The 144,179-nt window shown below is 40.0% G+C and overlaps 1 protein-coding gene across 2 annotated transcripts; it reads right to left on the reverse strand.

Moving 5' to 3' along the window:
• Positions 1 to 24,107: 24,107 nt before the first annotated feature.
• On the reverse strand, positions 24,108 to 116,950 carry FAT1 (FAT atypical cadherin 1). 2 transcript variants are annotated; one of them, XM_088524656.1, is made up of 28 exons: positions 113,650 to 116,950; positions 87,930 to 88,244; positions 67,695 to 67,756; positions 64,493 to 64,822; positions 63,807 to 64,017; positions 62,023 to 62,091; positions 59,980 to 60,119; positions 54,617 to 54,892; positions 54,158 to 54,368; positions 47,922 to 51,989; positions 47,068 to 47,264; positions 45,644 to 45,797; positions 45,058 to 45,291; positions 43,392 to 43,781; positions 42,213 to 42,427; positions 41,687 to 41,824; positions 41,230 to 41,373; positions 39,726 to 39,923; positions 34,634 to 35,435; positions 33,568 to 33,699; positions 33,299 to 33,462; positions 32,239 to 32,701; positions 31,535 to 31,688; positions 31,164 to 31,274; positions 30,329 to 30,960; positions 29,959 to 30,096; positions 25,667 to 25,702; positions 24,108 to 24,743 (listed from the first exon to the last, which is right to left on the reverse strand). In XM_088524656.1, the coding sequence occupies exons 1-28, from the start codon at positions 116,915 to 116,917 to the stop codon at positions 24,127 to 24,129; spliced, it is 13,869 nt and encodes a 4,622-aa protein (XP_088380782.1). In that variant the 5' UTR covers positions 116,918 to 116,950; the 3' UTR covers positions 24,108 to 24,126. The 2 variants fall into 2 exon arrangements, with proteins under 2 accessions (XP_088380782.1, XP_088380783.1); XM_088524657.1 differs by lacking the exons at positions 25,667 to 25,702; positions 62,023 to 62,091.
• Between the last annotated feature and the right edge of the window lie 27,229 nt (positions 116,951 to 144,179).

Here is a 144,179-nt window from a genome sequence, read left to right on the forward strand (position 1 = left end):
GACTGATGGAGAGCCGCAGGAAAAGCGGGTACAGTCCAGGGAAGGGTTTGTCTTTCCCTGCTGATGTCCTTCAGCTTCTCCTTTCTGTAGAACTTGTAGAAAGTGCTATTTTAGTTGAAGCTGGCAAATAAGGTCTGAGAGAGATGTAAGGCATGATTGCATGAGTCTCATTTCCTTAGGAACTTCAGCTAAAAATAATATGGATTTGATATTTTTAATTAAAGTTTCATACTAGGGATTTGAAAAAAATCTTACTTGGGTCTTATTGTAGTCAGAGGCACCCTGTGTTGCTCAGGGCAAGTCGTTTAGTCTCTCCACACCTTGCTGCTTCATCTGTAAAATGGAGATAATTATACATCTTTGCTCTGTACCTATCTTAAGAAACTGACAGTCAAAGCAGATAAGATTTAGAAAGGTAAATTTAATATTAAATATTTGCTTTGAGCTTAATGAACTGGAATTTTCTCTGACTGGATCCTTTGGGCTATACATAAATATAACCAACTAATGTGTAACACAAGGTCAGATTAGGACATGTTTAGCCAGTTTTTAGTCATCCTTACTCTTAAAACCAAATGAAAAACCCCTTTCAAAGGGGGTCCAAAATAACCCCTTTATTTTGGCTTCGGTAAGGGCTAGTAAAAACTTCAGGATTTAGTTTGTACTTGGTGAAAGTATAACCATAACTCATTACCGCATCTCTACCTGGTGAGGGACTTCTTCCCAGGCCAAATCCTGATTTGGAGTTATTCCATGACCTTATTTTCTCTGAGGACCTGAAACACAATTTAAAGTCACAGACAAGAAAAAGGCAAATGAAAGTAAACTGCTTATTTTGAGAGATGTGGTTTCAGCTTACAGCAGGAGCAGTCACAAGCGATCACAGCTGGCACTACTGGAAGCTTGATTGCCTTGTGTGTTTTTTCTCTCTGATCTCAAAGGGGCTGTCTGTTTGGTCTCAAGAGTCTTTGCATAATTTCTTAGCATTTTTCATACTTATATTTTGTTCAAATGTTGTGCGCCTGCCTAGCAGTAAAAGGTTATGAACTACTTTTACTCTGGGTTACCAATGAAAACCAAATGAAGCCTATTTAAGAGAAAAGGGGCATCTGGAACATATTAGGGACCTGAGTTCTAAAACAGCATGCCGGGGAGAGCTAATCTGCAAATCACAGTGTAGTAGCATATGTGGATTTAGTGCAATCAAGATCACCAACAGCAGTGTAAAGATGTTCTAACAGACTAAAACACATGCTAGCAGCCAAAACAAGCCCTTGAAGAAGCTGCATTGCTACTGTGTCAGCAGCGGGAGCTCTAGGCCTTGTTAGGATGTGTGCTCATGGTCAGTGGTATTGTGTATGCTGAGCTAAGATGCCACTTCTATACATCATTAACTACATCTGACCAGCATTTTATTTGTAGTTTCATAATCCTTGGATAGGAATCAATCCTAGGCTGTTACCTAGACTTTTTTGGTGTCCATTCTCTTGTCTCAGAGCCATCTAATTCCTCCTTGTCAAAGAAATATTAGGAGCAAGCTTCTCTCAATGGAAAGATAGGCATCAGCAGCAACTTTACCTCTCATCGCATCATCAGTCTGGTCACCAGTGCTATCATGTGGGATGCAAATCCCTCATTTGACAGAGGGCGCTTGGACTTTGCTCACAAAATGGGAGGCAGGCTGTAGCATGCACCCCTCAAAGGGTTCCAGTTGGAAAAGGTCAGGGCAACTTCACAGAAGGGCACCAATGATTTGAGCAAGCAGTGGCCATCCACATTTTATTCCTCCAAAAATCAGTGCTACGTATCCATTTGGCATCTCATATTCTTACAGAGCTGTTTCTTAGTGGGCTGAGTGACTGTCATCTTATTTTGACAAACTACTGAGTCTGCATATCTCAGGTTGGTGGTTGGTTTGGATTTGAATATAGCAACATCAAAGAGGCAGGAGGAGTCTTCCTTTTCCTCTCTGTTCACACTGAACAGAGACTCTGGACTTCACTCAGAACTGATTGAAAAGTGCCTGGTTACCCTGCAGTTGACTTCAGTGGATGGGGTCCCATTCGAAGTGGAAGAGGTGCCATCAGCCTATGGCCGAGAGAAAAGTGGGCAAGTTTAGTCTTTCATCTTCCAGAAGTTACAGAGTAGTAGCAGTATTGGATAGAGATATATAGGGTATTTGGTCAAAGCCTGAGGTGGCTCTACTCAGAAAATCTGCTCAGTCTGCCAGAGTCTGCTTATCTGTATGGAGTGTGCCCTGTCCCTTGGATAAATGACCAATATATTAAGGGCTGCAGGAGGTCATTATGTCCTGAACCTTCCGACAGGCCCATTTTCATGTTTTGAACATAATTTACCTTGCATATATGAATTGTAAAATTCCAAAATAAGCATATGTGTTAAATATACTAGTCAAATGTTTAGCTGAGATGGGTAGCAACCTGCAAAAATTTTAATTTTGCTTGTAATCTTATAATGGATGAACACACAGATGAATTCTCTCATATTAAAAAAGTTGCAAAATATCTGGGAGATGTTTGTTCTGCAGAGTAATTCTTCAGTAATAAGACTGCAAAAATAGCAGCTGCTGTAAGCTAACTTGAAACAAGAATTGGTTGTCTGAGACTACCAGCAGATGAGCTTTGCACAATTGCATTTCTTCCATTGTAATGAGCAGTCTTAAAAGAGCTAGAAATGCTCGTTTATAAACAATTCATTTGTACCCTTATTAAATAATCAGTATAATTATTAAATAATTACCATTAATAATGGTAAGCAGCTTTGAAGGTTCAGGTCCTTAAGGAGAATATCATGGGTCTATTGGTAAAGTCTATTGCCAACAGGAGCATATAACCAAACCCCAGCAGCACCAGGGGAGGCCGCTCCGTGTCGGCCTGTGTGGATTTGTTGGGTGGTGTGCAGGGTTGTGGGCCGGGGGATTTGCATTGCTGCCCTTTTAGCTGGGGTCAGAACCTGAAACGGTGTGGAGGGCCTCGGGGGCGTCTCCAGTGCTGTGGTGTTTTTGGCCCCCTCCAGTGTTTTTAACTACGGGGTGGTCAACCAGGCAGCTCTTGCACCCTGAGGAGTTAGTTCCCCACGTCACAGCCTGGTGCAGAGGGTGCTGTGCACTGCACACATCCCGTGGACCTCGGTAGGTGCTGGGTGGTACAAATGAGACCAGTCTTCAGGGCTGAGCAGGGTGAGCTTGGCTGACTGCAAGGAAAGCCTGATGGCAGCACCTGCATGGCATCAGCCATGGTGCCACCAATATGTCCATGTCTTCTTCCAGAAGTGAAGCAACAGGTTTCACTTCACGTGATTTGACAGAAATGCTCCTTAAGGAACTCAAGACCCTAATCCGAGTGAAGCTCACCAATCTCACCACGAATGGGATCTGTGCAGCAGCCTGGCCAGAGGTCCAGCTAATGGGCTGTCAAATCAGTTGCCAGCATTGTAAGGGACATGTATTTTCATAGTTTGCCTTCACCTTTTCTGTGATCTTAATAGAAGTTACCTTTCTTGAGAGATCACTGTTGGGATCCTAAAAAAGGCCTGACACCTCCAGTTATTTAAGATAATTGAAAGATGGAGGCTGTGGTAGTGCTACAGTGGTTACAGAGCAAGTCCAGTGCAGTGCTTTCACCTTATGCCAATAGACAGTTGGCTGAAAGAGCTGTGACCTTTTTGTATCCAAAAGCTGATTCAGTCTCCTGGAGGCCAAAATGCCTGTCCAGAAGTTTGGCAGATGAGGCCACAACGCACTTTTCTTTGTAGTGACCCAAAAGTGGGATTGGCTACAAATGCAGAGTCTTAGTCAATCCTTGACTACTTCACTTCAAGTAGCAAGAAAAATCTGTAATAAAAGTGTCTCCTTCTTGATCCTGATGACTTCTGCACTTCATCATTTCATTCTCTTTTTAGTAAGAGTAAATTGTTAAATAGCTGTTTTTTTCGCTCTGCTGGCTGGTGTTTAGGAAATGTGTGATTATTCACAAATAGTCTTGGAGATGATGGATGTCCTGAATTCAGTCTCTTGTATAGCATTTCAAAGGCCCCAAATAAGCATGCGTGTATGAGAAATGCTGTTGCACTTAGTGTGGCAGCTCTTCTGCCACTTTCTGCTTCAAGTGCAGTGGCTTCTGTAAGCTCGTCAGCAAGGCTAAGCCAGAGAAATCCACTGGAAAATATGATTTGGCCAGCTTAGTGAAACCTCAGCTGCAACTTAGACCAGAGGGGCAGCATGAAGTGCTCAGCAGTAAAAAGTTAAGAGAATTAAATTTCCTAGACAACCACCTCATGGTTGGTTGAATTATTTGGATCTAATTTGTGTTGTTATCTGCACTTTGGATGTGATGCAAAGATACTGGAAGTGCACCTTGCATTGAGAGGCCAGGTTTCTCACTGCATAGTTCACACTGCCTCATCCTACTGCCATGCAACCTGTAAAAGAAAGTACAGAAAAGTACCTGTTCAGGTTCCTTTCAGAAGGCCCCAGTATCAGCCTAACACAATATTCAACACAGTGCTTTGCTTCTAGAGAGAATATGTATATATTTCCCATGATATTGGTGGCTCTCAAAGACAGTGCAGTAGGCTGAATATTCCGTAGTGATCTTCACCTTTCTCATTGTCCAGTTTTGCTGGGGCTTTTTGTTGCACTGTTGTAGCTGCCGCTACTTGTTGTAGCAGCTGCTGCTGGTTTCTACTGAATGTTCCGCTTCTGGCACCGTGTGCCAAGAGGTTGCTCAGCCAGTGGATCTCATAGAAATTTGCCTTGCTAATTTATCAGCATTGCTAACCTGATACCTATTGTTAATAAACAATAGTGTTTTGTTAATTTATAACCAGCCTGCTAGCTGAAGTTAAGGAGACCCACCTCGTTTGATCATCAGGCTAAATCAGTTGCATATGAGTTATGCATCCAGATCCAGCTGCCTGAAATCTATAAAACCAACAAAAGAAGGTATCAGAAGTATCTCAGTTGTTCGTGGCCCTTATTAAGAGCTCCATTAGATCACTCTCTATTCTAAAATCTCTCTTTTTAGATGACCAATTTAATCAAAGCTTTGTTGTTTTTAGGACCCATCATCTTTTCAAGGAAACTGATGTGACCTGGAGGCTCAGGACTCTGTTATATTAGTTTGTATGAGGGGAAAAAAAAAAGGATGAGTTGGTCAGCTTTGTATTATCAGTTTCATGGCATCTAAAGGTTGAGTCCTTGGGACATTTGCTATGAAAATTACAATTTTAAAATCACAAATTTGCATCATGATTTTTCATGATATTTCCATTTATTTGAATATGATCTCTTTGTATTTCTTTCAGTGCTATTAGCCCGCCCTTTTACTTTCATCTAGGTGGGTTTCAAATGCTCTGAGTTTTCTTTTCCTCCAAAAGAAAATGGACTGACATGTTGTCCTGGCCTATGAAAATTTTGGTTATTGTTCCCGACATGCTGACTTGTTGCCTGTTTTTTTTTTTTTTTAAAAAAAAACTTCTAACATGCAAGATTAATTATTTGTTTTTCCCTTGAATTCATTTCAGATTGGGTCATTCAGGCTCTGGTTTCAGTTCCTTGGGAAGCTGGTGCTTTAGGATGAGCTTTGTTTGGGTGTCACAAAGCTACATAGATAAAGTGAATGAAAAATGTAATCTATTTTAATAATCTGTACCTGTCAGTGCAGAAGCAAGTGCTAGGAAGATCTATAGCTAGCAAAAGGAAACGCAGAGGCAGTGGAAATATAGCTGTGTTTTGAATAAGGGACTCGAGAGATACCTTGGCCCAGCTAGGAGTACCCTTCCTAGGCTAACATAGGCCTTTTCAGGTATATTGGGAGTTGCAGAAAATTAATTGCAGTTTGTTAGTTTTATTTATGTTTCAATAAGCTTTGTCAGCTGTCGGGTGGTTTCTTCATGAGAAAATTTCCTTTCTAAATGATGCCATCGCTCTTCACTATTAGGAGAGCTGTTTTCAGGTCTGGCTTTCCCATTTGTCACGCTTTTGCTTACGGACAGATAGAACTGGCTGTGGGCAGTAATTGGAAAGGTATCACATTTGTCTTATTTAAATATTCTGGAATCCCAAAGCCTGCCCTAAATGAAGTCTCTGTTTCCAGTCTAGTGAATCTTACGTGCACACAGATCCATGTACGTGATGGCATCAATGACTCCATCACCAAACCACGGCTAAAACATGACCGGTCCCTAAAGGACAGAGCAGAGGCTCCCCACCTTCTTTCTCATAGGGTTTCTGCACAAGTGGCAGGCGCTAAATGCTAAGAAGCTGCCCTGAAAGAGCAAATGGAAAACTGTCCAGGGCACAACTGTCTCCTCTTCCTCGCACATGTAGCTGTTAGTGGTGAGTCCAGGGAGAGCAACTGCGCCTCGTGCTCCCCTGTGCGCAGAGGAGACGCTCTGCGTTGGGCTGGGCACCTCAGGCAGGTGTCTCCAGGGTGGTCAGGCAGGTTGCAGTGTGTGCTGATGACTTCATTTCAAGCGTGGAATTTCTGGTTTTCCTCGCTGAATCAGCACCTGCTCTTTATCCTTTCCCTGGGCCGCGGTGCTGAGAGGAAGCCGCGTTGCCGCCTGTGAGGAGCGCGCGGCCGCTCCTGCGTTGGCTGCACAGCTGAGTTACCTCAGAGACCAGCTGGAGGAAGCAGCCCAGAAAATACATTGTCATTGGAGCGCACGGCCAGTTTCCGTGTGGCAGGGTTAAAGCTCATAATGCAGACGATAATAGGTGAGACGATAATAGGTTTCCGGTCTGATGGGGAAAGAAAACAAACACACAACATTCTGCAGCAGGTAACACAGCAGGTGGGAGGGGAGAGCAGGTTGTTTTGTGTGTGTTTCCCCCTATAATGATTTCTGGAATCCACCCTGGAGTCAAAGAATTTGGTAAAAACCAGAACGCAAGGCAGAAGGGAGGGAGGCTAGTAAGCAGAAAACCCTGCAGGTCGGAGATGCGGGTAAGAGGGGTTCAGTTTCTGTGTTTTGTCCACTTTTTCTGTTGTCCTCCTCTGCTTCTTATTCTTGACGGTTCCCACTGTCATTTAATTTGGTTCGGAAAGACTAATATATTTTTCTTTCGTCTTAAATGCATATCAGATTTTACCCACTTTTATACAATAGATACCCAGTTTCTATTTGCCGCTGTACTGTTCTTCACTATCAAAGCTGGACACTACTCATCCTTCCTTCTATCTTTCTTTCACTTCCCTTCCCTTTCCCTGCTGGCTTCTTGATACTGTTATTATGCAGGCACTTTTCAAGGGAGACTCATGGTTTTTGCACCATACACCGAAATGGCAGCCATAGCCTCAGAGTTGTCTTTTATCTTTTATTCTTCTTTTATCGCTATTTCAAGTAAATAACAAACCAGGAAAAGCCTCTAATTGAAGAGATGTGACTTAAATTGTAGGACAAATTGTGTCCTGAATTACAGCCTGTGTAAACTTCATTAACATGGATACCAATCAGTGTAAAAGTCTTTGTATTTCATCTTACAGACATGATCGTGTACTCCTTTCCCTGCAGGAGGCTGCAGGGCACGGGAGAAAAATCTTAAAATGCCCCAGATGCAGCTGAAAGAGGCTCTATATGCGCAATAGGATGCTTAAGGAAAGGTATTAAACCAAGTCTCACCGTAACATGTGTATTAACAGAAACAGTGGTTGTGTCAGTAAGGCTGTTTGTATGCTTCTCTCAAAATAAATTGCTTTTTGTATTGTGGCATACGCTGTTCCAGGTTACCTGTTAACATGAATGCTTTGATGTATGAGGAAATGGACTACACCAGTGCTCTTTTACTTCCAGGCTGCTTGCAGAACAGATGCAATTTTAGCATTAATGAACTGCAGCTTGTAGGTATATAAAAATATAGTCCATAAAAATGAATAACTTGTACCAGCATGTTGTTTTTTTTTTCAATCCTGTTATGAAGGAAATAGCATTATGTCCTTGGGTGAATACACTTTCCACATAATAATTAGCTTTCAAAACAAAAATCATTATAAATATTTCTAAAACAGTGTGCCATTTCATTAAACACTGAGTTCCTTCTGACACTCTCCTGAACTTGTAGCTATCTACAAAGCAGATGTACAAATTCAGTGTAAATTAGCTATGGGAGCTGTTACCTTGTCCTGGTAACAGGGAAGGGAATCCAGGTCAGGGCCCTGTCTGTGGGAAGTGTCAGAGGCAGCAGATGCTCCTCGCACCCCACGGGGTTGTTGCCGCCGCGAATGCGGAGCTGGAGGCGGCGCGCGAGGCCCAGAGGAGCTCAGCGAGGAGGGGGATCGGAGCGGCCGGACCCGGGGCTCTGAAGGGAGGCGCGTGGAGGCGTCCGGCCTGGGTGCCCTCAGAGCCCTCAGTTAGGCAGGGAGGGCTGGAAACGCAGTGGATGCAGGAGTGAGAAGCAAAGGCATCTCAGGCATATTTGAAAGGTAGAAAATAAAATCTTAGTGAGTTACGTGATGCCATGGCAAGGCCTCGCTAGTTTGGAGAATAGAGTCGCAAACAGAGATGATGTTTGTCATAGAAAAAAGGAGAATTTGCTTTTTGCCCTTGGGACACCCCTGCTGTTTGTTCTGCTTTGCCTTTTGGCCATGCAGGTGTGTAGCAAACTGGCTTGGGAAACGGCTCCGTTTTGGGAAGTTCAGCTACTCGCTGGTGTGAGATCCTCGATCCAGTCTGTCGTGTTGCAGCAGCCCATACGAGCACCGAGGCCTGTTTTCTGTTGTCTTTCTTTTGATTAAACTCTCGTATATGTGGACCCTCTCCTGTTGGCGTAACCCTTCCTCCAGCTCCATCTTTGTGTTTGCTTTTTCAGGGTAATTTTCTCCCTCTCCATATCTCTATTGTCAGTGCCCCTCATCTTCAAGGGCGCTGTTGCAGCACAGCAAATGGGTGTACTTCAGCCTGGTACGATGTATTAGCAATTACAGCAAAGAGCCAGCAAAATCCTGAGATGCCTTTCACCTCTCACCGAGCAGTGCAACAGAAAAACAGAAGTCAAAATGAACAAAGAAGCTATTACAGACCAGAGAAATGGCATTGTACACAAGAATATACATTTATGGGGAGAAAAAAAAATGCAAATATTTTATATAAATTTGATAAAATAATTGCCAGCTGTATTGTCTCCCAAGTGAAGCAATCTCTGAGGCAAGCAGTTGAGAGAAAATCCAACACAAGTACTATCTTGTTTACAACTGTTAGACTGATATTTCAGGAAAACTGCATTTGGTGTCATGGGGAACTGTGTAAAGTATTTAGTGTGGGGAAAATGTGCTAAAACCAATGAACTGTGTGTTTTTGAAGCTGAATCAGTCACAGGAGAGTTTGTGTGTTAAGATTACTGAGGTTTATTTGTTTGCTGACAGAGAACTGGAAGTTGTTGAGCTTCCAATCTGCTTGTAAAAGCCCATGTATTGCTGGTGGGTCAGTAGGGATGAAGGCAATGGGAGCAAAGGAAGGTGGAATAAAAAAAAGTGTACAGTGGAAAATGTTGTTAACATTGACCTGAATTAGTATGAAATAAATATGGGAAGAGAGCTTCTTTAAAGAGCTAAATTAGCCTAACAAGGCAGCTTGTCAGGTGGAAATAAGAGAATATTATAGAATGCTTAAGGTTGGAAGGGACCTCTAGAGGTCATCTAGTCCAACCCCCCTGCACACGCAGGGTCACCTAGAGCACGTGGCACAGGACTGCGTCCAAGCGGGTTTTGAAGATCTCCAGAGAAGGAGACTCCACAACCTCTCTGGGCAGCCTGTTCCAGTGCTCTGTCACCCTCACTGTTAAAAAAATTTTTCCTTAAGTTCCCATGGAACTTTTGATGCTTCAGTTTCTGGCCATTCCCTCTAGTTCTGTCGGTGGCCACCACTGAAAAGAGACCAGCACCATCTTCCTCACTGCTTCCCTTGAGGTACTTATATACACTGATTAGATCCCCTCTCAGCCTTCTCTTCTCCAGGCTGAACAGGCCCAGCTCCCTCAGCCTCTCCTCATAGGGCAGATGTTCCAGGCCCCTGATCATCCTTGTAGCCCTGCGCTGGACTCTCTCCAGCAGCTCCACATCCCTCTTGTACTGTGGAGCCCAGAACTGGACACAATACTCCAGATGTGGCCTCACCAGGGCTGAGTGGAGGGGCAGGATCACCTCCCTCGACCTGCTGGAGACGCTCTTCTTAATGCACCCCAGGATCCCACTGGCCTTCTTGGCCACGAGGGCACACTGCTGCCTCATGGTCAACTTGTCGTCCACCATGACACCCAGGTCCTTCTCCGCAGAGCTGCTCTCCACAAGGTCAGTCCCCAGCCTGTACTGGTGTCTGGGGTTATTCCTCCCCAGGTGCAGGACCTTGCACTTGGCCTTGTTGAATTGCATGAGGTTTTTCACCGCCCAGTTGTCCAGTCTGTCCAGGTCCCTCTGGATGGCAGCGCAGCCCTCTGGGGTATCGGCTACTCCTCCCAGTTTCGTGTCATCAGCAAACTTGCTGAGGGAGCACTCTGTGCCTTCATCCAGGTCATTGATGAATAAATTGAACAGGACTGGACCAAGGACTGACCCCTGGGGGACCCCGCTAGCTACAGGCCTCCAACTAGACTCTGCACCGCTGATCACCACTCTCTGGGCCCTGCCATCCAGCCAGTTCCTAATCCACCTCACTGTCCACTCATCTATCCCACACTTCTGGGGCTTGCCCAGGAGGGTGTTGTGAGGGACAGTGTCAAAAGCCTTGGTGAAGTCGTGTGTGAAGACCACATTATCCTCAAGGATAGTGTTGCATGTTGCTTGTTGAAGACTGCAAAAGATGCAGTGAAAAGTGGGGTATGTTCAACACAGAGATTTTCCAGATGGGATCCAAACAGTGGGATCATGGTTGAAGGGAGCAGGCAGAGTGTGGGCAGAGCTTAGCAGCTGTGTCTGCAAGAGAGAAATGCATCTGTCCTATTTTGATAGCAACGTTTTTGTCTGTTTAAATGGCAGCGGTGTGATGGAGTCCTGCAAGACAAGGAGGTGGGAGGATCAGGTGTAGCTCTCTGGGCTCCCCTCCTGCTCAGCCACACCAGCTCCAGCATCAATGGTAGAAACAGCATTTTAACCATCTTCCATGCCGTGGATGTGGAGCACGCAGGTCTCTACGGTGGACTTTGCCTGCCCAGTGCCTCTGCAGTGTCAGGCCCTGCCTTGCTGGCTGCTGTTCTTGCTGCAATCCTTTTGTTCTGAGCCTTGGTGTGTTTCTGTTTTCCCTGGGGAAGAGTTTTCCTTGCTAATTGCTGTAGCAGGCAACCCCGACAGTGTCTCTGTGTAGCACTCCGAGTGGCTAACGCAGGCTGGCGTGTGCCATCTGCCCTCAAAGGGCAGCTCCAGGGTGGCTCGTGATTCTGTGGGTTCTGAAAGTGCCACTTTGTCCCCGTCGTGAATTAACGGACATGGGTTTTCTCTTACTCACATTAACTATATGAGCTGTAGGATGTAAAAATAATAATAACGTTCAGGTTAGTGTGAATAGAGAAGCTGTAACTTATGAATATTAAAAAAATGCTTCTTGGTGAACAGTAACGTGAGGGGCTTCTGGGTATAAGTCACGTCAGCATTTTTGATGTGGTCTAGCATCTGGTTGGGGAGTTCTTGGATCTCCCTGCTTGAGCTGCTGCTTCTGGATCAAGCCAAGTGCAGTTAGCCCGACCTTCCCAGCTGTGAGGAGCTGGCTGAGCCCAGACCCTGCGGACTCGAGGTTCGTTTGCCCATTCCCCAGGCGAGCAGCCGAGAGCTCGTTGGTCAGAGCTCCTGCTCCTTCACGGGCAGGGCGAGTTGGGTGCTCTTGGAGTCCTCTGCTTCCCAGGCAGGCGCTGGGGTCACCTGCAGCGCCCAAGACGAGCTGGTTATTGATCTCAAAAGTGCTGCCGCGTACAGGGTGTAACAGGCGCGTGGTGCCACTGTGTGAGCGGCGGCCTGGCGACGTGTGCTGCGTCCTGCGGCTGCGCGGCGCTACATCCCGAGGTGCCCTTGTTGGGCAAGGCAGACAAAACGCGTTACTGAAGTCAGAGCTAAAATCGCAGAGTAAAATACTGTATTCTGTGAAAGCCTCCGAGTAAATGACTTAACAGTATCAAGGAAAAAGATGAGTCACTGGTGACAGGGCTGTGCTCCTCTGCCTGGCTCGGGTTTCGTTTGTGATTTACGTGGCCGGGGCTGTCGGAGTTTTCCTACTACAAGGGAAAGCAGCGGAGCAAAATGGCGAAGGCTGCGCCTGCGTGACGAGCGTGGGAGCTGTTTGCTTGGAGGCGCTGGCAGAAGCTCCTGAGGGCTGCGTCGTCGCTGCTGCTGCCTGTCTGCTGCAGAAGAGTTGCGTGGAGCTTGGGGTTCATGATAATTTAATTTAGCGTTGCATGTCTAAAGAGAAATCCTGGTTTCTGGGGCTGGCTGGTAATCCAGCGAGGAAAGCAAAAGCTACAGGGGCACATTTCTTACTCCCATTGTAATGAAACTTAACTCCAAAAAGTTGAAATTTATTCCAGATGTAAAATAATTCTGAGGTGGAATTTTACTTTTTTTAGCCTGTGAGTATATTTTTATCCCTTGCGATTCTAGTGGCAGGGAGTTGTGTCTTGTTAGTAGATCATGAGCAGCTAAGGAGGGAATCGCTGCCAATTCTAGAAAATCCAGCCCGACCCGGCAGCGATGGAGCCACCTCCCTGCTGTCCTGCCAGCTGAGGCTCCGTGTGGAGGATGCGAAATAGGGAAAGGCAAATGAGAGCCCTGTTTCTCACTAAGTGGAGGTGAGTACTATGGGATATGCCAGTAACAGGATTCGGTTTGTCCAAAGAAAAAGGAAGGGGCTGGATGGGAATGCGAGCGCTGGGAGGCTCCCCGCTTCTGTTTGGGAGGCAGCTGCTCCACTCGGAGCAGGCAGCAGGAGGGGAGAAGGACGGACAATGATCCCGGCGTCCCTCTCGCCTCCGGAACAGGCGACGGGAAGGGGTCACGATGTAGACCCGAGCACTTGGGAAGCCTCTGAGGTGCCTCTAGGCTGCCTGGCTTTTTTGTCCTTTTTACTGGCATGTTTTTAGAGACACTTTGACAGTGAGGTCTGGCTTCCATAGAGGAGAAGAGGTGCAGCCAGTGTTGGAGAAATGGCCCATCTTGCCAAGGATATTTCACACACCTTGAATGTGCTCAGGGGGTTTAAATGGGGGCAGAAGCTTCTGAAGTGCTCCATGGGAAGCACCAGGCTATGAAGGAGCTGGCGTTTGCAATGGCAGGAAAGTCTTTTGGCTCGAGCGTGGGTGCCAGGGGTGCCTGTGTCTCCAAGCCCGTGGGTGCTGCGTGGCCCTGCGCTGCTGCTGCTGCTCTGCCTTTGGCAGCTCCTCCCTTCGAATGAGCGTGGATAGAACCTCATCAGGGTGTGAGGGGGTCTGCCACTGGGTTATCCAGTATTAGTTGAAGAGAACACAAATCTGCCTTTCAAAATGCTACTGAGAAGAGCTCGACTGAGTCTTGACGTGATGTGTTTCTTTCATGCAGCAGCTTCAGTGCTCAGAAGAAATGATCAGGAGGAAGAAAGCTCGGACTTCAATCTATCAAGTGCTGTTTGCCCTGGGAGTGAAAACAGCAATAAATCAGTTTTATACGTATTTCTAGTCGGTAGACTTTACTCGAGATGCTGCTTTCCTTCAGGCTGTAGGGTTTGACACCATCTTCACTTGTTTTATTAGTCTGTGTTACCGAGTCGTAACTTGGGAGTAAACCGAGCGAGAAACAGGAGAAAGGATTACTGGAGCCAGGTGGTGTGTAGTAAAGAGGTATTAAGTTGTGACATAGTCTGCTATATGTGACTTTTCCTCTTTCTGTTTTTTTAAGATTCAAAACTACCAGTACAAATAGTAACAAATCTAAGCAAGAGTTTTCCTGTGACAGTGATTTCCCTGATGCTTGATTTTTAGGGGACGAAGCCACGTTCCTGTGGTACCACATGCCCTTAGAAAACTGCAGAAATCACTTTGTTGTAAGATGTGCCCAACAGCCTTGCTCCATAGTCGTGGAGGTGAGAAGCAATTTCGGGAATAGCGCAGTAAAAATAACTTCTCCCTGGTTCAAACACAACCTGAGAACTTCCTTTGGTACTGCTGAGTGAAACTTTCCATATCTTGCTGAAGGGGACTTTCTAAAAACAAAATAATAAACTGGGGTCAAATGAACCTTTAGTTTAGCTTCAAAGAAAATTTTCAAATAAAAGAAACTTTATATCTTTTATTTCTTTTATTTAACAGCAAGTGAAGGAAGTAAAATAATTCACAGAAGCAGGGAGAAGACCCAGTGGCACTTTCTTCCACATGTTTCTTCCCTACTCCAAGCGGCTGAAGTGCTTTTCCCTTGCTGGGGGAAACCTGAGGTAAAACCCCCTTTAAGCCCAGGACTGCTTCCCGTTTTTCCCTTTCAAGGTCAGAGCTGGCTGCTGTGGCAGTGAGCCCCATTTTTCAGAAGGGATTCGCCCAGTTATCCTTGGGTCACAATTCCAGCTTGGTGCTTCAACCTTGAACCTGAATTTGTCTCTGTTCCATGTACATCTCAACAATACCTGGAACACCTGGACACAAGTTCAGACTCCTGAGGAATTCCTTATGGCTGAAATTCCTTGCTTTATGCCCATTCCCTTTTTGTCTTTCAAGCCTTGTTTGGGTAAACGATACAAGGTTGCTGCGAGCTGCTGCTCTGATGTCTTTAATGTCTGCGCTCCCTGTGAAGAATTAGCTGTTGAGCTGCCTCTTTTAGCTCACTAAAAAGCTTGCTGGCTTTTGTGTGGTTTGGGTGGTTTTTGAGCGTGGTGGTAAGAACTTGTGGCTTTCAACGCTGGACAAAGATGTTAAATTTAACTTTATTGTTGCTTTGTTAAAGCCTGGCTCTTCAACAGTGCCGTTACTCAGCAGGCCCTGGGTGCCACAAAAGACGAGTTCCTGAGTTGCTTTTACTCTTTCAGCGTCCTGGGCCGTTTTCTGCAGTGAAGGAGTCACTGACAGACCAAGCTGGAAGGAAATTCAGCATCAGAAGAGAGTTCAGTAAGTGCCACCACGAATGGGCGCCGTGGGGGTTTAACTGAAAACCACTGTTTTTGTGAGGGGTCCTAATGTGTTTTGGTAGAGCCGTTAAATCACACGTGGCCGTGGAGGGGATGACGTGTCCCTGCCCTTTCCCAAGAGAGCTGGCTGGTTATCCCCACAGGGAACAACCCCCCGAAGGCCCAGACCGCTGAGGAGCGGGGACTTGGGCTCCTGCGCGGCGCCGCTGCGGGGAGCCGCAAACAGGACCCCCTAACCTGGGAACCGGCGTGTGGCGAGGGGAGGAAGAAAGGCCGGGAATGGCCTTGCCATGGTGGGCTGCCCCGCTGGAAGGTGCTCGGCTTGCCGTGCCGCCCTCTGCTCCGGAGGGTGCCGGAGCGGCGCTTCCAGGGAGAGCCCGGCCCAAGGAGAGCTGCACTCGGCTGGGCTGACCTTGGAAAACAGCGTGGGAGTTTGCGTCACTGTGTCCTTTATCCTCTGTGGAAGTCACTTCTGAAGAGCGTATCAGCAGAAAGATGTTATTGAAACATTGCCAGCTAATGTACTATTTAGCTGCGTTTTCCCCCTAACTTCATGCCAATGCTTTCGTTCTAATAATTAAGCATCTCTACATCCACTGGTGACAGTAAAAGAAGAGCCCAATTTTCAGCCCATATTTTTGTGTTGCTTCTGGAGTCAATCTTTCTTTTCCTTTTCAGACACATACCCCGTGGTGAAGATCTGTATGGTCGTCAAAGCCAGAGTTTTTATTTAATCCTGCCCTGGACAGCTGTACTACAACAGGTTTGACCTCGTGCATTGCAGCTGATGTGTTGCTTTAAAAGCAGACAAATAGGGCATGGCCCCAAGCAAAGAGTGAGAGCGATACTAGTAGCATGGAGCTCGAGGGCCACTTTAGTATAATGCACCCTGCTCATAACTGTTTTACCAGATACTTTTTGTCCTTCCCCACAAAAGGCAAATCCACATTGTTGCCGTATAATTGGATGTGCTTCTGCTTCTCCTCTTTCTTGTTTCTAATAACAAGTTAAAGTAGCACTTTCTGCTGATCTTCCCCTCTGTTTAGGGATGCAAATTGGAAAAGTGAATTGGAGCCCGGATAAGTTGTTTGTTCTTAATGGCAAAGCATGGACAAATACCAAGGATCCCCCGGCTTGTTCCTTGGACGGGCTCATGACTGACACTCTGTTCACATCCTGTACTCTCTTAAAATAGTCTTGGACCAGATTTCTTCCAGCACCTTTGGAGCTGACAAGTGGAAATTCAAAATCAGCAAGTTTTCCTGGTGGTGATTTATTGCCCTTGGTGGCTCGTGTGTGTTTGGCAGAACGTGCTCTTCAAGCAGCTGCTCTGGTAGAGCCCGAGGCTGCTCCGGGCCCTGTGCGGGGCCTTGCGGAGAAGCCAGCCCAGGACGAGGTAGTAACAGCAGCAGAAGAGCATTTCTGTGCCAAATCCACTCATATTTTTTTTTTCCCTTTCCACTCTCAGTATTCTCCATGAGCCTCTCTGTAGATGAAAGAGCACCCCTGCATGCAAGACTCGGTCTTTTGAATTATCTGTGGTGCAGTTGGCAGCTAAAATTAAACTAGAGCTCAGGAAAGCTGGACTTCATCCTGCTTCTCCTTGTCCCTTCTAGGCTTTACTGGGTCTCTATGGAAAAGGTGGATAGCTCAGCCCTGTGTGTCATTTACTTAAGGTATTACTTTCTAGTCACCGGCGCAGAAATGTTAGCTGATTCCTGATGCAATCAGGAATAAAACTGCTTATTCGTCAGCTTTTTCTGCCTTGGTAAAGGATTTGTGGGGAAACTGATAGCCAAAGTAGTACTTAATTCTGGGTATGGCTTCCGAAATTATTTTCGGAATATTTTAGTTCTTCTATCTTATGTTGCCAAACAGCATTTGTCGGTCAAAACCAACTAGAGACACTTCTAATGGTCCTTCTAGTTGTAGTATTAAGGTAAATGTTGCTTTGTTGTGTGAAATTAAACCCAAACTTCAACTTACTCTCTTGAGATTCCAAATATTCGAGTTCATGTTTGAGGTGCTCCTTAGTGCATGTCAGAATATTTGGTCTGAAAAAGCCTGTACTTCATGAAGGGTGTGATGTTCTTGCAGAGAAGCCTCAGGTGTTTTGTACCAGTTCCTGTCAGTTTAACTGGCACACTCAAGGAACTTTGTGCCTGGGAAACCAAGCGGCCCCAGTATTCCCGGAGCTCCTGGAGCTGTTGGGCCTCATCTCAGAGACCGTAGGAGATTGTGTTTTCCTTTCATCTGGTAGCTCAGGTACCTGTGTAGGAAGGATTCACATTTCTGTCTTCTTCCTTTAAAGCTGCATACGCCAACCCCAAATGAATATTCTAATTTACCCACCCCTAGACATTTTGCAGTCAGTTCTTCTCTCCTTCTGCCCAGGCTCAGTAACTCCTGAAACTGCTCCGCTTTGCCTGCAGTGAGACCACTGCTGAGCTGGGGCCTTTCATTTCTCCTATGAGTTCTCTGAATTTCAAGCTCTGTTCCTGCCTGTTCAATACAGAGATTTCTCGCAGGGAGAAGGCAGGCGCTTGGCCCCTTTGCAGGGCGAGCAGGCGTGCCCCAGACCCCCCGAGGCTTTGCAAAGACAGCAGTAAGAGCGGGTCCTGCCTCGCTCGGGATTTTTTCCGGAGCTGGAGCCAGCAGACCCGTAGCTGCTCCGGGATCCGCTAGCTCCCGCTGCGGGCGCGGGCCGTGACGTCGGCGCCCGTGCAGCCTGTTGTTCAGCACGCGGAAGCTTCCCGGCTTCCCTGCCGCTGTCCTGGGGGCTCCTTGGAGCGGCAGCGCTGTCCTTCCCTCTTCAGCGATGCCGGGACCAGGGGTATGGAGTGAAGGATTTGTTGCCTGCACACGTGGGCAGCCTCTCCAGAGAGTCCACGCGCCCTCGGGAGAGCGGGAATGCTCCGGGTGGAGCCCGGGTGGGCTCTGAGGCCGGACAGCTTCCAAGGGGCTGCGGTCAGAGTATTCCTGCTAGGATAATTCCCTCTAAAGATGACGGCATCGCTGTGTTTTTCTGTTAAAGCCGGGTACCCAACTGCAGGGCTAGGACTGCTGAGGGGATTTCAGGTGGGGGGAAGGAGCTCCCGGAGGGCGGCAGCGGGAGCGGGAGGCCGCTCTGGGCCGCGGGGCGGCAGCCTCCCGGGAGCAGCTCCCAAGGCCGCGGCCCGGGAACGCTGCCCCCGGCTGCTTCTCCGCAGGCAGAGCGCGGATTCCGTGTTTGTTCCGCTGCTTCCCAGTGACCTTCCGGACACCGAGTGCCTCCGGGAGGTCTGTGCAAGCGCCGGGGGGCACCGGAGCATTTAGCTGCAAAATAAGCAGCACCCTTAACCCACCCTGAGTAGCATGGGTTAGTTGTCAGACTAGTTATTTATTAACCTGTTTCTCTGTGTCTAGTGGTTTTTTTTTTTTTTTTTTTTTTTTCCCAGCAAAACTCCAAGTCAGATTGCCCCCTACAATCTGGTGCTTGGTGCTGTGTAAAACCTGGGCAGTGTTCTTGCTCGGCTGGTGGATGGCCACTGGAAAATACTTGTATTTAAACGTGAGGCTTTTGAACTTCATGATGTGAGTTCCTCTGTGCTGTGAGTTCTGGGGAAAAAGGAATTAAATCGGAAGACTGGAACTTGGCTGCAGCCCCTGCCCGTGTGTCTGTGCCCGGCGAGCGGCCCGCTCTGGCAGAGGGGGGTGTCGCGCAGCCCACGGGTCTCGCTGGCGGTACCGGGGCCTCGCGCGCTGGGCACGTTACACCCCAAACGTGCATGGAAACACCAGGAAATCGAGGACTGATCGGCTGCAGCAGAAAGCTTGGAAGGGGCCCTGCATGAAATGGGGCTCAGCTCGGATAACTTGCTAAAGGAAAACACAGCCCTTAGCTCTTGTTCCGATGTTTGGAATCCTTACTGTCCGTGCTGATACTTCATCTTGACTGCTGTGACTGCAGCAAAGGCCCCATTTTTGTGTGTGAGGGTTTATTAATGGGACACTACAATTAAAAGGGTTTTGAGGACCAGAGCTAGCAAATGGACACTGCTATTCCATGAGCTTTTGATTACCAGGAAGTTCAGAGATTTACTGGTGTCACACGAGGAGAAAGTAATTCTGACAACCCTTCTTTTAAAATTCTCTCCCTCTTGGTATCCAGGACCAAAGCAGAGACCTAATTTTGCTGCTATGCAGCTATGCTGTGCATAAAACTGCGCCGCTCTGATTTTTTTTATTCCTTTCCAGCTGTAGAAGAGCAAGCAGAGCTGCTGAAAACCAGCCTGTTTCGGCTCGCTTGCTTTAATGGGGACTTCTCCATCCCTTTAGTATTTTTATGAAGGATTGTGTGGGCTTGAAAGCTGTTTGATCCTAAAAACTGGCGAGCGCTATAAAAAGCAACGTAAGCGCCTACCTCGTGGCCGCCCGCTCTCCGCGAGCGGAGCAGCTTTGCTCTGATGTGCAGAGATCCTCGGGCAAAGGCTTTTGCTACCGGGAATAGCAGCAGCTCCTGCTCGGCGTGTGGAGCTGCTGAGCGCGGAATCCTGCGCGGTTCCCGGGATTTGAGCCCGGCGGTGCAGGCCTTGCGCTGCCTCCTGCTGCTTGCACACGCGGCCCTGCTTTGTGCTGCTGGTCATGGTCTCCTCGCCCACCAGGTTCTTCTGTGCTGAGCTGCTTTCCAGCCCGTGCCAGGGCCAGGGTTGTTCCTCTCTGGTGCAGGACTTGGCACTTGTCTTCTTTGAGATACATAAGGTTCCCGCGGGCCCGTTTCTCCACTCTGTCAAGACTGCTCATTAATCCAGATGTTAAACACGAGGGCCCCGGAATGGTTCCCTGCAGGGGCAAACTGCCAGTGACCAGCTGGGCTTTGTGCTGCCGGCCCCAGCCCTCTGAGCCTTTCCAGTCCACCCCACTGGAGGTTCCTCTGGTCTGTAGCTCATGAGCTTGGCCATGAGCAAGCCAGACTCTGACCTTCCTGAAGCTTCATGCAGGGATCTCTAAAGAGCAAAGCAGGGCCTCAGCCTGATGCTAAGCAGGTAGGAATAGGCAATTTCTGCCTCTGCTTAGAGTGTGTGTAACCTCAGTGCTCGTAACGGTGCACTAGGTATGTCCTGCAACGTGCTTGCTTGAATCCATCGTTCCCAAGTCTCATGGGGTTCCTTGGGCTGGATGCTATGTGGGGAATACAGAGGTTCTCTGAGGAAAAATAATTCTGTAGTTTTGGTTATTAAGTGGAAATGTCTGCCTGCGTCCTGGTACTTCCACACCATTAACGTGTTGCACAAGAGTTTATTTTGCAGTACTATGGATTTTGCGCACGTGGTTATAGATGGTAATCTGCATTTTTACCCTTTGCTCCAAATGTGCTTCAGGTCTTGCAAAGTTTCTTTCAGGCTGCACTGCAAAGCGTGGTGTGGATAGTTGCACGTTCTCAATAATCCCAGGGTTTAAACATCAATTCCAGATAGAAGGGGCGTATGGCAGGCCACGGTGCTGAAATGATTAGAAGTTTTGTAGTGTTTTTTCTTTATGGTGGGAAGCATATGGTGGGATTGGTGCAGGTTGTGAACCTCTCAGTGCCCCCCGGGGTTCACATTGCCAAATGTGGGTGTAGGACCTTGTGGATGGCCTCCTCCAGGAGCTGGGGGGGTATTGGAGGGCAGCACGGGCTGCAGAGCTTCCTTGAGGCTACCCAGGGAGCTGAGAGCTTGAGAAAGCAGGTGGGAGGAGATCTTCCCCTGTCCTCTCCTGCTCTCCTTCCCTGCCCCCCTGGAGCAGAAACCACGGGACGGAAAGAGGCTGCATCTGGCAACAGGTTCCATGTCCAGCAAGGGGACGGAGCGAGAATCTGCTTTGATACAGTTAAGCTAATGCCGTGGCTGCTAGGAGAGGGGTCCAACTTCTTCTTCCTCCTTTGCCTTCCTTATATTTAGAGCAGCAACTCATCTGACCTCTTGGCAGCTCAGTAAAGTGATAATAACCACTAGGAATTTAGGTACCTCTTTCCTCCGTCCAGTCTTCTGTCTGATGGTTAATGGACCTGAGCTGGGCAAGTGGGGAAACACAGGAAGCAGGATGGATGGCTCCACATTTACCTGCATCCTCCTACTGCTAATTCCACTGATGCCGACTTGGGAAAAGTGCTTTCCCTGTGACCCCCACCGCCTGTGCACAGGGGGTTAAGATAAATACCTTTTCTCAAGCATTCCTAGTTCTGCAGCAACTAGGAGGATGTGGATGGGTGGCTTCAGTGAGGTCTTTACCTGCTTCCAATTTTCGCCTCCCCAAACCAATCACCTGGCCGGTGCTCTTGAATTCCTCTCGGCCGCTACCGGGTCAGCCACGCTGCTGCCTCGGGCTCCTCGCGGCCTTGGAAGCACCGCAGCAGCGGGAGGCCCCGCGGCGCCCGGGGAGGCGCTCGGTGCAGGAGGCCCCGCGGCACCCGCACAGTGCGGGGAAGGCGCTCGGTGCAGGAGGCCCCGCGGTGCCCGGGGAGGCGCTCGGTGCAGGAGGCCCCGCGGCGCCCGCACGATGCGGGGAAGGCGCTCGATGCAGGAGGCCCCGCGGTGCCCGCACGGTGTGGGGAAGGCGCTCGGTGCAGGAGGCCCCATGGCACCTGCACGGTGCGGGGAAGGCGCTCGGTGCAGGAGGCCCCGCAGCACCCGCACGGTGTGGGGAAGGCGCTCGGTGCAGGAGGCCCCACGGCGCCTGGGGAAGGCGCTCGGTGCAGGAGGCCCCGCGGCGCCCACACAATGCAGGAAGGCGCTCGGTGCAGGAGGCCCCGCGGCGCCCGCATGGTGTGGAGAAGGCGCTCGGTGCAGGAGGCCCCGCGGCGCCCGCTCTGAGCGCGGCCGTGGCCAAGGAGGCTGCTCCGGGCGCTGCTCCCCTGCAGGGGTTTGCGGGCTGGCCCTGCTGGCGTTTTCATAAACACCTTGTAGGCTTTTATGCAGACGCCTTCGTGTCATCTGCTGCAAAGTGTAACCTGGGAGCTGCCTAACAGCGTAGTTCCCGAGACCAGAAAAAGGGTGTTCTGCTACTTGTAGATAAGGTAACTCGTGAGCCAGCTCTGTCTTTGCAGAGCAATGTGCAGATTAATCCTTTTCAGCAAGGAAGCCCTGTCCTACTCACAATTTATCTAAACTGTCTCCTAGATGCAGCGTTTCCAGTGCAATTTGATGTTGTTGCGGCATGTTCCCTGCTAATGCTATGGTCAAAGCTACTGAAGAACTTGGAGAAAGCAGCAAAATATTATCTTGCCCTCCTAAAACAATGGAATGAGATTCAAGTCTCACTTTTTAATTCTGGTCCACATTGGCCTTAGGTTACTGGTTTACAAGTATGATGAAGAAAGATAAATCTTCCCTGCAAGTACCTTTACCATGAGTCACTTCAGTTGAAAAATGCTGCTGGCCTCTGTTAAATTCATTCTCATGCCTGAGAATCTCATTTTCTACTTTTTTTATTTTTACCTTTCCAGGCTATGGAATTTTCTGAGACAGTAAGAAAAGAAATGCAAGTGGGTTTGAAATAGTGCTGGGTGATATGAGAAAAACAGAGATCTGCTGAGGACCTCTCCTGAACTTCAGCCCATCCTTCACATGCCGGAGGTAGGGGGATCTGTCCTGCTCTTCGGTGCAAGAACTTCAGATTATAAAACACTGCGGCTTCACGCCGGTCTCATTGGGAAAACAGCTGAGCAGTATCCAAGCGAACTGGGTCCTGGTCTGACCCTAGAAATGTAGGTCAGTGCAAGAAACTGCCATTGAAATATCATCACCTAAAAAAATAATCACAGGAATTTCAGTAGAAAGTGTACAATGGGGCAGATATTAGTGAAAATCACTATGTAAGTGATAAAAAAAATTGCTCTTCCAACTGAACAGCTTTCAAAGCTGCCTTTTCTATGTACATTCTGGGGGACTTTGGAACAAACACTCAGCAACTTACAGAGCTGGGTTATGTGTTTAAAGAAAAATGCAAACTCTGGAGAAGGCCCCTGAAGTTTGGTACCCATCAATGTTTATTCCTGGTGGCAGCTTTGCTGTTGGAGACGCCGTTCTGCAGACACACACTGCCATCTAGTGAGCCCCTGCAGCAGAGGGAGAGGACACCGGGCTGCTCGGAGCGGCTCGCGCAGCGCAGGACGCATCACGGGCTGCGAAACGCTGCAACTGCATCACGTGCAACAGAGATACGCGGAGCAAAGCTAAAGTATTTTATTAATAATTTATTGTCAGTAAGAAAGACTGGCTAATGGTAGTTTTCAGTAAAAACCTTTACAAGACCATTGGATCACAAATATACAGACACTATAAAAACTGTGTCATGGTGGTTTTGGTTCTAAACTGGTATGCAGAGGGTCCCCAACACACTTTCCAAGAAGGGAAAAAATGTTTACAGTTCTAAAATACAGCAACCCATTTAAGACATTTCCATATAGCTGACCCAGAAAAATATCAGACCTACCCTATGTACAATTGGAATTGTGTAAATATTTTGATTTTTCTTTCATAATGAAATGTCCAACCTTAGTTTTGGAGGAGGAGGAGGAATACATACAGTGATGCCCTGATTATAGTAAGTCAGGGTGCTAGTTTGTAATGGCACACTAACACCACTAATTTCAGTGGAAAACAAATTCACAAAATATCTACAAAATCTAGTTAAAACTATTAAAATCAAACTGTACATAACATTTACAAAAAGTAGGAGAAAATTATATTTGCATTAGAACTATATAAATATATGCATCATGCTAACATGGAGAAGGTGTATGTGTTTCTTTTAACATAGACAATGTAAGTACAAAAAACATGATGAGGAATGGCACAGCCAACGGAAATCTTGGTGCTCTCCAATTACAGTAGGTCAGGACCTGGAAACAGGCTGATTTAGTGAAATGAGCTGCATGACCCAGTGCAGCCAGGCCAGTTTAGCAATCACTGTGGCTGGGGAAAAAAAAATTAAAAGAAGAAAAGAAAATAAAAAAAGCTCTTGAAGGTGGTTCTAGCATTGACAGAGTTTGTTAAAGTCCAGGCACTTTTGTTGAGCGTGTCAGACTTCTGTGTGTTGCTGGGAATCGAGTGGCGGAATTTTCACGTCTTCGAAGTGGCCGTCGTCGCCGCTCTCGTAGTCGCTCATCATGACTTCGGACTCCACCTCGCAGCAGGCGGACACGTCGGAGCAGGACGCCGTGGAGGCGTACACGGACACGGACAGGCTGTCTGCGGCGGGCGCCTCCAAGTCTCTGCCGAAGCCCAGCGCGAAGGGAGCGTACGGGTCTCGGTAAGCGCCGCCGGCCGCGGTCTGGGGCTCTGACATGTCTGCGGGGTAGTGGTGGGGGAGGTACTGGTTCAGGTTGAATCTCTGCCTGCTTCTCGTGGAGGAGCCCAGGCTGCCTGCGGCTGGCATGTCTCTGGGTGGCTGTATGGACTCAAACTGGTCGCTGTATTCGGGCGGCAGCGGTGGGAGCTCGTCGGGCGCGGGGAAGTCGTCGGGTGGCGGTGGGAAATCGCTCTCTATGTCGTAACCGCCAGGGTAATAGTCTGTGTCGATGGCGTTGGGATCGGTGTAGAGGGGAGCTGCCTCCTCAACCACTTCGTAATTTGGATACTCTTGGATACCTGGCAATTGGACACTTGGCATCCAGTCTGATGTATCCCAGTGATAACCTGAAAGTGATTTTTTTTTTTAAAGAGAAGTAGTGTTAGTAGCTTGTCCTCTCATCAGTCTGAACTAAGAAATCAACACATGTTTAAAGACAAAGCAATCACCCGTGATTAGGACATGGCTTGTTAATTAGGGAGCAGTTTGCCCCGGTTCCACAGAAGACATTGGACACAACACAACTGTACGTTATGCCATGCATTAGGTACTGCCTCATTCACACTGCAATTTTTACGTTTTTTTGAGACATCTCACCTAACACGGGAGGACCTGTAGGTCACCTATGGCATGAGCTACCACAATACATAACGGTACAGAATTGTTCACTGGGCAACAAGTATCAGCTTCCCTGGTGCAGCTAAACCCTTACACTCAGTTACTGAGTAATTACCATTAGGATAACACCAGCTGCCTCTTCTTAAGAATACACTAAACCTTACTTCTCCTGCTCAAAAGAAGCAGTATCTAATCTGTCAGCTGTCTACAATATTTAAGCTGACTTCACCGCTTAGCTAACGGGTGACATGAACTTCACAAACTGCTGTTAGCTCTGCCGTAGTGGCATCTCACAACGCTTCCGTACCCAGACCACCTCCTTGGATTTATTAGTAGAGACATTCCACATTCAAATACAACAAAACAGCAAAAAGTGGAGCGTAATCATGCATAAATGATAGAAGCTGCTTGTCTTTTACAAACTTCCCTTGAATAAGTCCTTATTGCTCTATTGGATACTGAATGTAAGCCTAAGCTTCTCAAAAACAAGTTGGTTTTATTTGCTAAAAGGAAAATACAGGCGTGGCATAAATAGTAAAGCATAATCACTGCAGACAAATGCACAGCAAACGATTTGTAGCAAGTCTGTGTTAAAACTAAGTATTAGCAGAAATATTTTGGTGAATATCAATGAACTGCATGCAGAAGTCACCTCTTGAATTGCTGAGGTCAGGAACAGCAAAAGATTCTTTAGGTGGCAGAATGACAAGAAAAAAGGAGAAAACATTTGTAGTTAGGAATCAAACAGGAGAACCACGGTCAAGACAAACATAATGTCCCTGACACGTGCTGCTTCGGGCTGGCTTTGGCAGACTGGGGCCTCGCTCTGCTCCTTGGCAGCACTCAGGGTGCTGGTCTTTTCTCCTGGGCTCCCATTTTGTTAGGCTTGAACTGGAGCAGGGAGAGCGACCCAGCTACCTGTGGGCTGGCAAAACCTCCAGTCCGTAGATGGCTCCAATTCAGTGAGTTCCAGGACCTCTGTTAACAGAGAAGCCTGGGTCTGGTCTCCCTTTGCCTGCAGCCCTTGTTTCCCAGGGAAGGCTGAGTCTAGCAGGGTTTCTGGCCTCGCTTAGGAGCCCCAGCTGCTGCAGTAGAGCAGCCCCAGCAAGCCCAGCTCAGCAGAGAACCATCCTCTTTACCTGATCAGCCTTACACCTTTCCTGTTCCCTTGCAGGGGTTTATGGAGACAGGCTCATCCTAATCCCAGCATCTGCTCCTAAGACTAGATGCCTTTATCTATTTTCAGAAGAGGGCAGGGTCAGAGGGTGACTCTAGCCTTTTTTTTTTTTTTTTTCCTACCCTTTTTCTTCTGCTTACCTAGCCAAGCAATAGAAAATTCTGCCCATATTAAGGGCAATATCAATCCTTTATTCTCCATGACTTGAGATTGTTAAAACATCCTAGTCTCACCTCCAGGGGAGTTTCCTAACCACAGCCCTGCTTAGAAAGCGGAATCATTCATTGTTCTGGGGCAGCTGGGCAGCAAAAAGCAGAAGTAATGGGCAGGCTGTGGCCTGGCTGTTCACAGGGGAGGTGTTGGCGGGTCCCCGCTCCGAGCCCGGAGCGCCCAGCGAAACGCCCAGAGCAGAGGCCGCAGCCCGGCCCTGTGCGCGCGCTCGGCCGGGCCCCGAGGGAAGCGGCCGGCGGTGCCAGGGCCCGAGCGCCAGTGCGGCTGCTCGCGCGGGCACCGCTCTGGGGTGCACGGAAGATGCTTTTGCAAGTTAGAAATGCTGCGTCCGCGCAGAAACTTCTGGGTGTTGAGCAGCAACTCGGCAGTACATCCTTAGTGTCTGTGTCCTTTATGAGTAGTTTGAAACGGATAAAGGAGTTGTATGTATTTATCTTACAGAGATTCTAAAGCACTGAGCCACGCTTTTAATTTTGCCTTAAGAACTACATCAGTTGGTTGTAGCCCTATCAGTTAAACTGCATAAGTTACTGGATATCTCTCCAGATCTTTTAATTTTGTCTTTTTAAGTACTGTGCATTATGGTTTTCTGGCAGCAAGGACTATGGGCTGCAGATATATATATAAATAAAATATTTTCATGTAATCAAAAGTCTTTGCATTTGTCTACCCCTAAGTCTGTGAACATTATACAGGATGTATTTCAAATTGCAAACCAAATAGAATCCACAGCTACTATAAACGCTTCTATGCTCTTAAGGCAACTTTGTTTTTAAGTAGGACTTAATTTTAACAAAGTGAGTTTTCCTCCTCTTAGTTAAGAAATACTCACACAAGCTCCCCAGGCCATGCTTTTTTGTATTTTCGGAATAGTTGTGTTCTCTTTATGCACGTATACTCTTTATGCATTTTTAAAATTTTAAAATTTTAAATCACACTTTGAAACCTGCCTACGGGGTAGGCACAGAGCACACAAAATATGAATATACATACAGATTAAATATATTATTTACTAAAATTTATCAGAAAGTCTACATAAATAACTTTATATCTCCCACCTACTATGACTACATTACTAGAAGACAAATGTTCATTATTCTGCCAAAGCAGTAAATAAAGATGAAAACTTGTAGATACCTTCTTTTTCCACCGAGTCAACAACAGCATTGACAAGGTGTATTACAGTCACTATGGAAGCTTGTAAAAAGTATAAAAGGAGCAAGTTAAAAAAACTTATAGTTAGTATCACTTTAAACAGCATATATAAGCATACAAAAATATTGTAGATTGCAGTTCAGTGCTATTTTACAAAGCAAGATTATCTGTGTATAAATACAGGTACTCCCTATCTAGAAAGCAATCGCATAAAATAAGTAGAATGCATCTAAACCTGACTTCATGGTAAAACTGCAAGACAGTTATGATCACCGCTCCTGAAGCCAATTAAGCACAAGCAGAGCAGTGTTTTGGTTTAGGGGAATTTCTGGAATGTCGCCTGCACGTGCCGCCTGCCGCTGCTGCATCTTGGCAGCAGTGACTCCCTTCTGCTAAAGGCCGGGGTGAGCTGCGGAGCACTGCAAGGCTTCCCCCTGCTGCAAGCTACTGCTTTGTTATCAGTGGAAAACCAGGGGAAGAAGCTTTCACCAAAGCACAACTAAAATACTAGAATATGAAAAATATACACTAAAAATTTCTGAAAATTTTACTGGCCTACTTAACAAGTTATGAATGATAGCACACTAAATTGAGGTTGCAGCATTGTTATTTAAAAACAACCCAAATTAATGTACTTTCTGTACTTCCTAACATACTTGAGGAAGGGAGAAGGATTTACTTTTATAGGATGAGGTAAGCACAAGCAGTTTGCATGGTTTAAGGGGTCAAATTTTAAATCAAAAGCTTCAGAGTCTACCAAAACAAGGGATGGAAAGAAGAAAGGAACAGTTTCTGATGCTACAGTTGTTTTCTAGAATGTTGTATTACGGAACCATCTACAGCAACAGATAAATATCATCTACTCTGTTGCAGGAGCGGTGATGAGAAAGGCAGGCAGGGAAGGCAGTGCCTCAGGGAGGAACTTCCACTGAAGCCACTGGAAAGCACTGGAAAGCCATGTGTGCCATAAGGGTAGAACCCAATTTTGGGGCTGTCAGCCTCCCAGTCCCGTCACTGATATCTCTTATTAATTTGAAGTAGTGCTTTTGTATATTAACTTTTGTATCTGTTTTTCTGCATCACCTCTCCCTGCTTTATGATCAGTACATGACAAGAAATAACAATAAGGATATATGAAATATATGAGGTGAAGAGGAGAACATGTACTGCACAACACTTAGTACCACAGGAAAATAAAAGCTGAGAGTTGACATCAAGTCTATTGATAAAATGACAAGAATTGTAAGCAACCATTTTACTTTCACCAATCATTAACACAGGCATTTCTTTTCATGCTATTAAAGAACGAACCACTGTACTTTGCGAGAAGCAGAACGTTCTTTATTCCTAAACTACAGGAACTTGAAATCCTTTTTACCATACGCAGGCAAAAGTAGGAATTGGAATAGTGTCAAAGCACCTTAACTTAGTGAATTAAATTGCAAGGCAACTGTAGCTCTGTCCAATCAGTCTTAATATCTGAAAAGTTTCTGAATCAAATAGATGCATATCAACCATAAAAGCATCTGTCATCACAATGGAAAAATGAAAATCTTCCAATTTTTAAAAAGAATCAGGTAAATAAGTATGCTGAATGGATTTTGATGGATCAGGGTCATCATTAAAATGTTTATATTCCTATTTTTATATTGGGTTTTTTTGCAGTGTATGAAATGCTAAATGAATTCATCTTAATCATGGTGAAAGCCAAATATACTGTTCTACTAAAATAAAATTCCTTTTTGTGCAACTTCCTTCATTACTCAAGTAATCAAACTTACAAGCAGTCCCTTAAACTCTGCTCTCACTCAGAACTGATCTGATCCATATGGGAGCTGAGGTCGCAGCAAGGGAGAAAGAAAAGGAAACAAATGAAACCGTAACACCAGAAAGCTCTACTGACAGCTGAAGGTCAAAACTAAAATCATCTTTGTGCACAGGCTATTTATTTTAAATTCACTGTATTCTTTCGTAAGTTCATAACTGTTGATAACTTACAAGAACATCCCAACTCTGAAAATACTTTTAAGCAACTACACACACTTTGTGATGCACTTTCATTGTTAATATTCTAAGAGAAAAGTGAAAATACAAAATTGCAAGGTAGAGCAATTAACTTGAGGTAGAAGGTAGATAAAATACTTAAGAATGTCATAGATTTTGGTACTACGTAAGTAAATGCATATATATATATTAAATAAGCTATTGTTAATATATTTATATTGATAGAGGTAATACATCAATATAAATATATTAATAATACATTATTTAATACATGCATGATTTATGTAACACCTGTTGATATTAATGAGGCATATACAGATGCAGATACAGCCCATTCGAATGCAAGCAGCAGCACGGAGGAGCTCTGCTTCACCTACCGTTGTCATCGCACGATTCGGACTGGAAGGAGCTGAGGGACTGCACCTCGGACAGGCTCTCTCGAGCGCTGTAGGGATGAGAGCTCTTCTCGTCCAGAGGCTTTTTGGAAAGGCAGGGATCAAGATCTACCACTTTAGCTGAAAGAAGGAAAACAAAAAAATTGATCAATTCTCGGTTTAAGAGCCAGGAAGCCCTAAAGTCTACACGTTCTGACAAAATTTTCTGAGCATGAGGCCTGATCAGACTCAAAAACCTGTTAACCCCCTAAGGTCTTTTCTAATCTAATAGACAGACTGTGAACTCAGGGTGGAATTATCCCACATGTATACACTGTTAACAGGGAGAAAACAACACAGAAACATTTCTTACTGTCATAGTCGAAATCCCAGCTGGGTTTCTGTATGGAATCGCTGTCAGAAGGAGAGTTGGAGGGGGGTGGAGGTGGCAGGTTTGGTGCCACACTGCAAACAGCTACAGCTTTTCGGTGCCCATGCACAGAATCTGGGTTAAAAGTACTAAACTCTGGGTGCTCGGGGATGGCAGAGCCTTCAAAGGAATTCCTGTCAAGATTGTTCCTGGAGTCACTTGGGATGCTCGGAGTGTAGGAAATGGGACGGACAGGAACTTGTGGCGGGATGTCAGAATAAATGTTCTTGTTCAGTTTTGAATCAAAATAAGGTCTTTGCAAGAAAGCTGTTGTAGCTCCCAGTTGCTTGTCTTCAGGCTCTGGCTGATGTTTCTTCTTTCTGCTAATCACTTTGCGGCAAATAACAAAAAGCCCAACTAACAGGAGTATTCCTGCGATGAAAACGATAATCCCAATTACTTCAGCTAAGCTGATGTTCCAGGACGTTGAAACGTATTTGTTCAGAACAATGTCTGTACAGTGTTTTCCTCCAAATCCGTGGCTGCAGTTGCAGTGATAGGAGCCGTACGTGTTCTCACACAGGGCGCCGTTAAGACACGGGTTTTCTACGCACTCATCGACGTCGGCCAAACACCTACCAGAAACAGCAGGGCACAGGTGGTTAGTGTACAGCAGTAGTCACTAGTGTAGTCTCCTTGTTCTTAGCAATTCTAAATATTTGTTTTAATATGCTGTGGTGTACATTACCAGGCAATTTGCTATTTATCGACACTTCAGATTCCAACCAAATGTTAAATAGTAGTTAAAAATTCCCTGTCTCTGTGCACCGCTACCCACCTTTCTCCACGGAAGCCTGCTTCACACTCACAAACAGGGCCATCCAAACTGTCAATACACTTGCCACTGTTTTTACAAGGATTGTCTTTGCAATAGGGACCCAACTGACATCTGCAAAGGTTAAAAAAAAGAAAGAAAATAAATCAGTGATCCATTACTTTACTGTAAGTACGTAGTATAGGACTCAAGGCTATAATGTTCTGGCTAGCACTTAACCTCAGACAATTCCAGTAGGTACACTGGCGTTCAAAGCCTCAAAGGAGAAAACAATTTCAAAGCAGGAAACAGAGGAAAAGGATTGCAGAGGAAGAGCTGCACTTAGAGAACAGGCTCTGAGGGGCTCGTCTGTACACCGAGCAACACAAACTTACCTTTGGCCTGTGTACTGTCCCCGGCACTGGCAGATGAAATCATCACTGACGGGGATGCAAGTACCACCATAAAGGCAGGGGTTGGAAGCACATGGGTTGACACTTACATCACAGTGAGTTCCCATGAACAGAGGAGGACACTTGCAGTAGTAACCTGAAATCAAGCAAATGCTTTTGAAAGGCCGGCATGGCTTTACTAGTTAAAAACAAAACAAAAACAGAAATTAAAAACAAGGAAAGCGAACAAAATAAATCCCTGCATTTCTCCCTGTCCACCTACCCACTTAAATAGAGGGAGAATGGGTAGAAATAGATATATCTCATTAGAGGACAAAAGAAGAAAAGCTTTATGTGTGATCAAAGCATAACTTCCCCTTCTCTCACAAAGCTCAAGCTTGTCAGAATGTTTTCATAATTTTTGTAGAAAGACACTAAAGAGTCTTCAGTGAGAACATTCAAAGAATAGACTTCAAGTATTAAGACCAAAGAATTCATTTCTGTTTTATTTTATTTTCTCCTGACATGTACTGTCTGCTCCATAGCCCAAGAACTGAGCCTGGAGGGCTGGCATGCACAGTCCTGCTTAATAACCAGCCTCCACACTTTCTGGAAAAGGAAAGCTTATTCACAACATGGTTTTGTCTCTCCAGGGCAAGTAATTTGGAAAGCAGCGTGGAAAACTAACAGAATACAGCAGAGCTTACCTCCGTTTGACAGGGCATTGCAGATGCCTCCGTTCTGACAGGGGCTGCTCGAGCAACCTTCGGTGGTGGTCAGCAAGCACCCAGGAGCCACATCGACAGATTCCTCCACGTGTGCGTAACTTCGTGGCTTGCTGTTCAGCGGCAGCTCTTGTCCATTGAGTACAATAGAGTCCATGCACCCTCTGAAACCATTGCTAACCTGAGGGCTTCTGCCGTGCCTTGTGCCCTGCTGCCGAATGTGGCCACCGAAAAACACGTGGTTGTCCAGGTTGAGCGTGCGCAGGGTGCCCGGCGCGGTGCCGGACGCCGTGTGCACCCTGTCCAGGACAAGCCGTGCGTAATTTCCGTCCACTTCGAGGGAAACCGAATGCCACTGGCCATCGTTAACCTGGATGCTCTGAACGGAGACGATCCCAGGCCCGCTGCCACAGTCAAATTTATACTGCAGCCTTCCATGGTGAATCTGCAGAGGAAAACATCGTCATCATCTACAACAAAAGGACCACATGCTCAGGAAAGTCTCTGTGGAAAAAAAACTATACAATACTACAAAAGTTTGTCTGCCAGTGGCGTTCATAAAGAGTAGTTTACTAATATATTGCAAACACTTACAGTAATTATGATTCATTGTACACAGTCCTCGTAATTAAGATGTTGCCTGGAAGGTTTCCTCTCTAGTAGAGGAAGTCACAGACTATCAACAAAAGATTGTTGGAAGGTACTTCCAAGATGTAGCCTTCCCTTCTGTGATCTCTTTAAGCAACTAATCTCTCAGAAATTTAAAGTGTTTTTGGTATGAACTTACTGTAAAATACGAGCAGTCTGTAATTTATGCAAATATCTCTAAAGTCAGTACTTAAAATTGCTTTTTTAATTAAAGAAAACAGATTTCACACATTCAGTAGAAGTTTGCCACCTGGGTGCATAACAAACTCCTTTGAAGGCAATTTTCAGTTATAAGAGTTGTACTGAAACGGTATGATTAAATCTTTTAAATCGGCATTGAAAATAACAAGGCTGATGGTAGCAATAACACGTGAGGGGGGAGATTTTCCCGTACCTCCAGGATGCTGTAGTCTGTGCCTCGAGCATACATGACGACGGCGTGAGCGGAGTACGTCCTGAGCCGCATCGTGAGCTTCATCTCCTCCTTGTTCTCGCTTTCCAGGAGACGGTATTTCACGTAGCTGCTCCCGCTAAATGTCACGGCAGACCCAGCCGGTGCTGAAGGTAGCAGAGAAGCATGAAGATTAACACAGGGCTAGAGCCAAACTCCTCTTTGAAAAGCAGTATGGTTTTATGCAGAGAGCTTGAGAGCTAGTTTCTCACCGGGACACTGTCCAGTTTTGCTGTCATGGCAAACACAGGAGTATTTTCCTTCCTTTGGATCTCCTAGACATTCAGTGCCTTCGGGGCAGGGGTTTCCTTCACACACGCTATTCACCAGAGGGCATCTCCCTTCTGTAAAATGAAATGCATTATTTCTCTTCTATTGGCAGTAATGGTGTTTTGTTGGGGGTGACACTTAAGCTAAATCCAAAAAAAAAAAAAAAATCTTGAGTTGCATCAAACCAAATGATATTCCTAAGCATCAGACAAAAAGAAAGTGAACTGACGGTTACTGAAAACAACTAGCAAAAATCAGAGTAGAAGAATGGCAGACAGTGACTGATGGTCATAATTATCTTCAGCGCGAATATGCCTGAACAATTAAACTGGTACAAGCTGGAAACTGCTGCTGTGGTTTAAGCTTTGCCATTACCATCATTTGCCATAAAAAAAAAATCCAAGTAAATATTAGACATGGGGAAAGAGGATCAAGGAGAGGAGGAGATGAATCTGTGTTTGACACAGAAAAGGAATTGGCTTTAAAAATTCACTTAAGATTTGATAACTCACCAATAATGTTATTTTATGATAAAAAAAAACCCAAGTATTTTCCTAAGAACCAAAGACCAATTATTGCATATTTCAATGAGTGTTCATTCCCCAGCTCAAGGTGTCATTCCCTGCCAAGGGTGAAAGCCACGTGCAATATTCCTCTAGGCCAGGAAACACTCGGGTGCTCTGCCACAGCTTTGTGCACAGAAGACTGCAAATGGCTGACAACTTTGAACAGACAACCAAAAGGAACTTCTTTCATAAAATGGAAAACGAAAGGGTAGCAACTATAAAACAATCCACTTCCGTAAACTTATATTAGGTAAGCTCTTGAAAGAAGAGCTTTTCTTTCTTAAAAGAAAACCATGAGATAAGAACTATTCCTTACTCCAAACAGAACAAGGCAAGTGCTGTAGGGATGGTTACAGGACGTTCTTCAATTTTGTCCCGTGACACTGATTTTCCATGGCCATGAAGACCAGGACATTCTTTTGAAGGATACTGCTTTCCTTACCTTTACAAAGACAAACTGCTGTTCTGTGATGACGTGGAGTGACAAAACTCAGCCTGGCTGTGCTGTGAGTTGACATGATGTTCTCATCCACTGTTACTTTTTCTTCACAAAATTTCAAAGGACAGTCTAGGCCTGCACAAAGCTTATGGAAAACATCAATTATCCGGACACCTAAGATCTCCTCCAGGTCAGCCACAGAGGAGTTTATCTTGTGGAGCAAAATTCTCATAGGGTGCTGAGAGCTGCCAGATTTTTCAATATTCAGGAGGACGTCAAGGTTGGAAGGAGGATCAGAAGGCTGCAAACTAACAATCTGGATGTCGTTTCTCCTCACACCCAGGACGTTTCTTAGAGCTCGTTGGAAATTGCGCCAATAATCACCAATGAATTCTTCAGGCGCAAGGTTTGCAAAGCGGATTGCAATGCTGTGGTTTAGCAAATCCTGTGTTATTTGTCTGATATGCACAGTAATATCAGCTGAGGTTGTAAATTTTCCATCTGTAACAGTGACATTTAGGAGATATTGTCCTACATCCAATTTTTTGTGCGCTATTAGTTTGCCTCCAGTACTGGAAACAGAGAACAGGGATTCCATTTTCGGGTCCAGACTGTAGGTCAAAGTATCATAAACGTCCTGATCAGTCGCATGAACTTTTCCAATGACACCACCAGAATATTCTTCCCCAAAGGCTGTAATAAAGATTTCTAGTGGTAGAATTGCTGGAGAATAAATGCTTTCCTCAATGACTCTAATGTCAACGTAAGTCAAAGATGACAACTGTGGTTTTCCATTGTCTGCCACCTGATGGAAAATGAGGATAGAGTTAAATATTTGTTTAATCCCATCAGATTCTACTGCAGATACTTGTGTTGTATGCAGTAGTCCTGTGTATTTATTCAAAAAAAAAAAAAACAAAAAAAAAACCAAAAAAAAAAAAACAAAAAAAAACAACTTTATAAAAGGTCATAAATACAGATGCTGATGGAGTTAATATTAGAAATATAGAAAGCTTGTATAGGTGCACACACCCAGACAAACAAGTTTTCACTTCTAAATTTTAATGGGTACAGTGTTCCTAATACCTGGCAATGCAAGGAAGCCTACTAATGCTTCTAGCAAATGCAGCACAAAAGCACAGTAACTGACTTCAGACAGCAGATGGTGCTTGAAGCTTTTTTAAATTTCAAGCATGGAAGCACATTAAAAGTCAAAGTGACTCATGCACTAGAAATCTGCAACATGCTCCACCATAGTCATTAGGAGATGGCCTGTTAAAGACAATTTAAAATGCAGTATGCCAAACTACTTCAAAAAGAAAATAGTCCATGTAGAAAGTTGCAATTAATTATGCTGCCTTTCATGATTTGTGATCATGGAGAGGAAAAAACAACCCCTGCCCCAACCCAACTTGCAATGGTATTTGCTGCAGACAATTAAAGTAATTATCTTGGACAGAATCAGCCCAGTCTACTTCAATTTCAAAGCGTTTGCAAAGACGTTGTCCCCCGTCCTCCACCCTTTCTTGACAAAAGGGCTCCCTGTCAGCCTGCACAGAGAGGACAGCAGCAGCAGACAGACTTCCCTCCTCCTCCTGCCCACTTTCTTGCTTTCTTTCCAGTTCTCAGCTCCCGACTCCCCTCCACCTCTCCAGAAGAGAGCTCTTTCCCAGCTATTCATCCGGAGCCTACAAGAAAGGGGGAAGGAGAACCGGAGCGGGGGACAGAGGGGGTGCAGGGCTGAAAAGGTCTCTACCTGACACCCGACACTGTACAAAAGATTTTATAACTTTACGAAGGCCACAGGTAGTCTGTGCGCTCACAGATCTCACAGAAAAGCTCCTCTGAGTTTTCATAGAAATCCAAACAAAAGAGAAATCTCCCAGCACACGATTATCTCTGGACATGCAGATAATTGCAGCATTTTTAAACAGGTAACACATGTTTCACAGTATTACATGAATCTAACACCAAAAGACAGGCATGGTTGGAAACTTGACCTCTAGTAGCCCAGACTTAAGCAGGAGACAGAGAGTGAGCTCCAGTTTGCAAAGTTTTGTTTTGCCTGGATTTCTGTCTGGAAACAAGGCAGGGAATGTAGCCACAGGAGAAATGCCCAAGAAAAACAAGGGAACGATTGAAACAAACAGGCAAAGAAAGGGTAACAAATGGACAGCAAGCAGGGAAAAAGAACAGCAGGAGAAATTATTTTTCAACAGTGCAGATACTTAGAAGTCTGCTGTGATTTTAAACTAAAGACTTCGGAGAGCGGCACAAAAGGCTGCATGACTCATGGGCGAGGATTCTGCACACTAATGCCACAGACGTTTGTTAAGGGATCATCTATTTCCTTTGCAGAGAAAGAAAGAAAGAAAATGAGAGCGAGTGGCATGCACGTGTAGGTGGCTTTTGAGAAAAAAAATCCTTATTTCCATTAAAAGGACAAAAGTAAAGTTAAGGAAAGGTTCATGTCCAGGCGCTGTCAGTAAAGTGTGTGGTTTGGTTTGGTTTTGTAACCACTTAAAAGTTGCTGCTTTTGTGTGTGTGTGGGGGGGGTGGGGAGCAGCAGAGCAAATTTAAGCGCTCTGGGAGAGCTGCACAAGCTCTGCTGCTGAATGGCAGTGACAAAAACACCTGCAAAACCACAGAAACTCCCCATATCACGAGACCTGCCATGACTGTTGGCCACTATCTTGTGAGGTGCAAGAAAAAAGTGCAGAAATGAAAAACATGGTGAACATGAAAAGATGTTTTCCTACAGCCTTTGAAAATATGTGTGTGTGTTTTTTTTTTTTTTTTTTTTTTTTTTTTAAGTGAAGCGGAAAATAATATTGTTCTAAGGAAATCAGGTGCCTATTTCCTGTTTTTAAAGTATTTCATTGAAACTGAAATCTTGGGATATGGAAATGTTGGCTTTAGTCTCAGATGCCTTCCTAATTCCTATGTGGTGCTTCTCTGAGCCAGGAGAGCAGCGAATTAGAGCAAGATGACTACTTTGAAAAGCTATCATAATAAATGATGATAAGTGACTATTAAGACAGTGACATATTTCCAGAGTCTAGGCAGGGAATTTGTAAATCAAAGGATTAGACAGGTTAAAAAATATATATATATACTGGGAATGGTTGGTAAAGCACACATATGCACACACACGAAGCATGGCAGGGATGCGTTTGCCTTCCTGATACGTGATCTCTGAGAAGCTCTTGTTCTGAGTAAACTTGTTTTGAGATGCATGTTCAGCTACTGGGTGCCATTAGAACAGCCCCCTTCCTGCATTCCCTAGGAAAAAGCACTTCCCAAGATGAGACAGCTGAAGTGATCACAGCTGATTACAGGGCAAGGAAGGGCCAGGGTGCAGCTAACTCACGACATATGACACATCACTAAAGTTCACCCAGAATAGGAATAACTTTACTGCGTGCATTCAAGGGAACATGTTCCAGAAGCAAAGTACTAGTAGCAATTAGTTACTGTTTTCAGGAAATATAAAACAAGGCATATGAATCTCGTATTATAATAACTGCACATCAACATTTTAGGAATCAGTTTGGCAAGTCTCCGATGCCCATGCTGCAAAGCCCAGCTCTGCTGGCTGGGCCTCCTGCAGGCCATGAGGGCCAGCAGGGACATCACTTAGGCACCTTGAAAGCTATTCTGGCCCACGCCTAATTAGCAGATCGTCAGTGGGAAGAAAATAGCTAGCAGAAGGATGATTTATTCCTCTGCCTCCTTTTTAATCTTAATTCTTAAACCTTACACTACACTTAGACAGAGCTTTCATCTCTGCTGTTTCTCATACTGCTGTCCCCTCGTATCAGATTTCCCTGACTCAGAACAGTAAATCACAGCATGTGTGCGTGATGTGTGGGGGGGTTCCTGCCATAAAGAAAAGAGAGAGACTTCATGTAAATGAAAACCATGGACAGAATCAGTATATACTGGCACAGACACTGTTGCTCTAAAACTGTCTATGCGCATTTACTCAGAAGTTGTTTGCAATATTATCTAAGGGAACGATTTGGAGATTGAGAGATAAATAAATAAATTCTTGTAAACCCATGTAAAAATTAAGGTGTTATATATATACATATATATGATCTAGAAGTGAAATTTAAGAATTAAGGCCAGCTATTCTTAGCCTTCCCATCTTAAGCCCACTATTTGGAACCACTTACAAGAATTTGAAAGAATAATAATAATAATAATAATAATAATAATAATAATAATAATAAAACCAAAACAGTAGTTTGAACTTTTCATAGCAGAGGGTAAAAATGATTTTAAAGTTTTATTTATATATATATATTTAAGAGAACTTGGATATGCACTCTCTAGTAAGGCTGATTTTGAGACATGGTCCATTCCACACGAGAATGACACATGTAGACATGTAAGAGCCTTTTGGGGTTATTTTGGAATTCTGTGCTGTGTTTTCCATTGCAAAAGTCTGAGCCACACAGGTACTGCCCTGTCTGACAGAATCAGACGTGAAAGTTCCACTGACAGTGGTTTTCCAAACATAAAAAAATAGATTTTCAGTTGCTGGTAACAAGGAGGTTGTGCTACAGAAACGTATTTCAATACTGCCATGCTGTTCAACTTTTAATATCTGTTTTTCTGCTGTATCAGTGCAGACCAGCTTGTAGCTTCAAGGGTCAGTGCAATGGTAGAAAAGAAAGTTTACAGCCAACAGAAGGGGGCTCGGGGGACCTATAGCCATGCTGGCTTTTCCAGGTAGATGGTAAAGCGCAGCAAAATGCATAGTCTGAAAAATACACTGGGCATGACAAGCAAAGGGCTTATCAAGAACATTCAGCCCATTAACATTTTATTTACAACTCATCCTTAAAAGTAAGTTAAATCAAGCTCAGTTGTGCACATTTCCATTTAAACCAGTGGGCTTTGCCTCTGCAGATGTCAGCACAAGGAACATGCCTCAAATCACTACTTGGAACATCGGGATCATGCACCATGTCAATTAGGGGTTATCCTCCAAGTAACAAGGAAAGGCAGGGACCCTGTTGGGAGTGCTTGGAAGTGTTACCTAATACTTATGCTAAGAGCACAACCAGCTAGAGGAAGGGTGTCCCACCTTCACGTGAAGTAAGTAGTGGTCTCTCACTCTGCGGTTCAGGGCAGCAGCAGTTGTCAGCACTCCCTGATGGTTAATCTGGAAAGTGCTCTCCTCGTTTCCACTCAGGATGGTGAAGAGAAAAGGAGGACCGTTGTGAGAAGAATCCTTGTCTGTCACCACCAGCTGCAGCACGCTGAATCCAATAGGCTTGTTTTCCTATAAATACATAACATGATCACCGTGGTTTTGTTAGAGATATAGCTCGATGATGATTTCTTTTTTACAACAGGAAAAAATATTAAAACTAAATTACCATCAAACCAATTAACCAGTGTAAGTGAAATCTTGATGACAATACTCTTTAAGGAAAATGCTACTCTATATGAATAATGATGAAAGCAGTAAAAGGTAGTATTTCTTTAAACTTTCTCTTGCATTTTTCTAAAGTAGTTCAGCCTTGAAACTTTTTATTTATCACCAATGGTCTGAAATAAGGTTACAGCAGATTCATTACTGAGTCATCACAGATCTCAAATTTAACTAAGATACTTATTAAGAATAATCCAACGCCTTTGTTGGAGGACTAGAAAAACACACTCCTCCATCTGCCTCCCACACCCTTAATTAGTGTTCTGACTACAGCCACAGTCTGGTTAAGACATGAAAGGCAGATTTTAAAATTTATTTCCCAAAACCTCTTCAAGTTTGCATTCTGTGGATGCCAGAGGTTTCACAGCCACTTCATACACATAAGTTATCATGCATTTGATACATACACTTTCCCCTAACACTCAATATTTTTTTCCAAAACATCTGTGTTGCACTGTATTGATGTTGTTTTTCACCATTTTAATATGTAAAAAAGTGTTATTATGGTTTACAATGATAATAAAAGACTATCCTTTCACAGTTGCATGGACTCCTAATAATAAGCATACTCTGTTCTTGGGCAGTGTACACAGGTAAACTTCTATGAAGTTAATTATCAGCTCTTGCAGCTGAAGCCAGTGTGTAGCAATATGAAATACTATTCCTGCTTCTACTGCTTCTGGTACCAGAGGAGGCCAATGTGGATCAAATCTTGAACTATGTGCAGAATACTTGCATCACAGTAGGAGGCAGGTAAAGCATCTTTTCTGAGCAGTTACTGTATGGTTAACAAAACAGCAAGACTATCAGGTATTTTAACCTAGCTACATGATGCTAATCACACTATAAACACAAATGCAATACATAAGCACATACACACAAACCACATCCAGAAAAAGAACAGACACTCCTTGCAACCTCAGTTTCTAAATAGACTGCACAGTATGGAGTCTGCAATTCTTAGTGCTCGATTCAGAGGAGCAGTCCCACTGACAATCTCGAGTAATTTAAAAAAGGATACATAAATATCCTTCCACAATAAAGTGGAAGCAATGAAGGTTTTTCTCAGTTTGCCTACTTTTTCAAGTCAAATTTAACACTCAAATAATATTAATTTGATTACTAAAACTTTAACAGCTACAGTTAAGTTTACCTGGATGATGACACTATAGTTTCCTTTTGAGAAAACTGGGGGATTGTCATTTACATCAGAAACATCAATATTAACTGTAGTCGTGTTAAATCTGGGTGGGTTTCCATTATCTGAAGCTTGAACTGTCAAGGTATAGCCTGAAATCTACAAATAAACAAATGAATAAAACAATCCACAGATTCACTCTGTGACAAAGAAACATCAGCAAACTTAGCTTTTCTTTTAAGAAAGAAACATTTTTGTGCAAATCCCCAATAAGGCTTAAGTTTATACACGTATATAGCTGTAAGTATGACCCACCCCCGTCCCCACCCTCAACACTGCCATAAATAGTTGCTTTCATTTTGTTGTGTAATATTTGAAACAATACATTATAAATATGACCCAAAAATGTGTTAGCTTTTAGTTACTTCTAACTAAATTAATCCCAACCATTCATAAAGCATCAAAAACTTACTTTTTCTCTGTCTAAAAGTTTAGTCACTTTTATTTCACCCCTGGTACGGTCAATTGTAAAAGGATTTCCCTGATTGCCATCTATAATCGAGTAGTGAATGTGGTTGTTTGAAGGTCCATCTGCATCATCTGCCATAACCTATGGGACATTAAAGGTCATTTAAAACAGGTCTAGACAGACACTATCGTGTTGAAAATAAACTCATCCTGAAGACAAGCACAGTTGTTCCAGGTCTAGCAAAATTACAGAGTTCTCAGGAGGAGCATCATAATATTCGTCACCTAACTCATTTCCTGAATTCCTTCTGAAAATGAAGTCACGTTCTCGTGAGCAGAATACAACACACCACACCATACTGTGCACTTCCCCAAATTGCATCAGGTCCCTCGTTCTGAAACTTTTCCAGTTCACTCGGTGGCAAATTTATCTACTTATGTACGCATGTCTTCAAATTAATATTTAGTCCTTCGCGGCTGAAAGAATGATAGTCATAACAGAGCATTTCAAGGGAAAAGCTAATACCCACCGTAATGACTGACTGCTCAAGGATAGCGTCTTCGCTGATTACTGCGGTGTAAGTGTCTTGGCTAAACACGGGAGTATTATCATTAATATCTGTTACATTAATATTCACTGTTACAACATCACTTAATGAAGGTGTGCCTCCATCTGTGGCTTCTACTGTCAAGTAATACTCATGGGAAACTTCATAGTCCAGGTTCTCAATGATAAAAATGGCTCCTAATAGGGCAAAAATGGTAAAAGAATTAGTGTTTATGTGTGTAGTAGCACATAGTGCAGGTTTTCAGTTTGTTTGATAAATAAGCAGCTTCTTCAGGACTTGATTTATCACTGTAAAGGTAGAGCTAAACAGTGATATAATTGGGCTTTAAGCTTAAGAGTAAAAGGTTTAGAAGCTCCCGCCAATACCACCCAAGATTCATACTTTAAAACTACTTGGCTCATTTTTTTTTATTATTAATAAACAATAAAATTTAAAAAATGTTTAACAAAAGTCCCTTTCTTAGTTCTCAACTAATAATTATTTTCAATTAATAAGAATAGAATAGCTTTGTATATATTTGAATTGTATATGTTAACAAAATATTGCCATTAATGAGGTAATATTTTACAAAAATCTAGGTGATTTCTGAAGCGAAATCTGATTAACTTTCAAGCCTAAAATTTCTGCTGCCATGCTGGACATATGTTTGAATAGAATACTCCAGTCTTTCTTTAATGCTGTCTCAACCTCATCTAGAATTACCATCTTTGTGTATTAGTATTACTTGTCAATATAGTTTCTGATCTTTCTTTTACAAAGTCGAGTTACTCACCCTGACTACACATAATGGTGTTTGTGAAAAGACTGCCATGCTCCTGTAATTATAGGATCCTTGCATTCCCAGGGTGGGGAACATTCTGCTAGGAAACCTCTACTCTTACATAACTAAATAAATCTAATACAAAAGCAAACCAAACCAAACTCAGCAGCATTAAGTAAAGTTCTTGTTTCACAGTCTACTGTCCTCCTTTGCATACTGGCAAATGGGCAAATACACAGCATCACCAGCTGTACAGCCAGGGTGGCTGCATGGGTACTCTACATGGATTATTATACATAATCTGTTTATCTGAGCTATTGCAAAGCATATGGAGCAGAGTGCTCAGTCAGGCTAGCACATATTCAGCTACGTTCTGTTACCTGTTGTGGAATCAATACTGAATTTTCCGTGTTCATTCCCACTGACTATTGAGTAGGTGATTTCAGCATTGGCTTCGATGTCCCTGCTCGCAGCATAGATCTGGAGAACTTCAGTCCCAACCAAAGTGTCCTCTGACACGCTGGCACTATACTCCCTATGCTCAAATACAGGTGGATTGTCATTTATATCCAAAACAGAAACTATAAGGCTACTTGTGGAAGACAATCTTCTAGGTAAGCCTTCGTCCATAGCCCTCAGAGTGAGTGTGTACACAGCCTGCAGCTCTCGATCCAAAGGTTTCTCCAACTGAATGATTCCAGAGAATTCATCAATAGAGAACTGGCCTTCTGCAGAGTTCACCAGTGAATAACGGATTAGACGGTTTGTCCCTGTTTTTTAAAATGAATTGTAGAGCATTAAAAAAAAAGAAAGTTAAAATACACCAAAATAAGAGTGGATCTGATAGCTACAGAAATAAAGCACGTACATGAAATACTGTCATTCATCTTAAAGTAAATTTCAGCAACAGTTAACAGCTCCTGTCAAGGAAAGAATGATCCCCCAAAAGGTGCAGTCTGATTTAAACAAACAAATTCTTCATCATACAGATTTTCTGTCACAATGAAGCACAATTCTGTCTCAATCACAGCACTGTCTAATATGAAAATATTAGTAATATAAATTATAACTTTAAAACAATGGCATCTGCTTAGCAGGCTTAAAAATAACACTGGAGAATATGGGGGATTTGGACTGCATCAAGTAACCAGGCTCTATTCCAGTAAGTTTAAGAATCATGTCCCAGAATTAACAGGAACATCATTTCTGGCAAGATTTTTGTATAAAATAAGCAACATCAAAGAAAAAAACCTTCATGTTTTAGGTCAAGCTTTTTTTCCTAAGCCCCAAATACTAGTAAAAGTATGAAAACATCTGACTTATCTTCCAGTTCAATAACCTAGATTTATCATAGTAAAAATCAGTTCAGTTTTTTCATGATGGTGAGGCAATTATTTATATTATTGGTTTAAAAAAGGATAAGAAATATAGAAAAATCATATACCTTTAAACAAAGACCACATGCTCTTGTGTTCTACTTCAAAATATGTTAACAAGTCTTAAGAACAAATTCTTTCTAATGTCATTTTCAGTTCATGTCTTAATACTTAGAACTAAACGGTGATAATAAAGAGGCAAAACATACATATAAAGGTATACGCATAAGGTTGCATAAACATAAAGCTATATTTAACCAAAGGTCTCTTTAGGACATGATCATCCGCAACTAGGCTGAGGAGTACACATTCCAAATACGACTTGAGAGGGTTTCAACTTCCTTTTACTTATTGCAGGCGTAAAAGAAAGGACTTAGCATCAGAACCGTAATAGCTAAGTGCACAGAAACGATCCTTCATTTGGTCTCTCTTCCCCATTCTTTCTTGCACAGTCAGACATACAAAGGTGATGTTCTCCAGGCTACTAACACACGAGACTTGGCTGTTTCATCATTTAGTTGACCTAAACATATCATTCAGAAGTCTAATCCTGAGAGGTATTGGACATCTGCCAGTTCCACTGGAACACCTAACACCTCTCAGGATAAGACCAAATAAACACTACTGTAACTTGGAGACCGTGGCAGAAGAATCATTAAAGAATGAGTACCTGTATCTGCGTCTGTTGCCTGCACTCTTGTCAAAAGTGTTTTAGGTTCTGTGTTTTCAAATACAGTAATGGAGTAAGGATCAGCTGTAAACTCTGGGGCGTTATCATTCACATCTTCCAGAGTCAGAATAATATTAGACTTGCAGAATCTTCCTCCTCCATCTGTGGCTTTCACTAGAAGGTAATAAACTGCTTGCTGTTCACGATCAAGTGGCATTAATGTTTTCAGTTCACCTATAAACAGAGTAAAAAAACATAAATGGAGACAAGCTTCATTAAGTGACCCATAATGTGTAGTCTAGCATGCTTTCCTCCTCTGAAATCCCTTTGTGCTCAGAAAAGATGAACAATAATTTTCTTTTGGAGATAATTTCATCAGTAGCTGAGTCAACAGCTGCAGTGCACCAATGACCTCTACTTTGGACATAACATGTCAGTGACTTACCTTTTCTGCTTTGAGAGTTTACATGTTAAAATCTTGACAAAGTACTGACATTTATGTCTGTCTTACTTTATTGTCAAACATTTTATAAACAGAGGCTATGACTGCAATCTCATATAGCCTATAAAGTGTGAGAAGTTTTACCTGTGTCTGGAGTCAGTCTGAATTTTTCTGCACCTGTGCCATGTAGCGTATAGGTGATTTCAGCATTGGAACGAATATCTGCATCCGTGGCAGACACCTGCATTATCACTTTGCCAGGAAGGGCGTCCTCAGGAACAGTATCGCTGTACAAGGCCTAAAAGATTTTAAAATAACACAGTACGATTAAAACATATGAAGCAAGTAGGAGTTGCACAGGAAGGGAGGAAGAGAATGACAGGTAAGAAACTCTGTTTGAACGCTGGGAATGTGTGAAGTGAACCAGAGAATGAAATACCTGAAAATGAAAAAAAGGACTTGTGAATTTTCTAATTAATTACCTTACAGCTAATGAATTACTCGGAAAGGTAATTATTACTGACATTTGCAACCTTATGGACTCTGGAATGTCAATACATAGCTACTAACTCTAAGCACCTCTAGAAGATTAACTAACAATCCCCAGTCTTGTAGTTGTGAATTTCTTTCTACAAATTTACTTTTTCATCTTTTGGCAAGTCCTTTTCTCTAAGTCCAACTGAATCTAGAAGAAACCAGCCCTTTGTACAAAAGGGTTACAGGCTTCCAGATTAAATAATAAGTAAGGAAAAAAAGAAAAGGATATAAAGACGCTAAGCAGTCTCTCTCATTCACGTTAGGCACGTGAACTACTATAGAGGACTAGCCCTTATAACCTAGACTAATATTAACAAAGGGATAAAGCAAAAAACACAGGATAGAAGCACAGACTAATAAAAAGAATCAAATATTGGCAGTATACTTGATCCTTCCCAGATCAAGAAAAGATTTTGCCTTTCTAACCCAATAATATCCAATCTATTCAACATGACACAATGTGATGTTTATGAAATGTCCAAAGGTGCTAAGAGAGGTAATAAAAATTTTTTTAAAAATGATTGAAAGCTCAAGGCTTTTTTATACTTGCAGGTTTTGCTTTCCTGTTCTTTCCATTTTTTAAATATATATATAAATATATGTATATATTTTTGATGTTGTTTACTGCAACTGCAGTGCAATTTTCCAGTCTTTCTAACTTCTCTACTCCTATCACTGGAAATGCACAAATACTTTGACTTTGAGGCTTTAGCTACTTCAGAAGAATTATATAAAACTATCATGCAAAAGCGTGCATTAATACAGGAAAAAAAATGAATTAATTCATCTTCATGTTCCTCAAATCCTCATCAAATGATGAAATTACTTCACCAAATTGTCTTTGGATTTTTGAAATTGCTAAGAAATCTGCCCCAGATTCTTTGGTAGCATGTTGCCTTTGTAGTACAAAGTATATTTCTATTACTAGGGAATACCTCCTTGTCAATCCCCTGAGATACAATTTCAGAAAAATGAGCTTACATTTTACCTAGGGAAGCAGCTGGATGTGTAAGGTGTAAGATTGAGCCTACCTTTTCACAAACAGGGCTGTTATCATTAGCATCAAGAACTTTAACCTCCACCACAGCTTTAGTTGCAAAGGTCCCATCAGTAGCTGTAATATTTAGAAGGTAATTGTCCTTTTCTTCCCTGTCCAGAGGCTTTTTGACATAGACCTTCCATTCATTCTGTATATTTTCAACAGCAAACTGTCCCAAGGGATCACCTCCTGAAATATGAATAGATACAGTTTACCAAAGAGAAGAATGAGAATGTCTATTAACATTAACTTACAGCTAAATCTAAATAAATAATCTAAATGCAACCAAGCAGCCACTCTCTCTGGCTCTATAAAGAAACAATTTTTTTTTTTTTAAGTAAAGATAGTCAGTGAATGCTTAGACAACAATTTAACTACAGCAATAAATTATATAATTTATATGAAGATATATAATTTAACTACATGCTATAAGTAATAACACAGAAATTAATGCAGCATTATAGTTTTAGCATACATATACTAAAGAAAAATATTAAAAGATTCCACTGAAAATTAGTATTTTATTATTTTATGAAATTTCTCTGGTTTGGTCTTTAATGTCATCATTTATTTTAGGGTAAATACTATGAAACCTGGTATATAAGAAGTAAACAACATATTTAGAAAGACATTTTAAGCATGTGTCAAGCAAAGCCAAAGATTTGCTTTCAAAAACTCATTTCTACCAATAGTTTTTAATTTTCTTTTACAAAAAAAGATATTTTGCCTGCCACTGTACAGCTTCAAAATATGTATGTTTGCTAATAATTTGAAAGACTAAGTGGTAATTCACAGCATTCTAGAATTACTCAAATGATTGCTCTGTCATGACTCAAAACCATTTACCTGTAATATAATAGGAGACTTGTCTATTGGCTTCTTCTGTATCAGCATCAGTGGTACTCAAGATGGCAATGACCCCACCAGGAGGGTCATTCTCGCTCACTGTCCCTTTATAGATCTCTGCAGTAAAGCGTGGAGGGTTGTCATTCACGTCTGTAACAGTAACTTCAACCACAGCCATAGAAGATAGCTGATTTTTTTCAGCCCTGTCTGATGCAACCACTGTGATTTTGTATTTGTCCCTTTTCTCATGATCGAGCTCCTTGAGAGTGGTTATCCAACCAGTTTCCATGTTTATGGCAAAAGACTCTAAAATGTCTAGTTCTTGCGAAGGATCTAAACTGTAAGTAACCTGCCCATTGAGTCCGGAATCTAAATCAGTTCCTTTAACTTGGATGACTCTTGTTCCAGCCGGCATGTTTTCTACAACAAATGCTTCGTAGGGATTGGACTCCAAAATTGGTTTATTATCATTTGCATCTTTTACCTGAATGTTTACCTCTACTGAGGAAACAACATCATAACCTTCATTCGCATACTGGGCTAGCACTGAGAACTGGTACCACTTTGTTGCTTCATGATCGAGCTTCTTCTCAAGCTTCAATCTTCCACTTTGTCGGTCAATTACAAAAAAATCATCCCTGTTGCTTTCAGGAGTATGCCCTTTGACAAGGCTATACACCAAAGTCTGGTTATGCTCTGCTTTGACAACATCTATCTCAGCTCCAATTGGAAGGTCCTCAGAAACTGTGTAAGAATAAAATGGTTCTGAAAATCTGGGGAGAGGCACTTCTGGTGGGAGTATTCTAGCATAGACAGGAACAACTGACTCCTTTGAGGGGGAACCACCATCCACTGCTCTAACAAAGAAGGTTAGAAACTCATTTTCTAAACCAATTAAGCTTTCTTTTGTAGTAATTACCCCAGACAATGAATCAATTTCCAAATTCTCTTTAACACTTTCAGACTCTGCTTCAATAGCATATGTGATGTCTGCATTTGTGCCCTCATCCGCATCAGATGCCCAGACTTTGACGACAGAAGTTCCCCTTGGAACATCAGATCCAATATTTACTTCGTATTCTGTTGCTCGGAATTGAGGAGCATTATCATTGTCATCTGTAAGGATTACATTAACTGTACAGAAAGCGACTTTTCCTCCTGAATCTTTGGCCATTAAACTTATGGCAATTACTTTTTCAGCTTGTGTTTCACGGTCAAGCTTTTCAGAGGTAAATATCTGCCCTCTTTCATTGGTGTAAAATCTATCTTTGGCAAAGTCATTTACAATGTGGTAAGTGATGCGACCATAAGTACCAGAATCTTCATCTGTTGCTTTCACCTCAGTCACCAAAGTATGTAATGGGGCATTTTCAGCTAGTTCAACCTCATACTCATTCTGGCTGAAAACAGGGTTATGCATATTGGCACTGGTTACAATTATATGCACTTGGGCTGAGCTCCTGAAGACTCCATCAGACACAGACACATTAAGATTATAATGCGACTTCAGTGGCTGTCTGCGTAGGTTTGAGATGGTTATGATGCCAGTTTTACTATTAATTACAAAATTCATGTGGTCGTTGCCTGACAGAATGGAGTAGTCCAACTTATCGGCATCAGAACTGTCCGCATCTGAGGCTTGTACACATGTCACAAAATGCCCACGAGGAGCCAGTTCACTAATTTTAGCTTCATAAAGCAACTGGGTAAACAGAGGGGGATTATCATTGAGATCGGTTACATCAACGGTTACAACAATATCACTGCTCAAAGGCAGCATGCCACCATCTATGGCCCTGACTAGTAATTTGTGCTGTTGAATTTGTTCATAGTCCAAAGTTCTTGCTGTTAGAATGAGTCCAGTAACACTGTCGATGTGGAAGAAGTCTTGACTTCCACTACTGTCCTCAACTAGGTGGTAGGAAATTCCTCTGTTTGTTCCAGAATCAGCGTCTGTGGCACTCACTTGTACAACAGATGTTCCAATGACAGAAGCCTCAGAAAGGGTCACGGTGTAAGACTGCTCAGCAAACACAGGAGGATTATCGTTGATGTCTTCCACTATTATGTCTACAAACACATCAGCATGCGCCCCAGTGAGGGAGTCTGTTGCTCGAATACTCAGTTTGTAGGCTGGATGAGACTCAAAGTCGAGAGGGGCAACAACGTTTACAACCCCAGTGTTGAAGTTGATAGTGAACTGATTGAAAGGATCTCCATCCGTGATGCTGTAAAACACCTTAAGTCCTTCTGGGCTGTTTGCTTGTACGTGCACAACGGGGCTATGGAGCTGAACATTTTCTGGTATCTCTGCACTGTAAAAAGGCTTTTCAAAAACTGGCATAGCTTTATTCATAACTGTAATTGGAACAACAACTTCAGCAGCGAAAGCTGGTTCTCCTCCATCTTTTGCCACTACTGTGACCATATACTCCTTATTTAGTGTGTCAAGTTCAAATTTTTTCTTCAGGGAAATTTCTCCGGTGGGGTCAATTTGGAAGTGTTCATGATGTTCTTTGAGATAGTAATGCACCTCCCCATTTTTGCCTGTATCTTTATCTACAGCAGTGACGCGTCGAATAACATGGCCTACTTCAGAGTCTACTTTAACAACAGCATAATAGGGGAGATTGACAAAAACTGGAGCATTATCGTTTACGTCTTCCACAGTGACTTTAACCACAACATGAGCAACAACTGAGGGTTTATGCTCCTCTGTCACTTCTATCACCACATCAAAAGACTCTTGCTGTTCACGATCAAACGGTATTCCGGTTGTTGAAAGGACTCCTGAAGTGTAGCTTATTTTAAATCTGCTGTCTGGATTTAGAATATGATAAAACAAAGGCTCATTTATTTGATTCCCTATAGCAGTGACAACAGCTATTGTTTTTGCCTCGGTGGAATTCTCCTGCACTGTTGCAGAGTAAGAGCTCTGTGTGAACTTCAGTTGGCTTGCTTTGCTTTCTTTCACATTAATTTTTACAGATGCAGTGCTTGCAAATCTGCCATCAGATGCTCTAACTGTTAACTCGTATCTGCTCCTTAGCTGAGTTGTATTTTGTACTGTTATAACTCCAGTCTTAGGGTTTATGGAAAATTTTTCTCCAATGTTGCCGTCAATAATGGAATAAATTAATTGTGAAAAAATGCCCGAATCGGCGTCAGTGGCATTTACGCTGATGACTTTCACCCCTCTGTAGGTGGGAACCAAAATGGACGTCTCATACAACTCTTTGGAAAACACAGGAGGGCAATCATTGATGTCAATCACATAAATAGTAACATTAGCTGCATAGTCTGCATGTAAGCGGGGTACGCCCATATCATGCACTTGCACTGAGAAGTGGAAAATGTTGGTCTCCTCGTAGTCCAGGCTCATCACAGTCCGAATGGCACCAGTGCTGGAATCAATGGCAAAGTACTTGTGGACAGATGGTTCAACGATCTGATAAACAAGCAAAGCATTTGATTCTTTATCAGCATCTGTAGCTCGAATTACTAGCGGAATATTCTTGTCAGTTAGGACCACACTGTTAATTGAAGCCGATTCGCTGATGAGTCCTGTGTATTCAGCCTGTGTAAAAATGGGTGCGTTGTCATTCTCATCGCGCAGATGCACCAAAACTGTTGCATTAGTGGACAAGCCAGCCATGTTTGTTCCCTGCACAGTTAGCGTGTAAACAGGCGAAGTTTCAAAGTCAAGTAACTTCTGAGAAATAATGACACCCGAGTTTGGGTTGATAGCAAAGGCATCGCCTATATTACCATCTCTTATTTCATAAACCACGGACGACTGACTGTACGCTGTAACCATCCCAACAACCGAACCGATGCTGGCACTCTCACTGATTTCGGTAGAGTATTCCTTGGCCGTGAATTTGGGGGAGGCATTATCAGAAACCGTAACAAACACATGCACAGAAGTCACTTCACTCATTGGAGGATCTCCTTTGTCCGTGGCTTTTACCACCAAGCTGTACTCCTCCTGGTTACTGCGGTCCAATTCTCTGGCAATTTTAATTATACCCAAAATGGGATCTATAGAGAAGGCATTTCCAATATTCCCTGTGAAGAAAAAGAAATGTAATTAAGTAAAAGGTGTATAAAAATTAAAGGAAGATTGTTTGTTTAGTCATAAACTAAGCAGATGATGTACAGAGAACACAGGGAACTTATGTTTTCTTTATTTTGTTTAAAAATTTTCTTTAGCCTCTTTGAAAAGTTTTATATAATGAATTAGCAATAATTCTAGGTTTACTCAAAGAAATGGCACCAAGTAGAGTTAGTAAAGCTATCCAAGAATTCAAAATAAATTAAAAATTTTGATTCATCTTCAATTAAAAAAGGCTAATAAAGTTCACAGGTATTTTGCAGCTTTCAACACCAAAAATTACATACATTTTCTTCACATTACCTTTTTTACTGAGCACATGTTTAAACCAAATTAAAATCTACTGAAGTTGAAAGGAAAACCACATTCAGAAGCTGATATTAGTGGAAGAGTTATACTACATGATCTAAAGTATCTAGATTTTTGGAAGTAGTGTTGATTTTCAAGTGGTTATGCAAGAATCCTTCAAATTACTGTTACGAAATTAAAGATCTTTCTGAATTAGACTAGAAATTATTTTCGTCTTGACTTCATATTAATAAACAAATTATACCCTGTGATAAAATATTAGAAAAAAATAAGACCAACTGAATAATACCAGCTGACACTTGAAAACCATTTGTTTTCAACTATCTATTTGAAAGTGTAAAGAACTACACTGTACATAACATTCAACTCAAGCACTAAAACAGTGTAAGATTTAACATTTTACTCCCTTAAAAATTACATTACATTACTAAAGCCATGTTCTCAGCATGGAAGCATCCATTAAAAACTTCTGAGTTATGCATACAAGTAGGCAGAAGATGCTATCTTTTTTTTTTAGTGCAGGCTCCGAACACAGTGGCATTCTTAGAATATGCCATTACAAATCTCATCAGACATCACAAGCATTTAAAGAATGCTCATTCCATATGCCTAGAACATCAGCCATAAGGCTTTAACCTCCCAGCAGATGACAATCCTATAAAACAAATCTAAGAGGGTCTCACATTTACTCCTACAAAAATCTACAAGAACGGAAAAGAAGAGGGTGTAAATTCATGCCAACCAGCATGCATACACATTTTTTCTTGCAATGCTTTGTTATTCACAAAATTAGTAAAGGCAAGAGAAGCTTTATGAACATTCGTGTCCTGCTTAGTAAAAAGGCTTGCTTTCCTGCAAATAGCAGAAACAAAGATATATTTTAAGCAAACTTATCAGACATTTAAATATATTCTCCCTCTTCAGAGTGTCATAATCACAGCTTTGTGTAAGTACTGTGTTAAGAGTATGCTTCCATATCAAAATAACACTTTGGCAGGGAAAAAGGAAAATATTTACAATAAACAATTCCTATGTCTTTATAAAATAACTTTTGGCAACAATAAAGAAGCAACATTTGCCCATATCATCTTGTATGCAGCAGTAACTGCATTACTTTTTACGTAACTTGTTACTGGAACTTCTATTGCAAAATCCTTCCTAGCTTCAAAAGAGTATAGCACATCGCTAACACAACTTAAACACATACTCTCTCCTTTTTTTTTTTTTTTTTTTTTTTGCTTGTTTTTCAGTCATAATGACTAAATAATTCAGGACCTTGTTGATGGCAGGTTTGTGTCTAGATTTACTGACCCGAAACAAAACTCGCTTCCAACTAGCCAGTGCATCATTAAAAAGCCTGTCTTAACTGAGATGGTCTGCAATAGCATATAGATTTTTATTTTTGAGCTTCCTTCATTCACATTATACCAACGAATATGTCACAGGCTCCCACTCTTTTCATCAAATCCTTGCTTTGCCCATGCCTCAAAACATAACCTACGTCATCAGAACCGAACACAATTTTAGGATAAAACTAATACTTCTGCAGTTTCTAATGAACAAATCCTTTTAAGGATAATCCTTAGCTTTTTCTTCAGGAGGGTAACAAAAATAGATGAGGGAGATGAATATTAGTTATCCAATCGATTGCAGTTTTAAAGTTCTCAGATTATAGCTTAAACACATGACAAAATACGACACAGACACCTGTCATCGCCCTCTTTTTCATAGCTTATTTTTCATACGTCTACAGATAATATGATCAGGAATTATTATTTTAAAACAGATTGAAGATTTGAGAACGTCAACATACCTGACTCAATGGAATACACAATTTCTGCATTTTTGCCTTTGTCCTTGTCTAAAGCTGTAACCTGGAGCACTGCCGACCCCACGGCTGCTGACTCGTACACGCGTCCCTCATAGGAAGGGCTGGTGAACCACGGAGCGTGATCGTTCGTGTCGCTCACGTTAACGATGATCCTCGCGTAGTTGCGCTTTACAGGCACATCTTGATCTCGAACCTAAAACAATTAGCACGTTACCAGCTAGTAGCACCAGGCTATATTAGCTCTGTTACTAGAGCAGTTCATCCAATATTAGTAGTAATTCAGGGTTCAATCTGCACTAGTCAAAGTCTGCATACAAACTCAATATACACATAAAAGTTTATACTGGGGGAGGAGCAAAAAAAAAAGCATTAAAAAAAGAGAGGGAAAGATATGATTGTTGCTGTCTTCAGAACAAATGAAGAACTAAGGTGTTTATTTACCATTACTGTAAGAATATGCTGGTTCATGGTCTCATGGTCCAGTTTTTCTGAAGTATAGAGAGAGCCAGTTGCAGGGTCCAGACGAAATTTTTTGAGACTGATGGGATCAGTGCTACCCTGCATAGTATAAATCAGTTTATTCTTCTCATCTCTGTCTGTGGCACTGACTTGCAAAATTTCTGTCTCTGGTACAGTGTCTTCAGGGATAACAACTTCATATTTTGAAGTGGAAAATTGAGGCCTGTGATTATTTGTGTCTATTACTTTGATGTACACCTGAAAAGATATAACGGAAAGGGGAAAATATTAAATGATATTTGGGAAACACAGATGAAAATGGGATATCATTAGAAAACAGACCATAATACAGAAATACTTCTGCCGCAAACCAGATCTTTACAGTTCCGAGCCTGGACTAGCAGTAAACCACAGAAAGCAAAATGGAAAAGTGCTCGAAATCCTACAGAATATTACTTCAAATTCCACTTTTTATTCTTCTTGAACGAAGCAGCAAGCAGCTGCTTGTCTCAGCATTGTCACATAACATACAATCCACAGCTATCAATGACCGGCTCCACTGCCGGAGAGCCGGACTGGTGGGGGAATTTACGGTGCATCAACTATACAATAAATGTGGGGAACTATCCAGAAGCATGGATACCTCTGAAGTGTCTCAGGAAGTCTATTATACTACAAACTATCACTGCTGGTAACAGGAAAATGCTGCCTCCAGTGGCCTATTAGAATTCTCAGAAGATGGTGGCAAAGAGACAGAAAAGAAACTAATTGTTTGACCTTTTAAAAAGCACCTTGATAAAGTTCCCCTCAAGAGGTTTCTAGGGAAACTGGAGAGTTTGGTGTCTGCCTTGGATTAGAAACTGATTAAAGACAGAAAACAAGGAGTCAGAATATTGATTGTCATCAAGAGAAGAAAGATAAATCAGAACTAAGTACAATATCAGAGTGAAGTATGAATAAAGTAGGTGACTCAGGTTGTATTTTAGGCCAAGGTGTTAAATACATTCATTGCCAAAATCAACTGAAATATGAAAAAAATTAAAACCCCTAGATCCTTAAGTATGTAATTTTTAAATAAATTAAATGTATAAGAATACATTCCATTCTACACTAGACTGTATACTATATATATATGCATATTATATACACTGCATAACCTAATGTATGCTATAACTGAAATCAAACTTAAATAGTCACTTAAATAGCACCTTTGTGAAAATATCTACTCACTTCACATTGGTGTTCAAGAAAATGAAGAAAATTAATGATAATCAACAAAAAAAGCAGAAAAATCCACCCTTCAAACCAAATCAAACTACACAAATACAGTTTGTATAAATGAAAGGCTAAAGGCAGTGCACAGTTATTTCACTGTTAGCACAAACAGGGATATTATGACTTCAAAATGAACACAGCTCAATCTTTTTTTTTTTTTCTCTATTATTCAATTTCCACCTACAGATAATTTAGACTCAGAAAAATAGTAAGTGGGAAAAAAAAAGTAACATTTGAGGAATGTTAAAGATGACTATTTAGGTTCATTCGTATTTTCTCAAAATAAGAAAGTAAGGAAACCTGGGAAAAGGTGGGAGGGAACGCAATCCCAGAGCAACCAGCTGCCTTAGGAGACTCCTCAGACTGGAAGGCCGTCCCTGCTGCTGCAGCCTGAACTGTAACTACAGGAAAGCAGCATTTCTAAAATGAAGCACCACAAAATACTGTGCGAAGCATAAGCTGAACACCAGGAATGTGGTCACAACACCTCCAAGACTAATCACGCAGCCAAAAAAAACCTAGCTTAACTGAGATCTATCTAAATTTGTCAATCGTTTTTGAGTTGAACTCAAAAAGGCTAAATCTTCCAACCTAAAACTATTATGGAAACCTACTAACAATCCCTGCTTTGGAGACGCCCCCCAGGACTTACCAGCATTCTTAGTGGCACTCAGTGACAAGCGCTGGGTGTGTAATTTTGATTTAAATGTCAAAGGACCAAATTTTCATATGAACTGTTAAGGTCTGCAATTTAAATGAAGGACCACAGCTGACAAAAGTTCCAACTGTGAGTGCTGTCCTGAAGCCCCCCACAGAAAGTTTGTGTGCTTGAGATCAAGGCAACTACATTAAACAATGTGTTCTTATAAAACAAAATTTAGAGTGCAATCAAACAGCCACAGCCATTCTCAGCGTGGTTACGAGATGGAATATACTCCAATGTGGAATACACTCACCTTGCTTAAGAGCAAGATTTAAGATTTAAGAGGCATGCTAGAGAAAAGCTTGACATTAGTGCAATGCAAGGGGAGCTCTGAAATAAAACAGTTGGAAATTGAAGAGACTCGATCTGTTTTGCAAGGCCATACAAATAGCCACATTGCATGCTGGTGATCTACTGACATTGATGCAAGGTGGAATATGAAAAATATGAGAATATGAGTTATATAGAGAAGAACCAAGCCCAGGACTATTGAGGGGAAGGAATTCAAATCTATTAATTACATCACAGGTGACACCTAAAGTTGCATAGATATATACTGATTAGTAGTGAGTTATAGAGAAGTGTGCCATTGATAAAAGATATTTGGCCTGTAATATTTGAAAATTATGTTCCTTTGGATTGTTTAAATCTTATTTAGCATTTGCTGATTCCTTGTGGAGTTAAAGAACTCCTCCTGACTTTACTCATAATTACATTATGGCTATATCGACATGTTTATATTCATGTTCATAAACAAAGCTATATTAAAAGTTACATCATCTGGAGAGAATATAATTGCATTCTGTTTCCAAAATGTCTCTGTGGAGCAGTGTGGTGCTCTCAAACAAAAATGCAAATTTAATCAATGAAGAGCATTCTATTCTTCATTCCCAAATCAATCCTGAAGTATAATATCCACATAAATTTTGCATAAAACAAGATTCAGTATTCAGCAATAGAAAAGCAATAGGGAAACTACTGCAATTAAACTTTCTTATGCATTTCTTCTAATAAAAAAACCAAATAGCAATGATTAGAAACCTATGCACATGAGATATATATATGTATGTATATACATGTGTATTTATTTATTTATTTTAAAGTAACTGAATATTTCATGGATTGCTTCTTATTTCTGTGAATAACCAATTAAGGCCAAAACATTACAGTCCAGAAACATTAGTACATTGATTTTTTTTTCCTAAATATATTCCTTCCTACTTGTACTCCAAATCATCTTTGTCAAACAGCATTGCTGTAGGCCTGGAATTTGTTTATTCTTATTTTGCATGATGCATTTGGCATTTAGACGCACACAAACTCCTAACAGCCTCCACGCCTACTGCTGCTGCTCTATTTATCAAATGAGCTATTTACCTGAAACCCTGAAAGAGTCAAATGCCCTACAGATGTTCACAGCCCGAGGCCAGCCAAAGCCTGCTGACAGACTCTATAGACAGATTTAGTTTCTTATTCACCTCCCAACAATGTCTTGAAAACATCATTTCTTTTTGCAGCCTGAATTTAAAATTATTTAATCTGCTGTTAATCAAGGTCCATTAAATTGTTTGCTGCAGTTCCAAATGCTTACATCAATTATTTGTAGGCTGTAAGTTTTGTATTGCCTGTTCTTAACACACACTCAGCAGCCAGCCTTTGTAGAGTTCTTAACTGATTCTCAGTGCTTTAGGGGACTCCACACACCATCAGCATTCAAATTTTCCTGGTCATTATTTCAGCTGTGAATAACGGAATTTACACACTGGTAGGCATAAATAACACCTTCACCTGAAGAGGAATTTGAAGTGTTGACACTGAAATAGCAACATCATAACTTGTGCTTTTCCCCCAAGGAAGGGAAATAGCAAGATTTCATGTCTTCGCTCCAGTCTTTCTATTTCTGATTGAAAGAAATGAATCCACTCGGGTTTTTTTTTTTTTTTTAATTACAACGGAACAATAACTTGGTTCTCCAAACACTTTATGGTGATTATCAGCACCAGTGGCAATGGTAACAGCTGTGACAGCAGTGAGTTCTGACCTACGCTCTACCGGGGGCCATGCTGTAGTTTTTGAAGGTTCATGGTTCACAGCGTCACTCACAATTGCCACCTTAAAGGAAATGTTGACTCTCAAAAGAAGCTACTACCCTGGCAGCCTTCTACTGCAATTTAGTCTATTTGACCTATCTAGCCTCTAGATGTGCAGTTAGCTGAATAAAGATTCTGTTTTAAATACTAAATATTTAAAAGAAACATTTTTCCCTCTAGATGTCTAGATGAAAGAAGGAAGATCATGAAAGACACAGGGGAACAAAAGAAAAACATACATTTTGCACAAAGATTGAACAACAAGAAGTTGGGCTCACAACAGAGATTTCCATGTACACAGCAGACCCCAGAAACACGCTGTTTGCTCTGCAAGTTTCGCAACTGAGGGGTAGCTAAATGGCAGGTAACACACATGTATCACTATCCCCATCAGCCTTCATTCACTAAATAATTCCTCTCCTTTCCACACGGAAGAGGAAGCAACTCCACTGTGCTCATGGCTTCATTCCTGCCCATCTCAGATAAACCTTACTTCCAAATACATCCAGGTTCGGGGCTGGGAGAGAAACCAGATAGGAAAAACAAGAGACACACATCACAGCCTGCCTTTCTCTGGGTTACTTCAAGCACTGTCACAAAAGGCTGCTGGCCTAAAGCGAACTTCCTATTAGCCCAGCTGCAAAGAAGTTTCCAGGAGGAAAAGTCACACAGAGGTAATTTGGAGGAATTTGCCTTGTCACAGATTACCAAAGACTCTCCAATAAATGGCAATCTGGACCTTCCTTGAAGATAAGAGAAAGTACTCAGGAGAACGCATGCCAAGATGTTATCATCTAGAGCTTCTTTCCATATGGATACCATGCAGCAGGAGAAACTCAGTTTCATAAAACTATATTTGGACACTGTACAGTTTGTCACCCACATATCTTAAAATGATTCATAATGGTCTTCTAAATGCACAGCTAAATAATCACATCATTTAGTCATTTAGAGGAGCAAGTAAATCATGCAAGTAAGGGCTCAGTTTCTGCTTTCATTTACTCAGCTAACTTAAGCAACATAATACAAATCCAAAGCCATTGATTTTGACTATGTTTTTTATAATAACACCCAGCCTTCCACCTGGCCTGCCAAACACTACGGCTGTATGAATATCAGAATCACTTCAATTTTAGACACAGTCTCTATTTTTATAGGGATTTATTTAATCAGATTCACTGTCCAGGTTGAAAAAAAATAAAAGGAAAACAAAGCAAAACAAATTGTTGCAGTTACAAATCCTGCCTTTACAAACACTTCACTAGAAACTCCCTTACCTGGGTGCTGATAGATCTGGTTCCATCTGTTGCCTCTACCGTCAAGTTGTATTGGGATCTCTGCTCAGCATCGAGAGGTCTAGCGACAATGATGGTGCCAGTGCCTTTGTCCACATCAAATCGACTGTCATAGTTGCCACCTTGTGCAAGAAATTGGGAGGAGAAGTTCATAAAACACAGCCATGCTATACTGTTTCATGTTCTTCCTCAGATGCTTAATGAAGGTGGAAGTATACAGACACATTTTAAAACCTTTACTGTTCTGGTGACAAGGTATGCTGCCATTACAGGTATTTAAGTCAGAGTAATTTTGGACAGAGCTGATTTGTCTGGCTCGTGGAAAGTTCATAGGTACATTCTGAGCAAGATTCGCAAATTTTTAATCAGAATTTAAGGACTGCAAAAGGCAGGAAGTAAGAGAATTATCAGGTGAAATATGATAGCTTATTTCATGCAGAAAGTCAGGCTAAATAGTCAAAAAGGTCCTTTATCTCAAATCAGAAGGGCCGTGAAATTCATACCTCTTGGGTCAGAGTAAAAATTAATATACTCATATATTTATAGACATAAGTTACAGGGATGCCAAAGCATACATGTGTCAATGCTGAGTAGCTACAAGATTCATGGTCTAACCCCCTGCTGAGATAAGTAGGACTTGGATGAGCATTAAAAGCTTAAATACTTTAAATATGTTCAAGCTCCTCTTCTGAAGGAAGGTAACTGATTTCCTTTGCAAAACTTGCAAATTACCTTTTGGAATATAGCCAAATAACCATGTAGCTCAACAGCTACACTTATGTCTTTTAAACATTTAATTGGTCATCATCATCTCTGTGCCACTCTGAGCAAGTTATCATATGAATACAATGTCCGATAGGTTCAAAAAATGATAAATATGGCTATTAACTACAATTGCTTTAGACTTGCCAATAAACTAACTAACTAAAATGGAGAAGTTTATTTTTTTGGTCAAGCCAGTGCTAGATGTAGCAAAGCAACTTCTTCTAACTGTATGCCTATGTTTTTCTAATTATATTTTAAATTAATAACATTGAGGTGTAACAAGTGCTTTATTTATTCACATCTAAAAAGTTATTACATGCTATGTTTTGTACATCATTGAATGCTTTTTATGAAAAGCCATGGCTAGAAGTGAGAGGGTGAAATACCAATGGTTGCAACTTATATTTAATCTAAGAAAGAGCAGTAAACACTGTAATGGGCCCCCATTCCAACATAAAAGGATTGCACCTTTAGTAGGTTCCACCACAAGACAGACGTAACAATTGAGGAAAGATGGGCTGGATTATGCTTCACAGGATTTAAGATATTTGGAAACAGTAAATAATAAGGATACTGAAATCTTTGTAGTTTCACTGAAAGCCAATTTCTCCTGTTGGCCTAGAAGCAGTTTGAATTACACATATGGATATAAAATGAACAGCATGAAATGCAGCAGCTTTGTTTTGAGCAGGAGCACGTGAAATCCTGGTTTTGTGCAAGAGGTCACCTTCAGAAAGCAAGTCTCTAGCTTTTCTTATAGCTGATACGTGATATTGTTTTCTCAGATAGCTAGGAATTAATTTAACATCTAGAATTTAATGTCTCAATGAAGCCATCTCCATTGTAAGGAAACAGCAGCGTCAACGGGTACGAGCCTGTTCACTCAGTTTTTCTGGTGTAAGGACAATCTCACTGACTCATTTATTTATTTTTAAGCAAAGAAATTGCAAAGGCCTCTTCCACTTTTCTTACTAGGGGTGATATCTGGCAATCCACTGAAGCAGCACCCAACCCAAACGTTTGCATCAGGTGCACTGAAAGTATAATAGCAACAGTTTTGGTCAAAAGCCAAAACTGGAAGCTCTAAAATGATGCTGTGTAAATGTAATGATGACAAAACAAAACAAAAACAAACCTGTCACAAATGCAACTGTGAGCACTTTGATTTCCGAAGAGTTAATAAAATAAATATTTTATAAATGTACGCTTTCATTTCAGATCTCATAATCTGGTAATAAATTATGTGATCTCAGCAGATACCTTCTGCTGTACAGTTCAGGTCACAAGCCATCTGAAAGATGTAAAATACTTCACTAGCAAGCTTGTCTCCTGGCTCAGCCAAAAAGAAAGAAAGCATGGAAAGCAAGCACAGAACATAAAGGAAAGCTGTCAATCAAATCATTTCATGCTATTAGAAACAGTAAAAGAGGGCAGTAAAGAGATCACCTTTAAGAGCAGCTGATAACTTGATAACATAATCACATACCAAACTTTCCAAAATACTTTTGTTAAGAAAATAGTTAAAATGTTTGCTTTTACAGTCCATAGATAACTCCTGCTCTCCCTCCACATTAAAAAAGAAATATAAAAATACTTTTTTAAAAATCCCCTTGAGAATTTTCTGTATGTGCCTTTGAGAATAGCAGGAATAGATCATCTATTTTCTGTGTTAAACATATAATAAAAATAAGTATCCAACCTGTCCAAATTTCATGCTTATGAGAAGAAAAATAAAAATAAAAACATTATCAGAATAATAAGATCAGAGTATACAGTAGTTAAAAAAAATAAAACAATAAAAAAAATCCCCAATATTGTTACCAAATTCTGCCCAACTAGAGACCCCCCGGAATGCCATTGCTTCACCCTGTGGAAACTGTCAGGACTGAAGTCATTAATGGCATCTGCGGCCTCTTCTATTTCATCATGTTCACGTCTGTGAGCCACTCGCATTTAGTGGCACCATATTTTTTTTTAACCTTGCCCTTAGTGGCCTCTTTCTGGACTACAGATATTTCTGACTGTTGACTGGATGACCCTGGTTGAACCCAGGGCAGAGAGAAGCTCTCTTCATATTCCAGCTCTGCTTCCATGAGCGATTTTTATGTTTTCTGTCTTTACTCCCCTGTATGTTTGCACATATGCTTGGGAAAACAATAAAAGGACCGTCCCAGTTCCCAAATATCTGCAATGCAGATAGCTTAATCCCTGTAAAAATTCAAGGGGGCATCTGGAATTCTCTATTCCCTCCATACAGATGTACAGATCTAAGATCTCCCATTTCATTATAGGAACATCATCTGAAACAGGGCTGTATTATCCTTGCTTGCAAAAATATGTAAAGAAGGACAGAACATGTTTTGAATATCAGCTATACAGTAAAAACTCTATATTCCCTGTACTTGAACCAGTCTTGAACCAGTTAAGTCTAAAATTAAAACGTTTCATTCATTTTGACACTATAGCATCTGTGTTTAGTCACATTACTGAGCAGAATTCTTTCAGTGCAGGAGGCTAAAGGCACATTTTAGCAGCAAGAATACACACAGGCAGAAGTTTGCAGGGGCTATGCACATCCTGGAGGCTCTTTCCTCCTGGTACTGAACCAAGGCACAGTGGAGAAAGGAGCAGTCAAGAGAACAAGCAGTGAATATTAACAGTATAATCTCTTTGTATGTACTATCTCCATTTGCAGAAAACTGGCATTTTACTTCTTTCCCTATCCCACAAACTATGAAATTAATTTGACTTATCTTAATTTCACTGACATCATATTCGTAAATCAAATCCAAAATTATAACACATATATTTTTAATGTATTTTTATTCTTCAATTTTGGCATTCATTAAAATTCTAAAATTGTAAAATCATCTTGATATGTAATGAAATAAAAAATTCTAAAGGAGGGAGGAACCATCTATAGCTAAAGAATGGCAAAATCTTGTATTATTTAGAGCTTAAGAAAACAAGTTACAATGAGCCCTTCAGCACCTCACACTTCATGCATTTATTGCTAATGATAAAAGCCTTTAGTGCATCCTTACCCGTTATGTCAAACCAAAGTGGTGTTCCAAGAGGTTCAACACCGATTACACCAATCATGTGAGCAACTGGATCACTCTCCATCACCGTAAAAGAAAAAAATGTTTCCTCAAAATAAATGGGCTCTGTAGGTGGGATGGGCTTTGGAATCCATTCTATGTGAAGCCGTGTAGTTGATGATTTCTGTGGGCGACCGTTATCTACAGCTTTAATCTGTGAAACAGACACATCCTTTAGACTACAGGATCACACAAACCATTATGTCACATAAATAGAAAAGCAGTAAGAAGCCCCAAACATGATTGTTTCTGTGAGATATATCCTAAAAGGTTAAGTGTCTCGTAAAGCGGCAAACAGAGTAAAATCATGCAGCACCTAATAGTAGCGTACAACCTATTACCATAAATTCACTTTAATCTTGCTATCTTCCTGAAAGTGTCAAAATCTGTGACTGTTTATGTTCTCTCATCCTGTTTATTATCTGCTAAGTTTTGGAAAGTGAACAGCAGCTTCTTGATTCACTTTCTCAATGCAGCCCTCTGAAATCATCCTTTAAGTATCACACAAGCAAAAACGATCCTTGTGTATTTGCCGCATCCACCTATCTGCCAGCTACTGAGCAAGAAGTGCTGAGGATGGAGAGAAAAGCACGCTCCACAGATTCATGATACATGAGATTCTGACTCACTGAAAGGATATCGTATTCCCTCGCTGAAGAAAGCTTCTTTGATGAAACCACTCCAGTTTTCGGTTCAATAAAGAATTTGCCGTGTTCGTCACCCTCCTCGATGCTGTACGATATCTCCGCGTTGGGCCCTTCGTCTTTGTCGGCGGCGATGACGCGGTAGATGGGCTCCCTCCTGGCCGCTCGCTCTCGTTCGGGCTTACCCCGCTCTGGAAGCCTGATTTTGTAGAACTTTTGCAAGAATTGAGGCTTATTGTCATTCTCATCTAAAACCTTCACAATCACCCGTGCAACGGTTGATTTTGCAGGAATACCGTTGTCTGTTACCGTCACCTGTTTTTATTAAAAAGTAGCAATAATAAAAAAGGTTAATGCTCAATTCAGATATCATAATCTGTGTGCATGTTTTTAAATAATAATTTCTTTCAACTACTACAACTGTACAGTAGTTTCCTAACTTTATTTACTTACAAAGTGTTAGTTTAAAAAAAATGTATCACTTATTTGATGAATTTTTACAGAAGCCACTACAAAAACGTATACACCGACTGTCTTAACATCTTGATGCTTGAGGTACAGAACATAGGAGCTAACAGATACACATTAAATCTCTCACTATTTTGCAGCATGGTAACTGAAACATCAACATCTTGAGTACAGGAAGAGCGCACAAGTATGGTGTCTCAGATAACAGCTTCCTTGCTAAGTTTCCTTGCAACTTTTAAATCTAATGGTTAGATTTTGTACCTTAAAAGATGCAATTTAAAAGGTAAGCAAGAATACAACTTTCAGAATCTGACAGGCCTATGCATTAGAAGAAAACTATGTGTTTCAAAACATAAAGTCACTATCTTGCTGGAAAAAAAGGTTAAAAAAATAGCCTCTTAAAAAACGCAAATAGTAATCTCTTTCCATACTATGGAACTACTACTATACTCTTTCCATAAATGAAATGGGAAATAGAACAAGCTCTGCTCTCTCAGTAAGGCATGAGCTTTACTGAAAAGCTAGTAATGGAGGAAGGAATCTTCTTCAGTTCTAATTTTAGGACTGATCTGATATTGATATGGACAACGAACAAAAAATAAGAGTAAGAATTATGTTAATCTGAAATTAAAACATTTGGTTAAAAAAAACAACCAAACAAAATCCTCCAAAACCAAAGCAAACTTGAAGCAACCAACTCTCCTCCCCAAACACACACTCTCTTTCTAGAACAGGACATGGCAGAAATCCCAGAGCAGGTACAGAGCAACTCATCTGTTTACATAAAATTTGCATTGCCTGACCCAAAAGGGCAAATTTGAGAGTAATCTAATCTGATTTGAAAGCATCAGTTTTTAAGACATTTTTGATACTATAACAATGAGAATCCTAGAATATGAGAGAAGAAAATGAAGACAAACTAAATTGTATTTAAAAAAGCTATCCAATTGGCACTCAGAAAATCTTTAAAAGACAGTTAAGAAAGAATGGTGCATATTACTACTATGAAAGCAAGAATGCAAACAAGGGTCAATTTTAATCACCAACAAGGATTAAAGCCACCAACCCATCTGGTCAGCATTTCAATGCTCAATTCATTTGTGCATTTGCAGGGTTCTTCCCAAGTTATTTTCAAAGGTGTCAACATAAAACTAACAAATGGGAAAAGTGCTACTTCGGGCCAGGCTATCTTTCATTATTGTTCTATAACTAAGAATTTTTCCCTGCTTTGCAGACTTTTATTTAAAACCTTATTGAGGACGAGGAACTCTAAATGGAGGGAGAAAATTAAATACCAGACAATGACCAAATTCCAAAATAAAGAGCAATGAGCTTAACCTGATGTCTCTTATAGAGAATGTTGAAAAAAGATGCATTTATTTAACACTGTGTGATATTGCAACCTTAAAAGAGTGTTTGTGCTTTTTGTACATAGTATCTTATAAATGACTTAAGTCAGATTTTCTCAGTTTACTTTTCCTTTTTTGGTGATTGCAAGCTCAGCAGACAGGGCTTTGCTCTTATGAATTTTGTGGACAGTATTACCTCAAAAGGGATCAAGGATGTAACAATAGTGCTGGCACCCAACTGTGCACACCTATACACAGTTAGCATGATCCCTGGCAGAAATTTTGGGCAAAGCTGATATAGCAAAGAAAATTCTGATAAAAATTTGGTCCAACAGCTAAAACTTAATCTAGTTTAAAACACACCAAAAGTATAGAAAGGGGCCAGGACACACCAGTGTACACTCAGGTGTTCACTGTATGTACATCTGAGTCATGTAAGGATTGTTTATGAATTTTAGGAATATGTTCAGCACTAAGCCTTCATTCAGCCTTTCGCTTGCATTCGTGTCAGAAAATATGCCTATGCATTCTCTGCAGATTTTGAGTAAATCCAGAATAGCTGCCCTCACTATGTTATTTTTGCCAATTTACATTGCAGTCCCTTATCTATCATTCAGGAGAAAACAGACAATAAAGTTTTGAGAAGAGTTTTAGATATAATGCAAATATCACTGTTAATACTAAGTCTTCACGGCAGGTGAAGTACAATGCTTTTGTATTGCCTGACAGCACTGCATTAACTGGTGCTCCTACAGTTGTCAACAAGGTTGTTCTTTTGTCTTGTTTTACAGAAAACAAAAATAGCTATTACATAAATTCCAGCTGATCAATTTGAATTGACTAAATACATAGAAGAATTATATTAAAAAAGTTCTTTGACTCTCGATCTATAAAGTATTTTTTACAACTGATCTACTAATGTGATTGATAAACATAACCTGCAAAAAAAAAAAAAAAAAAAAAAAAAAAAAAAAAAGTGCATTTCTTTTTCCCAGGAAAAGACAGGCTGAAATACCTATACCAATAATTAGGGAGCAAAAAAAAAAAAAAAAAAAAAAAAAAAAGTGAATCACGCTCCTTTATTCTTTTAGTCATCACTCCTTTGTACTGTTTGGAAGAAAACCTTGCTTTAGGGATATAAAAATAAAGAACTGCCTTATATCTGTATCTTAATTCTTTTCTCAAGAAAAAGTCCCAAAACACTGTTTTTAAGATGGATAATTCTGTGAATTACAATATAATGAACACAGAAGCAAATTACTTCTGAAATCCAGTTCCCCCAGTTCTTCACATGGTAATCAAGTATGGAAAAGCAAAGTCATAATGAACTTCCTGTGACTGTATTTTAGAGAACTAAAGGAATTATTTACCTCCAAAATGTGTTCTCCCTGCTGTTCCCGATCTAGTTTTCTAGATGTGGTTGTAATTAGACCTGTAAACATAAGAGAGTAATTTAGTTCCTACAAGAAAATAATCTGAATGAAGATTAGGTTAAGACAGTAATCACCGATATATCCAATCTTCACTTCTTAGGTGGTCTCAACTATTTTTGTAGAACATAAGCTTTCACCAAGAACATAAGCTTTCAGGTGGCAGTGGTGGTGTTTCCAGCTCTCAAGCTGGAAAACATTCTTTGCCATCTGAAAGCTAAGTCTTCACTAAGCTACTGCCTTTAAAGACAGAGACAGTTCTATTTTCCAATACTACTGTGCATATCTCATGTTTCTGACAGGTGTAACATATGTAATTGTATCACATTAAGTCTTATTTGCATAATATCTTTACTCATTTACAAAGGGTGTTCATACTTCTTATTCAAAGGCTGCTCACAGATCCTATCTGAATATTTACCAATCACTTCAGGAGAAGCATCTGCTTGCAGTTTTTGTGATATTAACAAAGGGGAAAAAAAAAAAAAAAAGACAAACTGAAGAGAAATATTAAAGATGGGAAACAAAACAAATTTTGTGTGCGTTGTCTTGATTTGACAATGAGGAGTCAAACAGTGCTGCTTTTGGCAATGGCAGAGAACAAGGAGGAGTTTTGTAAGATACTGATTTTGTTGTATGAGTTTGATACAAGTCTGATGGAAGACGAGGAAGGCATGGTGAGTTCTGCTGTACATGAGGCAATAACATCCAACTATGGCAGAACGCTCTTAGCCAAATTAATTCCCCCTAGCAGTAAGTTCACAAATTTAGCCAATTATTGCTCAATGACCTTTCCACACTGTGGATTAACTGTGCTATGAAGGCTCCATGAAAAAAAAAGGTTAGGTCCAGTAGGATGTCTCGGCTCAGGCTCAGCGCCATGTGAACACAGTGATGATGCCTGGGAGGCCAACTCGTATCTGCAAACAGTGCACCAGCTTTTGCATGGCACAAACCAAGCTACCACCACCATCTGGATCCATTTCCCAGCACAGAAACTCTGGTTAGCTCAGGCGCAGGGCCAGCTCTGCCCAGCTAGCCACTACCGCCCAAAACATCCCATGTTCTCTACTGGGGGATCTACTGCATGCTAGTCACATCTCTATCCTCCATCGCTAATGTCCTGCATCGTTATGAGGCTTTTTATCCAGCTAGCCAGCATGTTTATTTATGGATACAGGTAAGCACTGCCATCTTGATCCTTAACTGCCAAACTGAAACACAGAGAACTAATTACATGATTAAGGGCAATTAAAATCCAATCTTCATTTTCCATTTTCTTTTTTCTAACCATAGTGTAGGCTGTTTGTTGATTAATACAGGCATGTTTATATCTAAAACGCAAATCCTTGTGTCAACTTTTGATCTTCTACAGTAACAAAAAAGGCTTCATTTTTGTTTTGCAGGTGATAACAGTAGAGCTCATAAGACAGAAAAGAAATATCAATAGAGATGTCATTTTCACTCTAAAGAGAAACACCAACAGAAGCAGAATTGTACCCCATCAGGGCAAAACTGCCCAATACTTTTGCTGCAACAGAATTGCAGCCCACATACACCAACAAAATGGACAGCCACTGCTAAATAATACAACAAAACCTACAGATAGAGCAGTATTTCATCTGTCAAGTTTTCAAGCAACTGTTCTTCAAAAAACAGATACTATAAAGCATGGCTTTATGGTAAAAACTGCCCTTGTTTTGCCTGCAATTTGGTTTGCCTTCTATCAAGTCCATTATACTCTAGACACAAAACTCAATCATCTTGTCTTACAGATGCCTAAGTTGCTTGCACGGAGCAGGGAGCCATGGAGGTGCCATGGGGAAGCAGGCGTGGGGACAGCACAGCAGCACCTCGAGGCGTGGGGACCCTTGGGACTCGCCACAGAGACGAGGCGCAGCAACAGGTTTCAGCAGAGCCACTAAGGCAGCTGGCAGTTCAACAGCTGTGTTGAGGAGACACAGGATCTTGAAAAGCAGAGCAAATAATTGAGCGAGGGCCTCTCCATGCTTGCGTTTCTCTGAATATACTTCCAGGATGCAGCACGTGAGAATTCACCTCCCACGGCAGCAGCGTGCAGGACAGCAGCTAACACGGGCAGCAGAAAGACCTTCCACACCTTTCCACAGCTTCCCATCCAGTTTTCCCCCCACAGAGATTGGGACCACTGTTAATAAATGTCAGGAATAATATTCAGGAAAAAATAACACCTTTCTGTGAGTAGGCCAGACAGGCTTCCACTGTGTGGAAAGTTGAAGTACTGCATACTCCAATTTGTTAAAAAAAAAAAAAAATCCAATTTCCTGTATCATTTCTGTTAATTAATTGGTTGATATAACTCAGGAACAGGTAAACCAATAAATACCAGTATAGATAAAATAAATATGCTTCAGTTTGTTAACATTTGCAGCTCTTTTAACTAAGCATGCCACACAGTTCTGTTAAAACACTTCAGACTATTACAGACGGGTTTAGTCTTCACCATATACATCCTGTAAATTCAGCAGAAACTAGTGCCAACAAAGGAAATGTAACACTTCTGGATTTAGAATCACATACACATGCATGACATTCTTCCTAATTAACCCTTTGCTGCTGCCCACTGTCCTAAGTGAAAAACCAGCCTGACTGAAGATGATTCCACTACAGCCTGAGACTGCAGCAGGATTGATTATGGCAATTGCTCTAAATATTTTCATTTTTTTTAAGTTATAGAGTAGTGTGAATATTAAATGCTGCACTAACAGATTTCATTAGATGCTGAAGAGCTTTTTCTGAATTAAGGCCACAATAAGATGACTGCTGCTATGGGCCTTAGCACTGTAGGTTCAGTGCAAAGATTCTCCCTAAGTCAGCTCCCTGACACAGGGACTGATACTGAAAACAAAACTTCTCAAGCCTTTCATCCCTAGATCCCTTTCCCATTTTCTGTATTTATTTAAGGATATTCTAACCCTGCCCCTCTATGCACGCAGATCAACAACGACACCTTTGCACACACCAAATGCCTGCCCTGCCCTTCCAATTAACCACTCCTTTCCCGGAGCATAACTGCTCCGTCGCTCCTGCACTGCCTCCGTGGCCCATCCTGCCAGCGCCCTGGTCTAGAGACTCCCTGGACTTCCCAGCTGCTGGCGCGGTCGAAGCCATTACAATCCACCGGCTACCACAACTTCTGTGCCCTCCCCCCACAGTGAGAATACTCAACTGCAATAAAATATTTTAAATACATCACAGGAGGCAACATCAGATGAAAGCGAAGGCGCTGTCCTTCGCCTCACAGTGGCATGACAGCAGCTGAATTACTCTGCTGCCACTTGCCTCAGAATATTGACAACCTGACTATGTATTAACCCAGCTGAGCATAGAAGACAAATAAAAGATTAATTTTACTTCATCTCTGCAAAAAAGTTTGTAACAGGATCTGTTTTGAAGTCATTTTTCCATGGCGCAAAGAATCTGTTCATTGTGGAACAAGAAAAATGAGTGCGGGGGGCACAGATCCCTGTAACAAAGTATTCATTTTTCGAGCAAAACCAACTCAGACTTTGCAATCTTATTTTACCCGTTTCCTTTTACCTCTGCTTACCACAACACCCTGAGCCTCAGCAAGACCAGAACCTCACTATTTTAAACACTGCCCATTATTCCACCTAGAAAGAGCTGCACACTGTAACCAAGTGGCAAGACAGGTCAGTCATCCTTACAAAAACACAGCTTTATAACAAAGATTTCTAAGCTAATGATGAACTAATGGTATCTCTAGCAATCTGGTGCAAGCTTTTCGTTCAGTAATGTTTCAAAATTCACCTCATCAGTAATATTTCCATAGTAGCAGCTGAAATACCACAGCTGCTCTGCTTCAGTAACAGGAGAGGTACTATAACAAACTAATCCTAACTCTAAACATCCCTATCTTAAAGGCCAACAACAACAACAAAGTAGTATGTAGCAAATACATCTTATTGCTCCCCCTTCCTTCCCTCTTCGAGTTTACGCTATGGGGTATCTACTCTCTGTTTGATGTTCACTGGGAAATCAAAACAGTTACATCCACTTCCAAAGAGAATTTACTTCTGATTTGTATTTTAAACAGTAATAAAACATAAGCACAGTAAGATATGCAACTATAGCATTCAATTATGTAAATATAAATACTACTCTTACATCTTACATCTCAAAAAAATAGCATAAGAGCTGACATTAGCAGGGATTTATTCTAGTGCCATATAAGCTTTCATCTTGGTGCCTATCACATTACCATCTATATCTCACTCTTTGTATTGGAAAAACAGCACATTATCAACATTCTCCATTCGGTGATGAAACAGCAGTCTTTAAAAAAATGCTAACCATTATATAAGTACTAGCTTATTTTATTAATATTAGTGCCATGTTACTAGATATCTTTATGGTATGGATGATCATAAAGAAAAAAGTGGCAAAACAGAAAACGACATCTCTGCAAGGGCAGGAGGAAGGTTCCAGATTTATCGCCCCACTACTTGGAGATCAGACTTCCTCTCCTCTCTGCATAGGCATGCCTACGGCTATATGCATTTGTGTATGATGTTTTTGTAAGTGCATATATTGTTTTGCCATGTGTGTGTATGGTGCTGTGCGTTCAGACATGCACAGACTTGCCAAGTGCACTCTCAGCTTCGCATAATGAAGTGTCTGGGGTTTTCTTTTTTTTTCTCCTAAAAGAAAACAAACTTGTAATCAGTAAAGATCCAAGGGCCAAAACATGTGCCAAGTCCACTAGCTGCCTCCAGTGAGTATGGACCGATATGCATGACTTGAATATAGAACAACATTACTTGAATTATAGTGTATGAAAATAAACACAGTTTCTTTGATCTTTGAGAGTGTTGGCACTGAAGGTTTATGAATACAGAAAGCAGTAACAACATTTTTATCACTAACTTGAATAGATGCAGACATCACATTAAATATGATGAGGGAGGTCCTAGTTTTACAGTTACATTATGTTGATGAGATTTTTGTCTTTTGTTCAATGTAAACCATAACTAGGCAGCAGCAGAAATGATTTCTCTAAGCTGTGTTAACGCAACTTCATCAGTTTAAGGTCCTGGATCCTTGAATAATAGTTAAAAATATATATATAAGCAAAGTCCCACTCTCCTGGCTCCACCTCCAAAATGGTGAATTGCTAAGAAATGTTAAAAAAATATCTGGGGTTTTCTTTATGATGTCTTAATACTTAACCTCTTGCACTGATTTATATAAGTATGGATTTTAAATTCACACATGGGTGTAACGATAATCTAGTTTGATTATTGTGTAATACAGTCTGTCTGAAACACAGGCTGAATTGCAGCACACCCTCTATAACTCACAGACCAATTCTGGCTCACCAGGTGATAAAGGCGCCATCATACCTACAGGTAGAATTTCCTACTAATCATCCTCATTTATGCGATAGTGTATTATAGCCAGTCCAAGGCAACTCTTCCTTCTGGACAGAGGAGGTCTGCTTGCTTCTGTCTGATAGACTGAAGTCTACTGTAATCAGCAGGTTTCTCCTATAAACATTGTTAAATACTGGAATATAGTCATGTCTGAGACTGCTCTTTTATAACTAACTACACAGAACTCCTCTTGTTGTCAGGAAGATCTCTGATGATACTGTTTTGAACAGGTTTCCAATATTTCAACATTCTCTGAAGGAATGGACAAAATGATTGAGGAGCACTATCATCTCATTGTTTCACTACTGCCACAGAAAGACAACTATGTTTTTTCACTCTGCTTTTTTCCTAGTCATTTAATGATAAATGTGACAAACACCTCACATTGCAATCAATGACCATTAAAAAAATGCCCAGATTTCCTTTCTAAAGAAATTCTTACTGCTAGTCATTCAAATATGCTTTTGGCAAGCTATAATCATAAATTTTCTTCCAGGTCAGCAAAGACATGGCTGTAAATTCAAAGGAAATAAACAGGTTAATAAAAATAGGTTAATGAATATAATAGCAAATGGATCAAAGGATCAGACTTCTGCTTTTCAGCTGAAAGGAATGCGACTTTTATGTCTTACCAGTCATAAATAGATGACTGTAAGGTTGGCAGTTTATTGTCTAGTACATCAATTCAAATGCAGGCCGCTGAATTATAAAACAATCCCAAACCCCAGGCAATCATCATACCAGAGAAAACATACCAAAAGGAAACTGAACGGACTAACAGGGTCTTAAAAACAGCTTCTTGGGTATTTAACTTGCTTTTCATTCCTAAACTCTTCCTAGTTCTAAATGCATTAATAGTTCTCATTAAAAACTAGCAGCAACAGAATTGTCTCAAGTAATTTTCAAGAGAAGTGCTGAAAAATTGATTCTAAATAGAAACTAGCGATGAGTTAAAGACATGAAGGAGTTGCAAAGGCCTCTTCCACTCAAGTAAAGCATTTAGAATTAATTTTATCTATTATTTTGTCCAAGGACTGACAAATATAAGAGTGATAACAGTTTTCAGGAAAAATGTTGAGAGCTCTGATTCTTCTTTCCACCCTCTTAGCTACATACTGTAAGGACTAGATAGAGGGCCATGTTCTTGGTCTCTTGAATTTTGTGTTTTTTTGCAACACAGTTGCTCACCTAGAACAAAGATCACTCCTGCCTGACACAGCCTGATGCTTAAAAGACATTTCTGCAGAGTTTAAATCCCCTTGAAGGACTAAGGAGGAAATGGCATGCGTTTTGGCACTTCAGATTTTTATTTTCTGATCAAGGTATTTTACAAAAAGAACAGTTGCACCACTCCATGAATAGTTAGTTTTAAAAGATAAATAAAAGGGTGACCTAAGGTTGTATACCATGCTGAAAACAGAGCTTTCCCTTTCTGCTCAGTATAGCATAACTGCAGTCCACTAATCTCTTCAGGGCTTAAGTGCCTCTTCCCCTTCCTTTTCCACCTGCAGTAGTTAGACCACCAGGACTTTCCCACTAGTTCACAGGCAGCTAGTTAAACTTGAGGCTGAAGAGCTAAAATACTTTATCAAAAGCTTTATCCAGACATCATAGCTTGCTTTCTAGATCACGTTCTTGTATTTAAGCATTTCCTGTTTCAGATGCTGAAGTGCACGCTCTCGATGTGCAGTGAAATTCTCAAGAACCCTTTTGGAACACCTACCTCAGCTGAAGAGTATCTTGCCCTTTGAACAGTACTCCATGGAAAGGTGATCAACAACTGAGATATCTCAGTGCTACCCAGGTCAGGACTGCATCAAACAAGCCTAGCCCATAAGGGTTTGCCTGCACCAGCATATCAGATGTATACCAAGGTGCAACGCTCTCATAAACAGTGAGTTTGGGACACGTTGCCAGGGCAGCCTGCAAACTTTGTATACTGAGCTGAAAGTTACTTACTTGACCCTACGCCTGATGATGCCTGATATTTCACAGCACCAGTGACAAGGTTCATCAGCAGCAAAAGCCATTTAATTATTCAGTTCTAATACTGCAAAGTTTAATTTCATATGTGCATCTCATACTCTAAATGGTCTAGAAAAGCAAATCTTAACAATATGCAGATTAAAAAAATGAATTTGATGATCAGAGTACTCATTCATCATTTTAATGATTACAAGCAGGAAATAGAGACAAGCAGTCCATCGAAGATCATTAACGTATGGTGTAGGGAGGAATAAAACCACTTCAAACAAACAACTAAGAAGTCAACCCAATAAACATTGTTGAGCTTCAACTTTGACAGTAAAATCTAAAAACCTGTGTTTACTGATCATATTGTTAGAGAAAGCTGCTGAAATGTCTCTTCCATTAGCCATGTAGCTTCATTTCTTATCCATAGCTACCCATTTAGCTTTGAGCACACGAATCAGAGTATTTTCAGCCTGCATTTGTTAGAGAAGTGGTGTAACTGCAGCTACTCTTTTATGAGTAAATCTACTTGGGGATTAATATAAATAATCACATCCCCCCAAAACAGTTATACTGGAAAAATAAACCTAAATCTAGAGCTCCTGCATTCCAAGCACTTAAGAGCATTTGGTATGTAGACAATTTCATTATCAACCATATTCTTCTAGTAGTTTGGTTCTCTCATACAGGAGAAAAGAAAAAGAAAAGAAAAAAGAAAAAAAGGGGGGAGAACTAAGCCATGAGCAGTACCAAATGAAATAGAGAAAAAAGGATATTTATAATAACAAAAATAACTAGAACACTTTCAAATGGAAAAATAACAAAATTCATATATGATTATAGAAAGGAAACTAACACTGATGATGAATGTCCTGTGGAATGAACTTTGATCTTATTATCGAGAGAACACTATAAATTTTTGTTATCTCTTTGCTCACCTTGCAGAATCACTCTGCCTTCAATTCACCATCTGGTTTCTGAAAGCCACGCCCATTGCAAGGCTAAATTCCTTTGGCAATTAATTCCTCCAGCTACCTTATCTTCACCATTCTCCTCTATCCTCTCATTTTGAGTCATACTATCTTTAATAAGTGCATTATTTCCATAAAATCTCACAACACCCTGAAAGATCATTTCAAACTGACATAATCCTACACTGTTGCTAACTGTTTAAATGAAAAAAGCACCCTCGCTCTCCTTTACAAAAAGGCCATTTTTTCCTTGACTAAAGGAAGTATGTTTTTCAGCTTACTGAGGCCAGCACTGAGCTTTTAACATGTTTAAAAAAAGCCCTATCAGTTGAGAGAAATATTTAAGAGCAATGATTAAAGGACTGAGGTTAGCTTCGAGGGTCACTTCCTCTGCCTCAGATGTTTTTCAGCTTCGTGATTAATCTCCCATATAATTGTTGTAACACATGTATGGATTAAGGAAGATCGTGCCAAATTCACAGAGTCAGAAAAGGAAAAGACCATATAAAAGTCTTTACACTTTGTTCTATTGGTAAAGCTAGTGGTAAATACTTGCTCCAAAATACAGGCTAGCTAAATAAAAGTTTGATTTCAGACTTTTTGCTTGGAGTGTTTACCAACAGCTAGATCTGCAGTTAACTACCAACAACCATCAATTCAGAGTCTGTATGAATGGCAACTATACACCATTAAGCAAACAATTTATAAGCTTTAACCCTGATATTTTTAAAATTATTACAGCTAGTTAAGAATACCTAATTTCAAAGAGAAATATCACAGCAAGTCCATGCTGGCTGCTGCCTTGGTGTCAATGTTGCTCTCACGCAATTCAGTTATCCCTCAGAACATCACTGCACTTTATAATTACAGCACACACATAACAACAGCATTGCTTGAGAAGAACTAAGCAGCATGACGAACTCCTGAAAGATTTCTGACATTTAATAAAAAGTTTACAAGCAATATAATGTATTATGGGGAGAAGAGTGGAACATTTAATATAATTAGAAAAACTTCTTTTTGCTAACTTTGAGAATAGCACAAAAAGCCACCCTTTATATGTGAGAGAAGAAGTTCGAATATAGTTGACTGACCTTTGGAGGGCCAAATTCTGCAATAGTGGATGCAAATAGCTGAGAAGAGAATTTGGCCCTCTAAAGGTCAGACTTAGCTGCATTAAAACCTGCTGGAAAGTTACAGTGGTAGTGTAGTGTACTTCTAAGCGAAGAAAGAAATTAAAGTCTCTGGTTCATCATGCAGCTTACCCAACCTGCAGAGAACAGGTTAGAAAATAGCTATCTGACAGTTAGAGACAAAGTCCTTGAGATCTTGAAAGCATGGATTACATTACAGAAGGGGAGAATTCACCTTTAACATCTCCAACATCGGATATGTATTATTTTATCTGTATGGCTAGCGTGCTACCTTTTTTTCCCCCTCTGATCGCTCCAAACAACAAGGATATTTTAAGAAAACTCCTCAGTTGAAAAAGATGATTGGTTTTTCTTAGCCAGCTTCAGAAGGTGAAATTTAAGAACAATCTTCTATATTAGAAAATGTATGCACAATTGATAAGAAGCCAACAAACCAGACTTGTATTTCTGCTGATGGAATATAGACACATTTTGAAAGACTTGAGCTGGGTGAATTATAAATGTGATTTGGAAGCTGCTTTTTGTAAGTTTATTGCAGCACTGGCGTTAGAACTAAAAACTTTTTCCTGAAGGTAGTTAGAGAAAAAGTAATAGCAGTATGACAGAAAATACATCGAGTGATCTAACACTATCAATAAAAAACAAGTCCTTGCTTTTTGAAAGAGGTGCCTTATTCCAAACTTAGGATTCTTTTCAATATGTGGATAAATGGGATAAAAATCATTATTTTGACATATTTCTGGGTTTTAGGCAGCCATGAGCTTACCAATAATCTTGCAGCATTTTTCTGCCCATGTATGTCAACCTTTCAAACATCAGGAAAGTTTGGGCAAAGTCTAACAATCCTGTGACGTGTAACTCTCCTTATTATACTTTCTCCTTTCACGTGAAGGATGGTTTATGATGACAAATGTGCTTGCAGAAATACAGAAGAAATTAAAGTTCAAATGACACTAAAAATGCTCATATTTTCAACAGCATTACAGGTTTTCTTTAGAGGCCACTAACTGGCTATACATCTAAACCCTAAACCATCCAGTTTCCAAGTGGGTATTTGGACATTTACACAGTGCATTATTTTTATGTTTTAATTGCAAGTTACTTCCCATATTTATGAGACAGAGTACTACTAGAACAAATCTGGCATGCACTGGTATCTTCTACCTACTAGTAAAAGGGAACTGATTCTGTAACCAGACCACACGTAAAGCCCTCCAAGCAAAACTCATGACAAACAGAATCCCAGACTGGTGCCAAAGGTCACGCGTCAGGGCTCTGAAAAGAGAAGAGGAATTTTCTGGCTGACTCGTGGTTATCCCCAACCACGATTCTACTGGGATATTTTTTAGGAGAGAAAAAAAATATTCTTTCAAGATAGAACTATCTTTCTGTTGGGAATGGTCTTTTATTGCCATAATTCCAAAAATCTCACCAACCTGAATTCAAATGTGGGGCACTAATTGTGACAGAATAATCTTCTCTTAATAGAATACTACTCAATATTTACACATTTATTATACATAAAGGCTGCATAAAAGTTACACTACTCAGAGAGCAAATCAAGGAAAAACTGGTACCTGTGAAAACCATTATATTCTTGAAGGGGCTATGACGCATGCGCATCCTAACAGAATCCGATTACTGCATCTTTTCCAGTTACAACTACCGTTTCCCACATTATATATTCCATCGCAAAAGAACATATGATAGAGATGGAAGATGTCTCCATCATTATTCTGCATCAGGTTATATGAAGGCAAATAATTTCCTGGGAGGGTATCCTTGATTTCTCTTTTTTAAATCCTGCTTTACTGCAACGATGGATGCAAAGTAGTCCCAGGCACAGAAACATGACAGAGGAAGGACTGCTGTGCTGTTATTTGGCTTCTTTTTTTTTATTATTTTTTTCCCAACTCCTACCTTTTTCTAAAGCAAGATAAGCAGAAAAAAACCATACTAAGTACAATAATCTAGAATTTAAAAGAAGTGATCTTTGTTTGAAGGTTCCCAACTAGCAGTGCACAAATAATTCTGTCTATAGCAAAGCAAGCTTTCACTCCTTTTAAGTGCTAAATCATTGGACACTGTAAAGTAGATGTGAAGACCCTACTAAAAATTTTACAGACATAAACTTGTTTTTCCAGTTCCAAAAGAGACCTGGTTGAAAATCACTGGTCTAGCCACATTCCTTCAAGTGCTTGAAACAATATTTACAATGGAAAATAAAATTAGCTTTATGCCAAAATAAACTCTCTTTGCAAATGTATGTCTATACAAACCTTTAGCAACACATGTAATCTTCCCTGGTCAGCAGAAGTTTCACAAACATTTGAGTTAATCCTGGCCCCATTTTCCATAAAGATAAAGCAATAATTTGTCATAGAACCAGCATAATTGATTATACTTTCTGTCTCAGTAATGTTCAAAGGGTTCTCATATGCTCTGAGCTGTGTGACATGAATGAGCAAATAACTGACGCTGGTATTGTTTGACAGCTAAAGTAGTAACAAAAAAAAATTCAGGATTTGGATTTTTATTTATCTCTAAATCACATTAACGTGTAACGCAGTAAAACTTATTTTATTCAAGTTCAAAATGTTAGGTTAATTGGAATGAAAAAGCACAAGTAGTTAAACAGAGATTTCCTTTGTTAAAATGAAGTACACACTATTGTGTGGTCACTGGCCCTTCATTTCCTCACTAAGTAATTCTCCAATGTTATCGGAAACCCTTGGAAGTTGTTTGCAGCTGTACCCACTTCCTATTTCACTTTACTCAGTCTCCAAATCAGCCACACACACACGCAGAGATATTGCTTTGAAGGTTAGGAACAGTGTAAATTGATATAATCATGTGAGGTAGCAGATTTTCCTGCTGGCAGTTAGCATTTTATAACTTCACAAAGCTCTAAGGATTGCTAGGGGCTATTAAACTGAGAGCAAGATCCACAGACTGAAAGTGTTACCAAAATTTTAATCCTACTCTTCAATAGATTTTCTTTTATATATATATATATTTGAATAGCACTAGATGGCGGGATTGCACATATAAAAATGCCTTTAATTCAGTACTTAACTTAAAGGTTGACACTAGCTTTGTAATGCACATTTTCAGGTGTGGTATGATTTATGAAACAGAAACTGCTCCAATGCTAAATTGCTGTAAGATCAATTTAGTGTAAGTACTTCTAAAACTTGAGAGAATAGAATGGAGGGGGAGAGAAAGAAAGAAAAAAGAGCAAAAGGTACATAAAATAATATTACATTCTGTACAAAAACATTTTTAGATGCACAGTTACTCATCCAGACTAGAGTTAAGACTGCTAAAACATCTTAATTTGCCTATCTCGAATGTGTGCATTAAGATGCTTCGATTCAGGCCTCGTTCTGCACACAGGATGCAGTATGTCCCAAAAAGGGTAGTTGCTCATTGTTTCTGTTGGACTGTGTAATAGATGTCTACAGACCTTATCTAAAAGGCCTAAAACTAACACCAAAAGATTACTAATTTCCTTTCAGGAATGCCCACAGTATTCTCATGAAAATATCCACATCTTTCATAAATAAGAAGGAATTTTATCTTCACAGCACTCCTAAATAATTGTGTAGTGTGATTCCTATTTCATAGCTGCAAAACTGAAGCACTGGGAAATTAAGACTCAAAATGAATTGTGCTATTATCCTGTCCAGGACAGGATAGCAAGACATCCTATCCATGAACCCAGGTCTAGTTTTTGAAATGACACAGCATTTTGATATCAAGTTGTGTTAAAGGCATAGAAAACTATGCTTTTCCATTCAGCATTTCTGCAAATCAGACTTAAAATTCTTATGTGGAGCAATGCTCATTCACTGCCCTTGCTTTCAACTGCTGTAGCAGGTGGCTCCTGAAGACAACGGTGTTTGCTGCTCGGCCCTGACTCTTTCCCAGGCCAATTCTAGCGAGTCCAAGGAACGCTGCAGTCCTGAGGGGCGGGTAACCACACCAGTTTGGCCAGAACAACTTCCATTTGCCAGGATCAGAAGTGATTTCTAGCCTGCATACCCGGACAAAGGAATACACGGATGTACAGGAGATCCTCCCTCACCATCCCTTGTCACCCGATCAGGATTCCAGTCTCCCTCACATGCCTTGGAAAGTTTTTCACTTTACAAATATACTTTTTGCCATTCCAATGCACAACCTGCTACTTACAAGGAAGTGGTACAGCCTTGTTTCCAGGGGCTTTAGCCCAGCAATTTTTCAGATGTTAGTTATATAAAGTTACACAAATCACTGAGAAGTGGCAGCTTTTAAAGGTTTGCAGAACAATTGCAGAACAATTGAACTACGAAAACAGATGCAGAGCTGGGCCTGAGGGAATCCACTTAGCTCCTTCTGTTTAGGGAGTTCACCCTAATGCCTCCAGGTCTGTGGTAGTTAACCCTGCTCTCTTTAGCTCTGAAACGTCCGTGTTTTGCATATGACTTGCTGAGCCATTACGGCGGGGAATTAAAGCCAAATACCTTTCCTCTAGTTTCACAGGGAGTTTTCCAAACAAGGAGAGGGAAACTACAAAGCACAGGAAGTGATAACAGAAAAAAAAATCCATTCTAGCCCCTTAGAAGATCTGAAATTCTGTAAAACTGAAAGTTTAAATTGGGAATCACTTTGTATCCTGCCTTTATAATCCTTACCAGGTCCAACAACAAAAGCTTCTATTTAAAGCATGCTCTGCTGTTTCATCAAGGAAGAAAAAAAAAGAATTCTTTGTTTCCATTCAACCTCTAATTTAAATGTATATAATTCTGTCCTGAGCTCTAAAATACACAGTAGCAACCAGCTATCATCATCCATATATTCATTATAATATGATTCACTGCTCATAAACATTCGCACAAATGTATATCTATAGATAATGGTATGATCAGCCACTCCTGATAGATGCCCTACTAAAAATTTGTTCCACCATCTAAGAAGAGCTGCAATTATGCTGCCAACTGCCAGGCTTCAACATTCTTCTCAAAAGTAATAAAGAAAATTAGGATATTATAATATGAAAGCATAATAAGTTGAATAAATACATAAATCTATAAACCTGTCCACTGAAAACAGCTGTTCATGTCAAAATATCCAGTGTTTGCACAAACACAACCATGGATGTGACTCATTGTGTGTATAACTGAACAAATCTGTTTTCCAAAGCATTAATGGATTTGTCTAGACACCAAATGAAATCAGACTCCCAGAGATCCCAGTATGGACTTTTATATAGCTGTCTAAATGTTAAAAAAAAAGAATTTTCCAATAAAGACTACTTAACACCCAGGTCTAAAACAATTACTACGCAAACATTTAAAAACTTCCTTATGGCCTGAGTCTGAAGTGCAAGTGTACTGCCCTTAGCAGAATTCTAGTATATAACTGAACAAATGGATATTGAAACATCTACAGAGATGAGAGACTGTAACTGAGGAAAGTTTTCATATTTTCCTCCACTTACTCTGGGTGAATGAACATAGTCCTTTAAAAAAGTAGATGATAAAGTAAGATCACTTCCTTTAAGGGAAAGGCCAGTTCCAGCAAGGTGTCCTTTTATTCAGTTCTGCATCTACACCGGAGTTGCACCAACAGCCTAAAGGTAAAATACCTCGTTGCCAACTCCACTGTTGGCCCATCTCTGCAGCTTTTTGAGACAGAAATCTCCAAATGCACCCAGCAGACACCACCTACACTTGCACACTTGTCTCGGTGGGCAGGCTGTTTGCCAAGTTTTATTTGCACATGAAGATTTTTTAAACGTTTTTGTAAACATTTCCCTCTTAAATAATATACCTGAAATCTACCAGCTGTGGCAAATTATGAATAAAACACCTGGGAAAAAGACATGGCCTTATTTATTAGTTATGTTTTCCAATTACCTCACAGACAACTTCTTAAGATCTTTAAGATATTAGCAGCACAAAATTACAGTAAGGCTCTCCATAATCTTTAAATATAAAGACTAACTAAATATAAAGACTAAACTAAAGGGCATTCTGATGACTGTTTCAAACTCTTTGATCTTCTTACTACATATAATAATAAAATGTTAAAAAAAAAATCACAAATCCTACCCACAATAAATGGCAAAAAATGACTGCTTTCTACTAGACATATCAGAAAACAAACAAACAAGCAAAAAAAAACCCCAGCATATTCTGAGAGCTCCAAACTACAAGACTCTGAATTTGTTGACTTTTATAAAATCTAGTGCTTTAGACCACCATGTAAGTGTTGCTAAACAATTTCCTAGATTCCCAGTGCAATAGCTCCAGCTTTAGAGTCACGAAATTAACTCTAGTGGTCCTGCTATCAGAAAAGATATCAAATACTGCCAATGCCAACTCCTTTCATCGAAATACATTAAAAGGGTTCAAAGTTCTTTACTTTTGGTCGATTTGTTCCACATTCACCTTAAAACTATTCTGCAACACAAAAAGCAGTATACAGTACCCTATACTAAATCCTAGATATAAAGCAGTTACCACAACTTACACATCTTCCTACAATTGTGTTCAGGTTGACCATGACAGTTGTGCAATCAATGCCATTACTGATTCTTTCCTGCAAATAGTACTGTGATAGCAATTTTTTATTTTACTTAATCAGCTCACATGTACAGCAGGTTGTTTTTTTTTATGTGAACTCCAGAACTAAAGAAAATTATATTTTCCTTCTTTTGATCAAAGATCAGTTACATCTGAAAAGATTAACAAATTTGTCACATGATATAATGTGTTATATTTCCTGTTCCAAACACTGAAACAGCATTTCTATATACAAAGTTGCTAACATGTATTTTCAAAAATGTAAAAATTATTTTAAAAGATTTTTTTTCAAGTGAATATGAGCATTTACTAACAGAAATTGATCTTCTTAAGAAGCATACAGAATCCACTTCTACTAGTGGCACTTTTGATACCAGCTCAGTTAATCAACATGTCTTGCAGGGAAACTACATCTCTTCTATGAAACATGAGATCTCCCCTAGATAGGAAAAATAACTGACGTGGACCTATGTATAAATTCAGGAAAGAGACATCTTAGTTTAGAGGCTACAAGGATCTACAAAGGAACCAGCTACTTACAGAGACAGAAAACGGTATTTTACTTGACATGGGTTACATGCAGGGTATTACCTAGGTATTTACCTATACCTGCTATTTATTACCTGCATTACTATGATGTGCAAGAGTTTAGTCAGGGCTTATAGTGTTAATTCTATAAAAAGACTGAATAAAAAGATGATCCTTGACCTGGAGGGGAGACAACAACATGGTATCAGTTGAAATGTATTATTAGCATTCACCACCTATTTCGAGAATCCCAGCCCAAGTCCTGCCTTGACTTGGACCAAATGCCATTACTAATAATTTAATCACTTCTGTCTCCAGTACTTGATTTGCCTTGATTTGGCAACCATTATGTGTTTGGTTCTTTTACTTTGGCAAAAGTATATATACATGTCTGTATAAGACAACTGGGCAGGACAATCTCACTAATTCTAATCTAATGTTCTTTTCTGCTAAGTCCTGTTTTAATGATGTGAGGAGTACTTCATTCTATACTGTAACTATCACGTTAACAAACTTTTTTTTTAAGTGATTTTTAAATTCCTTAACATTCCAATCTGAGTGAAAGAGCTTTCACTTAAATAAGATCTATTCAGGTTAAACATATTCCATTTGTAAGAGACAGAAGAGTGACTTAGGAAATAACAAATCTGATAACTTCAGTACAAACTCATCTTGATCACTATGTTAGTATCTAGTGTAGATAGACAATTTCAAACCAAATACACAGGAAAAGAAAATAAAACCCTTTATACCCAGCTTCCTATTCAATATGAACCATAGAAACATAGAATTGTTAAGGTTGGAAAGGACCTCTAGAGATCATCTAGTCTAAGCCCCCTGCACACATGAAGATTATATATATGTATATATATGTGCGTGTGGATATACGAGTCAGCCATTTGATTTTCATCAAACTTATCTGAATGCACTCTGAAAACAGAGCAAAAACAGCTAAAAAGGTGTCTATTCCATCCTCCTCCACACACTTTTCCCTCTTTCCCTCTTCTGTATGTTTATTATGTTTGCCTAGCCAGCACTACAATTTCAATAGTAGCAAACACATTGACTAATTTACTTGTTCCTGGGATTTAAAGCCACTCTAAAAACAACACTTTTCCCTTCTCACAAACCCTGCTGAACCATAGGGAGATGTTTTCAGTGTTTGTGTTCTGAAATCTATTTATTTTCATTTGCTTTTCCCTTTAACATGGGGCTGATAAGTACTTTATAGTGCATTTCTTATTTCTAAAGCACATATGCAACAATAAAAATGTGATAGAAACTCTCCTGACACAAATCTTTATTAGTTTTGTATTAAATGTTCCTTATAACTTCACCATCTACTGTGCAAACTCACTCTTTCTAACCTAATTAAAAGTTTAGTGTTTTCTAGCATGATAGCCTCCTGTCTTACAAACTCAGTTTGAAGACAAATCATTTATAATCTCTTTCTGCCTTAAATTTTGTATCTATAATATTGATTCCTATCAAGATGTTTCTTCAGGTCAAAACTGAGGTGAGGTGGGTATGCTAGCGTTTTTGTTACAAGGTTTGGAAACAGATGGCAGAGAAGAATTAGAAAAGACAAGAATAAACAGAATAAATAAGAAGAGAAAACATAGTATTAAAAATATATATATATATAAAAGTTTAGCCAATGATACAGACAGGAATAACTGTAGGCGTCTTATGTTCACCTGCAATTTGAGCGAAGCAGACAATTTTTTCAACTCAACTCGCAGGTGAGTTTACTCCCACATTATCTGTATAACTGATTGAGACAAGAAATACCAAAGTAGAAGAAGGGAAACAGTGCTTTTAGAGAACAGAAAGAGGCGATAAAGAGAAAGGACAAATAGAGGTGAAGAACGTTTTTTCCTTTTGGGTCAGAAGCAAGCAGAGAAAAAAGAGAAAGAAATGGAATTCAAGATAATTAACTGTTTCTGCATTCACTTTAAAATGTATTATGGATTTGCGCTGTTCGGCTTTCTGTCAGGCAGCCCTTAGTCTAAAAATAACACTCCTCTAAATATACTCTTTAGATTTAGGCCCTAAATAAGCTAACTATCTGTTGTTATAACTATTTCAGATATCGGTCTTGACAGTGCCTTTTCATGCAGATGCAGCACAGTCAGGCAAAGAAATTGTCAGAGTAACCCAAATAACATATCTGTGTTTGTACATAGAGCTTTGCTGACACAGTAGTCTCAGCATCCAAGTTTTCCATACCCTATGAAACAGAATTAGGGCTATAGTCTAAAGAACACAACCTTTGAAACACACCTTTAACCCGTAGTTTTACGCCTTTAAATTCCTTGCAATTTCCTCCATGAATGAAAAGGAGCTAAACAGCAAAAGGCTTGTATTTCTTTCTTCTACCTGCTGTGCAATGAGATTAAAATTAAAAATACCTATCTAGGACACCTCTCGTCTAAAGATCTCTGCATTCTGAGTAGGAATTTCTTGTTGAATGAATTAGAAGCATCTCTTGAAATTTGTACTCTGAAATAGTCCCTAAACATGTGATATGAAAAGATAAGTTGTGTCCTGCCAAACAAAATATGATTTAATTAATAACAACCTCTTTACCGTTAGAAAACATTTGTTAAAAAAAAAAAAAAAATCTAGTATAGGCACTGTCTTCTCCACATTCATTCGCAAGCAAAAAGAATGGCTGGCAACCTTTACATTCCTTTCAAGCCCACTGAGCAGCTTCAGTTAAAACAGAGTATTCTGTTCCCTGTCTCTCTGCCCTGCATACATTTCGGCATTTGCAATTCAGATAATAAAGTATCACTTGTTTCTTCTTGCTACTGAAACCTCAGCCTATTTTTCTGAAACTTTACAAACAACTATTGAACTAAGACTCTTTCTTTTCATTATATACCAACCACAGCTACAAATAATCTTTATCATCTTCCAGATTTTGTATCTCTCACAATGGCAACAGTTACTTGCACAGACTTTCTGACAGTGGGACAAGCAAGTTTGTAGTTAAAAATGGCCTGCATTGCAACAAAAACCCATGCATGAAAATCTGAAAAAGGAGACTGCTAAAAACATTAGGCCTAACAAACTTTAGATCATCCAGTGTTTTGCCTCACGTCAGGATTACACCTTTGAAGCAAATCTCCCAATTATCTCGACTGGCTGTGCTGAGGTTCACAGTAAGGACAAGTCCCGGAGCGCATAAGCCAGATTCCTTTTGAATGAAACTAAGTTAAAGATATACTGCAGGAACATAGTTACTGCACTCCAAACACAAATGGGTATTGCTCAGTCTAGAGCAGGGCAGTTGTGAAGTAAACCTCCAAAAATGTGTATAGCAAGGATGTCAAGTACTTCGAATGAACTGTTTTACTCCCAAATGCATCTCTACTGGTCTGCATGACTTGATCTTATCAGCCCAGGCCAAGAGAAAAGGTTATCTCTGTTACTATTGTGAAAGCACAGTTATGATGTTAAACTTAAGACCTTGATCTTGCTCATTCAATACAGAATAATACACAGATTCATTCATATTCAACATAAAACACTATGCCGTACTTACCAGTTTGGGGGTTTATTGAAAAAAATCCCTGGGGATTTCCGCTAGTAATCTTGTAGGTTAACTTCTCGCTTGAGCTAGAATCTGGATCAAATGCCTCAATCTGCACAACGGATACATCTTTAGGTGAGTTTTCCATGACTTCCGGGTAATAAACTGGTTCTGTTGTCTGAGGGGCATTGTCATTAACATCTCCAACTTCTATGTAGATTTCGATGAAAGATGAGAGAGGCACAACACCTTGGTCTGTTGCATAAACCGTTAACCAGTAATGGGAAGTAGTCTCACAGTCCAGATGATCAGCAGTCTCTATAATACCTATAAACAGGAAGACAAATTAATAAAAAGCTCATTAAATATACAGAAACATGGAGAAAAAAAGTAACAAGCTAATAAAAAAATCACATAACTGAGACTATTTATACAAGAACTGTTTATGCGTTCACGTAAATGTATTAAGGCTAACCATAAGTCACAAAAAATAAGATTACTAAAGCATTTTTCAGCAGTCATGTACTGCAGACACTGACGCAGTATAATTCTTAACTTTCTTTCCAGCATTTTTTGAGATTTATCTGATCAATTAACTATTCACAAAAGCTATTTTGCCTAAAAGACTAACTAGATTAACTGTAATGAGTAATTTGTAGCCTTTGCAGACTTGAATGACCCTCTTTATTCTTTCGATTACAGTGTATTTTACACCATATTATCCGATTTAGATGCCAAACTTTTGAATGTTTATTGCTATCCACATTAATGAGTAGCTACTGAAATGCAATACATGCTTACCAATGTGCCTAAATTAATTATTTAACTGAACTTTCTTAATAGATGTATTTGGGTTTACAAAGAAATCTTACAACAAAAGATCAAAACTAGTCCTGAAGTTAATTTTCTTGGCTTTAGGATGAAGTGGGCTAAGCCCAGCACTGCTTAGCTTCATAGCTGCACACCATTAAACTGAACTGCCATCTAAGCAACAGCTACAGAATTCACAAACTTAATAAAAATCCATCTATTGAGTCTACAGGATGTGAACAAGAACTAAATAATGAATGAGGAACTCAAGTTTTGAAGTAAAAAGAATAAGTTTAGTGCTATTTTACAAGTACCTTAACTCTACAAGGTACAGTCATAAGGTGTTGCTTATCAACATAGTACGCGACGCGGCGGTAACTTATTCGACTGGGGGAGAATATTAAACAGCTTCATGGAGCCAAAGCATGATGGAAACTTTGCATTTTCCTTTTCTTCAGCCAGTGTCTCTTACAGGTTGTCACCTTCCAGAAGCGGCACAGAACACAGAAAGGAAGGTGACTACACAAAGTAAGATGACTTAGGGATGAAGGATCAACAACCCCTTACAACCATTTCTGTGGGAACCTTACAACCATTCTGCCATGACTCTTGTTTTTATATTACACATATACGTATAGGCCAAATCACGATTAGCCCCCAAATGAGCCAAAGTATCACCATGGCCTCTGGTTTGGGACTTGCAGACATCCACAGGACAAGAGCACCCGAGCCCACCCTACTCTACTCCCCACATACACTGCTGGGAAAACGGGAGCTAAGTGAACTGTGCTATTATGCTTTTAAATTCTACAGTAAAGGATTTAACTGTAAACAAAACTTGCTTCACACACCCCAGACACATGCACTTGTTTTTACTTAAGGAACAAAATGAGATAAATGTTAAGGAAATACTCATTTATTACTATCTTTGCATTGTAGGAGACTGCAGAAAGGTTTCATGGTAATAATCCCGAATTTTAAGATGCCAGTAAGATATTTCAGAGGATTGGGGGGGATAGTATCTAGTATCTGAACCTGCAGAACACCCATATGTAAAATTTCAATCAACTTGGCATTTAAAGCTGCCACCAGGTGTCACTGTGGAAACTAGTTTTATAAAGTGTAAAAGATTTCAGAATTGGAATATAAAGGAGGGCTGGCAAACTTGTATAGCTTCAGAATGTGTGTATGTACACAACCTGTAAATATGTTCTTGAAAGCAAAATGGTAGCTTTTGATTTACTTCTTTCCAGAGAAATACCAGCAAAACCCAAGGCATTAATTTTAAGGATGCTGGCATTTCACATTGCCAGTCTCTCCAGACAAGTATTTTTATTTTGTTAGACTGCAGTTTTATAAATATAAAAACTACTCAGTGACTGCATTTGTGCAGTGGTTACTAGTTAACTATTATGTGCATAGATTCCACATTTAGCATATTTTCTATACAGGATATCATATATATGCACTCTCAAAACAAATGCACAAGTCTGAGCACACAGTTACCTGCGCTCTATTTTGGTAGCTTTTTTGTAGCTCTTGCACACTTTGCATTTCTCTGCTTCAGCCAAAAGACTTTTTGGTAGCAAATAAATTGCTTAATTCTGAAGGCTGCTTATCCACAAGACCTGCGTGCTGGGTATGGGAGGCAAGCACTCCATCTTCAGAGAGCAGGCAGATTCCATAAACACATTGGAAATCTTTGTGAGACCTTCCAGTCCTACCAGGCACAAGGGCTGCCTGCATTAATTCCCCTTTAGCAAGGCTGCCAGCGAGGCTGTTCTGCTGCCTGCAGCCTGTGCTCCTGTGTCAGACTCGGGAACCTTTTCTTTCCTTTTACACCTGTCCTGCATTCTTAGGTGTAGCTACATCCAAACTGGTGGATTAATTTTCAGACATCCTTAAGATTTTAAACAAACAGAAATCGAGGCTCTTCTTGTAATGGAGCTCTTCTCCTGCAGTCTGCTCAGCTGACACATACAAATTCTACTGCCTTAGCTATCAAAGCTTAGCTGGAGAAAAAAAGGCTGCTTTGGGGGACTGCTAGTTCTCTCACTCTCTGAAATCACATACTTTAAAGGAAAAAAAAAAAAAAAAAAAGAAAACACCACACCAAAACTAAATAAATGTGTTTTTTGGGGGTTGTTGTTTTGTTTTTGTTTTTCAAAAGGAAGATATGCAACAGGATTACAGGGATAATGACTAACAATACAATACAATACAGCAAACATGAGCAACTTTTAGATTAATTTCAAATTAGACCTGCATCTCTGACATGATTTATGTATGTTTCACGCTGACTTTCACAGAAGTAGAATGACAAGTCCGTGATCTGTCTAATCATCTTACTGCTGAACAATTCGGGCAACACAGATGTCTACCCAACAGGGTAGCTCAACCATTCCAAATTTTTCCAAATTTAATTTTCTACAGGGTCACCTGTACTCTGAGTGTGTATTATAAAAAAATTACATGAAGTCTCATTTACTAAAATAATTCCATGTTTCTCATGTTGAAATGGACACTGAATTGTTGGGTGTACACTTTTTCAAGCATTACTGTATATAAGTTCAAATTGAAATATTTTATGAGTAGTCACTTACATAAAATACATATATTAGTGTTTAGATTTAATGCCAAATTAAAAATCAGTTACTGAATGAACATTTCCTAGAGGCATAAAGGTAAAGATAATAAACAAATAAAGAGAAAGGGGCTCACCATATCCCCTGTACCTAATTTACTTAAAAGTTTAAAACAGACAGAACAGCTATATATAGACAATTTGGAAAAAATTCTAAAGTTGGACAGCATGCATTATAAATGGATTATTCTGACAATATTTTTAAAAAGGGCTTGGAATAATATTCCTGCAGCGTACAAGCCATGCAAAGACATAACGAAGGAGTGAAAATTCCCTTCAGCCCTTGAACTCAAGGGAAGGGAGGGCACCACACCTAGCTCTCCTGGAGCTCCAGCAGAGGGAAGGGATGACTGGTCTGCTGACATGACTCAGCTTTCTTTTCATCATCCCCACCCAACAATAAAGTGGAGCAGGTAGCAATTCAGTAATCAGGCCTTGGAAGAAAAAAAAACCCCACTATCAGAACCTTAGCTCCTTCTGGTACTGCATCAGCACATATTATTTTGAAAAACACAATCAACAATTTAAATAGATGCACAAAATAATTGTCCCCCTCAAGCCCAAATTACCATGCAATCTGGCCTTACATCAGGAATTACAAATACCACGCTTTTGTCATTACGCCAGTTAAAGTCACTGATTTCTTCAAGTTCAACACCAAGGCTTTCCTGATTTTGCCATAAGAACATCAGTAGCCTCATCACAGGTTTCTATACAACACTAGTGAACAGCAATGCACAGAAAAGGCAGTACAGTTTGCCATCACTTTCAGATGATACAAGTACAAAAAACACTAAGAAGATTTTGCAACAGAGATTTGGAAGGAGAACAGTAAGTTCTCCTACCAAACCAGAGGTCTAGAGTGTGTCTTTAAAGGCCTTTATAGGCTAGCCGCCAACTTTCTGCTTTTGCAAAATTTATCATTTGACTCCAGCAGCCCATCCTACCTATGAGGGAGGAACGCCCTTACAATGTCCAAAGACTAACATCCACAGACTTGACAGAGTCAGCTGGAAATTGGGTGGTTCTAAAACAGCAGACAGAAAAATGATGTTGCGATTCAAATATCAGAGAGAAATAATAAAATAATCTATAAGGAAGCAAGTTTGTTTTAATCTTAAAATCAGCTAGCTCTGTTAAATATCAGTGATCAGTATCATCATTTTTGGCAGCACTTTTTGGCTCTGAACAGATATCCCCACCTTCTTTTTTCTTTAAATGATACAAAGCCCATATAAGGGGCATGATTAAGTGCTTCTGTTCTATCTTCAGTCCTGTAGATAGTATAGTCTCTGTCTTTAGACAGAAAAAGAGACACAAGGATTTTTTTAAGCTTTTCAGGATGTTAGGATAAAAACATATTCATATTCACCTGTCATTAAACACCAGAGGGGAAAACAAAAGCCTTCTGATGATTTCCCAGTCATCTGGGAAGAGGACATCAGAGTTGATTTTACAACATTTGTACACCTGAAAATTTATATTAGAACAAATAGGACCTTCCTACTAGTTTTATTAAAATAAGGCAGAAGACCTAAGCTAATACTATAGGATAAAAATGGGACAAAATGCAGTATGGAGGATGGCTTAAGAAGCTAAGGAAAAATCAGAACATTAACCTTGCTCTTGACAAGAAACACGAACTTTAGAACCAATGTTACTGCCAAACTTAAATCCCATAATCCGAATTGCTAAAACCAAAGTCACTCTTAAAACAAAAACAAAAATACAAATCCATCTGAAATCTGACAGCCTTACATATGCCAATTCTATCCAATTAACAAATGTTCAAACGATAATGCTCCCAATTCCCAGGGATGATCCTCTTTAAGTGTGCTTATCCATGAGAACTCTCATTAACAATATTAATGACTCTGCAATGGAAATCAAAACCTGCAATCATTTCTTAGTAAAGCATGAAAATGCAGTTTAGCAGACACGTGACACAAACTAAGAGAAATCCCTGGCCTGGAACATGGCGCTCTAAATCTGATTACAAACTTAATTAATCTAAATTCTAATAAGTTGGGCAAATCAAAAAGCTTCTTCGGCTGCTTTGAAAGCTGCTATTGCAAAACAATTCAGCTATATTTTAGGAATTTCATAAACATAGATTTTGATCAAATATGGCCCTCAATGAACAGCCAATCCAAATTAAAGAGTTAAAATTCAACAGATTAAGTTTATTACAAACAGAGGCATGCTGTACCTCAGTGACACCAGTGTGCAATCACATTAACAGAGACTTTTAGTTTGTCTTGAATTCTATCCAAATGCTAAGTCACAAAAAGTATAAAGTATGATTCCAGGTCTATATAATGTTTTCAAATAAAAATAAAATTAGGAGCACTATACATCTTAGTATATATTTCAAGTTACTACCTTAATCTCCACTACTCCAGTGGAGGCCACAAACACTTTCCAAAACGTTACTAATATCTGTGAAGTTAGGGTTTTTCATGTGCAAGGGTCCACAAAGCCTCACCTCTCAGAAGCTTGCAGTTATTCTGGTCAAATTTCCACTTTATGTTTTGCGAAACCTTAATTAGTCATTGCTAAAATATGAAAGAATATTATATTCCTTGATCAGTTGAATATGGGTTTTGGGCAAAATGTTTCTATACATAATAAGACTATCCTAATTTGGCTTCTATTTTTAAGAAACTCAGCACAGATACCATTTTCAATCTGTCATTAAAAGCTCAACGTTTGCACTATGAGAATAGACACCCCAAAAAAAGGTTTTTTCCAAAGCAGGTATTTTCCATTTCTTCAGTTAATTTTTGAAGTCTGCCCAGGTGATACTATTTCAAATAGCGGGCATTCTAACCCATCCTTCATCCCTGGGTACAAGGTAGGGAGAGTGCAGTTATTTTAACACTATCCATGTGGCACACAGGCAAATGGAAATGTTTCTCTGTCAGATTTTTTGTTCTACCTTTGCCTGTCCTGCCATGCCCCTCTCTTTCTTAAGTTATTACCTGCCACCTCATGATAAGCGTTTTACAGAACTGTATAAATAGAGAGGATATAGTGGAGCTGACAGGATAAGGAACGGAAAGGGCATCTGGAATAGGAGCAGACGCAGTGCTTGTCTGCTGCTCTGCAGTCCCCGGAGGCCTCACAGAGGAACATCCATATTCCTTCGTCCTCCTTTTCCCCTTGAGTAACTTCCAGAGACAAAATCAAATCAGGACAACTGGCAAGTGCAGTCCTGTGTTAATGCATGTTGGGTGTTTTTTTTTTGTTTGTTTTTCTTTTTTCCTCCCACTTTATGCTCCCTGTCAGATATGGCAAGAGAAAGCAAGGTGGCTTGGAAAAAAAAAATTAAAAAGCATATTTATTAGTATAGATGCCACCCACCTACCCAAGATAGAACAGACTATTACAGTTGTGACAAGAAATAGTGAAACACCTTGAAAGAGCAACCAAACACAGCTACAACCCCACATGCCACAGAGTCCTAGGAAGCAAGAGTTTTGAAATATGTAACATCCTGAATTCCCAGGACAAAATTCCTTCTTTCACTCAGGCTGCTGTGCTACTGCAGCTCATCCTCGCAGCTCTGTAGAGCACCAGTGTGTAAGGGATAACTGAACCCTGAGCCGGAAGTTCTTCTAAAACAGCATCCAACAGTAATAACAGCAAAATCTAATATTATTTGATCGGTCAAATAATAAGATCAAGCCACTTAAAATCAAAGCAAAAAAGGCAGCACAATAACCCACTGGTCTCAGTGGATTTTTTTTATACTAGGCAAACCAGCTATTCTTGTAAGCATTGAGGATTTCAAGTATGTCCTGTCACAGAGGCAAGAAACTATTCAGCACTTAAAATGTCAGTTGAAAAGACCAAAATCTCCATCCTGTGAACTCCTTGAAACAGTCTCCTACTAAAGAAGGAATGGAATGACATTCCTTTTGCAGAAGTGAAATGTCAGCTTGTCTGCTGTATAAACAGGGCAGCATGCCAAGAGAGGCACTGCACTCTAACTCCTGAAATACTAAAGACCTGCAACACGTGATGTGAGCTTTTAAAGGTGATTTACAATACCTTTTTGTACTTTTTTCTTTTTAAAGAAATAATGTTTTGATAACATAGCTGGGCTGAAAAAGTGTTAACCTTCTCATGCTTTTATCACATATGCACTTTGAACAGGAAGCATTACTTGCTCATACCTCTATAGAACAAAGTGCAACAGCCACCCAGAGAAATATGGTTTGCTCTTGAATTCCTTAGCAATTTAAGGTTTATCATTGACAACCCAAGCTACTCCTTTATCAGGCTTCTTGCATCTGATTCATAAAGCAGGTTAAACTGCACTGTTTCAGAACAGAAATAACCCTTGGTTGTAGCCCTGAAGGAAAGCTGAAAAAGTTTCAGTAACTGATGCTGGCTGATTATGTTGCAAATTAGGATTTTTCACATGCACCTCGCCTCAGAACTCTTTAGGTAATATCATGTGCCATCTGTCATCAATATAATCATTCCTTCTAATATTTACAGCTTGTCACATCTTATGTTTACGTTTTATATGTTTATTTTTATATATTTACTAAGTTTTTATACACTGGCTATATCCTGAATTTGTGTGGGTACATATTACACATGTAATGCATAATTTAAAAATCTATAAATATTTATATATAACATTTCTTCTTTAAAACTACTTAAGAAGGTACCGGAAGAAATAAACCTTCTGCTTCACAGAACTCCCAGAAAAAAATACCTTGTAAGAGTAGCTAGGGAAAAAGAATATTGAAAGAAAAAAAAAACTCAAATTAATATACTGAAATCACAAGTTCTTCTTCAGCTTTTTAAAAGGAAGGTGCACAGAAAATTAAATGCAATTTCTTTATCTGCAGCTCTTCAAAACAGAAAGCTGTACACATTTCATATTGTGCCTTGTGTACTACCAGCTGAAACATCATCTTTAGACAGGATTGTTAAATGGAAGGCAGTTCTTATTACTGTTTCAAGGACAAGTGGTTCAGTTTCCAACATATATCTAACTTGAGAATTTGAAGCAACTTATCACTAGCACCATCAGCAAGCCCATGGCATTGTACTGAATTCACACCAACAAATTCTTTAACCGGGAAATGACATTTCATTATCGAGCTGCGAGGACTTTCCAACACATATTCCCAACAAACAAACAACTCTTGTTGTCTTTCTAGACACTTCTTACTGCAGGTTCAGAGAGGTGGAAATGGAAGAAAACCGCTGTACAGCACATACAGTCTCTAGAGAACACAGAGCTTTTGAACACAGTGGAGTGCATAAAGTAGTATCATCAAGATTAGAACCAGCTAAGGATTGTAAATTTAGTTGAACAAAGCAAAACTTCAGTGATGGGTATAATTTTATTATTCCAATTCTCACCTTATTTATACGGCAAAGTTAACTCCATTGAACTGGTTGAATGTGATAAAAAATAAAGTCAAATTCTGTCTTGCACCAATACCTTTTCTAAAGGTACTGAATTTCATGACACATCACCATTTTACAAATGAAACTATTTCGGCATGTGATGTTAATACAGCAGTAGAAAAATCAGTTAGTGATTTGTGTTTCACAGTGTGACTGTGAAACAGTCACAAATGATCAGTATCCAGGTAAACCTGGCAGATCCATTTTCATAAATACATGGAAAATAAAGGTGCATTCATTGTATAACATTCTTTTGGGACAAAAACTTTGCATCCAGAGACCACTAGGCATACAGCAAAATCCAGATCTTGATATAGAAGTTAAAACACAGAGCAATTTATATCTACCCTCACTTCTGCACTATGAACAGGTGGCAGTAATTTGAATTGTGTTCAACAGTGGGAAGAGAAAGTAAGGGTCCTTGATCTCTGCTACATGCATCTTATGAGCAAGGTAAATATAAAAATTTAAAAGAAGAAAATCAGAATGGTCAAGAGCTAAAAGCATCTACTGCTTGTACCCAGCATCCAGAGAATATGCGAAGATTTGCACCATTAAAGCTCGGCTATAGACTGCTTTATAACACTGAAAAAAATAGGCTATGCAAGCTTCAGTTAAGGTTGGGCAAAGTAAAATAAATTAGGAGCCAAAAGAAAGAATTATTTATAATCAGATGCTGCAGTGTCTTGACTTTCTGTTCCTGCCACATTGTTTTCAGCACATGTAAAATTTCATAAACGAGTGAAAAGAACTGAAAACATGTAGCCTGTTTAATAATAATAAAGAGCTTCAAAATATATTCTTAAAAAAGTCTATATGAAAGGGCTTACACAGTAATTATCATGCAGTATCAGCTAATTTGGCTAAAACTTGTAATTCTGACACGGTCTTCACAGCCTGTGAACTTGCTTTCAGGAAGTGTGCGTGGGGGGAACTGCTGCAATTAGAAGATCCCTGATGGGGCTGCCTTAGATCTCAACTTATTACTTCCAGTTCAGAAAATCTTTTGGGACAAAGGCAGACAGCTCCTATTGTCAGCCTCCTTTATGGTTATTTTAATAGCTCCAGCTTACTTCTTTCAGCTAGGTTGCTTGTATGTCAGATTTCTGGACAGGCAATATTAGTGTTATACACAGGAACACTTCTATATTGCTCAAGCTTGACATAGAGAGACAGAGCTCCCCCACTGTCACCCAAGTGAATACACATTAGGGAAATGAAAAGTTAACTCTTGTAAGAATAGAAAAAGAAATACTGCAATACAAACACGTGCAATCAAGATTCTTTTGGAAGAGAGAACAAGTAAAACAAGCTTTATTATTGACATAATCAGTCTTCTGTGATTTGAGAGAAAGCATGCTGAAAGACAGGAGCGCAGTGCTGAAGCTATAGTAGCATCACAGTTGGATCACAAAACTAATAATACTGAAAATCAAACACAAACTGGATTCTGCTTTGTGCTCCTCTTACTGTATATGAGCAAGATTTGCACAATCTAATGCAATGATCCAGTTATCTGCCCTTATTCAACATGGATTCATTTCTTCAGGGAAATGCAACTGGCTTCTATATGCCAAGAACACAGTACTAAAAAACTCAAACAAGTGACTATGTTTAAGCAAAAACAGTATATGATATTATTTGCTTTACTATTTTGTTATCTTTAAATCCTGCTGCATCATGAGAGCTGCATGACTGACAATGACTCTTGCCAATTTTGAGCAATTTACAAAACTCAGAAGAAAGTGAAGGCTTCTATAGTCCTAACACTTACTGATCAATGTCAAAGCCAACAAAGCAGTTTTTAAAAAACAGAATGTCTGTGTACTTGTATGTGCATAAGAAATGCATAGGATGATTTCTATGTTCTTCTGTGTTAAGGTTACTGAAAAAAACTATATATATGTACGAACATGTATACACCTAGCTCACATGCAAAATCTTAAGAACTTTGTTTCACCTAACAATTTTTTTTTTTATCTTGACTGACAGTCTTCCTAAAGTCTTCTAAGGCACTGTTAACAAAGCGAGCGGTTGTACTACAACACTTAATTTAACTGAGAAATGAGGAGCCTCTAAAGGGGAAATTCCTTTGCAAATGGCCTTAAGAATTTTAAATATAACTGAAGTTGACAGACTACCCAGGTTTCCCTTAGGCATAAGAAGAGCCTAAAAGCAAAATAATTAGACACATGGGAAGCCAATTATGCCCCAAAGCAACATATTTAATTGTATAAAGACTGGTTTGTTGATCCAGAAGGATCTAGTTGTTTACCCCTTGTCAAACCATTAAAATAACTGGACAGTTCCGGAGGAAGTATATTCACTTTTTCTCCGTAAATGTCAAAATTTAGCAGCTGTCTTAAGTAAGTGAAATTGTTCCATACATCCCAAGAACCTTTTCCCTGCCTGCCCTGCACTTCTCTCAAATTCCCTCATGAGTTGCAAATCAAACAGTTGCAACCTACTTTATAGTACTTCCAGGAACGCAACTCACCAAAGGCTCACCAAAGAGCAGCCATACCACAGCCATGTGCGAAATCAGAGCAGATTCAGCAAAGAGTAGCCATACTATAGCCATGTGCAAAAACAATTTGGCACTCGCATACTACCCAAACGGATTTGTGTTTTGAACCACTGCAATTCTGCTTCAAACTTTCAGATCTTCACAACATTTTCAGTTGCAGAAACTGCTGCTGACAGTTCCCAGACCAACTGTGAGCAACCAGGGATGCCGATACACCGCTAAAGGCAAGGAGAATATTTCAAGTCAGGTTATTACTGCTCTTTATGGTACTGCACCAGGTAGTACACAAATACACAAATGACACTTAATTGCTGTCAACAGAGCCCCCACTTTCAAGCAGAACTGTGAGTGCAAAGAAGTACCTGTGGGTATGGGAGTGTGAGGAGAACAAAGCAAACCATGTAAATCATGAGACTAAAGCACCTGGGATCCAGTGATATCAGAACACATTTTAATCCCTGTTCTGACAAGAGTCAGTTTTACTAACCTTCAAAGTCTCCATTTATTTATTCAGACTTTACTTCTGCTCATCTATCCGGAGGGGATTCTACACTGATTAATATTTGTTATGCTAATTTTATATTGTTTTTCTTTGCATATGAATCAAAATAAACAAAAGGCCATACATAGAAATATTTCTAAACTAGTAGAAGCTTCAAGGGAAGGACATGAGTCATGAAGGCAAAGAACTTTTTTTGTGGTTAGGATTATTGTAACAAGCAAGTGAGAAACAGCCTTCATATCCAGGCACATTCTTACATGTACACTGAAGAATCAATTGTTAACATCTAAAAAGAAGAGATTTACATCTAGAACACTAAAAATTATTTTCTAGACATTAAGCATATTTGTAAGTTCTCTTGATATCTGTTAGGAGATGGTTCAATCCTTTTCATATAAATACTGGATAACACCTTGCATGGTTTTAATCAAGATTGGCTGGAAGACTGAAACAACAAAAGCCAGAAGTTAATAGCTTTAAAAATATTAGAAATCAGTAAATTTATTGCTTAATTATGAAACCTGCAAGCATTTCCATAAACTGACCACATAGTTTCACTGTTACGTATTTCTGCTAGAAACTTACTACTCCCTGCAGAAACTTTTTTCTACCTTTAGCAAAAACAGCAAAGAGAATGAACAATGTGAATAACTCTACACCAAAGACCAAGTCATGATAAATATAGACCAACTCTGTCTACACTAATGTTTCCAATGATGCTATAAGTAATTAGTAAACCATTTAAGCACAAAACTCAATGTGCTCCTAAACCCATGAAGATTACAGATTTTCCTTACAAAAAATCAGAATTAACTGATCCCTTGAGACAACAACAACTAATGTTAGTAAAACTAATATTTTGCTAACATTATTTTTGAAGTTTATCACCTCCTTATCTGTCGCAAACGCATTTCTGAAGTAAGGCATGGTTCCATTTCAACTCATTTGACCTTTTAATTGCTTCTTTTTATTATCTTCCTCTGTATAGGTAGAGAGTCAATCCAGAATTTCGCTACTAAAGCATGCAGTCTGACTATTTTAAAGAAAGCAAAAAAGTAACTGAAAAGTCCATCTTCCAAGATATTTCTTAATATTTGCAAGGACAGTTCTCAATCTAAGGCCTCTTTTAAGGAACTGTGTAGGACTGGTGTGAAACAGAAGAGCTGAACAGTTGAGAATGTTGCTGCTTTCCAAGAAGGTGCACTTCCTCCATACACATACACAAACTAATAACGAGCATTTTTAGCATGTTTTCATTTCTTCTTACAAATTTTCACTTTAAAATGTTCTAGACAAACCCAGAAAACCCAAAGTATAGCTAGTAGTACAGACAGAAATACACATGTGTGACAAGTATATTTAAAGGAGAAGGAGGTAATTTTTCCACTTCTAAATAACTTGCTGAAACTGGTTCTGCAATACCCAAACTACTTTCAGCAGTGAACTATGATAGCAGACTTCTTTATGCAAAGGCATATAGCCATCTTCCATCCCCCTCCAAAGTAATTAACATTCCTTGCACAAGCAGCTGGACATTTGTTAATCATTAACCATTCGTGTAATAAAAATCAGGGAGGGAAACTCTGTCAGCCATTCTTCACAACGGAACACAAAGATCTTTAAAAGAGTTAATGAAAATAGTTTAGTGACTGGAGCAAAATTATTTTCAGTAACCAAAAAAATTGTATTCTCAAAACATGTTCAATATTTTGCTGACAATACCTGTCATTGTGACTCTAATGCTTTCCAGGTCCAAACCTGAGTAATTAATTGAGGAATTTATCAAAAAAAAAAAAAAAAAGAAAGAAACAGACTTCAATGAAAACAGAAAAAGTCTTTACGAAGATAAACTGTGACCACTGTTAATCTCCCAAGTAAGTAAAGCAATGCATATAACCAGAATCGCAACACCAAATATAATAGAGGCATAACCAATGCACACATTCCAATCTTATCTAGAATCACTTTGATTCATTTTGCCTTGCTTTCATTACAGGAAGGGCACAGCAAGGGCATTCCTCTCGGATCAAACAGAAAATTCCACAGACAGAAGTTTCCACATGTCTGATTCATTGCAGATTAAATCCTTATCATTAGACAGCAATCTCTAAGTTTCATAGAGACAGGATATACCCTCTCCTGGTAAATCTACAGACAAAGAATCTGGGGCAAAAAATACTGTGGAATGGAGATGCATTTCCATTGAAAGAGCTATGCAAGTCATCCTCACAGCTTTGGAGAAATGGAGGGGACAAGGTATTAATGTAAAAATCACACACATATTCCACTCATCCACTCATACATTCCAGCATAAGCTTCCTGATATTGCCAGCCTTTTGAGCCAAACTACCAAGGACTCCCTCTGGGCATAAATGCAACTGGAATCATAGGTGAAATACTCGAAGAGATGTTCATAGTAATTCCTTGCACATTGGCTTACCAAATTCTTCACTTCTTTAATCACATGATGGTAACAGTTCTATATTGCCAAAATTAACCAGTACTCACAATAACCAGTAACACTAAAAATCAGGAGACTATTCTGGTTACCAACATCTAATCCTGAAAAACAGTGTGAGATACAAAAAAGCAGTTTATGATTTCAAAACCTAAATCTACAGATTTTTATTTCTAGTGTAGGACTTTTTTATATGCATATGAATAAATAAATATGTAAAATAAAATTACCTTTCCTATAGGCCCTTAAAAGCTTGATTTAGAAAACACATATTTTTTGAACTCGACCCTGCCAGGGAGGTTTATTCTAAGTAAGAGCCTGCAAGACTGCGCCTTAAAACTACTGGATTTTCTGTGCAATCTTACAGAACTCTTAACACAAAGTCTGAATCTTCACTACTGGTAGATCAAGACAATTGGTCAGCAATGTGCTCTTTAATGCCTACCAAAGTTATACTACTCTTTACAAGAAAGATGATTGAGTCATGCTTTTTCAGATATGTAATTTAAAAATGAAACAGGAGTAGCTATCAGAACACAAGGTGGCGGGGAGAAAAAAAAAAAAAAAAAAAAAACACACAACTTCCTTTCTGACTAGGAAAATTGTCCATAACAGTCCTATTGCTAGATTCTTTGACCACTTCTGATTTCCCAAAAATCAATGTTTGGTGACACACTGGAAACTGACACACAAACTATAGTTTCAGCAAGGCCAAAAGTGATTTTAATTCCAAGTTCTAAAGCTGCAACTATTGCATGTTATAAACTGGAAATTTGCCAAATACTCCTGTAGGTTTGCCCTTTGTTAAACACATCCAAATGCTATATGATTAAAGTTTAAAATCTTCAAAGAAAAGAATAAACATTACGTAATCATTTTCAAACTCTCCTCCTTTGACCTTTATATGTACTTCAAAAGCCAAGCAGATGCTTAGTAGGAAATAAATCCCCAAACTCAACAGATGTACCAACAGCGATATAGCAAGATGCACCTTCCATAGCTTTTGGCAATCTTTCCCTTTTATTATTCCTCTGCTCACAAGAGCTTTTCAAGTCAAAGAAAGGCCTAAACAAGTTAATAGGCCCTTAATATGTGCTCTGCTGCCTGAATTGATTGCTGTTTATAAGGTAATCTTTGAGACCGCATGTGGCTCAGCCTCAGTTTATCTCCTACAGAGAGACAGCCCCTAGGCAGCTCTGTTTTCATCAGACCAAGTTGTAAACCCAATCAACACCTTTCACAACAAAACAATCCCTTACTTTTAGCACCAGGGAACCCAAGATTGTATGGAATCTCTATTTGCCAGCTAAGGTGATGCTTTAGGCAGCAGAATACCCAAGAAAATTCTAAAACTACTTTGGAAGATGCCCCTGCCAACAGCAAATCAGAGATGATCACACTAGGCTAAAACTAATTCAAAGACTAATATGTCAAAAGACAAGTTAACAAATCAGTAGCACTTTGTGAATTACCACCATCATGAACTGCACAAAGTTGCTCTTAGCTTAAGACAAAGAGGTAACTAACTAGCTCCAGACAGGAGAGGATCTTGGTCACCTCGGGCACCTATTCCAGGCCTCCTTAACATCAGCCAAGCTGAACCTCAACTTTAGCTCCAAATGCCCACCTTAGATCTAGCAATTTTGGCCCAAGTGAATACAAAACTAAACATAACCAGACTGCCAAAAGCTAGAATCATTCCAGAAGTTAATCCAGTGGCTCTTTAAAATTCAAATCTTACTTTGAACACAATAGTTAGACCCTCTCTAGGCACTTTAGAGCAAAGCAGCTGCAAGTCAAGCCAGGGTGACCCCTGACAGGGTCAGTCTCAAGTTATCCCTTCCTAACGGGAATATTTCTGTGCACAAGACAAAACGCGGGGTTCAGGCAGCCAGGCCATTGGTACCAGCACTAAATCAACCTTCCTCATCTGCAAAGTGAGGGATCTCCTAGGACAAAGGTTTCTGGGTTGCTTTGTGCACTGCAGTGTATTTAGGACTCAATTGCATTTTAGTCCATAGAGGTGCTCTGACTCTTACTTCTTTGTGCAGACACATATTCTGCTGACCCAGTTCTATTCATCTGCAAAGAAAAATTACATTTCCTCCTAAGACTACAAGGAATCTAAAAATATGACAAAGTTATTCTCTAGCAAACTACTGTTAGAGCTGTTTGTATTGCCTAGTAAGAGAACACCCATGTACCAAATGGCACATTTTAAAAACCATAACAAATTGGTGGAAAATATAATTTAGTTGCATGAAATTTTAAGTAAATGTTTTTAAAATTCAAATTATTTTTCAATTTAGGCACAGCGAAAGCATACAAATGTCTTTAACATAACTATTTTTCTTTGCACAATAGTGCAAGTTTGGCAGAATGCTACCAAAGAAAATCACTGTAAAAACAAAATGAAACCATACAGATCTTTCTCGGTATAACCTTCAACTTTCAACATCACACTGATCACACTGAAACACACTGGCAATTATTACCTCAAGAGCAAAAAATGAGATAATACTCTATTTTTAAAAAAGTCACAACAAGGTTTTAACCAACAGGCCCGAATATATCTTTAAGGATACCAACACACAAAACAGAGACATTTCTTTCTTTCATCTGGCAGGCTAAACCAGAATTTGATCTCTGCTTCATTCACTGCATGCCTAACTACCACTGAGAAAATAGTATGGAAAATACATCATCAAAACGTGGACTAAAAGCCTTAAGAGACAGGTTGTCATTTCTGAGTGGGTATGGCAAATTGAAATTCACTGTCACTAGAAAACTTTAAATTTGTTAAGGACAGCCCCACAAAGGATTCACAAGACTGCCAGGGAGAGCTGACATGGGTAGAGCTTGTCCCCAAGTTGCATCAATTCAAGTTGTGCTCATGCTGCTCTGTTTCTCAATTCAGTTTCAAATGCAGAAAAAGACCTACACACTTCCAAATCACAGCATAAAATAAGGATGCCACTAAAAAAAGAACATTAAACACATAACCTGCATTAAAATATCTTTCCAGAACAGGCAACCACCAAATTTGTCTTTGCCTTTTTTTTTCCCCTTCGAAAATACTGTATTATTTTTGGTAAACCCTCTTCACATGAAAAGTTAAGAGTTACTATTTCTGTATCTCTGACCCAAACTACTTCCTTTTTCCAGAACAAAAACAGCTGTTTCTTTTTTCATCTAGCAATAGAGAGATCATACATAAACCAATATTTTATGAATATGTATGTTTCCAATATTTCTCAAAAATAAAATCTGCACACTTTCTTTTCCAAAGAAAGAAAGAATGAGTTTAATAGTTTGTGCTTTATAAGTACAATAACAATTATACAAAACCTGGGATCTTCGAGGCAATTCTGCCAGCTTCTTTCCCAGATGTCAGCATGGCAACTGACTGACCAATTCCAAATTTCAAGGAATAATCTGCATAAATCCTTTGATTAAGAAAATCTTTCTGCCTACTAGAATTTCACTCAATTCTCCATTGTCCATTTACAGAGTAAGGTTTTTGGCTCCCTTAACTGCTAATTGAAGTGCTGAAGCAGCCCCTTATTTAAAAGATTAACCTTCCAAATACATTAACATTTCTGGGCCTAAGAACTTTAAGTTAGAGGTTATAGAACCCTGTAATCATTCTACAAGTTATTTAACAAACCACAACAGCAATAACCTTAAAAATTCTAACTCTGGCACTTTTATACCTCAGTCACTGAAGGGAGTTAAGCTCCCACAGCTACACGGGCAAATCAATTAACTCAGGTACTACTAACAATGTAATGGGGCAGTACAGAATTCAGTGTGAGGTGAAAAACTTTCAGAGAAGCTACTTAGATATTCAAGAGATTAGTCTGTGTTCTGAGCTCCACTAACATCAGCACCCAAACTAGGCAGCATAAAAATTTTATGTGCAAAAAGCAGCAATCCCTTAGTATCGAACACGAACACCTTCCAATTGAGCTGTCCTTTCAAAAAGGGTGGAAAGCACTGCCATGCTTTACAGTAACAGAACATTATGAGAAAATCCTCATGGGAAAAGCTCTTTATCCAGCTCATTTATGGAACTTTAACATCAGAACCATTGTGTCACTCACTATTACTTAACAGAAGCTAAACAGGAATTTTCACAAGTTTTTTAACTGAATGTTCAACCTTAGAGACCTCATCATTGCCTATAATGCCAAACTCACCAAGAATATATTGTTTTTTACCTATGGCTTTGATAAAAACATACTTCCAATTTGCATAGCAATAAACTGGAAATTAGCAAGTCTTGTGGTTTGCTGGTTAAAAATAAATAAATAACTTGAAGGAAACTAAGTTCTCATATATCCTGGTGTTTGTAAGTTATACAAAAGGGCTAACAGACTAAAATGCATAAGGTGAAACTTCAACATGAGTCATTCACTAAAACGATTTAAGCATTCTTACAAACCTGAGACTTAATTACAGTGAACTTAAAAACACAAATCATACTGGTCTCAGTTTTGATTAAAAATGTCTCTCCTACTTCCAAGTGGCTATGGCTCTATCAGTATGACAAACGGGGAGGGGAAGCATTTCCAGGCATTGCAACTTTATTCTCCACATTGTCAGGCTTTTGGCCTGAGCCAACTCTCACTCCCCGCAAAAGGCTGGGGAGAGGGAGATCTCACACTTCAGAGATGGACTGCAGCTGATACCTCTACCAGCTGGCAACCTGGATGCAGCCACCCTGATGTAAAGGCAAGTTTGATGGGACAGATGCAATGCAGGCCCTTTGCTTCTGTGCCACGTAATATGTGGGTTTAATAGACATCAAATAGGACTCAGGGCTGTGCTCCACTGATGATCCTATTATTTGATCTTTGCTAATATCTGTCTTCCTTAGGAAAACTCAGCAACAGTGAGTGGCGGAATGATAAGAACAACTCAATCAAAAGCCAAAGAAAACTGAAGATGCAGAACTTAATGTCGCCCTCTTTGTACAAGTGTAAATTGTATCCTACATTTTTTTATTAATGCAATTACAAGAACTCTGCAGAAGATAATGTTACCATGCTTATTATAAGCTAACAATGTTCTGTACATTTTAGGAGTATAATTCAGTACTTAGAGCAGTGTGGTTACAAATCTTATTCATTCTCCCTAATGAATTACTGTCTTCCCTGCTGGAAACAGTTCTGGAAATAATAAAAGTAGTGTCTCATAGGCATTAAGCTTTATTGATGATACTTTATACACCCAGAGATAGTGCAATAAAATGAATTTTCCTCCACACACCCCCCATTAATATCTTTTTACTTTCTCCTTTAACATTCTTTATTGAAACAAATCATCTTTCTTTATTGTGTTAGCAAGGTCATACTTGAAAATTACGCATTTCCAAGGAAAGACTATATATAAGAAATATGAATCCCCCAATGGTTACCGAATACTTACAAACCACATCTAACCCAAGAACTCTCACACAGAAAATAATTAGAGATTGCTAAAATATTCAGAATGAAGTATCATGAGTTTGTCCTGCTCTTATTCTTTCTTACAATACTGGAGACAGGGTAGGTGGCCCTTGTTCCAATCAAACACAGTCATAGTCCTCTTCACTCGGCAAATTAAATTAGTCAACCTTAAACTTGTCTGTTATTACTAGAGGAAAAACACTGTTATACTATAATACTAATGCATAATAATTTACACTACGGTAACTGAAAGACCGGAAAGATTTCTAGTAACAAATAATTAAATTATGGGATTAAGCACCACTAACAAGATTATCATGCACAAGATTAAAACTGTCACATCACACTCAAAACTTCTGGAACTAGGTTATGCTCTGGGAAATATCTGTGGCTGTAGAAATTTAGAAGACACGTGCTCGTAGCCTTGGAAGTTGAACTAGCTCTGAAGTTTCTGATAAAAGTGTTTTTATAAGACTCATTATGGCTTATTAAAAGAGTTTAACTTAATTTTGTCAGGAGATATGAATGTTTATAGAGTTTATATGAAAAACCCTGGATCTGTAAAAACAAAGGTTCCCAATTTTAGGGCTGTAGTACAAAACTGTGAAGACACTAAACAAAGACAGGAAATTAGTGCCTCTTGAAACTTCCTTGGTTTCAGAACTGGAACCCCAAAGCAGCAGCTTCCAGAACAGGCTTCCGGCTTCCATAAACACTCCAATGAGACCTTTCTTAAGCTAAATATCCCAGCGCTTCTATAATCCCTAAGTCTGGTAGCTCTCTCCCTCAGCTAGCTAAGTTTTTTTGGTTTTGGCTTCTCAAAAAGTGCTCCATGTGCTGGTGCTCCTATGCTATTACATTACATACAACCTAGCGGGTGATACTGAATGGCTCTGTTCATTCACACAAGTGGAAAAGGCACTGGGATTTCTTCCTAAAACCATTTTTACATACTGGATCATCCATACCTAAATTCACCTTTTGAGGAGTATAACTACTTACTGGAAACACTCTATCCTTATATTTGACAGCCAATTCCTTGAATAGGAAGATATTTTCCTTTTTCTTTCTTGCCTGCTGGGATGCGAATTGGGACACGGAATGAAGAGGTTTTAGTTCTGCTCTAACCCCATATAGCTTCTGCTTTAGGTTCTCCTCCAGCAATTGCCTTGATCACTCCTTAGGGCTTTTCTAAACAGCAGTAGCAGCATAGAATTGACATGATTTATGACACTTTTATTGCTTAGTGCTAATGGGATTTAGATGGTGCATGTGTTCCTTGCAACACACTGGGGTCTGTATCAATGCAATGCATTCTATTATTAATACAACCCAATCTGTTGAACTCCTCATCAAATTCTTTGGGAAAATACTTTACAGCTGCTTTAATAGACAATTCATACAACCAGCTGATCATCTCAAATTGCAGATTCCATTCCAATCTAAATCATATACAAAATACTTTCTGAACTTAAAAGTTCTCCTGAACACGCACAGGTAAAGGACAAACAACTAAATTGCTTTGTTGTATAGATTCACTACACGTAAATTTCTTCCTAATCTAACATTTTATTCTCAGTTATACTATACCCTGAGTCTTCATCTGTTATGTAATTTTCTCTGTGTGTTAACAGTCACAACACATTGTTATTCTTCTGAATCATCATGTTCAACTCTTTATTCTTCACTTGCTGTTCGTTACTGTATTTTCCCCTATTTCTTTAGAATGTCCAGAGATGGTAACTCCCTCAAGGGCATCTGGGAACATTAAAATAACCTGGGTATTATTCCTCACCCAGGGTTAGGATAACAAACAATTCATGTAACAGAGGTATTAAAAGTGAAATTTATGTTGATTTTTACTGGCTTTTGCTTGAAAAGTCATTATTAATCTCTTTCCACAGCTAGGCTCTTCCCTACAAGGACTGTGGGACATGGAAGGAAGCAGTCAGCATGCCTAGGAGCAACTACTGAAAAGAAGCAGAGCAGCTGCCTAGGGGCCCTAAGGTTATGCAGGTCTTTGAGGCAGTCTTAACTTCAATAAAGCACAAAAGCACGAGGGCGAGAGAGTCGCATCTTGAGTTCTCCTAAGCAGCTGCAAAAGTGTGGTGCTGATCAGAAACAGCAGCCAATGCTACCGAACTGTTACACATTATTACCAAGAAAAGCCTGGAAGAACCAGGCTCAAAAGAAGTCTTATTAGTCACTTAACACCTACACTTACTCTTCTCATGACAAAAGGTTCAAAAACTTAATTAACAATCCTAACACCACAAAAAAAAAAAAAAAAAAAAAAGAGAGAGAGAGAGAGAATGCTGATGAAGTAAGCTTAACTGCATCTGATATTTCCTACCATAAAAGCATTATTTTTTATTAGAACAGAATTAATAAACCATGTATTGGATAACTAGACGCAAACACAGTAACAGCATATGAACATGCAGTATGCGATAGCACTCATAACATTGTGCCCACACAGTCTCTTGCATGGAATGATTACAAGCCAGCAAACTGCACTGACAAACACAAAACTGAGTTTATACTTCACTATTTTGGTCTTGGATTTCGTAAAAATCCATACTTTTGCTAAAATCAAAGTGAAACCTATTAAAATACTGCTGTGGTGAGCTTAAAAGTGGTTACAGAACTTCCAGTTTCAACAACAGGTATGCACATACAGTAACTATGCTATATCAATTAAACTAAGAGGATAATAACCTTCAAACAGAATTTGCTGCGGAGAAACTGCTCCTCCCCATCTGCCCCCAGATTTAAACCAACTCAGCTACTCTACAATGATCATCTGACCATGCTCTAAAAGTAGCTTTGAGGAAGAGAGAATGCTTTGAAAAGCATCGAAATGCATATTCTACTCCTAGTTACCTGTACAAACGCATATGCTGTATATGGAAATAAAATTTTCTATAGCCCCGATTTGATCTATCATTTTTTACATCTACAGAAGTTATGGCTTCCAGGGTTGTAAAGAATGAACTCCAGCAACACTTGAAACTTGCCCAATATAATCTCTCACTTTAAGTTGTCTGTGCAGATAGAACTAAGTTTTATTCACCCCTCATTATAATAATGACCGTCTGTCCCACTTTAAATTTCCCAGAGTCAAGCTACAAAACTGACCCATAAACTAGACTAACACAATATATACAGGAAAACTGGAAGAGTTTTCCTCCTTCCTCACCTCTAAAGTGGCAATGAAAATAGGAAACACTGTGGATGCTCTTTGGCCATACAAAAACTCCTGCAACATGCCATTTGGCTCAGTGCCATCTCTCTAAAAACATTAACAGATTAGGAGAAAGGCAGAAGAAATGAGTCAAGTACTCAGTTCTGACCACCTTCCTTGTCTTCCAGTTATTATTAGTTTATAAAATGGAGATGGCAACTATATGGTAGCCAGAAATGCGCTTAGCCTCAAAATAATCTCCTCTACTACTATTTATTTACTTTGGTCATGCTTTTGGCCTCTATAACTTCCTGAGGAAGTGAGTTCCATGATTTTATTTTGCTGCGTGTGAAAGAAGACTTCCTTTTAGATCAGCTACCTGTTAACTGCATATATTGTTATAAGCAGGAAGTAAATTTCTTGTTCTTCTTTTGAAAATTCCAGATTAGAGGTACAAACGTCAAATACTTGTATAGTTTCCTACATTCGGAAAGATTTAAACAAATGAACAAAACTAAACAGAAACAACAACAAAACACAAAAACCAGACAGCTAACCAAAATTCCATGCAAGGAACTATTTGATGTTTAAGTCATCACCAATCATACAGTTCTGATACAAATATAATTTTTATCCTCGATTTCAAACAAGCAAGAGACAAAAGGGTTCCTTTCAGTCACTGAATAGCTAAGTATTGACTCCAAATAACTTTCTAAATCCTGTTTATCCATATTGAATCAGGAAGAGTAGAATGATGTTCTCAAGGGCAACAAGACATCTAGCTCAAGGGTTTGAGGCAGAAGATCCCTCTAGCAACTTTTCTAGCGTGCTTTCTTTGCTAATTATCAGTCCACTCCCTGTGTAAAGGCCAGTCTGTTTTAAAAGAAAATGACAAGTATTCAGATACTGAAGTATAAAGAGTGCTTCCTGACTAACACTGAGGGCTTTATATCAAAAAGATCCAAGAGAGTTTTGTTTATTAAACCTCTGTTACATTTTGGATACATTTCAAGCTTGTAGAAACACTCTGTTATTTCTTCAGCCTCCTTTTTAGGCTAAAATTTGGAGGAAATACACACACATATCCAAACGCACAAATTCACATATTTTTTCTCTACCTCAGTGCCTTAAATGAAATCTGTCCACTAAGATTAAAAGCAAGCAACCCTTTTCCCCTCACCAAGTCCTTCTATTTTCATCACTGAAGAACAGCACACACAAGATACCAGATGTGAATATAAACAGGGACAATGCTTTCACTTACTGAAATTAATGAATTATTGCCCCAGACAAAAATAAGTAAATAAAACCTTTCTTTTCCCCCCAGATTGTGTCACTTTGCTATTTAAACTTGGCAGATTAAAAGGGATTTAATGAAATTCACATACATTCTTCAGGAAAGAAAACTATCCTCATGCCAAAAGAGTAAAGATGGAACATATGTAGACAGCTGATTCTGCCACAGTAGTAGTATCACAAAAATGAACATATGCGGGTAGTTAATGCATATGTAGACATACATATACATATTGGTGTCAAAAAAAAGACATTTCATTCTTTCATTATCTATTACTCGAACAGCAAAACGGCAAAATCATGCTCATTCTGTAGAACGACAAAACACTTTGACAGTGTTTTATCCTGTATTGAAATGCACAAAAAGGTTGAATACAGCCACATCAAAAGACAGGCATAACAATACACAAATCAATGTCTGTACAATACCAAAAACTAGAGGAGAAACCCCGAAATCTTTGAAGGAACTTGATTCTCCATTTTCAGAAAGCCTGCTCCATACCAGGAGCTTAACGGTGCTTTGTTAAAAGCAAAGCTAAAAGAAGCTCTAGAAGGCTCTTTAAACATAGCCTATGTAATTTAATAATTGACTTTCTATAAAACAAAAGTATTTTAAGTAAGTTTATTCTAGAAGAAAAAAAATTGCAAGTCATAGTTTTGAAAAGTAAATTTTGAAAAGTGACTTTGTTAAGTCTGTATTACCCATGTTCACACTTACTACTTATGTAAAACGCATGGAATGATTACTGGATGAGTCAGACAAGACAGCAATTTTTTTTACTTCTAATTACAAGTTATTTCCTGTAAAACAGCAATCCGTTACGAGTTTATTATCTAAATACATAGAACCCACAGCAGAATTCTGCACAAGTTATTTAAAGGCGCATTTAAAAGTTTCAACGATGCTTTGTTTGACAGGAACCTTTCCGTGAAGAAGGCAAGGCTTATCATAAAAGTGGGCACTTACTAGAGTTTTAAAACACAGCTATCAAAACCAGAAAGTATGGCAATATCAGACACATGCTTATTTCTAGTAAATGAAGCAACAATGTAGTTTAAGATTAAAAAGCATGAAAATCCCAGAACTGAATCCTTGGTGGGAGAGCAGTCTATTCCCTTAACTCCACCCTCCCAATATCCACAAAACAACACTGCCCATATGAGACAAACCTTCACCTAACAGAACTCCTCTTCGATGGAATGGTAAAATACAAGAATTACTTTGGATACAAATGAGAACAATGGAAGAAAAGTGCCTCTCAAGTCTGTGTGTGTTCATACACGTGTGCACAGTTTTGTTAAAGACTTATATATATCACTCATGACTTGTTTGGTCCTAACTTAAGTATCTCAGCTGGGAAAATATAGCCCTTCTTATCTCTTTTGTTTTTAATGTGTTATTCAATTTAGAACAAAAAGTCAACTTACCTTTTTCTTCATCTATTCGGAAAACTCCTAAACCAGATCCATCTCTGATGGAATATCTAATCTCCCCATCTCGTCCCATGTCCTCATCATAAGCAGCTACTGTCATTACTGATGAACCAACAGGAGCATCTTCTTTTATAAAGCCTTTATCTGCGAAGATAGAGAACCGTGGAGGGTGCAAATTTTCATTTACATCAACTACTTCAACCTCAACGTAACACGTAGAGGACAAAGAAATGGGTTTTCCTTTGTCTTTGGCCCGCACAGTCAGATTATAAAGCTGTTTCTTTTCATAATCCAGTCTTTGCACAATACGTATTGCTCCACTTATTTTATCAACATCAAAGGTACCATCTCCACTGTCCAGAAGGCTGTATCGTACTTGACTTGACTGGCCTAAATCAGGATCGTAGGCTTCTAGCCATGTAATAATGGTTCCCTCAGGAAGATCTTCTCGAATTTTCACATGATAATTTGAGGGAATAAATTTAGGGGGATTGTCGTTAACATCTTCTACAGATACTTTCAAAATAACTGTTGAAAATAATTGAGGTTCTTCAGTAGCCTGGTCCCTAGCCTCTATTTTCAGGAAATACACATGCTGTTCTTCACGATCCAAAGCCCCTACAACTTTCACAACTCCTGTAAGAGCATTAATAGTAAACTTGTCTGTATCTGTAAGAAGAGAGTATTTCACTTCTCCATTAGATCCCATATCTTTATCAGTGGCTTCGACTTGAATAATTTCACTGTCTAGCTCTTTGTTTTCACGCACTTCAACAAAATAGCTGTCTTGTAGGAACTCCGGTGGGTTGTCATTAGCGTCCAAAATTCTTATATCTAAAAGATGCCAGGCAGACTTCTGTGGTATTCCAAGATCATAGACCGTAACATTCAAAGTATATTTATCTTTTACTTCTCGGTCGAGGGGAGATAAAATTTTCAGCATTCCCTTCTCCATATCAACAGTAAAACTGCTATCGTCGTTACCTCCAGAGATAACGTACACTAGCTTTCCATTGAAGCCAGTGTCAAGATCGGTGGCATTCATGAGTATTACGCTGGAGCCCACAGGCAGGTCTTCTCTTACCTCAATGCTACTGGGGAGAGCACTTCTAAACTGAGGTGCATGCAGATTCACAGAGTGAGTATCAAAGAAAACATCCTCAACTTCTCCACGACTGTGCAATTTATTTGCTTGTAAGAGTTTCTCTGCCAGCATTTTGGCAACACCAGTTTCTTCACACTGCAAGCTGACTGGTTTGCGACTGGCAGCTACAGTTATGTTGATATACAATGGTTTTGCAAAGTTCTCTCCATCTGTGGCTGTAATTTTCAAGCTGTGGAAAGACATTTTAGCACCTAGGCCTTCTATTAGTGACTGCTTGAGTGAAAGTACCCCAGAATTTGGATTTAAGCTAAATAAATCCAGTTCATTTCCAGATTCAATTTGGTATCTCACCAACTGGAGCTCATCAGCATCAATAGCAGATACAGTAGTTATTTGTTCTCCAACACCAAGATCCCTGGGAATTGTTCCCTCACAATTGATTTTCTCAAACAATGGTATATTGTCATTCAAATTATTTAAGATAATAGTTACAGGAACTTCAACTTCTCGACGATATGGTATACCCCAATCAGAAGCACGGATCCTTAAATGGTAAACCCTCGGCATCAATTCATAATCCAAGTCTTCTGAAGTACTAATAATCCCGTTGAAATGGTTAATCACAAACGGCAAAGGATTTAGATTTGCAATGCTATAGGTCACATAGCCATTCTCCCCTTCATCAGGATCTTTTGCACTTACTCTCATGACACTAGTACCTATTGGCACGTTTTCATCAAAGGAGGCTTTATAGGATGTCTGGGTAAATTCAGGAGGATTGCTGTTCATGCCTAGTACCTTAATAAATACTTTTGCAGAGGCTCTTCTGTCACTTGTCACAACTTCAAGTTCAAAACGGGATGAATATTGTGCTTTTATTGGCTCTAGCGTGGTAATAAGGCCAGTACGAGGGTTTAAGTTGAATCTTACTTTGCCCGGTGTATTTTTAAAGACATATTTCAAATGTGGGTAACTAGGTAGAGCTTTTACCATTATCACAGGTGTGCCTGGAGGGGCAAATTCACTTATTTCAGCTCTATACACTTCTTTTTCGAATCTGACCGGACCTGACTTAAACTGTGGTGAGGTTACATGAATAACTTTTACAGACGAAAACTGTGGGGGGTTCCCTTTATCTTTAGCTTGAAGGGTAAGGTTGTATCCGAACGGGTGGCTCTCCCAGTCAATGTGACCAACGGCTTTGATTCTGTATTCTTTACCTCCTGGAACAGACCTCACTGTTTTGAACTGCTGAAGTGGATCACCAGCAACAATACTTAATGATGCTATTTCTCCATTTGAACCCTGATCATTGTCCTCCACATTTACAATTGCGTAAGTTGGATCCTTGTCCAGTTCTGACGGAGCCAGCGTAACAGCTGTAATTACTGGGGCATATTCGTTTGCTTGCTCTACGTGGACAGTAAGCTTTGCCATACTGCTGATGCCACTGCTACCATACAGCTTCATTCCACGGTCCACTGCAAGAATTTCCATCTCATAACGCTTAGTGTCCGAGTAGTCAAGTCTACCAGTCAAAACTACAACACCACTAGTTGGATGTATAGCAAACATATCCGTTCTTTCTTTAAAGCTATAGTAGAACTCTCCATTTGTCCCTATATCTGCATCAGTTGCACTGACTCTTGCAATGCTTGTCCTTATTGCTGTATTTTCAGGCAAAGACACACTGTAAGATGTTGGAGAAAACAAAGGCCGTAAGTCATTTGTATCCAGTACCTGCACCCTGACCTTTGTGCGCGTTTCAGCATTTGTGTTTTTTTCAACTGCTTTAACAGTCAGCATGTAATGGTCTTTTACCTCTCTGTTAAGTATAGCTGTGTTTCCTCCCTTGGTCCGTATTCTCAAAAAGCAAAAGTTACCAAGAACATACTCTTCAGCTTTGAACAAGTTCTCAGTATCACCAGAAACAATTTTGTATCTTAGATCCCACAGTGGATTTGTAATGTAGATACCCATTTTCACTGGATGTCCAACATAAGTCTTGGCTGCAGAATTCTCATACACAGTGGCATTGTACTGTACTTGTGTAAACTGCATTGGTGGAGCATGATGTGGCCTTTGATTTGCTTCACAGTTTCCAAAATGCTGCACCAGCAGCATCAGCAGCAAAATCATAGTCAAGTGTCTTCCCATGGCAGCAATTACAAAAAACACCTGAAACAAGAGAAAGAAGTGTTAGCATTACTGACCCTTCAAATATCATTCAAATAACCTTGATGCCTGCTTTAGAGTTCATGTTTGCAAGAAATCTAAAAGTAAAATATCTTCGATATAACCTTTTTTTCCCCCAGAAAGTTCCAGCGTTATTTAAAGGATTTAGAAAGCAATAAATGACAATTAAAAACAAAAAGAATATTAGTACTTTTGAATACACTGTATTCTCTCCGGCCACAACTACCTCTATAAGAGGAATGGATGGCCATGCACATCATAATAAATATTCTTCTCAAGCATCACTAGTTTGTGAAACCCATCAATAAAGAGGATGAGACATATTCCTTTATTCTCCTCTCAGAACAGCTCTGAAATAAATTAACATTGTAATCTATGGGAACAGGAATCTATCAGAATAAGACTTGTTATGTGTCTTTTAAGCACTCTCCAGAAACGACAGACAGGGAAACAGCCTGGCACGGTAAGACAGACATGAAGACATGACATCATTGGCTCTCCCTGCTGAAAGAGAAGTCAGAACATAGTTCCCAGTGTCTGAGTCCAGGCAGGACTGACTGCAACAGGAAGAAAGTCAGAAACCTCAAGAATGAGACTGTTCTGGATCCCTCTCTTTATCCAGATTTATAGCACCAGTTGTTAGTCCCAAAGTCTCACAGGATGACAAATCAAAGTTTCAGAATATTTCCTCAAGGAGGCCAAGTTTTCAAAAAAGTCTCTGGGGAAAATTTATTTTCAGCAAGTGAAAATCAATTTAGCCTTAACTTGGATTCATAATTTTAACTGAATAGTACACATTCTTTTCTTTCAACTTTCCTATTTATTCTAAATATTTTTCTTATTTCTCTTTTAGCATCTTCTTCCCTGCTCAGTCTTTACTATGGAACTAGTTCACAGTCATAGTAATTCCCAACTGTACTCTTCTTTCATTCTTCCTAACTTTCTCGCCCACTTTTACCTAATTTTTTCCCTCGCCTTAGCTGCTAGCCTCTCCTCTAAGCTTACCCTCCCACTGGTTTTGTTCTCTCCAGTTCAAAAGATACTGCATTATGTTGTTTCCTTCCCTCGCTCCCATTTCTTTCCTGCAGTATTTATACCTCTCCTAATTTATACCAGATACCTGAAAGATCACACCGGCTAAAATTCCATGGACTGCTTCTGCCCACTAAGAAATATTAAAGCAAATTAATCTGCTTGTGTCAATAGTTCACTCTTAAAAAATCATATTACAGCTATTAGTGAGACAATGATTTTTAAGAGAAGGACTTAAGACTCGGATCCACAAATCTATCCAAAACAGTTGAGTAACTATAACCCAGTCAGTACCTTTTAGGCAGGGAAGAGAAAAATATGTGCCCATCTTTCAAACCTAGCAATTAAATTACATAATTAAGACATAAGAAACACCAAAATGTGTACAACCTTCTAGAAGTAAGTCACAAGCTAGAATCACTACTTAAAAGGTCTTCAAGCTAGAGGAAGGAAAGGTGTTTGTTAATAAGACTGTCAGCTTGAAGTAACCAGTGTGTCAGCAGGTTAACAATATTATTCCACCCCCTTCTCCCTTACCTACTCTTTTTTCCTAAGGTATAATTTGTTCTGGGAATAAACAGGCACTTGGGTCTCCAGAGCTTCCTCCTCTTACTTGAAGAAATACACTGCTAAATAAATCTAAATAAATTAGCATTTTTTGGATGGAAATGTATTAGCGTAGTTAATAGCCATCAATACAACTCTTCTGCTGTGACAGATGAAACAAGCTCTGCTCCATTGGATAAATGCAGGTGGCAAAGAGAAAATGCTCATTATCTTTCTTCATCTATGAAAAGCTTCCAAAACTTTGGGGAAAAAAAAAAAAAAAACATTTAGGAGATGAAAATGGAAGGAGCACAGTCAGGCAAAGGGGAGTCCTTCCTATGCACCAGGCCTGCTCTCTGTGAACCTACTCTTTCTTCTTACTGACAAGATAATTTCATTGGTCAATTTCCCAGGTGACTTCCATGTAATTCCATGAATTTCCAGACATCATTTTCCACTCACTTCCAAATATAAGACAAATTTTAGGCCTATAATCTGTTAGTTACCTGTTCAGTAGCAAGCAGCACATACTCTGATTCTGTATTTAAGAGGTTGTTATTAGTTCTGTTATCAGGCTTATTGGATTTGGTGGGGAGCTGTTTGTTTATATATATATATATATATATATATATATATATATTGATTGATTGATTAGAGCTTATGCTGTGTAACTTTCTCAGTTGCATCGGCAATTTTCTTGACTTCTCATCCTCTGGCATCCTATAAGTCACTGCCTGCACTTCGTAAAACTTTCTAATAAGATATCTGAAGTAGTGTATTTGTTATGCAAACACTGCAGCTGTCTGCATATATTATCATCTTGTCCCCATCTGAGGCACATTAGATACAATACACATTAGACTATATTAAGATATCCAAACTTCTCATTAAAATTAAGCTGAACAAATGTAGAAGTTTTACTATTAACATAAATGTTTCTTCTATGTCATAATACAGAAAGTAAGCAAAAATACTTAAGGTAATAACTTCAAGTATTAAGTTGATATAGCAATATAAAGTTGATAAAGCAATAGGCCAGGTGCAGGCTATTAAACATGTGACTAAACATGTGACGATCAGTAAAAGAATCCAATCCTCAGCAGCAACTTCCTAATCTGCTCATTTGCCACATAGAGCTTGAAAGTATCTCCCAAATGAAGTTCGGAATGTTTCATTTTTAAAAAAAAAGAAAAAGAAAAAAAAATGAATACTTCTGTGCCTGAACATTATGATCTTGAACACTTTTTCCATCTTGTGTCATTATTTAGAGAACTACTGCAGTCTAGAAAATGTTGATGTAAGATTATCTATAAACCAATATATAATTTTGATAAATATTTAAAGTGTTAAATAATGTTAGTTAACTGCTGAACTGCTGAGGAAAGGTATGAAAGTGTTAAGAAAAAGTGATAATGTGTTAGACAAAATCAGATGGCTCATTACAGTGAGCAAAAATGACTACATTTCAAAAATATTTTAGCCTAAGGCTACACTTTGAACTCCTCATCTTTGGAATATCACCAGTTTAAGATTTTTCTGCATTCATTTTCAAGACATAATTCAACCGTTGCTTTCCTTATATGCAAAAGTAACACAGGGATTTGTATGGTGGTTTTATTACTTTTTTTTAACAGAAAAGAGAAACACTAAAGACACAGGTAACATCACTTGTATACGGAAAAAAGTACTAACACAGCTTAGAAATATGAATTAGCTTAACAGTAAAAGTAGCAGAAATTTGGGCTAAAGACCTCAAATTCATAGTTTATAAATAAATGAAGTCAATTTAGGTAAGGCACCAGTTCAAGACTCCAAATAATTCCAGAAGGGCATCCTGTAAGCCTAAGATACCCCTTTTATGTTAGCAGAATTAGACTCTAACTGTAGCGCTGCCTGTGATTACTCTTAATCTAAGGAAACAAGAGAGAGCATTCTGAGGACTAAAAGGGCTTCTAATATTCTTGTCTACTGAAACTTCCCACTAACTTTTCACAAGGGTTTTTTGGGGGGTTAGGTTTTCTTTTTCCTCTTTTTCAAAAAGAACAAGTCAAAACATCACCAATTAATTCCAAAGGTCAGTTTTGATCAGCATATGCAACTGCTAGTGTTTGACACATGTGCACACACAGAGACTGGAAAGTTATTACTGCCGTGACTAAACTGTCATGACAGGGTTCCCATTGTGGAAGCCTAAGGGATCACGTGGCTTGGGGCAGCCCTGACCATACAGCTACACCTACTCTTTCAGTGGCTTAAAAGAAATCTCGCAGTCTGACTGGAAAGCCTTGAGATTTAACTCTTAAAATATTTAAGTTTCCAACTAATAAAAACTTACTTATGTCTTTCATAATTAACAAAAAGGGTCTTTTTTTCTTGTTGGAGGGTTCTATTTGTTTTGATATTTGCAATATTAACACATGATGAAAGCACATGGTAATGTTACTTTATTAAAGCTGGTAAGTTATTCAGAAAGTGGACATTGTCATGGAGATTAATGGCAACAGCTTCAACCTGTGACTAAACTTCTGACTAAAAGTTTTATGCTTATGCTTCCCCGCTTTTTGAGTTAATCTTTCAACGTACTTTGCTTTGTGCTTCTGGGATCTTTGTTGATTAAACTTTTGAAATTTAAAAGGAAACTAGCAGCAGTATCTAAACAACACACAAGACTCAGGGTCTTGAAGCACAAAAGTTCCAGAGAGAGGATTTTGACTATCTATAGGACAGTTACTTGCTAGACTATTAGATTGACCAGTCATATATAGAAATGCATATCTCCCGCGGGTGAAAAAGTTCAGTCCAAACTTAGCAAGGATAAAGTTTACAGTGACCAAAACAGTTTCACTGAGTTAGCCCTCTGCTTTAAGTTAAAAAAAAAATTACGAGCTACAAATCTTTGTCTTTTTTATGATTTTTACTTGTTTTTGATGAAGCCAGTGATAACTTAGTCCTGCAAAGTTCTCTCACGCTTATTATTTATCATACCTATATTAGTTATTCAAATCACAAGACTGCTACTACCAGAAGCTCATCTTCCAGTCTCTCTTAAAAGTGAGATCTGACGATTTCACTCAGAACAAAGCAACACAGAAAACCTTAGCGACGAAGGGTTTTTTTTTCAGTAGTGTGCATTCAATAGCGAACATTTCATTTCAATAAAATGTTCACAAGACATTGTATTCACTAAACATTTGAATAATTATCTATCTAAATACGTGGAAATAATTAGGAAATACAGATAAAGGGCTCATAAAGCTCTTACAGAAAGACAGCAGAGATGATAATACAGGTTTCTCATGCAATTGGAATTACACAGAACTGCGGAACAACTTGCACGCAAGTGGTTTAAACTGGAGGAAAAACTACTTTTTTCTTTTCTTTTTTTAATGCCCTCCCTCCTTCCCTCCGCCTCAAAAAAAAGTAAGTTTATTCAGCATGCCGGAGTACCAATACACGGTCAATTACTACACACGAAGACCGATTAAGCGCTGCATCTTTGCAGGGAAACTTTTTTGTTTGTTTCAAGTGCCACAGAGCACCAAGCAGCGGGGGGTCCCGGCGCGGCCCCTGCCCAGCGCGGCGGCCCCTGCCCTGCGCGGCGGCCCCCAGCGAGCGAACAAAGCGGGCAGCGGCCCCGCACGCGGCGGGGCTCGCGTTACACCGGCCCGCGGGGCACCTTCCACCGCGGAGGGGGGCACGGCCGCCCCTCCTGCTCCACGGAGCTTAGCAGCGTAGCTGGGGGGGCGCCTCCCCGCGGCCGTTGCGGCCGTTACTCCCCTCCCCGCGCGGCCGTTACTCCCCACGCAGCCCCCGGCGGGACTCGCGCCCGCCCGCCCACGGGGGCCAAACTTTTCCCAACTCGCCTGTTCGCCTCCGCCGGGGCTGCCGGGCCGCCGCTGCGCCTCAGTGCCTGCCCGGCAGGGCCGCGGGCCGCCGGGACCAACCCCGCATGGTGCCCGCCGCGCCGCCGCCGGCACTTTCTGGCCTCGCCGGTGCCCTCCCGCGCCGCCGCGGCGCGGCGCCCTCCGCCGCCGTATTCCTCCGCGTAACGGCTGCGCGACCGCCGCTCCGGATCTCGTTTCTGCGGCGAGGTGAGGCGCCGCGCGGGGTGGGAGGGCACCGCGCGGAGCCGGCCCGGCCCCGGGGGCAGCGGCCGCCGGCGCAGGAGGCCGCCCCGTCCTCGCCGCGGGATCCCCCCCACAAGCCTCTCGGCGCAGCCCCGGGCGGAGCGAGGCGGGAGCTCGGGGGCGGCTCGTCGCTTGGTGCAGCCGCCCCTCGGAGAGGGACGGGGAAACTTCCCAAAGCGGCTACCCGCTGGCAGGGGTCTGGGAGGATCCCGAGAGGATCTTGGAAAAAAAAAAAAAAAAAGGCAAAGATGATCTCCCCTCAGAAAAGGGAGAAAAAAACGGCGAAAGGGCCCAAAGCAAGCGAGCCCGCGGGGATGAGCTAATCCAAGAGCCTCACACGCCCGGGCACATCTCGCGCCCCCGTCGCACCGCCGCCGACAGGGACCCCAGCGTCGCAGGGCAGGTCCGGACCGGCAGCGCGGGTCGCCTCCGCCGCCCAGCCCCGGGCAGCGCCGGCACCGAGCCGGGCAGGGCCGAACCGGGGAAGGTGCCGCCGGAGTCCCCAGAGCGCGGCTACCCGAGAGGGGCTTCTTGTGAGCGGCCACAACTCGCGTCCGTGCCGGCTCCTCGGCGCCGCCTGCCCTCGAGGAGCCCCGCGGCTCCCGGCAGCGGCGAGGCGGGTTTCGCCCCGGGACCGCGGCGGGGGCAGCGCCGAGGCGACCGCGGGCGCCGGCGCAGCCCTAGCGACTAATGCTGCGAGACGCCCCTCGGTGGCTTCCCCGTCGTTAACGAGCGGTCACGCTGAATAACGACCGAAGGAGCCCGGCTCCGCGGCGAGAGGCAGCCGAGAGCCGCGGTCCCGGCGGCGCAGCTCCGCGGCGGGCGACCAGGGGGCGCCGCGGCACAGCGCACGGCGCGCAGAGCCCGCGCAGCGCTGAGGGAGCCGCGCAGCGCTGAGGGAGCCGCGCAGCCCCTCCGAGCCGCGCGCCTTGGGGCGGCTCGCGGCGCGCACCCGCGAGCACACACACACACACACACACGTATATCCCACAGACGCACTTAGGGGCTGCGATACCTTCGCGCTGCGCGAAACAACCTGTTTCCATTCTCTCAACAAACCAGGGCGCGCAAAAACTCCCGTTCAAGCCCTTTCTCTTGCTAAGCGCGCTGCTGCTCATAAACTCGTTAAACGAAGCACTCACCAGGCCGGCCGAACTCAACGCTCTTCTCCCCAGTGCGCTCCAGCTCAGCTAATCCCCACACACTTTTTTTCTTTTCTTTTTTTTTCCCCGCTTTGGTGTTTTCTCCCCTCAGAAGCAAGGAAAGAGGTCCCCGTGCTGAGGTACCTCTAGAGCGCGGACCTGGCGGCGGGCGCGGCGCTGAGCGCGGCCCCGGCGCGCAGGGAGCGCGGCGCCCGTGCCCATCGCCAGCGCCGGCTCCGACCCAGCCGCTGCCTTAGATCTGGACGAAGGTGGGAAGGAGAAAAGAACTTAAAAAAAAAGAAAAGAAAAGGAAAAAAGGGGAAAAAAAGAGAGAGGGGGGGAGTGTAGAGGAAGAAAAAATATATATATATAACAAAAATGAAGAAGAAAAGGAGGGAAAGATCCACCACTCCACCACTCTCAAGACATGTCCAGGCAAAGAACAGGCAGAGTTGAGTACTTGCAGCAGCGGAGGGTGAGAGTGGGGAAGCGGCGGCGGATCGCGGACTGCCTCCCTCCCTCGCGCCCGCCCCCTCCAGCTGCCCTCCCTCCCCGTCTCTGCCGCTGCCTCCCCCTTTCGCGCTCCGTCCGTCCCTCTCGGACCCTGCTCCCGGGAACAGCCCCCTCCGTCCGTCCCTGCCTCCCTCCCGCCCCTGTGCTCCTCTCCTCGCCGCGGCAGCCGAGTGGAGCCGCGCGCCGCGGCCACCCAGCCCCGCACGGGCTCCGCGCCGGCTCCGCGCCGCGCACCTGGGCCGGCGCCGCCCGCAGGTGAGGCGAGACGAGGCCCCGGGCCGGCCCCGGTTCCGGGCATGCCCCGGGCCGGCCCAGCGCGGCCCCTCGGCGGGGCGAAGCCCGAGGACGGCTGCTTCTGCGTGCGCTCGGCGTGGGGATCGCTCGCTTCCCCCTCAGCCATATTAGGACTGGAGTCTTTTCATTTTCTCCTCTTTATTTATTTTTACCTTTTTCCCGCGGAGGAGCGGTACTTTTCAAGGACGAACAAAGCATTTTCTCTGCTCTTCCCCCACCTCAAAGCAAAACGGCAGCTCACCTCAAAAATAATAAAACACAATCAAGCGACACATAATTGAAGCCCTGCTGCTTCCCCACTCAAAGCAGCCCCAGCCGGTCACTCTACCTCGCAAAAGGCCGAGGGCCAGCATGGCTCAGGAAGCGAACAGCAGAGCTTTAGGTCCTCACTCAGCCACCAGCTCTGCCAAACTTCTGCCAGCCACTGCTGCAGCTTGGAAAGTTGCATAGCTGGGAGAGAGAGAGAGCATAGCACTAAATTTGTAAAGCCCTGCGGTTCACAGAAGGCTTTTTTTTTTTTTTTTCCCTCTCCATTAACCCCTAAGGACCTCAAGGCTGTGGCCTTGCTCCAAAACACCCACTGACTTCTGAAGCTACTAGATCCTTATGTCCTATGACAGACACCACTGAAATCCAGCAGCCAAGTGAACATACGGTACGTTCTGTGTTTGGAAGAGCTGATACACACTGTGGTATATACGCTATATGCAATATATAGAGATATGTATATATACGCTTAAGTATATTTCCAAATAGTACATAGAAGCCAATTCACCCTGGGAATGATCACTTTGAATGAACCCGCCTGGAAAGTTTAATATCAAAATTCTCTGGCCTAGGAGTTTTCCACAACAGACCCAGCTGATTGATTTACTTAGCATTTCAGGGTTATTTTTTGAAGACCCTAGATGGAATTATACTGTTGAAGTCCTTATCCAAGTGTTACTGGGCCAAATTATCTTTCCTTCTGTGAAGACTGCTTCAAAGGGATCTTCATGAAGTAAGCTGCACTGAAAATAGCATTCCAGGCAAGGGCTAGAAGGGGGGACACTTTAAAGTGTTATAGTTAAGGGCTAGGCACCGATGTTAGTCACGCATCTGTGCAGTACATTTGAGAATATTTCCATAGTTTCAGAATATAAAATCAGATATCTTTCAGATTTATCACAAAATTTTGGTTGATTTCTGAGTTAAGTAATTAAAGTACAGAACAGTAGATTGTTCAGGCTTTTGTTTCAGGCTTTAATTCTCAGACCTAGAGAAGTGCAGTAGCACTTAAGAAAGTTAGTTGCACTAACTTCCTCAAAGTGGGACAGGGAGCATCTCTCAAATGTAACTGGAAAAAAATATTTAAAATATAGGGGACTTCTGATTTGGGCTTCCTATACATATAGGAATATACATGTATACATATTCCTTTACACATAGTATGCTGACAGTAAGTACTTTAAGTGAGGACTAAAGGCAACCACTCTCCAGTAGCAGGTACCTATCACATCAGATAAACCATTCGAGCCAAGATCTCTAAGCAAGTGTGTTCATAACTTTTATTGATATATATCATTTTACCTGCAAAAACAGGTTTCTAATATCTATATTGATAAAGTCATTTTTGTAACATCATTACTCAATATTCCATTTTCATTCCACATTTTCCCTGCTCTTTGATTTTTGTTGTTGGAAATAATGTCAATAAAGCTATTATAATCATCGCTGACTATCAAATTTAAAGATGAATACTCACAAGGTATCTTCTTGATGTGTTATCCTAAAGAAAATTAGTATATTATGTTACATTTTGCTAATCAATAAGAAAAATACTAAAGAGAACATCTGAAATCACACTTAGGTGCCTAATAAAAGACTACACCACTGAAACACTAATGAAATGTGTTGTACATGAGGTCCTCCCCATGGTCTATTAATATCTACTATTTCTTCTATTTCTTATGAAAGTACCCAAACTAGGCAAGTTTTAACCCATCTGTTAATAAAAAAGCTTGTTCAGATTAGATTGTTTTCTCCTAAGAAAAGCACAAATCTTTCAAGATTGGACTTAGTTCCAAAAAACTAAAACAGAAATCTGATATCATCCTGACAGAAAAAAAATGCATTAGAGGACTCTCCTCATAAAAAAGTAAGACCATCAGACATTATATTCCCCCATAAAAATAATCATCCTCTTCCTCTCTATGGCACCAAGGCACTAACACTCCTCTCATAAACCTACCTCAAAACCAAGCCTCATAGACCTCAACTGTTGTTTGCTATATATTTAACAAAGAAGGGAGCCTGTAGGACTCAAGAAGGGTGAGTCAATGGTTACAAAGTAAATACGGAAGTCAAGTGTCCTCCTGAGGAGTTGTGCTGCCACCAGCCCCAGCTGGGAAGGGCTCTCGGGTAGTTTGGACTGAACCCCAGCTCCCATGTTCAGTAAGCAAAGTGTAAGGGTCTCGGCTACATAAAGCTTTAAAGATCAAAATCAGCACTTCGAATTGCAGTAGCTCAGAAAATGGCAAAGGCAAAAGATAATTATGGTTGCAATTGCTACACCAAATGCAGCTGAAAAAAAAAAGGCACTTCTGAACACAATAGCAGCCTGTGACTCGGGCGGTCAAGGGCCCATAAACATTGAGCTTCTGTGGCAGAGGGCAAACACATCTTTTCAGTAATGGGGTCAGGCTCAGTTTCAAGCAAGTTCTCAGTCAGTTAAATATGAACTGATCTGACACTGTTTTTACAGTAAGAATAAAATTCCCTACTGTACAAAAGGCTATCGCAAAGCCTGTACACTATCTAAATTGCATTTAGACAGAAAGAAAAGGGCTGATTAGTAGAAGCTGTGCTCCAGCTAGTCTCCCTTTCCTCATCTAGCCCCAGTCTCTCATAACAGCACTTTGGGAAGAACTCCCAAGCATCTCAATTATTTGCAGCCGTTGGGAAAAAAAAGCATACTTGGAATCATCCTCTTTCTGGCTTAGCAAAAAGGATGTATATTCCTTTACCATCCTCATTCCCTTTGTTTATTTTCTTGTAAATGCAGACCTAGGGGATAATACTCATAATAATAAAAAACCAGTCTGTTTTTCATAATTTTTCTTTCTTTTTCTCTGCAAACTTGAGTTAAACAGCACTGTCCAGCTCTCTTTTAGAGGGAAAAGAGGGACAGTTTGTGTAAGGTACACATATAAGAGAGACATGAAATTTTTCTACCAAAAAAAAACTTTTGCAAGACTTCTAATATCTTTAAGATTGCTTTTAAATGCACCTTTTTAGCTGGCAAGATTTGGGTAAGAATATTTAACTTTTCATATTTTAATTATTTTTATTGACTTTTACCCTAGAGGTTTCTTACAGTGTGAAATAACACTGTTTGATTAGTTACCCTTTCATAGTGCTTGTTAAGATTTTTTAAAGCAGCAATGTGAGAATAATAGTCATATATCGGTGTGGGTATAATGAAATGCTAAGCAATCTCAGCCACTTGGCAATGTGTCATGTGCCCTGTGAACCTAAAGAGAAGGACTGAGGCAGCTCAATCATTAGAGCTGTGAGCAACTGCTATTTGTGGATACTCGTTAAATACACACATATGCTACAGTAAAGAAAACTTGGGAAAATTCTAGCAAGAAAGTATTTAAAATACTTAAAATATTATTTAATAGTTCTAAGTATGAGAAGCACTAAGTACTTCAGGTACTTAGGTGGTTTTTCAACATACTTGGAAAACTATTTTCTATGCTTTTAAGCTGGCAGAGACAACTGATCTGAAAAATGACTGATTCTCTTTCAGACAGCAGGAATCAAAACTATATGCACTAAACAAGAATGAGGCAGGCAACCTTGTATTAACAGCATTTTTAAGCCTACAGACTGTATGTCATTTTTTGAAACGCTATTTCAAGTCACTTCAGAAATAAGACAAAGTTTCCACTAAGTACTGTTCTCCACCAAACTATTTCAGACTAAGAGCTGATCAGATAGGTTAATTTAAGCCTGCATAAAAATAAACAAAAAACACTGCATATGTGAAGTTTGCTTTTATGGCATTTATCCTCCTGTGTACCATAATGGCAAACTGGAATGAAACTGTCTGCACAGCTGTGGAAAGTACTGATTTTTTTATTAAAATTTGGATTGAAATTAGGGTAATGGTTTAGTGCTAGTGTAATCAAAGCAAAGTGAAACATGGCATTTATCCTCAGTCTTCCCTAAGGTGGACGGTATCTAGGTGGCCTCAAACTCTGCTAAAGCACTGTACATTTTATATTTAGGCACTAACAGTCAAATCTAATTAGGCCTAGGTGTGAGGCTAGTACAAAAATGGGTTAAGTATCTGTGTGAACTTAGGAGCAAAAGCACAGGAAGAAAGTTGCTCTGGAAGAATTTAAAAGGAAAGAAAGAAAAGAAAGAGATTAACACTGAGCTGAATTTTCCTAGTGCTCAGAGAAGTAAGAGGGAGGCCGGGGCTGACTCGGACAGAGCCGGTGTCTTCCCTAGAGATGGATGGGCAGCAGTTCCTCCAGGCGAGTGAAGGCTGGCCTGCCCCAGGGGAGTGGCTTGTGGGCTTGTGGCCCTGGAGAGGGAAATAGCCCGTGGACCTGAGCTCCTGTTGGGGCAAACAGCAGAGGCTGGAAGTGGGGGGGTCACCTCTGAGAAGGCCTCGAGTGCCTCTTGTTTGCAAGCGCAGGACATGGTGTGGTCTTGGTGCTCTGCCCTTGTGAAGAGGAAAAGAGAAAAATCAGAGCGGCCTTCATAGATGGCGGAGAACAAGAGTGATCCTCCCATGAGAGCAAAACTAAAGCTAGTCACTAAACTCAAGCTTTAAGAGCTCAGGTGACTTCACTATTACCTAGGGCTGAAAGCGGTAAAAATGGCTGCTCTTGAAGTACCATGTTTTGTTTTGTGGTAAGGTACTGGTCCTTCTGGTTCTAAAATTGGTCCTAAAGCTCAAATTAGGTTTTGAAGAACAATGGAAAAAAGCAGAGAGCCCCAGTGACAGTAATACTCCTCAATGTTAAAAATAAGCTTGGTCATTAACCTCAGACTTTCTTAATATTTATGGGCTGGTTGTCATGGGCAAGTTTTGATTAACTCTAGGGTTAATGTTAGAAGTTAATACTCTAAATGGCTTAAGAATTCTTTGGGTCATAAAGAAGAAGGGAAGGTGTTTACTGGGACTAAGTCACTATGCGCTTTTTATTGCAGGCTCTTGTCCTTTTATAAAGATTAGGTTTAGGGTTACAGCTTATATATCTATAGCATGAAAATGCACATAGTATATAAATCTAGAACATAATTGACTTCAGTGTACTGTAGGGTTCAGAGAGGTTTTAACTGAGTTGCTGCCTACAATGTCCTGAGCCTCATGTTTCTTTAAGCATTCTTTACACATTCTTTAGGCTCACTCTTCTGGCTTTAATTAATTTTGAGTTATGTTTAGGTTTAGAATTTGCAAATCCAAATAGTCAAAAACCTAGATAACTTTAGGATTTTGAAAAGCTAATAGAGTAGGAAAGAATGCTGTTTTCCATCATGACTACAGCCCAATGTTTTATTCCATAGTACAGAATACTCTGCCTAGTCTTTCTGTTGAAATTAATCTTGAGTTACAGCTAAGATTAGAGTTTTCAAAAATGAAGAATTGAGAACCCAGCGTTTGTCTGTATGTTGTAAAGCTCATCAAGATTTAATCTGCTGTGTGTGTTAAGAAGTATGCATCTCTCACTGCAGACTCTGAGCCCTTGGATTTCATAGGGATAAAGATTCCTGGTCTTTTCTGACGGTTTGAAAGGAGACTTTTACTATTGTTAGAATTCATTTTTGAGCAAGCTTTGTATATATATATATATCAAGCTTTTGGAGTCAGATACATTTGGGAATATTCTTTAGTCCTCTCAAAGAAATAAGGAATGAATCTCTTGACTAGACATATTCATCCCCCGTGAAATCCTACCTACTGGAAATTGAGGTGCCTGACCCAGAAGGAGCATTCATGTTAACAGACCTTTTCTTCATTTCTTTGCACAACATTGTTCTCTTTGTTATTAATCCAAATCCCACTGAAGTCAAATAAAATAATCTGGCTGAATTCACTGGGTGACTGCTGGATCTCGCAAAAGTGGTGTGACAGTAGACAGAAGGTGCTCAGGGTGGCAGCAAGTCCCCTTCCCTTTCAGCTCTCTGCTTCAGTGCCATTGCCCTAGCAAGAAAATGAGAGCCTGTGCTTTAGGGAAAGTTTGCTGAAAGGAAAGAGTAGATGCAGGACGTCAGGGAGCATGGAAAGAAAGCGGCTCCCTAAGTACAAGAGGACAGCTTGTTACAACTCAAAATGTTACTCAACCGGCTGACGGAAAACACAGATGGGAAGCAAGGACTCTTCCTGCAAGTACATGGTGGAGACAACGGATCCCCCTACCGTGGCATGGTGGATCAGGAAAGAATTGTTCAGTAATACTTTTTATTCCTTTTTTCTGTCTCACCTAGTCACTTTGAATTTTCCAGTTCAAGATGCCAAGGCTTCTACTTTTAATGTTAATCAATTTTACTTTTTCCTCTCTTTAGGTGCAATTTACTATCCTTCTGGAAAGTTCACTAGAGGAGGAAGATCTTGGCCTACCCTAAATACAGATACAGATACAGTTTTTTTTCATAAAACTGTGTCATTTCTTTTCTTGTGTATTCAAAGGAATCATGCTACCAAAAATAAGCATTAAGAAGGAAGGATTTATATATATGTCCTGCGTAAAACTAATCTTCCCCTTCCCCCTTGTTTTGTATTATTGAATAGGATTTGATAAAGGGCTTTTCTCCTACTATTTCAGCCCTTACAACCTTCTGCACTTCTGCTTCTCTTTCATTAAAAACATAGAGAATATAATCTCCTGTCTTCTCCTCTCTCTTTTTTTTTTTTTTCAAAATTCTGTATTCCAAATAATTAAATCATTAAAAGCTTCGCAAAACATCTAAGGTTAATCTAACACACCATCTTCCATAACAAAACTATGTCTTACATCTAAGCTCTAGTCTTTGTACTATCTTTAGTAGAGTATACTATCTTTAGTACTGTTATAGCACATCAGATAGGGTTATTACTATGTAAATTAGGCAGATAATGAACACTGTGGAAGTGTTCATTTAGACCAATATTGTATCACTCTGAATGCGCTGAAGAATTCCTCCATATAAATGGGATCACATAAAGGTCAATGCCTGTAAAGTAAAAACATATATCAAAATGGAATCTAAGTAAGAATCAATATCAATAGAGCCCATTCTCACATCATAAACATATATAAAGGTGTCAGTCACTAGAAATACATTGCGTTCTTTTCTGTTTGTAATTGCAACATCATTTTATGTTTACCTACAGTTAGCTGTAGAGCATGCTTTTGGGCAAGAATTGCCCTTAAAATATTTTTTATTGTATTATTATTTTATATTGACACTTTATAAAGTTAGTGTCGCAGAAAATGAAGCTATATAATAGGACTAGTATGCCACAGAGACTCAAACCCTAATTGTTTTCTTTAACTTCAGAGGAACTTGTTTTTGCTTCAGTCCAAACTAAATAAAAAGACTTACTTGTCTTACACAGGGTATGGAAAGAAGGAAGAAGTAGACTGATGAGGTAGTTTGTGTAGTGTTCCACAGGTGCTGCATAGGAGAGTAAGGGAATTGTTTTTCCCTTTCAGAAAAGATCCTACAGGAGCTACTCGTATGCCATGCATTTAGGACATTCAACACTGTATCGGGTTTTTCTTTTCTTCTTTTTTTTTTTTTTCATCTACATATTATTAATAAGCCAACAAGCATAGTTAGATCTAGTTGTACCTTGAAAGCACAACGTAACCCGTAATAAATCATTGTGGTGATCTATGTGGTGTGGTGTACATTTTGTATAGATAGAATTTTGAAGGTCTATGAGTAGAATTTTAGCTATGTTGTTCAAGGCTGCTGGGTCAAAAGCCTACCAGGCTAATTTCCTGTCTTCTGAATGGAGCACAGTACTGCCCAAACACCAGAATAAAGAATACTTCAGCATATATTTTAACTGACATAAACTGACTAATTAATACCCAAAGGAAAATGTATTTCAATTAATTTGAGAGCAGTCTACTAGCAGAAAGTGGTGAGGGAAAAGGTTCATGTAAATTTTATGTCTGGTATTTTCAAGGCATTGTATCAGATGAAATGATTTTCAAGAAAAAGTATACCTGCTTTTCTTTAGTTGCCATTTTGTTTGTGTTGTCTCCTTCCTCTCTCCTTTTTAACAGATTTTCAGGTAAATTCCTTTAATACTGTCTTTCTCACAACTTTTCTTATCATCCTGTGGTGGTAAGAGGACTCGTACACAGAGTCCTTTACTGAAAGCTGGCTTTGATGAAAGCTCCTTATCTGCACTCACACAAATTATTGACTTTTCTGCTTAATTTTCTTCTTTTATTACTGCTAGTACTGTTCAGGAGTGGGGCACTCCAATTGAACTTTTGCTAAAAATCTGCCCAAGGTCAGCAGAATATCTTATCTAGAGTTTCCTCACTATAAATAAGCAGCCTTCTGTTTCAGGAGGTCTTGCTTTTGAAACTTTCTTCCCATAAATGCAGTGAATCCCAATTTTTTAACAATTTGTATGTTGCAAAGCCCCTCATTCTTTTTTTTTTTTTTTTAAATATTATCAAGGCATCATGTCACATGCAATAATTTTAGGGAAAGCGTGTGATGAGACAACATTTTTAGACTAGCATTTAATTTATGACCCAAAGAAAACCAGATAATATGTTAGAATTTATCTCCCATACTTTCCTGTCAGGCCTGAGGTATGGCTAGGAATCATAAACATTTGAGTGATTGTAGCTCATGAATTCACTACCATAACTCTCATAATCCATTGCAGAATAAAATGCTGAATAAAAAAAAAAAGATCTACTACATTCGCAGCAATGGAATAAGTATGTACTTTGAGTAAGCAGCTGTGCCTGAGCTGGAAGGAGATAAGTCTGGCTATCTCCTTATTTCATTACTGTCTAGAGAAGAAAATATGTTATGTAAACCCTTATATATTTCTATACTGCTGTAAACAGTAATGGCATCCCTATTCTTTCTTTGAATTTAAACAGTCAAAGATGCTGTTAAACTAAGTGTGAAGGTACTGTGATGTTGTCATACTCAGAAAGTATCTAACACTACCTAAAGTATCTAAATAAAAATACTTTCAAAATGATGCTGATTTTTTTTCTATCCTTTTATTTTTTTTCCTGTTAAAAATGACCATGTTCAATCAGGTAAGCTCACCTAAAAAAAAAAGATTTTTGGTTGTTAAATTACAATGGCTATAACAGAGCACTACTTGATTGTGTTATGTTAATTGCAAAGCATCTGTAAAGTGCACCATGTTGATTTAGTCCTTTTTTAATATTTGGCGACATCAAATGTTCCCTGCAGTTCTGATCAATTTTTTTTTTCTAGAATATTTTCACACACAATAGACTGTATTTCTTATTTTATGTTTTCTCCAGTTGTGTTCTAATTACAAAAATCACTGCACAGAAGAATAAAAGCTCTGACCATGAAAGAGTTTTCTGCATGTTGATGAAATATCAAATATAAAAGTTAAATTGCCTGTATCTTACCAAGCATCCTAGGGTACTTTAGAGTTTAGTGGGAATAAATAATTACAGAGGAAAAATGCTATCTGAGATGATGGATGCTCAGGGGAGTGAGTAAGTATTTTTTACTGCCAGGACACTGGCTTGAAGTTGACCCATTTCAGTAGAGAATGAATGTAGTTACCTTCTGATAGCTCATACCTGCCTGTACGAAATCTATTTGTGGGTTTATCTAGTTCTGTGCAGATCTGTTTGGGATGGAGAAAAAGCTATTTAAACAACATGAAGTTTCAGAAGAGAAAAGGGGATGCTTCCAGATAGCCCTATCAGAAGATTAGCGTTTTAGCTGAACATGCAAATAACAAGTGGGCAATAGTGATATAGTGAAGCCTGTGTTGTCGTGCCTGCATATTTGCCCCGTGGATCAGGGACTCCACTTTCCCAGGCTGTTTACAGACAATTGCAGGCAATAATTATTTATTTTAAATGACACCCGGTTAGTATGTAAGGAGAAAATCTGTAACTGCTATTGAACAAAACCACTTCCATAAGCAAAATTCAGCTGTGAAACAATTTCCAAATTGGACCCTAAGCAAATAATTCAAGATCCAAAAAATGTTTACCAAAATCTTCCTCTGAAGAAATGTATAGACTGTTTTTATTTCTTAAGCAGACACTTTTCAGTTTCCCGTTTGTGAACTATGCAAATAAGTTTGTGAACTATGTGAATAAGTTCCTTATTAAAAAGGAATAGAGTTTGCCAGTGACAGATTTTTATACCTTTTTTTTCCCTCTTCATTAAAATCTTGAAGCATTTCTTAAAGCTTGTGTGACATGATCTGTTCTAAGTGGGACATCCATAGTTTATTAGGTGTTCATTTCATTCTGCTATGAAACAAATGTTTTGATTCTTAATACGTTAAATTAATCAATATATTTTAAAATACAGGTACAAAAATAGAAACACACCCACAAGCATGCTTCCGCTTACAGTCGATCTGTAAGTAATGCAGTTTTTGCAAAAAACTGTTCATTTGTGTGTGTGTGTACATGTGCAGAAACTACAGAAAGCTGCAGAATGTGCGTTTCTCACCTTTCTTGGTAATGGACTTGGGTTTTTTGGCCAAATCTATACCATACATTATTGTTTCCTCTTGCTTTAATTCTTCCTCTTCATAACCATTGTGTACTTCACAGTCTTTAATGTGTTTCTCTTTATAATATCCCTTTGTGGTTAGAAGGTCTTGGTATATTCATTTTATACCTGAGGAAAAGAAACAAAGGAAAACTTGTTTTAACAAGTCCCAAGTCCCACTTTTAAAATGACTTTGTTCCTAGATGCCAAAATTTCACTAAGTGACATTGATATTGAAGCACCAAAGGGACATATTTTAAATTATTACTTGTGAAATAATGAGGCATCAAAATATGCCAATAAGTCCAGAAAAACAATAATGAAATTTTATATTAGACAGCGCCAGAAACAACTGCATCTGGATATACTTTCATTAGCTATTACTAGCTGTGCTATACCTGAGCCTGAACAGTGAAAGCTGCGGTGACTGTATCTACTCTTAAAGCTGCTAAATGGCTGCAAAACAAGGTTTTTACTCTCAAGCCTTGGAAAAGCATAGAACCATCATTTAGGATTTTGATGTGCTATTGCAGTGTAATAAAATACTGACAGTTCATGGTTTGGAGGCTGGAGACTTAAAGGACATCATTCAGAGAACTGATGAGTAGACAGCAAAAAGCAATGCTCACCGTCTGATTGAGGACCTCTGTCTCAAGATAAGGCTACTCAAGTCTTATTATATGGTAATTCCTATGGAACTATGCAGATGCTGTGAAAATTGTCTTGAAATAAGAATGAAGAAGGCTTTGGGGGTTGCGCGCAGATAAAGTTTATTTCTAGAGTAAACTTTAGAGTAACTCTAGGAGTTAGTAGATTAAGAGCTATTGAGACTAATTTAGGGGAGTATCAAGTGTCAGTCATGATGGAACTTAAAAACAAAATCTGCAAAGGTAGCAGCTAAGCTGGGCTGCTTATGATATATTTATGTTCTTCCCCAGGCATCTCTGTTGTCCATTGTTAGTACAGGATGCTGGGCTGGATGGCTCTCTATGATCATCGCTATATTCTTGTTTTAGGAAGTTAGATAGAAAGACTTCGTTTTTAAAACAGGTACCCCAGATACCCCCAGTACTAACTGCCTTTCTAAGCGTATGCCTATATCCACAAAGCAAGAGCTCTCATGGAAGGATTTTCTGTAATCATATTCTAATGTAATGAGAACCATTTAGAGCAATGTGCCACTTTCTTGACATAGAAAGATGGACTATCAATAAAGCTGTGATATTTTAAGCTTTCTGGCAAAAAACAAGAGATTACTTGAAAGGCATCACTTTAATGTTGAACACCCGCAAGGCTTTGACAACCCTCAAACTAGATCCACTGAAAGAAATGTCTGGCCTTCTGAATGATCTTCTTTACCATAATTTTCTGTAAATTACATAAGGAATAAATCAATGAAAAAATTGTTGTTTTGCTTCAATGTCAGCATGTATTGTATTAATTCTCGTATGTCACATGACATCCTATTATTCTTTTTTGGCATAAAAAGAAACGACAGAACATTTACAAATATATTATAATACATCAAAAGGAATAAGCAACTTTGATCCTCACATCTAATTAATTGCACATTGGATATATTTAGTTCATAAAAATGTGGGATAGTTAGTCTGCTGTAAATAATTAATAACAATGTATGAGCAATTGTTTTTTATCATTCCTTCAAAATACAAAAGCACGGACACCTACAGTTCAAGCACCAGGCAAAAGGCTAAAGCATCCTCTGTCTGACCTCTCCTTAGTTATTTCCTTATGCTAGGTATGGTCTGAGGACCACTAATCTTGCATGGGCTTTTCAGTAATCCAGCTCGTAAGCAGGTTGAACATGTATGCACTTCCCCGACCATCATTTAGAAGTCAACACAGACATTCTCCTACAGACCTGCAAACATGAGGAGCTATGATTTATAATAGCTGGTATACCAAGATACATCTACTATGATTTACACCTGTACAACAACTGATGTATGTTGCCAATTCTCTTGGGATATGTGAAAACCTTGGGGACAAACATAATCTTATTTAGAATCATGAGGTACATCACAAGCCGCTTTGATCTGGATATAAAAGGAAGCATAAAATAAACTACTTTTCTAATGAAAATTTTGTGTAACCACGAAATATGCTTCATCTCCTTTCACTGTGCCTAAAATGCAGTGGTTTAAAACTGAAATTTTAAAGATATCCTTCACATTATAGTCTTGATATTTACAGTATTATGCATGCGTGATAAACAACCACTTTTTGCAATTACTCTGTGACAAAATCCTGCCAAGCGGCATACAAATGAATCATGCACGATGAGTGAAATTCTACCTTTGGTTACACAGCAGTAACTCACATTGATTTTTGAGAGTATGATTTCCCAGTGAATGAACTGCTATAAATATCCACTCTCTTCTGCTTCGAGATAGCTTGTGCGTATGCATGCAGAAACCACACGGTCTTTAGTTCCTCTGGCCACTCTGCAGTTTCTCTCGCATGGCAGTAATCGAAAAAGTGAAAGGTGCCCATTTTCCCAGCAGGGATCAAAGCAGAAAAATAGCATAACTGAGATAACCTTTGTGTCAGGGTCCCTCTGCAGTGGAGTTCCCATTGGAACGTCTTTCCCAGAGCAGCATCTCCCGCCTCCGTGGGCTTTGCTGTTTTGACACCAATGACTCTAAGCAGGAGGGGCAGTGAAAGGTGAACCCAAAATGTTTTGGTCCTGGGGGCTTTGATCCTTCCTGCTCTTTTAGGATCTCTTGTATTTGAAGCCCTCGATCAAGTTCTCAAAAACTTCAGGGAGGAAGGACAGTCTTAAAGAGATTTTCATTCCTTTTTTGTTTCTGCAGATTTTCCCACAGAAGGGCGTATTCAGATTCCTAAAGAAGGCTTTGAAAGGGATCCAAAGAGGCAATCACATGCATGTGCAACTATTTTTTCACCAGGCAAGAATATATGGAATGTGAATGAAGTTTTAGCATAGCTCTGCAAGTGCGAGTAGCAATTGAAACTGTGCAGGCAAACTCCATTAAGTTCTAGATAAATTAATGTGCATATAGCCATTTAGTTACTAACTTAGTATAATTGAAAGCAGGAAAACCTGTTTGCATTCTGTTGTTAATATAAAGTTTAATTAGAAGGAAGATCTTTATGGGTGAGAAGTGGCATTGAACAATATAGACTTCACAGTCTCTGAAAAAAACAAGAACAACACTACAAGGTGCAGGATTTTTGAAGATAAAAATAGTGTAGTTATACTTTTTTTTCTACAAATAAGTAATATTTGCAGCCCTTTTATCTATAGGTTAGCCCTACATGGAAGTATTTTCCAAAAAATAGACATTGTAGCCTTTTTTCCTCAAGGTAAAAAAGTGTGATTGAAATCCATGTAATTTATTAAGTCTTCAAAATGTAAATTATTTGAAACATATGTACCTATCTGATTTTCATATTCAAAATAGCTAGTATAGAAGTAACAACATTTGCTCTGCATTATTCTCTCTCATTTTTTATTCATTATCTTCCTGTTTAAAAAGTCCCAGGTCATCCAGGCAGACAACAAACACCAGACTGTTTTAGACCTAAGTGACTACTGTGAATAATATGGGACTGACCAAAGCGAATGTCTTGCAAACAACATATTACTTATACCAACAGTTATAAGGCTAGAGACCCATGTACTGTACCTATGAGTAAGGGTTATGATCATGGCAATTAGGATTAATTATTGAATAACACAGAAGCAAAACCAAGATACAGTCATTGGAGACATTATTTGCTAAAAAAAATACAACTTTACCTACCAATTATTTACTGCTTGCACAGTGGTTTTGAGAGTAAGAGCCCCCCCCCAAGTTACCAAAGCTCATTTTTATTGTCTTGATCTTACTTCCATCCTTATTTTCTAGGAGTGCTCTGTAAGCCTTGGAGGATCTATAATTATTTGAGGACCTATTCGGAAAGGCAGTAATCCTTATGAAAAATTTGAGCAATTACTGACCCTTATTGAATTTTAATTCTGGATCCAAGCCTCCTAACTGTACAGACATATGACTAGACAGAAAAGAAAAAAGTGGCTCAGTAATAATATCCTCTGTTTTTATGCCTCTTTTTCTAAAGGAATTATATGCACTGACTATTTAGATTTAGATTACAGTTATTGTTGTTTGAAGGTTGTTTACTGGATGTGGTTTGTAGGGCTGCAAGTAAAGCATGACCTATTCATGTTTGCTTGACTTTTGGCAGTTTACAGTGACCCAACATTGTGGGGTTTGTTGTATCTTTATTTAAACTTTGCTCCTCTGTGAGGAGCTGTGGCTTCTGTGTTTCTCAGCATCACTGTGCCCTGTGGGTGACATTTCCCTCTGATCCTTAAAATGCTGCGTTTCAGATGTTATATCACACCTCCAAAGAGTAACTTGCTAAGAACAATATAGCTCTATTTTCCTGAAGGAACTATGTAAGGCTGAGTTTCACCCTCTAGATTACTTAAGCACAGTATGATGTTATACAAATTGAAAACAAAGGATGAAATCTTGTCCGCTACTTAATTCACCGAGGAAAAAAAATAACTGGATACTCTCTACCCCTGCACACTGCTGTCTTAGAGACAAGGTTTCTGCTGTACAGTCACGGTGGGTAAAAATACTTTCCAACAGGAGTGACAGGCTGACAATTTGGCCCTTGACTTCTAGCTTGAGTATTTAAAATAAGCAGATAAATGTCTGTATCCCTTATGCCTTGGCTTGATCTTCTTTACAGAAGGTTGACTGAGACTTTTTTTGTTTGTTTGTTTGCTTTTTTCTTCTCCCAAGTTTCAGCTGACTTTAGATGTCCTTTTCCAGATTTTTATTAAATTCAGATGTTGAAACTGTGTGACACAATCTGGCTTTATGTTAGGGAATTTCTTGTCCTTTCTTGCTAATGGAAATTTTGTACAGCCCATCTGGGGCTGCTCCCTCTTCCATTCTTTTCATCTGCATTATTTCCAAATTTCTAGACCCCACACATTTGCTGCTGTGATCTAGATAAGATGGCACTGTGTGAGCAAGGGATCAGTATGTACTAGCTGCATTTCAGAGATAGTGTCTGCAATCTGCAATGTGTCTAGATGTGTCCATAACTGGCTGAGAAGATGTGCTAATTAGAGGAAACAGGATGCAGAAGCATAAGAAAATTGGAGAAATGCATCTTCATCGTATCTGAAGTTCTTCTGCATCTGAGTCACTCCAAAAGCCCTAGAGATTCTGAAGAGACACATTTTCCAGTTCTATGACTGAGCAGTTGCTTGCATCAGGCCTTTCCATACTTGGATGGGTTCTCACTCTCCTTTGTTCTTTGTCCCTCTTTGAAAGACTCAGCTCCATCTTTCTTTAGTCTTCTGTATTTTTCACCATAGTTCCACTATTTCTCAAGCCATACTGCTCTTCATGCAACAGAGAACGACGCGGTCTGCTGACCTTAGTTATATCTTCTCATCTTCTGGTAATTTGGTCTTCAGAAGTGCTTTATACATATCTATTAGTATGTATACATGTGTATGTACAGAAATATAGCCATAAATATACACATATATATTTCTTTATGTTCAGAAAGCAGACACTGGCAAAACTCCTTACAATAAACAGAGTGCATAATGATGGTAAGGTGTAAGACACAGTCTTTTCAATTCTGTAGAGACCAAGACTTTTACAAAACTTGCACACTAATGCAGTAATATAAAAGAAGCAATTCAGGAATATAAGTCCATTCTTTATGGGAACACTGACTACCGAAGAAGATAGCAAAATGCGAGTGATGCAGGACTTCTTCTAAATGAGATTAACCTGTCAGTGTAGTGGCAAGGATTAACAGCTTATTAATTGTTAGTCAGGAGTAAAAGGGCAGATTTTTTTTAAGCTGATATTTTCCCTGGGGTAGAATATAGAACAATTATTTCCTTCCTCCTTTCTTAGATCTTAAGTTTTCAAAACCCAGTGGTTGAGATCTGAAAGTCCATACCTTTCTGTTTTCCTTTATCTAAATATTCCACTGTTAATACTTGCTTCTTTTTTTAAGCGAGTAGATTATGAATTTACCTTCTTCTGCATCTTACTCTTTTAAAAGATGCTCGTTCTCACTACAGAGCACTGAGATATACTGAAGAAAAAGGCACTGCAATTTTTTCTCCGTCGTTTTTGTAGGCATCTTTGGCCATCAAAATGCAATCTTCCATTTATTCCTGTCAAGAACAGTGCCCTGAGCATGTAATACCACAAAATGAAAGAATGTCCTAACAAATGCTTTTCGACACTACTCTGGATCATTGCTTCACAGTAGCCTTTTAATACAGTTATAGAGTTTTATCTTCCAGATAGTGAGAAAAGACATAATTTGTTTGGTGGTGATAGTACTGTTAGAAACCTTTTAGAAACAGCAGAAAGTGTTTTAAACCTCTCTCTTGTTTTGAGTGGCACCATGATGCAAAGCAGTACTGAATTTGTAGCTGGTAAATGTTTTGTACTGGGCTTTTCCTTCACATCTCTCAACATTTTCCTATTTAATGTGGGGAGGAGTCAATATGATACAATGATTTTGCATGTTAGGAATATGAATAATCACCATCATATGCAAAATTTCCAGACATCTCTTTATGTCTCGAAAAATCCCTTCCCTTCTCCTTTCCCTTCCATGTCCATTTTCATCATTTTAGCCTATGCATATAATTTGTATTTGAAGATAGCAGTGAAAGCAAGTTCATTCTTGGTTCACATCCTCATTTTCCCTACTAGCTTTTCAGGTACTTGTACGTTATTAAGTTTCTTCTCATTAAGTCTTTTTCCAATCTAACATATTCTGCTCCTGCTGATTCTAAACAGTGTCTTGCATAATGGAGTCATTATCTTCCAAGGTTTAAAATTTAAGTTAATTCTCAACCTGTAACAATATATAATGCTGAAGCATAGGTGAATAGATAAAGAGATAGAGAATTGGGCAGATAGTCAAACTAAAGATATTAAAAACATAGATTGTGGGAAAAGGAATAGGAAAGACTAAAAAAAGAGAACACTCATACTAAAAGTGTAAATCAAGGCAGCTTTAAAGTAATTCAGTTCTTCTGATGTTCACTTATAACAGATAGATGTCTGGATCCATGACCATCAACCCTACGTGCAGAGATTCCCATAATTTTTACTTGAATTGAGAACTGCATACTTAATCACGTTAGTTTACTGTGATCCTTGACAGCAAAGACAAATATTATACAATGAGATCCAGAACACCAGAAGTGACATTCCTAATAGTCGCCATTGCTCTCTCCCTCGTTTAGAGCAGGATGTTTTTGCACCATGTCATGCAGCACTATATCAAACACCCCTCAGTCAACTTGTTCATGCAAACAGAGCAGCCCGGTGCCAGGATGAGATGCTACCTGGTAGGCTGGAGGGTGTGGAGCAGAATTAGCACAGCACTGTGCTTGGCCTGACTCCTCCTACCAATCAGTGGCTCTGGTGGGAGTGTTGATGAGGTGAGATTCACAGTTTTACTTCAACATATATGAAAGGAAATTTAGCAGATTCAATGTGGGTTTTTTTGTTTGTTTGTTTGTTTTGTCTTTCCCTTGGCCTGTTTACAGGGCTAAATATCTAGGGTGCAACATCACTCTGATGGAGCTACACCGCTTCTAGTTCTGGAGCTACTCTAGTCAGCACTAGTGAGGTATCCCTGAGCAACATCATGGATAAGCACAGACACGCTTTTAAGTTGCAGATATTCCCTCCCTGGTTAACAATGGTTAAAAGTTACCATGCCAGCTGGATGCTCTTACAGATTTTTTTGGGGGTTTTCAACTCCTATTTATTTTAGTCATTCAGCTCATAGTGCATGCCCACAAACTACTGTATTATCATAACTGAAGGGACAGTGAATTATAGCGGGGTTGTGTTAATGTCTAACTTCACTAAAAAAAATGTGCCGTCCAGAAAAGAACACTTGAATTCATTGGTTTCCTGATTGTCCTGAATTATTTTATCTTCTTTCACTGAAGCATTTGAACTTTCTCCTTACCAAATTAAATATCTGCGAAGTGAAAAAGGAGCCGAGATTAACTTTACTGCCCAAAGGTCACAGCATAAACACAGACCTTCTGAGAATCAATTGCAAGACCAGCAGCAAGACCAGTCCAGACTAATCGAGGAAGAAAATCTGAATACCCAAAAGATTCATATCTTGTTGCCCAGCAAAGCATCTTTAAAAAGATATTCCCTGCTGCTGCCAGCGCTTCTTTAAATAGCTTGTGGGCTGAGTACTCTTTCAAAACACTTAGGGTTTCATCTTCAGGGAGAAAGGAAAGCCAATGTCACGCCAGTCTTCAAAAAAGGCAAGAAGGAGGACCCAGGCAACTACAGGCCAGTAAGCCTCACCTCCATCCCCAGGGAAGTGATGGAACGGCTCATATTGGCCGTTGTCTCCAGGCAGATGGAGGACAAGAAGGTGTTCAAGAGTAGTCAGCATGGATTCACCAAGGGCAAATCTTGCTTGACTAACCTGATAGCCTTCTATGATGGAATGACCAGTTGGATAGATGAGGGGAGAGCGGTGGATCCAAGGCTTTTGACACCGTCCCTCACAACATCCTCCTGGGCAAGCCCCAGAAGTGTGGGATAGATGAGTGCACAGTGAGGTGGATTAGGAACTGGCTGGATGGCAGAGCTCAGAGGGTGGTGATCAGCGGTGCAGAGTCTAGTTGGAGGCCTGTGGCTAGTGGGGTCCCCCAGGGGTCAGTCCTTGGTCCAGTCCTGTTCAATTTATTCATCAATGACCTGGATGAAGGCACAGAGTGCTCCCTCAGCAAGTTTGCTG

Source organism: Tinamus guttatus, unplaced genomic scaffold (genome assembly GCF_059628265.1).
Source record: "Tinamus guttatus ecotype Peru unplaced genomic scaffold, ASM5962826v1 Tinamus_guttatus_pri_ptg000213l, whole genome shotgun sequence".
NCBI lineage: Eukaryota > Metazoa > Chordata > Aves > Tinamiformes > Tinamidae > Tinamus > Tinamus guttatus.

Bases quoted from the DNA above. Each gene is read 5' to 3' on its own strand.
- FAT1 (XM_088524656.1), bottom strand. From the start codon at position 116,917: ATGGGAAGACACTTGACTATGATTTTGCTGCTGATGCTGCTGGTGCAG. The intron at 45,292-45,643 runs GTAAAACTTCTC...CTCTGTTTATAG, and splicing joins CAGACTGACTCCAGACACAG to GTGAACTGAAAACATTAATG. The intron at 24,744-25,666 runs GTGACTTCTGCA...AATCACTTTCAG, and splicing joins TGACCTCAGCAATTCAAGAG to GTTATCACTGGGATACATCA.